This window comes from Apodemus sylvaticus, chromosome 4 (assembly GCF_947179515.1).
Source record: "Apodemus sylvaticus chromosome 4, mApoSyl1.1, whole genome shotgun sequence".
Taxonomy (NCBI): Eukaryota; Metazoa; Chordata; class Mammalia; order Rodentia; family Muridae; genus Apodemus; species Apodemus sylvaticus.
Window position 1 is genome coordinate 169,102,595 of NC_067475.1, and position 144,179 is coordinate 169,246,773.

Here is a 144,179-nt window from a genome sequence, read left to right on the forward strand (position 1 = left end):
TGACAGTGCCTCTAAACTGGTATACATAATTCTAGGAGCTTCAAATAAACTGAGAAAAAATGAAGAATAAATGCCCAGAATAATTCCTGTCTAGGAAGTAAATAATAATAATATATATGGCTATATACATATTTAATATATTTATTTGTGAATATATTTATGGTTGTTCTCCACTGCCAATCATTTCTAGCGGCATTGATTAAACAAATGAGCAGGTTATAGAATAAAAAAGTTACAAGAGGGCAGTGCTATTTCTATTGCTATTTTTATATTATTTTATATTTGAAAACACAATATAGAAAAACAAATTATGAAGAAGGAAAAAAGAGACATACAATAAAAAAAATTTTGGGCAGGGTACAGGGTAAAGTCATTATCATTATTATATACTGCTAATAGGAATGCAAATTTTTACAGCCACTGTAGAGAACAGAAGGTTTCTCCCCACGATAGGCAGGATGAGAACTAGCCTAGCTATCCATCAGCAAACAAGCAAATAATGACTGACTTCAAGTATAAACAATGTAACACTACTTGGACCCAATTTGGGTTCAGCTTTAATGTTAATATGGGGGAGAGCAGAATAAATAAATTGTTCAATATGCTGAAGTAAGTGTTCTGGTTAAAGAACAAAATCCATAAGAGAAGAAAACAGATGTCAAGGAAGATTTCTTCCTTAAATGTGTATTGTTCACTGTGTACATAATTGTGTGTTTGTGTGATGCCTATCAACTAACCAACTTGACAAAGATATGTTGAGAGGGACTACACAAACCAAGAGGACGACACGAACCCAGAGCAAGGCCCACTCTCAACTGAATAGGATAATCCAGGTGGAAAAGACACACAATGACAACTTTGAATTAAAGCATCCTTTGTCTTTGTCATAATGTAGAAGCTAGCTTTTGTTTAGAAGCACTAAATTCCAACCACATGCTAGAAACTACAGGTCCTGAATGCAGATACAGCAACAGCTCTTGGATCTACAGCTTTCAGGCTTGCAGCTGTATCATTGTCCCCTCTTCCAGCCTTCCAACTTCTCTGTTCTCAGACTCCCAGGTCATTGTGGGACTGTCCAGCCTCCAACCATGTATAAAGCCTATCAACTTTATACCTTGTATCATTGCACATGGAATCTGTTAGGTATATTCCTTAAAAACTCTCATACTCAGTGCTTAAGTATGAAGTTTATCAATATTAATTGCTGTCTAACTTTATCTTATACTTATTACAGATTAGTCTAAGATGCTTGCAACTAATTTTGGCTAATTTCATTTCTATGAAATAGCTTTCACACCTTTTGGTTGGCTGACAGTTTTGCTTGGTGACTCAAAGCAATTTTCAGGTTGTTGGTCACAGACAGCACGCATGCCTTTTTCCAGCCCTGGGAATGAAATGGACTCTTCTATGGTGAGGGTCCACGAAGGCAATACTTCCTTTTAATGGAGTATCAGTCTACCTCTTTGTGCTGGAATTTCTTTTTGAAAAACAAATAACTTTTTGGGAAGTCAGATAGACATTTTCATATGTGTCCTTACACTTATTTCATTAATTTATAAATTTAATTTGCATTGAGTTTCATATTGAGCAGGAGAATGCAGCCCAATGCCTATGTAGTCAGCATTTGACTGGCATGTTTGAAATCCTGGGTTTGCTCTCAATGATTATGGCATTTTTATAATTATTCATTTTTAAATATTTCTGATTTTTGTTTTTTTTCTTTCTAAAACATCAGTTATTTAAAAGAATGGTTTTATTCTCCTTTCATCACTGGATACTATTTTAAATGATATGGTCAGAAAATATGATTGCATACTAATTAAGCATTCAAAATTTATAAGATCATCTCTCTACATATACACTTATTTAGATTTTGGCTAATTAATAATAGAGTTGATGGTATTATTACCTCATGAAAATTATATATTAAACTTTTCTAAAATTGCCAATTGTATTTTGAAATGTGAGTAATAACATAAAATTAAATCTTTTTGATTTGAAATTCTGTCTTCAATGTCCTATTTAGCTATTATATAACAAATGGCTTCAAGATTTGTTGGCTTCAAGTAATGTCCCTTGAAATGTCTTAAAGTATGTAAGATCTTAACTTAAGATGTTCTACTTGGGGATAGGAAATGTAACTATGTGGTAGAATACATACTGGCATACCCCAAGCATTCAAGCCATGGGGGCATCAAAAAGGAAAGAACAAATGAAGGAAGAGAAGAAGAATAAAAACAATGTTGTATGGTTATTATTTGTAAAGTACTTGGTGAAATTATCAAACAACTATCACTTTTAGATGCTATTAGGTTTTTCATATAGAGTGATTCTCCTATAGAAGAGTATGACTTAAGGATTTTTACTGCTATGACAAAACGCCATGACCAAAAACATGTTAGGGAAGAAAGGTTTTGTTTTGCTTACAACTCTAGGTAGCAGTGTATCACTAAGGGAAGTCATGATAAGAACTCAGGCAGGCTAGGAACTTTTAGGTAGGAGCTAATGCAGAAGCCATGGAAGAGTACTACTTACTGGTTTGCACTTTATTGTTGGTTCACCCTACATCCAGACCACGAGTCCACAAATTCTCCCCACCCCTCCACCTCCCCGTCCACCCACCCCTACCCCTACCATGGGTAGGGTCCTCCCACATCAATCATTTCTTAAGAAACTGCCTCATAAGGCCAAAACAGCTCAATTGATTGTGTTACAGTAAAGGAACTTCCCTAAAGATTTAACTAATGTCTTTGCTTATGGAGGTTCCCTCCTCTAGGATAACTATAGTTTCTGCCGAGTAAACAAAACTAGGCAGCCTAGATGGTGAGATGCATTATTTTCTTCAGAAAATATTTCCTTTTCTTATACCATAACCAGCACTCATCTTCACTGCCACATTCCTCTTCTTTCCCTTCTGTTTTTCTGTTCCTTTTCAAGGCTTCTGTTTTAATGAAAGGACTTTTAGTGTGGCTTGCCAACTTGAGCCAGTCAAAAGTTTTGTTCAAAAACAAATGTGTCTTAAATGCTGGACTGTGTGTCATGAAAACCTGTCAATTCTCTACAGTGAGAATGGTGCTCCTTTCAATATTGCTCACTTCCTTGGAGTGATATTATGCTGAGGACAAATTCTGGATTCTCCTACTTTTCAGTCAACTAAGCTATGGAATTAACCTTTAAATGTATGTATTCTGTACTGTCTTTTTAGGGTTTTGCTCAAACACAGGAGGACTTCTCTAGATGGCACTCTCTTATATTGTCAGATGCAGCCTTAGCCATAGGACTTTAATTGGCATAAGCTAGTAAAATGCTGTACTGCTAGAATTAAATTTTAAATGAGATTTAGCCCTGGTAGACATAACCATCTATCTACTTACCTACCATGTTGATTTTGATCCATTGATTTCTTTTGTGGATGGAAATGATGAGTGTCAGAAACTAAAACAAAAAAGAAAATACAGGTCTAGTGTTTCTTTTACATTCTTATATGTATTTGTTGTGCAAAATTAGTAGAAGAAGAAAACAGTCTCACAATGTATGTGTGAGTCAGTTTGAGATGCACAAAACAAACATTATTAAAACTTGCTTTAAAGAGCCAGGTTTCAGTAGTACTACATTTGTATAAGTCTAATATTTGAGCGTGTGGAGGCAGGAGTGTCAGGATTTCAAGGCCAAACTTAGATCCATGTCAAATTAAGGGCATGGTCAACATGAAATATGATCTTCTAGTAGGTAGGAAGGTAAGTAGGTAGGTAGGTAGATAGGTAGGTAGGTAGATAGGTAGGTAGGTGGATGGGTGGATGGAAATTTGTTGACTGAAGCAAAACTTATAGAGTCTGTGTACTCTCAAAAGTCTGAAATGTATTAATGTTGACTCTGTGAATCTAATGGACAACATACACGGTCAAGGCCTTTGCCATGTGATCTTCCTATATTTCTTGTCTTTGAATGATGTCACCTTGCGATGTGTGTGGGTATGTGTCCCCACGGTGTACATATGAAGATCAGAGGGCCATTTTCAGAGTAAGTTCTCTCCTTTCACCATGCTGGTTCTGGGAAGTTGACTCAAGCTTGATGACAATGCCTCTAAGTGCTAAGCTATCACTGTGGCACAAATACCACTCCTGAGGAATATTTTTCACTTCCATTGTATCTATTTGATGACCAAATCCCTGTCACTCCACCCTTAAAATTACTCAGCTGCCAATCTCCGTTTTGGTTTCTCTAATAGCACCTTCACCTACACTCTCGTGATGTTACCTGGTATGATAAAACATTGTGTCTAGACCTTTCCTTCTAACCAAATAGAGTCTGCTCATATAGTAACCCTTCCTACAACAACTCAGTAGATGTCATCAGTCTTAGGGAAGTCAGAACAAAAATATTATATGAAATGGTGGCATTTTCACCTCTGCTATCTCTCAGATAATCTTGTTCACAATATTCCTTTTTGTCTTCTGTACAGCTCTGCTGGCTTCCTTTCCTTTCTTCCACCCATAAAGCTACTCCTGTCATGCAACACAGGGCCATGGGCATATCAGAAATATTCTTCCTCTTCTTTGTTCCAATATTGACTTGCAGATTTTCATTCAGCTGGCAACCCAAATCATGCTTTCTAGGTGAAAATCCTGCCCTGCCTGAATCCGATCATATCATTTGCCAATAGTCTTCAGACACCATGGACTGCTCATTCAATAAGCCTGAGAAACTGCAGCTAAATACTTGGGATTTAACTTCACTGAAATCACCATGAGCACAAGGGCATTATGAGACATCTGCATCTTAATAAATGCCTTATTAACATTTTTACTGTAAAATACATAAACATGGAAGCATATATATGTTGCATAATGAATAAAACACCAAGTAGCTTTACTCAAACAAAGAAAGATCAATGAGAGCCTTTCTCCAGTTACATACCAGGCATGGATGAAAGCATGCAGCATTAATATAAAGTTCTTATCATTATTCCTACTCTTAATTGATAACTTTAAACTTAATTAGTAATTATTTGAATGGATTTATGTGTCTGTGTGTGACTGCATATATGTGAGCACTTGAACACTCACAAACAGAATGGTAGATATATGCAATGGCCAGAAGTGATAGCACATGCTGTAGCTGGTTTGTTAGCTACCTAAGTTGGATTCATAAAACTTTGTTCTTATTCTCTGCAATAACAGCAAACACTCTTCTTTTTTATTAGATGCATTCTTTATTTACATTTCAAATGATTTCCCCTTGTTGGTTTCCCCATCCCAATGTCCCATAAGCCATCTCCCCTCCCCCATTCCCCATACAACCCCCTCCTGCTTCCCAGTCCTGGTATTCCCCTACTCTACTGCATAGAGCCTTTCCAGGACCAGAGGCCTCTCCTCCCTTTGATTACCAACAAGGCCATCCTCTGCTGCCTATTTATCTGGAGACATGAGTAACAACGTGTATACTATCTGGTGGATGTTTTTGTCCCTGGGAGCTCTGGGAGTACTGGGTGGCTCATATCCTTGTTCCTCCTATGGCACTGCAAACCCCTTCTACTCCTTAGGTCCTTTCTCTAGCTCCCCCACTGGGGACCCTGTGCTCAGTTCAATGGCTGGCTGAGAGTGTCCCCTCTATACTTATCATGCACTAGCAGAGCTTCCCAGGTGACAGCTATATCCAGCTCCAGTCAGCAAGTACTTGTGGGCATTGATAATAGTGTCTGGGTTTTGTAATTGTATAGGGGAAGGATCACTCCATTCAGTGGGATAGTCTCTGCATAGTCTTTCCCTTAGACTCTGCTCTACATGTTGTCTCTTTGTCTCCTTTTGTATTTTGTTCCCCCTTCTAAGAAGGAGCAGAGTATCCATACTTTGTTCTTCCTTCTCCTTGGGCATCATTTGATATATAAATTGTGTCTTGGGTATTCTAAGCTTCTGGGCTAATATTCACTTATCAATGAGTGCATACCATGTGTGTTCTTTTGTGATTTGATTACCTCACTTACATTGATATTTTCCAGTTCCCCCCATTTGCCTAAGGATTTAATGAATTCATTGTTTTTAATAGCTGAGTAGTATCCCATAGTGTAAATATACCTCATTTTCTGTATCCATTTCTCCATTGAGGGACAACTGGGTTCTTTCTAGTTTCTGGCTATTATAAATAGGGTTGCTATGAACATAGTGGAGCAAATGTTTTTATTACATGCTGCAGAATCCTCTGTGTATATGCCCACGTGTGATATAACAGGGTTCTCTGGTAGTATCATACCCAGTTTTCTGAGGAACCACCAGACTGAATTTCAGAGAGGTTGTTCCAGCTTGCAATCCCACCAACAGTGGAAGAGTGTTTCTCTTCACATCCTCACCAGCACCTGCTGCCTTCTGAGTTTTTGATCTTAGATATTCTCACTGGTGTGAGTTGAAATTTCAGGGTTGTTTTGATTTGCATTTCCCTGATGACTAAGGATGTTGAACATTTCCTTAGGTGCTTCTCAGCCATTCAATGTTCTTCAGGCGAAAATTCTTTGTTTAGCACTGTACCCCATTTTAGTAGGGTTATTTGGCTCTCTGGGGAATAATTTCTTGAGTTCTTTGTATATCTTGGATATTAGCCCTCTGTCAGATATAGGTTTGGTAAAGATCTTTTCCCAATTGGTTGGTTGCCCTTTTGTCCTATTGACAGTGTTCTTTACCTTACAGAAACTTTGTGCATTTATGAGGTCCCATTTGTCAATACTTCATCTTAGAGCATGAGCTATTAGTGTTCTGTTCAGGAAATTTTCAACTGTGCCCATGTGCTTAAGGCTCTTCCCCATTTTCTTTTCAATTAGTTTCGATGTGTCTGGTTTTATGTGGAGGTACTTGATCCACTTCAACTTGATCTTAGTACAAGGAGATAAGAATAGATTGATTTGCATTCTGCCTGTAGACACCAGTTGAACCAGCACCATTTGTTGAAAAGGCTATATTTTTTTCCAATAGATGGTTTTAGCTTCTTTGTTAATGATCAACATAGGTGTGAGGATTCATTTCTGGGTCTTCAATTCTATTGCATTAATCTTCCTGCCTGTCACTGTGCCAATACCATGCAGTCTGTAACACTATTGTTCAGTAGCACTGCTTGAGGTCTAGGATACTGATTCCTGAAGAACTTCTTTTACTGTTGAGAATAGTTTAAGCTATCCTAGCTTTTTTGTTATTCCAGATGAATTTGAGAATTGCTCTTTCTAAGTTTATGAAGTATTGAATTTGGATTTTGATGGGCATTGCATTGAATCTGTAGATTGCTTTTGGCAAGATGGCCATTTTTACTTTATTAATCCTGCCAATCCATGAGCATGGGAGTTCTTTCCATCTTCTGAGGTCTTCTTTGATTTCTTTCTTCAGAGACTTGAAATTCTTGTGATATAGGTCTTTCACTTGTTTGGTTAGAGTCACACAAAGATACTTTATTGTGTTTGTGATTATTGTGAAGACTGTCATTTCCCTAATTTCTTTTTCAGCCTCTTTATCCTTTGAGTATTGGAAGGATACTGATTTGTTTTAGTTAATTTTATATCCAGCCACTTTGCTGAAGCTGTACGAGCTCTCTGGTGGAGTCTTTGGGGTTGCTTAAGTATACTATCATCAACAAATAGTGATAATTTGACTTCTTCCTTTGCAATTTGTATCCCTTTGATTTCATTTTGTTGTCTAATTGCTCTAGCTAGAACTTCAAGTACTATATTGAATAAATATGGAGAGAGAGGGCAGCCTTGTCTACTCCCTGATTTTAGTGGGATTGCGTCACGTTTCTCTCCTTTTTGTTTGATGTTGGCTACTGGTTTGCTGTATATTGCTTTTACTATGTTTAGGTATGGACCTTGAATTCTTGATTTTTTTTCAAGACTTTTAAATGAAAGGATGCTGAATTTTGTCAAATGCTCTTTCAGAATCTAAAAAAAATGACCACGTGGTTTTATTTTATTTGAGTTTGTTTATGTAGTGGATTATATATATGGATTTCCAATGAACCATTCCTACATCCCTCAAATGAAGCCTCCTTGATTGTTGTGAATGATCATATTTATGTGTTCCTAGATTTGGTTGGCAAGAATTTTATTGAGTATTTTTGCATTGATATTCATAAGGGAAAATTGTCTGAAGTTCTTTTTCTTTGTTAAATCTCTGTGTTGTTTTGGTATCAGCTAAATTTTGGCTTCATAGAACGAGTTGGATAGTGTTCCTCCTCTTACTATTTTGTGGAATAGTTTGAAGAGTATTTGTGTTAGGCCTTCTTTGAAGATCTGATAGAATTCTGCACTAAAACTATCTGTTCCTGTGGTTTGTTGTTGTTCTTGTTTTGGTTTTTTGTTTGTTTGTTTGTTTTGTTTTTTTGATTGGAAAACTTTCAGTGACTACTTCTATTTCTTTAGGGGTTATGGGACCATTTAGATGAGCTATCTGATCCTGATTTAACTTTGGTATTTGGTATCTGCCTAGGAAATTGTCCATTTCATCCAGATTTTCCAGTTGTGTTGAGTATTGGCTTTTGTAGTAAAATATAATAATTTTTTGAATTACCTCAGTTTCTGTTGTTTCTTTACCCTTTTCATTTCTGATTTTGTTAATTTGGATACTATTTCTGTGCCCTCTGATGATCTGGCTAAAGGTTTGTTTATCTTGATGATTTTTTCAAAGAACCAGATCCTCATTTTGTTGATTCTTTGTATAGTTCTTTTTGTTTCTACTTTGTTGATTTTAGCCCTGAATTTGATGATTCCCTGCCTTCTACTCCTCTTGAATGTACTAACTTCTTTCTGTTCTAAAGCTTTCAGGTGTGCTATAAATCTGGTAGTGTATGCTCTCTCCAGCTTATTTTTTGAGGCACTCAGAGCTATGAGGTTTCCTCTTAGCACTGCTTTCAGTGAGTACCATAAATTTGGGTATGTTGTGTCTTAATTTTTATTAAATTCTAAAAAGTATTAGATTTGTTTCTTTATTTCTTCCTTGACCAAGGTATCATTGAGTAGAGCATTGTTCAGCTTCCATGTGTATGTGGGCTTTCTGTTGTTTTTGTTGTTATTGAAGACTGCCCTTACTCCACAGAGATCTGATAGGAGGTATGGGATTATTTCAATCTTCTTATATCAGTTGAAGTATGTTTTGTGACCAATTATATGGTCAATTTTTTGAGAGGGTACCATGAGGTGCTGGGAAGAAGGTATATACTTCTGATTTAGGATGAAATGTTCTATAGATATCTATTTAATTCATTTGTTCCAAACCTTCTGTTTGTTTCACTGTCTCTGTTTAGTTTGTGCTTCTCTGATGTCCATTGAGGAGAGTGTGGTGTTGAAGTCACCCACAATTATTGTGTGAGGTGCAGTGTGTGCTTTAAGCTTTAGTAAAGTTTCTTTTATGAGTGAGGGTGCCATTGTTATTTGGAGCATTGATGTTCAGAACTGAGAATTCTTCTTGGCAGATTTTTCCTTTGATGAGTATAAAATGTCCTCCATGTCTTTTTTTGATGTCTTTTGTTTGAAAGTCTATTTCTTTTTTTTTAATCTTTTTTTAATTGAGTATCTTCTTCATTTACATTGCCAATGGTAAAACCTTTCCCAACTTCCCCCTCCCAAAATCCCCCCTCCCCAGTGATTCCCTACCCCTCCTCTCACCCCCTGCCTCCATGTATATAACCTTCTACTGGACACACACCCATCTCCCCCCTAATACACCCCTGTCCATTTCCCTTTGTTGAGGCCTTTATTGAGCCTTTACCTGACCAAAGACCACTCCTCCCACTGATGCCCAACAAGGCATTCCTCTGCCACATTTTTGGCTGGAACTATGTGTACCCCTTGGTTGATGGTTCAGTAACTGGGAGTCTTGGGGTATCTGGGTGTCTGAATTCATTGTTCTTCCCATGGGGCTATATACCCCTTCAGCTCCTCTGGGACTACCCTCCAGATCCTCTGTTGGGGACCCCAAGCTCAGTCCAATGGTTGGTTGCTAGTTTCTGCCTCTGTATTTGTAAGGCTCTGGCAGGGCCTCTCTGGAGGCAGCCACAGCATGCATGCTCTTTTTGGTACATGCTTCTCATCGTAGTGTCAGGGTTTGGTGACAGTTTATAGGATGAATCACCAGGTAGGGCACTTGTAGGTGGCCTTTATTTCAGATTATGCTCCACAAATTGCCTCCCTTGTTGCTCCTGTGAGTATTTTGTTCCCTTTCTCAGATGAACCATAGCACCCTCACTTAAGTCCTCCTTCTTCTTGAGCTTCCTGTGCTGGGTGAATTGAAAGCCTTTTTCATTGGATATTAGAAGATCTTCCCCCAGCTTGTTTCCTGTAACTATTTGCTTGGAAAATTGTTTTCTAGGCTTTTACTCTGAGGTAGTGTTTGTCTTTGACACTGAGATGCACTTCCTATATGCAGCAAAATATTGGGTCTTATTTACTAATCCAGTCTGATAGCCTATGTCTTTTTATTGGGGAATTGACTCCACTGATGTTAAGAGATATTAAGGAATAGTGACTATTGCTTCCTTTTATTTTTGATGTAGTTTTTATATTTGTGTGGTTATCTTCTTTTGGATTGGTTGAAGGAAATTTAATTTCTTGCTTTTTCTAGTATGTAGTTTCCCTACTTTTGTTGGTGTTTCCCACTCATTATCCTTTGAAGGGCTAGATTTCTGGAAAGATGTTGTGTAAATAGTTTTTGTCATGGAAAAAATTGGTTTCTCCATCTATGTTAACTGAGAGATTTGCTGGGTATAGCAGTCTGGGTTTTGCATTTGTGTTCTCTTAGAGTCTATATGACATTTGCCCAGGCTCTTCTGCCTTTCATATTCGCTGATGAGAAGTCTGGTGTAATTCTGATAGGTCTACCCTTATATGTTACTTGGCCTTTTCCCCTTGCTGCTTTTAATAATCTTTTTTTTTTTTTTAGTGCATTTGGCATTTTAATTATTATCTTACAGGAGGAATTTCTTTTCTGGTACAATCTATTTGGAGTTCTGTAGTCTTCTTGTATGTTCATGAGCATCTCTTTCTTTAGGTTAGGGAAATTTTCTTTTCTAATTTTGTTGAAGACATTCCCTTTAAGTTGGGAATCTTCACTCTCTTCCATATCTATAATCCATTGGTTTGGTCTTCTCATTTTGTCCTGAATTTCCTGGATGTTTTCAGTCAGGAGCTTTTTGCATTTTCCTTGACTTTTATGTCAATGCTTTCTATGGTATCTTCCGCATCTGAGATTCTCTCTTCTATCTCTTGTATTCTTTTCGTGATGCTTGCATCCATGACTCCTGACTTCTTTCCTAGGTTTTCTATATCCAGAGTTGTTTCCCTTTGTGATTTCTTTCTACTTCTGTTTTTAGATCCTGCATGGTTTTGTTCAATTCCTTCACCTTTTTGGTTGTGCTTTCTTGTAGTTCTTTAAGGGCTTCTACCTGCTACTTGTGTTCTCCTATATTTCTTTAAGGGATTTATTTATGTCCTTCTTGAAGCCTTCCTTCAGCATCATAAACTGTGATTTTAAGTCCAAACCTAGCTTTTCTGGTATGTTTGGATATCTAGGACTTGCCGTTGAATTGGGTTTGAATGCCTTGATTTCTGTTAGTAGAGTTCCTACCTTTGCCTTTTGCCATCTGGTTATCTCTGGTGTTAGTTGGTCCTGCTGTCTATGGCTGCTTCTTGTCCCTGCTGTGTCCCTGAAAGCCTGTCTCAGCACCCCTAGGTGACTGACTCTCCCCTGGCACAGATTGATATGGGGCTGCCCATCTCCTGGGTGCAGGAGGTGGGACCCTGGAGGACTGAGTCCCAAGTGATCTTACATTGGGTGTTCTCTGCGTTTCTGGCTGTAATAGCCTCCTCAGTCGTAGGAGAGAAGAAGGTGGCCTCACCTTTAATCAAGGGACTCCCTCAAGAGCAGATGTCCCCTAGCAGGATAGGTGCACAGACTGCTGTGGCACTGCCCAGATGCTGGGTGCAGGTGGGGCCCTGGCAGACCATTTTCCATGTGATCTTTCACTTGGGTGTACCCTGTGTACCTGGCTGTACCCGTCTGCTCAGTCACCACCAACGAACACTCTTATAACCTCTAGGCTATCTCTCAAGCTGATTAGTTATTATTCATGTATTTATTTATCTATCTATTTATTTATTATAATTATGTAAGTGTTACATGTACTGTGGGGAGTGGTATCTGCTTGTCATAATATAGCACAAGTCTTTTTTGTTCATCATCACCTTAGAATTTTACACAGATTCTGAAGCATAAACTCAGGACACCAGGCTTTTATGACAAATGCCTAGTACTTTTATCCACTGAACCATCATGCTGGCTTTTACTTACTCTTTCCTTTATAAAATGAGCATACAGAATTAGTCATCAGGTAAAGCAAACTAGCCTTTAAGAATTGAGTTCCTCTGCCAGGAACCAGATGGCAGAAGGAGAGAAAGTTGTCTTCTGGCTTCACATGTATAGAAAAACACATGTGCACATATATTCACAGACATACACACTAAATAAATAAATAAATAGATAAATAAATAAATAAATAAATAGAACATATAGGGCATAATATTGATTAAATGTATAAACAGAGTGTCTCTATTCCTTGTTTCTGAGCTTCAGTAATATTGATGGGTATACATCTAATTAATTTCTTCATTCTGAAAGACTTCTCTCTATTGTATGTCCATACAGAAATCTTTTCCTCATCCATCCAATGATGGACATTGCTGTGGTTTGCCAATTTCACTGTTATGAATGATCATGTCCTGATGGATACACTGAACATGTCTTCTCTCATTCATGTTCAAGACCTTACCTAGAGAACATACTTTGGAAAAGAACTGCTCACTTTAAAGGTACAAACTCTCATGGGTAAGTTAAATTATTAAACTAGAAACTATTTAATGTGCTATTGGACATGAATGTTTATAATCATTGAACTATCATGTTTCATTATTCTCCATTTTTCTTATATCCTGACATTACCTACGCAAAAAAACTTGTGCTTTAAATTTTTAGCCTATTTTTTATTTATATTCTGTTTTGTTGTTGTTGTTGTTTTATTCGATATATTTTTATTTACATTTCAAATGATTTCCTGTTTTCTAGACCCCCCCACTCCCGAAACTCCCATCAGCCCCCTTCCCTCCCCCTGTTTTCCCACCCAACCCTTCCCACTTTCCTGTTCTGGTTTTGCCCTATACTGCTTCATTGAGTCTTTCCAGAACAAGGGGCCATTCCTCCGTTCTTCTTGTACCTCATTTGATGTGTGGGTTATGTTTTGGGTATTCCAGTTTTCTAGGTTAACATCCACTTATTAGTGAGAGCATACCGTGACTCATCTTTTGAGTCTGGGTTACTTCACTCAGTATGATGTTCTCCAGCTCCATCCATTTTCCTAAGAATTTCATGAATTCATTGTTTCTAATGGCTGAATAATACTCCATTGTTTATATATACCACATTTTTCATCCACTTTTCTGTTGAGGTATACCTGAGTTCTTTCCAGCTTCTGACAATTATAAATAGGGCTTCTATGAACATAGTGGAACATGTATCCTTATTATATGTATTCTCCATGCTGGGGAAGCTTCTGGGTATATGCCCAGGAGTGGTATAGCAGGATCTTCTGGAAGTGAGGTGCCCAGTTTTTGGAGGAACCACCAGATTGATTTCCAGAGTGGTTGCCGCAATTTGCAACCCCACCAGCAGTGGAGGAGTGTTCCTCTTTCTCCACATCCTCGCCAACATCTGCTGTCTCCTGAATTTTTAATCTTAGCCATTCTGACTGGTGTAAGGTGAAATCTCAGGGTTGTTTTGATTTGCATTTCCCTAATGACTAATGAAGTTGAGCATTTTTTTAAGATGCTTCTCTGCCATACGAAGTTCTTCAGGTGAAAATTCTTTGTTAACTCTGTACCCCATTTTTTAATAGGGTTATTTGGTTTTCTGGAGTCTAACTTCTTGAGTTCTTTATATATATTGGATATTAGCCCTCTATCTGATGTAGGGTTGGTGAAGTTCTTTGCCCAATTTGTTGATTGCCGATTTGTCCTTTTGATGGTGTCCTTTGCCTTACAGAAACTTTGTAATTTTATGAGGTCCCATTTGTCAATTCTTGATCTTAGAGCATATGCTATTGGTGATCTGTTCAGAAACCTTCCCCTTGTACTGATGTCCTCAAGGGTCTTCCCCAGTTTCTTTTCTATTAGCTTCCGAGTGTCTGGCTTTATGTGGAGGTCCTTGATCCATTTGGAGTTGAGCTTAGTACAAGGAGACAAGGATGAATCAATTCACATTCTTCTGCATGCTGACCTCCAGTTGAACCAACACCATTTGTTGAAAAGGCTAAGTCAAGTAACTCAATATATGTCAGGAGATATACTGAATACAAAAAAATGTTCAGTTTTATATAACTTTATTCCAGTAGTTGGTGAGAGTCCAGTTGAATACTAGCTACATGTTCAGCATGCAAACTCACCTAATGATCCCGAAAAACTGAAAATAATTTGGATATTTTTAAAATAAAAACATAGGAGGGAGCTAATATTGTAGTTTAGTGTTTGAGTGCCTGCCCAGAATGTGAGATCATTGATTCCATAATCTGTGGTACAGAAAATAATTAAATCAAATTAAATTAAATTAAAAATAAATAAATATTATTAATAATAAATAAATATTATTATTATAATAACTTGGGATTGATGAGATGACTCAGTAGCTATGTACACTGGCCTGTTTTCAAGAAATCAGGCACCATTTCCAGCATCCACATGGCATCTCACATCTGTCCTTAACATTAGTGGATTCAATGGCCTCTTATGGCCTTCATGTGAACTAGTCACATACATGGTCTACGGAGATATCCCTACACATAAAAATAATTTTACAAAATTTAAAATATAATCATTTATACAGTAAAATGAAATATGTTTAATGTGGTTGTTGGCTCATATTATGAACAATTTATTCTGCTTCTCTCTCCCATTATCCTGACAAAAAGGCATTATGGTGCTGTTTTTAGTCTAATACCCTCAAGAAGTACATTAAGCATTATGGGGGTTCCATCAGCCAGGGAGTTCCCCATAAGAGAGTTAATTTCTTTCCTCCCATCTACTCTTCAGTATAGAACCTTCTATCCTCTACTAAATGAGAGCTGCAAAACTGGACATGTTGTCCCTTCTGTCTTAGCAGAATATTATTAAATTTCATACCTTGCATCCCTTTGACCTTCTTTTGTTGCCTAATTGCTCTGGTCAACCACTGGAATGAGCACAGGGTCCACAGTGGAAGAGCTAGAGAAAGGACCCAAGGAGCTGAATGGGGTTGCAGCCCCATAGGAGGAACAACAATATGAACCAACCAGTACCTCCAGAGCTACCAAGGACTAAACCACCAACCAAAGTGTACACATGGAAGGACCCATGGCTCCAGCCACATATGTAGCAGAGGATGCTTTTGTTGGACATCAATGAGAGGAAAGGCCCTTGGTGCTATGAAGGCTAGCTGTTGCCCCAGTGTAGGGGAATGCCATGACAGGGAAGTGGGTGTTGGTAGGTTGGTGAGCAGAGGGGGGGATGGGATAGGGGGTTTTCAGAGGGGAATTGGGTATAACATTTGAAATGTAAATAAAGAAAATATCTAATAAAGTGTAAAGAAAAGTAATTCATACCTTAACAATAATGTAGGTGTCCCAGCAAGAAAATATTTACTGCTAACACACCTTGACAAATAAAAGCTGCTTAATGACTATGCATGACAGCCTGCTGAAGGAATTTTTCTGAGGGCACTTCCTGGATCAGAAGCTCAGGAGAATCTTTAAAAGCAGATCAGATTAATATAAAAAAATTATACTGGGATGATATGAATGGTGAGTTAACCAGAACAGTTTAAATTGCTTAAAAATTTGTAGTTCTTTACTGAATTTTCTTTATCATGCCCTGAATTAAGATAGGTGTGTTCACAATATTATCACTATGAACTACAAGTTAATATAGTTTTGGGATAATATGCTCCCACTTTCTTTCTTAACATCAAGGCCTATACTCAGTACACACTAAGTGAAAAATGGTGCAGATTGGAAGTTAGGGAAAATGGGGTTGGGAGTAAAAGAAGGAAGCCAGTGAAGAACATGATTTCAGGCAGAAACAGTGCCATAAAAAATGCCTGAAGGTGAGGCAACAGCACTTATTTGTGAGGATGTGGAAAAGGAAGAACACATTTCTTCTCTAGTGCTGGTGGAACTGCAATCTGGTCAAACACTCTGGAAATCTATCTGGAGGTTCCTCAGACAATTAGAAATAGATATAACTGAAAAGAAAGCTATACCACTGTTGGGCATATATCCAAAAGATGCCCAACCATGCTACAGGGTCACATGTTCCACTATGTTCATACCAGTATTGTTTGTGATAGCTAGAAGCTAGAAATAAACCAGATGTCCCATAGAATGAATACAGAAAATGTGGTTCATTTATATAATGGAATACTACTCAGGTATTAAGAATGAGGATATCTTGAGTTTTGCAAGCAAATGGATAGAACTAGAAAATATCATCCTCAGTTTGGTGAGACCCAAAAGAACATGTATGTACTAACTATGAGTGTTTATTATTAAAAAGTACAGAATACCCAGGATTCAATCCATAGAACTCAAGGTTAACAAACCAAAGAACACAAATGAGAATGCCATAATCCCACTAGAGAGGGAGAAGAAAGCAATCAGTTGAGGAAGGGGGGAGGAGGGCAGGTGAGGAGGGGGGTAGAGGGAGGTTGGGACTTTGGTGGAAGAGGGTGGGGGAGGTGAAATAAGAAACATCATCAGGTATTCAGGGTGGAGAGGGGGATTAGGAGTGAAGGCCTTAGGGCCAGCACAAAGAATGGAAACAGGCCACCTTGGGAGGTAGGAGATGGGGGGAGGGGGTTTCCTCTAGGATATACAAGAAACCAGGGCAGTGAGAGATGCTCAGGACTCAAAGGTAGGACCTTAGATGAAATGCCCTACAGTGGGGAGTGGGACCCTGTAGAGTCCATCTCCAATAGTAAGACAGAGCATCAAGTGGAGGGATGAGGTTGCCATCCCATAGTCAAAACCTCTGACCCAGAATTGTTCCTGTCTAAAAGAACTGTAGGGACAAAAATGGAAAAGAGACTGAGGATGGAAAGAGTGTTCAGTGATTAGCACAAATTGGGTTCCAGCTCAAGGTGAGGCTCCAAGACCTGTTACTATTACTGATGCTATGATGTGCTTACAGACAGGAGCCTAGCATGGCTGCCCTCTGAGAAGCCCAACAAGCAACTGAGTCAGATGCAGATACTTACACCCAACCAATAGAGAGAAGCAGAAAGCTAGAAGAAGCTGAAGGGGAGGGTAACTCCATAAGAAGACCAGCAAACTCAACTTATCCGTATCCCCAAGATCTCTCAGACACTGAGCTTCTAACCAGGCAGCATATACTAGCTGGTCTGAGGCCCCTGGCACACATATAGCACAGGACTGCCTAGCCCGAACTCAAAGATATTCTCAGCAGCTAGCACAAGAGACTTGAGGCCCAGAAAGTGGGGAGGTCTAGTGGGATGTGGGTATGGGGAGACATCCTATTGGAGACAGGGGAAGGAGGAATTGGATGAGGAAGAGTCAGAGGGCAGACTATGAGGGGGATAATGACTGGATTATAAAAAAAGAAAAAACAAAATCAAAGAAAAATAACAAAAAGAGAAAAGAAAAAAAGAAATGCCTGAGAAATGAAAGTGAAAGGCATCAACAGCCAAAATAGGGATTATGATAATAAAACCCAACCACTTCACGAATACATTGATGTTACATTTTGGGGGTATATAGTAAATACCTACAAAAATCAATGCTCAAAGCAAGAAGAATGTATTCTTTCTAGACTCAACTCTTAATCCATGTCCTTAATCCTTTAGTCCCTTTTGATTGGTACTATATTTTTTACTGACTCATAAAACAAAAATATGCTCATATTTAAAATTGATCTTGAGTTTCTAAACTCAACTTTGACATCACCTTCCTAAGTAACTTTCTCCCCTTTTCAATGCTGGCATAATATTCTTAACAACTTACAAAATAGAAGTGTTTACACTGTACTTCAAATTGCTCTTAAATCTTAACAAATAATATTGACTGGATATAGGTATCTCAGTAGAATCTTGAAATTCTACTCAGGGAAGCATAATGATAAAATGACCTTGGCTCTTCTCTCAATACAAATGATGGTCTGCTGTGTGTCTAATTCTCATTAACTCAACAGTGATATAGTTTACTAGTCTGGAATTCTTTGCATACCTTAAACCAACACAGTTTACATAAACACACACCTTTAGATTAAGGAGATGACTAAAGGCTGTCTAAGGACAATGAGCCTGAAAGAAAGACACATCTAACACGTTTCTCAAGAATAGAAGTGGCCTGTAAGCCCTGCTTTGGCATTCAGCTTTCTTTCTGGTCAATGACACAAAAAACCTACTACAGAACTTCCTTTTGCCATCCTTTGATTAAACACTATACCCTCACACCAAGGCCATCATGTGGAAAACTTGTTACACAGAAGTAGCAACCAGTAGAAAGAGTTTAGGTAAAAATAACAGATAGAAGTGGGTCATTCACTGGAGGATCTTTGTTTTATAGACTAATAATTGACTGTGGGTGTTGTCCTTAAGGTAAATTCATTTTGCTCACTGACCTAGCTAGAGGTACTGTTCAAAAAGGAGGTTGTGATGGAGGGAGAGAGAGAGAGAGAGAGAGAGAGAGAGAGAGAGAGTCAGAGAGACAGAGAAAGAGGGAGAGAGAGAGACATAGATCTGGGAGGAATAAAAACATAGGAATCAGTCCATCTGGCCAACAAGGTACTGGTTTGGGTTTTAAATATTTAGATTATGTTGATTTAATGTATATTCTAAAATAAGTATGTGCATACAGCCTAAGAAGTGTTAAAATACTGACAGTAGCCCACTTTTATCCTGCAGTTACAGAGAGAGCTTTTTTTCTTTTGTATCACCTAAAGTTGGGAGTGGGCAGCATTCATATGCTGAACTCTTATTCTTTCCTTAGACAATGGTTGTCCTTGGACTTAGGCCCTTTAAAAAGGTAACTAATATAAGGCAATAATATAGGTGGGTTCTATTCATAAAAATTTTAACATAGGTCTAGAGGCAACTTGTGAAGACATAATGCAAAGGCAGTCAGTCATCTTGAAAGCTAAGAGTAGAGCCTCAGAAAAAGCAAAAATTAAACCCAATGTGACCTTGACCATGAACCTCAAGAGTCCAGAATTTGACTAGATAAATTTATGCCATCCTCTGCCTGGTAATAAAACTTTGTAACCCTTGTTTGTTCAGTGGATATGCAGACATTAACATTTTTTCCTCAGTGTCTCCATAATGACAGTACTTTCAAGTAGCTTTATTCTTTGTCTAAAATGTTGTTTACTACACAAACGCAGAAAATAAATCAGCTTTCAATATACATAGATTTCTTAAATTGTTTCCTATGAACCTTCTTGATTACGTTGTTACTAATCAAAGAAAATTTATACTAATGATTGTGATCCCTGTGGATGTGATCATAGTGTCTACACAATTATAATTAAATGAATATTCAAAATGTGTCAACTCATTGTGTAAAATTGATAATACATAAGTTTTAATACAATAAGCATTTGATATTATTTCATCAAACATACAACTAGTATGAATTTAATTCTTGATATAATAAATTCCTTTTTATTAAAAGTATAAATGTGGTGTTTTGCAGTCTAGGTTAACATGTCTCAGAAGTCAGTCTGCCATAATTTAATGTGGATAATAGAAAATATTATTCATAACATAATACATAACATAAAGAGACACACTGTACATAATCCATGATTAATTCATATTTATAATCTTAGTAAAAATGTTATACATTTTGTAGGCATTTGTATTTTGTCTGCATGTTTGTCTAAGAACTGCTTGTGTGCCTGGTGTCCTATTAATCCAAAAAGGGGTATTTGACCCATTGACCCTGGAGTTAGAGGTGCCTGTGAGCTGCCATGTGGGTGCTGGTAATAAAACCTAGGTGCTCTGGAAGAACAGCCACTGCTCTGAAACTCTGAGCCATCTCTCCAGCCTAGATAAGATATTTTGCTATAGATAAGTTCTACACTTGAGAGTGGTTACTTCATGTACTCTGAATTACAAAATACAAAGGGCAATTTTGTGAACTGCATTACCTGAGAGATAGCAAAGTTGAAAATGCCAATCTTTCATATAATATTCTGGTTCTGCCTTCCCAGAGACTGATCACAATGCTTAATAAAATAAATAAAAATGAACTACTGACACTTGTAATAAATGTAGTGAACTTAGGGGAGGAAATGAAAGAAAAAATGTACAAACATACTGTAGCATCCCATGGGTATAAACTCCTAGATCAGGCAAACTAAGTTAGAGAGAGAAAGCAGATGGACAAGAAGAGGAAGAGGAGGAGTGAGGATTTACACAAGAAATAGTATAAAGGAACTTTCAATGTGTTGGACATATTATCTTCATTTTGGGGTTAGCTTCAGATGTGTATGTATAACTAACAAGGTTCTTCAAATTATGTACTTGAAATATATGTACTTTACTACATGGCAATTATACCTCATAAATCTGACATATTTCCCCTATAGGAAGAAAATACTGAAATATATAACAACATGAATGAATTCCAGAGTAACTCTACTAAATTCAAACAAACACACACAAAAATTTACACAATATTCTGGAATAGACATCAACATGAGCTGGGTTCAGATTAGGTTACCTAGGAGTGGCAGAAGATGCTGCCTGTCCAGAGGCATAAGAAATGTGAAGGGAATGGATGCAGAAGTATTTATTATATTCTTAGTATTAATGGTTATACAGCTGTGTACATTTTTCATAATTAATAGAAATGTGTTCATAAAAAGGATGTTAGTGAACATGACAATATCTCATTCACACACAATTTCTTTGTGAGTTCTTTTGAGAAAAGTTAATGGGCTTCTCATCAGGTTTCTGTAATACTTTTGCAGTAGTGAACACTATGTGCATCTTAGTGAATGGTAATTGTTTTAAGTGTATTTTCTTCAGACATGACAAACTTAAAATACAGCAATGACTTAATCCACAATGTAAAAGGCAGTGCTTTAAAATAAGGCTCTTCATACATGATTTAATGCTGTGATTACCATGGCCCTTCCTTCCTCATTATGGTTTCACAGTCAGTTAGTAAATACATACTCCAGAAGTTATTCCAAAGAGTAGGCGTTCTTAACAACAGCCCCTACCATCAGAGACCTTACTATTCATTCAATCATCATCAAACATTGAACCACCATGCATAATGAAGTTAAAAAATTAACAGCTCAGAGAAAAAATAAGATGCAAAGAAAACGACATGTAGGGAAAGAGCTTGGGCAACATTTTTAAAAAGGTATTGAAGTGAAAACTTGCAACATAAGTGGAGACTAGTTTGGATGAAAGAGGCAGGTAACAATGGTGGTGTCTTATTCCGAGTGTTCTAACTGGTATAATTGGCACATCTGATCACCCATAGATAAGATAGTACATTTGAGGAACTAAATAAATTATTCTATCTCAACTAATTGATATCAAACTAAGAGGATTGAACTTGAAATGGTTAAACTCACATTATGAGGGTGATCCAATGGTGGAAGACCTGCCTTTTCAGTGAGTATATTAGGAAATTAACTCATGATCACAAAGACTCTTCTGCCTCAGAACTTATTGAGCTGCCAAGTTTAAGAAAATACATTATTGTCAGTTATAAAAATTCTCTTAGTAAATAAAAATTACTTAGCTGAAAATTAAGCAAAAAGTTTAATTTTGCTTAAAGGGTGCAATATTTTTTGTAAATATAATACTGCTTTCCTGAATGACCAAATAAACTTTCACTTCACAGAGCAGATCAGCTCTTAACATGAACCCATAGAGAAATGGGATCATTGAAAAATATAATGACTGTGGTCAAAGGAAAGATTTCATTGTACCTAGTGCAGGCCCATACCAATTTGGCAAACAAGTTGAAGAATAGTACCAACAGCACAGAGGAAAAGTAGAAAGACTAGGTGCCTGGACAGGAAACAGAATGCAGTACTCTACCCCTACATATGTGTAGTTAATATGGGGTTCTGGTAGCTTTAACCTCTCCTACTCTCTCATTGACTAAATCCCATCCTTGACTCTTCATCATGTGTGAAGCGTCAAACTCTTAACTCTGTCTCTTATCTCCCTTTTAAAAATCCATACACTAAAGTGCTGCAAACCTAAAAAGTAGTCATAATTCTATCTATTTAAATGTTTTAATGGCTTCCCTTTGACTAGCCAACTAGCTGCAACTGTTGTCACTCACAGTGGAACTACAGCCAGCCTGTGGTCCTGGGCTCCTCCCCACTTTGCTTTCTGTCAAGCAGGTGAAATCTACCTGCTTCCAACACCTTTCGGGGTCTCCCCAACATGGTCTAATAAAAACAGAATTAATTCCTTTGTGAAATTTCTCTGAGTAATACAAACTAAATGCATCTCTGTGCTTCTGTTTTTTTCCACAGTATTTCAAACCTTGATTCCATACTGACTACTGTATGCGTTTGCCTTCCCAACAGATTATTTATGTTTGAGGGTGGGGATGCTGAATTCTGTTTACTTTCTAGTTGCATATTTTTTCGATTTTCCTTATATGCACTTAGTATTATCCATATAACTTATTTCTAAGTTAATATGAATCAGCTTCAATTGCAAGTCATGACCATTTTATTTAAATAAGATAATATTTTTAAAAAAATTTAATGATTTACTTATTTTTAGTTTACTACCATTGGTGTTTTGCCTACATATATGTCTGCATTAGGGTGCCAAAGCCCCTGAAGCTGGAGCTATAGACAGTTGTTGGCTGCCACATGAGTGCTAGGAATTCAACCCAGGTCCTCTGGAAAAACAGATAACCACTTTAAATGACTGAACAATCTCTCCACCCCAGGAAGTTTAATATTTTCAAATTACAGATTCCTCAAATTTCAGACAAAACAAAACAACAACCAAACAACCAAATAAAAACTAGGAAGTAAAGTGTAGTATATAAACATAGAAGTTGTCAAATGCTTTCAAAATTAAATTACCAGATATGGATGATCTCAGCCAATACAGTTAGAGCAGATGGAGATACAGTACCTAGAAGTTTTCCACAAGTAAAATGTGTCATGTTAAAAATGTAAGATTTTCACATAATTTGGGAGTAAGCAAATATGGTTCTCACATCAAAACTCTTTAAACTGATGCACGGATACTCGAAGATTGCTCTCAACAAAACTGAGGTTTGCACACAAGTTCTGCCAAAGCCCAAATACATGTAAAGTCCATGATCTATGCTGGGGTGAATTTCTTCCACACTCAAAAGTCAAAGGATCTGTGAAGTCAGGCACAGTCTACGTAGACATCACTGGAGATCAGCGCCAGTCAGAAGGCTTGATTAAGTTCCTAGGAGTTTATAGATTCTTAAAGTCATATGCCCTTTGTTTATATTCATATGACAATCTTTGAGGTAAAAGCAAATAAAAATAGGTGACATTTAATGATTTAATGTAAATTAAGGCAGAAGAGATAGCTGAGCCATTAAAGGAACTCTTGCAGAAGGCTAGAGTTTGGTCCTCACTGTCCATATCAGTGGGCTCATAACACCTGTAACTGCAGCTCCAAGGAATCTGATACACTTTTATGGCTTCCACACACATGCATATGAATAACTAAAAAATAAACATAAATCTTTTAAAAAGTATTACAAATAGACAAGAGGTGGTAGCTTTTATCCCAGCACTTGGAGACAGAGGCAGGTTGATCTCTTAGTTCAAGACCATCATGGCCTATGGAACAAGTTCCATGACAGCCATGGTTACACAGAGAATCCTTATCTCAAATAGAAAACAAACAAATTAACAAACAAACAAAAAACAAAAATTAAAAAACAGAACAAAACAAAACAACAACAAAAAATGTATTGCGATTCATTTTGCCCTATACTTTCAACACATTTCTAAAACATTTTGAATTACTTATTAATTCTGCAGAAAACCACCATGATCCAACAAGAATGTGGCCCTCCATGGTATCAGCTGATTCTACCACATAAAGATCATAGTCCACCACTTTGACTTAAGATACAGCATGGGAAGTAGAGCTGGTCTTAAGGTGTACTTGAAGTGAATGGGCAAGAAAATGTAGAATTACTTCCAGCAGTACCCAAATATGTAAGGCTGGAGCTTTGCACATGACATATCAGGAACTAGTTCTCACATATACTTTGTGACCTAGAAATTCCTTTTTAGACCAAGTGCAAGGGAACATAGCTTTGCCTATAGTACCAAGGTTTCAGCTCTCATTTGGGGACACCTGCAGCTTGACATGCTCGATGAGTACATAAAGCATCTGTGGTTCCTTTTTGGATCTCAGCCCCATGGCAGCACCTGAATCCCTGGCTTTGATCTCTGTGACTGTTCTACTCAACTTACTTCTCTCTGCTTCATTTATATAGTTTATGAAATAAAGAGAATGCTAATACTGACTACGTAGGATTATTATAAATACAAGAAAATTGTCTAGAACAATATATTCTACATATTAAGAACTCAATATGGCCATATTCGCAGCCTTCTGGGGCAGAAGAGCTTCACTAGGTATTGTACCACCCCGAGCTTTAGATCTCTGGGGATGCAAACTGCCAGGGGTCTGCCTGCACTCAGGATCTGAGCACATAGGCAGTTCATCTGCCAGACCTCCAGGCATGGGCCTGTGTCCTGCCTGGAGACCAGCAGAGGGAGAGAATCCCCGTGGCCATATTCGCTGCCTGCCAGAGCAGAAGAGCATCACTAGGTACTGTATCACCCTGAGCTATAGATCTCTCGGGGTGCAAACTGCCAGGGGTCTGCCTGCACCCAAGAACTGAGCACATAGGCGGTTTGTCTGCCAGTCCCACCAGGCATGGAGCCTGTGTCCTGCCTGGAGATCAGCCGAGGGAGAGAATCCCTGCAGCCATATTCGCTGCTAGCCAAGGCAGAAGAGCTTCACTAGGTACTGTATCACCCTGAGCTTTAGATCTCTGGGGGTGCAAACCATCAGAGGTCTGCCTGCACTCAGGAACTGAGCACATAGGTGGTTCATCTCCCAGCCGGTAGGTCATGGGGCCTGTATCCTGCTAGGAGAACAGCAGAGGGAGCAACTCCCCGTGGCCATGTGGCCATCTTCGTGGCCTGCCACGGCAGAAAAACATCACTAGGTACTGTATTATCCTGAGCTTAAGATTTCTGGGGGTGCAAATCTCCAGGGGTCTGCCTACACTCAGGAGCTAAGAACATAGGAGGTTTATTTGCAAGCCGGTCGGTCGTGGGGCCTGTATCCTACGTGAGAATCAACAGAGGGAGTGATCCCCCACACACACCATTTTGCTCCATAACAGAGCAGTCTGAGAACACCTGGTTCACCTTGACAACTCGACTATAACATTTCTTGAGGCAAGAATGAGCAGGGCTCCAAAGGCACAAAAGAGGAAGGCAGCATATCAGTAATCTGTGCCAGAGGAAACCCAGTCATCCAGTGTTGCAGAAATAGCCCTAAAGGTCCACAATAGCTTGAAGCACCAGCCACTGACAATAAGAACATCTAACACCAGTGAGAACTAGATGGCTAAAGGGAAGTGTAGGAACATTACTAACAGAAACCAAGGCATTATGGCAGCATATGAACCCAATTCTCCAACAATAGCAAGTCCTGGATACCGCAAAAGACCAGAAAGACAAGAGTTGGATTTAAAAGCATTCATAAGGATGCTGTTAGTGGAACCCATGAAGGACATAAATAAATCTCTTAAAGAAATTCAGGAGAAAAATGATCAAAAGTTAGAACCCCTTACAAGGGAAACACTAAAATCACTTAAAGAAATTCAGGACAATATGGGTCAGAAGTTGGTAGCCAATAAGGAGGAAAGGCAAAAATCACTTTAAAAAATACAAGAGAACTTAGATCAAGAGGCAGAAGTCATGAAAGAGGAAACACAAAATCTCTAAAGAATTAGAGGAAAACACAAACAAGCAAATGATATAATTGAGCAAAAACTTCCAGGATCTGAAAAGAGAACTAGAAACAACTAAGAAAGCAAAAAGGGAGACAACTTTGGATATAGAAAACCTTGGGAAAAATCAGGGACCATAGATGTAAATATCAACAACAGAATGCAAGAGATAGAAGAAAAAATCTCAGATCCTGAAGATACCATAGAAACCATGGACTCAACAGTTAAAGAAAATGCAAAATGCAAAAAGCTTGTAACCCAAAATATCCAGGAAATCCAGGATAGAATAAGAAGACCAAACCTAAGGATTATAGGCATAGATGAGAGTGAAGATTTACAACTTAAAGGGCCAGCAAATATTTTCAATAAAATTATGGAAGAAAACTTCCCTAACCTAAAGAGAGAGATGCCCATGAATATACAAGAAGCCTACAGAACTCCAAACAGACTGGACCAGAACAGAAATACTTCCCATCACATAATAATCAAAACACCAAATGTACTAAACAAAGAAAGAATATTAAAGGCAGTAAGAGAAAAAGGTCAAGTAACATATAAAGGAAGACCTATCAGAATTACACCAGACTTCTCCCCAGAGACCATGAAAGCTAGAAGATCCTAGGTGAAGCTCATGCAGACTCTAAGGGAACACAAATGCCAGCCAAGACTACTATACCCAGCGAAAATCTCAATCACTATAGATGGAGAAACCAAGATATTCCATGACAAAACCAAATTTACACAATATCTTTCCACAAACACAGCCCTACAAAGGATAATAGGGGGAAAACACCATTACAACTTTGGAAACTATACCCTGGAAAAAGCAGGATATTAAGCTTCTCTCATCAAACCAAAAAGAAGATAACCTCACACGTATAAAATTAAAATCAAAAATGATAGGAAGCAATAAACACTACTCGTTAATATCTCTGAACATCAATTGACTCAATACCCCAATAAAAAGACATAGACTAACAGACTGGTTATGTAAACAGGACCCTACATTTTGCTGCATACAGGAAACACACTTCAGTGTCAAAGACAAAAACTACCTTAGAGTAAAAGGCTAGAAGACAATTCTACAAGCAAATGGTCTCAGGAAACAAGCAGGAGTTGCCATTCTAATATCAGATAAAATTGACTTTCAACCTAATATCATCAAAAGAGACATGGAAGGTCACTTCTTGCTGGTCAAAGGAAAAATCCAACAAGAAGAACTCTCAATCCTGAACATCAATGCTCCAAATACAAGGGCACCCTCATTCATAAAAGAAACTTTACTAAAGCTCAAAGCACACATTGCACCTAACACAATAATTGTGGGTGACTTCAACACTCCACTCTCATCAATGGACTGATCAGGAAAACAGAAACTAAACAGGGAGACAGTGAAACTAATTGAAGCTTTGGACCAATTGGTTTTAACATATATATATATATATATATATATATATATATATATATATATATATATATATATATATATATATATATAAAACTTATCATCCCAAAGCAAAAGAATATAACTTTTTCTCAGCACCTCAAGTTACCTTCTCCAAAATCAACCATATAGTTGGTCAGAAGACAGACATCAGCAAATATAAGAAGATTGAAATAATCCCATGTCTCCTATCAGATCACTATGGAGTAAAAGTGGTATTTAATAACAATAGAAACAACAGAAAGCACACATACACATGGAAACTGAACAATACTCTACCTTGGTCAAGGAAGAAATAAAGAAAGAAATCAAAGATTTTTTAGAATTTAACAAAAATGAAGGCACAACATACACAAATCTATGGGACACAATGAAAGCAGTGCTAAGAGGAAAACCCATAGCTTTGAGTGTCTCCAAAAAGAGATTGGAGAGAGCATACACTAGAAGATCAATCAAGTAGAAACAAAGAGAACCATACAAAAAATCAACAATACCAGGAGCTGGTTCTTTGAGAAAATCAACAAGATAGATAAACCCTTAGCCAGAATGACCAAAGGGCACAGAGAAAGTATCCAAATTAACAAACTTAGAAATGAAAAGGGAGATATAACAACGGAAACTGAGGAAATCCAAAAAATCATCAGATCCTACTACAAGAGCCTATACTCAACACAACTGGAGAATCTGGAGGAAATGGACAATTTCCTTGACAGATACCAAATACCAAAATTAAATCAGGACCAACTAGACCATCTAAACAGTCCCATAATGCCTAAAGAAATAGAAGGAGTCATAGAAAGTCTTCCAACCAAAAAAAGCACAGGACCAGATGGCTTCAGTGCAGAATTCTACCAGACCTTCAAAGAAGAGTTAACACCAATACTCTTCAAACTATTCCACAAAATAGAAACAGAAGGAACACTACCCAATTCCTTCTACGAAGCCACAATTACGCTGATACCAAAGCCACACAAAGATCCAACAAAGAAAGAGAACTTCAGACCAATTTCCCTTATGAACATCGATGCAAAAATACTCAATAAAATTCTTGCCAACCGATTCCAAGAACACATCAAAACGATCATCCACCATGATCAAGTAGGCTTTATCCCGGGAATGCAGGGTTGGTTCAATATACGGAAATCCGTCAATACAATCCACTACATAAACAAACTCAAAGAACAAAACCACATGGTCATTTCATTGGATGCTGAAAAAGCATTTGACAAAATTCAGCATCCCTTCATGCTTAAAGTCTTGGAGAGAACAGGAATTCAAGGCCCATACCTAAACATAGTAAAAGCAATATACAGCAAACCGGTAGCCAGCATCAAACTAAATGGAGAGAAACTTGAAGCAATCCCACTGAAATCAGGGACCAGACAAGGCTGCCCCCTTTCTCCTTATCTTTTCAATATTGTACTTGAGGTACTAGCTCGGGCAATTCGACAACATAAGGAGGTCAAAGGGATACAAATTGGAAAGGAAGAAGTCAAACTATCATTATTTGCAGACGACATGATCGTCTACCTAAGTGACCCAAAGAACTCCACTAGAGAGCTCCTACAGCTGATAAACAACTTCAGCAAAGTGGCAGGTTATAAAGTCAACTCAAGCAAATCAGTGGCCTTCCTATACTCAAAGGATAAGCAGGCTGAGAAAGAAATTAGGGAAATGACCCCCTTCACAATAGCCACAAACAGTATAAAGTATCTTGGGGTGACTCTTACCAAACATGTGAAAGATCTGTATGACAAGAACTTCAAGACTCTGAAGAAGGAAATGGAAGAAGACCTCAAAAAATGGGAAAACCTCCCATGCTCATGGATCGGTAGAATCAATATAGTTAAAATGGCCATTTTGCCTAAAGCACTATACAGATTCAATGCAATACCCATCAAAATCCCAACTCAATTCTTCACAGAGTTAGAAAGAGCAATTATCAAATTCATCTGGAACAACAAAAAACCCAGGATAGCTAAAACTATTCTCAGCAACAAAAGGAAATCTGGGGGAATCAGTATCCCTGACCTCAAGCAATACTACAGAGCAATAGTGTTAAAAACTGCATGGTATTGGTACAGTGACAGGCAGGAGGATCAATGGAACAGGATTGAAGATCCAGAAATGAACCCACACACCTATGGCCACTTGATCCTCGACAAAGAGGCTGAAAACATCCAATGGAAAAAAGATAGCCTTTTCAACAAATGGTGCTGGTTCAACTGGAGGTCAGCATGCAGAAGAATGCGAATTGATCCATCCTTGTCTCCTTGTACTAAGCTCAAATCCAAATGGATCAAGGACCTCCACATAAAGCCAGACACTCTGAAGCTAATAGAAAAAAAACTGGGGAAGACCCTTGAGGACATCGGTACAGGGAGAAAGTTTCTGAACAGAACACCAATAGCGTATGCTCTAAGAGCAAGAATTGACAAATGGGACCTCATAAAATTACAAAGTTTCTGTAAGGCAAAGGACACCATCAAGAGGACAAATCGGCAACCAACAAATTGGGAAAAGATCTTCACCAATCCTACATCAGACAGAGGGCTAATATCCAATATATATAAAGAACTCAAGAAGTTAGACTCCAGAAAACCAAACAACCCTATTAAAAAATGGGGTACAGAGTTAAACAAAGAATTCTCACCTGAAGAACTTCGGATGGCGGAGAAGCATCTTAAAAAATGCTCAACTTCATTAGTCATTAGGGAAATGCAAATCAAAACAACCCTAAGATTTCATCTTACACCAGTCAGAATGGCTAAGATTAAAAATTCAGGAGACAGCAGGTGTTGGAGAGGGTGTGGAGAAAGAGGAACACTCCTCCACTGCTGGTGGGGTTGCAAATTGGTACAACCACTCTGGAAATCAGTCTGGCGGTTCCTCCGAAAACTGGGCACCTTACTTCCAGAAGATCCTGCTATACCACTCCTGGGCATATACCCAGAAGACTCCCCACCATGTAATAAGGATACATGTTCTACTATGTTCATAGCAGCCCTATTTGTAATTGCCAGATGTTGGAAAGAACCCAGGTATCCCTCAACAGAAGAGTGGATGCAAAAAATGTGGTATATCTACACAATGGAGTACTATTCAGCCATTAGAAACAATGAATTCATGAAATTCTTAGGCAAATGGATGGAGCTAGAGAATATCATACTAAGTGAGGTAACCCAGACTCAAAAGGTGAATCATGGTATGCACTCACTAATAAGTGGATATTAACCTAGAAAACTGGAATACCCAAAACATAATCCACACATCAAATGAGGTACAAGAGGAAAGGAGGAGTGGCCCCTGGTTCTGGAAAGACTCAGTGAAACAGTATTCAGCAAAACCAGAACGGGGAAGTGGGAAGGGGTGGGTGGGAGGACAGGGGAAGAGAAGGGGGCATGCGGGACTTTCGGGGAGTGGGGGGGCTAGAAGAGGGGAAATCATTTGAAATGTAAATAAATTATATCGAATAAAAAAAAAAAAAAAAAAAAAAAAAAAAAAGAAGATTAATGGAACAACTGAAAGCTCTGGAACAAAAAGAAGCTAATTCACCCAGGAGGAGGAGAAGAAAGGGAACCATCAAACTCAGGGCTAAAATCAATCAAGTAGAAACCAAGAGAACCGTACAAAGAATCAACATAACCAGGAGATGGTTCTTAGAAAAAATCAACAAGATAGATAAACCCTTAGCCATACTAACAAAAGGGCACAGAGAAAGTATCCAAATTAACAAAATTAGAAATTAATAGGGAGATAGTACAACAGAAACTGAGGAAATTCAAAATATCATCAGATCCTACTACAAAAGCCTGTACCCAACACAACTGGAGAATCTGGAGGAAATGGACAATTTCTTAGACAGATACCAAATACCAAAATTAAACCAGGATCAAATAGATCATCTAAACAGACCCATAACCCCTAAAGAAATAAAAGGAGTCATAGATAGCCTTCCAACCAAAAAAAGCACAGGACCACATGGTTTCAGTGCAGAATCACTGCACTTTGAAGGTATCAGACCTTCAAAGAAGACTTAACACCAATACTCTTCAAACTATTCCACCAAATATAAACAGAAGGAACACTACCCAACTCTTTCTACAAAGCCACAGTTATGCTGATACCAAAACCACACAAAGATCCAACAAAGAAAGAGAACTTCAGACCAATTTCCCTTATGAACATCAATGCAAAAATACTCAATAAAATTCTTGCCCACCGAATCCAAGAACACATCAAACCGATCATCCACCAAGATCAAGGTTTCATCCCAGGGATGCTGGGATAGTTCAATATAAGGAAATCCATCAATGCAATCCACTACAGAAACAAACTCAAAGATAAAAAAAACACACGATCATTTCATTAGATGCGGAAAAAGCATTTGACAAAATTCAGCATCCTTTCATGCTCAAAGTCTTGAAAAGGACAGGAATTCAAGGCCCATACCTAAACATAGTAAAAGCAATATACAGCAAACCGGTAGCCAACATCAAACTAAATGGCGAGAAACTTGAAGCAATCCCACTAAAATCAGGGATAGATAAGGCTGCCCCCTCTCTCCATATCTTTTCAATATAGTTTTTGATTCCTAACTTGAGCTTCCCTGGCTTGCTTAGCTTGCTTTCTTATAGAACCCAAGACTACTAGCCCAAGGGTGGAACCAGCCACAATCGGCCCCTCCCACCAACTGAGAAAATGCTCCACAGCTGGATCTCATGGAGGCACTTCTCCAACTCCTTTCTAATGCTCCTTTCTCTGTGATAACTCCAGCCTGTGTGAAGTTCACACACATACACACAGACACAAACAGCCAGTACACACACAATTGCAATACGTGTTGAGATTACAAGAGTTGGCACCAGCATGCCTGGTTTTTCAATGCTTGTTCTAGGGAAACTCATATTATTATTCTTGTATAGCAAGCAGTTTATCAATAAAGGTAATCTCCTCAGTCCCCTATTTAATTCTTTGAAGGAATGCTACAAATTATGGAATTTAAGTAGATGTGGTACAATAGATTGCTCAGGAAACAATAACCTCAACATACATGCTCTGCCATTATTAGGAAAGGCATTCATTTTGTGGTTTGGGGGATTTAATTTAGAGGGATTGGCTCTTCTTACCTCTACCTCCTGGAGTAGGGTTATGAAAGACATTTTGTTATGCCAGATTTAGAGACTCCCATCTTTGAGAAATTGGTTATATATCCAGTAGGGCATGCTGGCTAACTCCTGCAATCCTAGCACAGGAAAATACTTGTGAACCTGGTCTACCCTGTATGTAAAAACAAAGAACTGAGGAGATAGCAAACTTTGTAAAGTGCTTACCTCGAATGCACAATCTCCATCATCACCTAAATCATGTGTGATGGAACATACCTGCAATCCCAGAACTAGATAGATAGAAAAAGAAACTCAATAAATTCAATGTCATCAATTAATTTAGCATTCTCAAGGTCAGGGAAGTATAGGACAAAAAAAATTGGTAGAGAAAAATGAAGAAAAAATGATGATGGCAAAGTAGACACAATGGACAAAGATGAAGAATCCATAGCCTATAACTATGATCCTTCATTTCAAATTCTGCTTTGATCCTAGAATGAGAGCCCTCTATTAGAAAGATGGCAAGCCCTCTATCAGATGTTGGATCAGTAAAGGTCTTTTCCCAATCTGCTAGTTGCCATTTTGTCCTATTGACAGTGTCTTTTGCCTTACAGAAGCTTTGCAATTTTATGAGGTCCCATTTGTTGATTCTTGATCTCAGAGCATAAGCCATTGGTGTTCTGTCCAGGAAATTTTCCCCTGTGCCCATGTGATTGAGTCTCCTGCCCACATTCTCCTCTATTAGTTTCAGTCTATCTGGTTTTTTTGTGGAAGTCCTTGGTCCACTTTGACTTGAACTTTGTACAAGGAGATAAGAATAGGTCAATTTATGTTCAATATCCAAAATATACTAAGAACTCAAGAAGCTAGACTCCAGAAAATCAAATAACCCTCTTTTAAAAGAGGGTTACAGAACTAAACAAAGAATTCTTAACTGAGGAATATCGAATGGCTGAGGAGCACCTAAAGAAATATTCAACATCCTTAGTCGTCAGGGAAATGTAAATCAAAACAACCCTGAGAGTTCACCTCACAACAGTGAGAATGGCTAAAATAAAAAACTCTGGGGACAGCAAATGCTGTCAAGGACATGGAGAAAGAGAAATACTCCTCCATTTTTGGTGGGATTGCAAGCTGGTGAAACTACTCTGGTAAACAGTCTGGTGGTTCCTCAGAAAATTGGACATAGTATTACCTGACCACTCCTGGACATATACCTAAAAGATTCTCCAGCATATAAAAAGGACACATGTTCCACAATGTTCATAGCAGCCTTATATATAATAGCCAGAAGCTGGAAACAACATAGATGTCCTTCAACAGAGGAATGGATCTAGAAAATGTGGTACATTTACACAATGGACTACTACTCAGCTATTAAAAACAATGATTCATGAAACTCTTAGGAAAATGGATGTAACTAGAAAATATCATCCTGAGTGAGGTAACTTAATTATAAAAGAACACACATGGTATGCACTCATTATCCCAAAAACTAGGAACACCCAAGATACAATTCATAGACCACTTGGAACTCAACAAAAAGGGATACCAGTATAGGTGTTTTGGTCTTTCATAGAAAGGGTACCCAAGACTCAATTCACATATCAAATGATGCTCAAGAAGAAGGGAGAACAAAGTATGGATACTCTGGTCCTTCATAGAAGGGGGAACAAAATACCCACAGAAGGAGATACAGAGACAAAGTGTGGAGCAGGGTCTGAGGGAAAGACCATCCAGAGACTGCCCCATTTACGGATCCTTCCCATATACAGTGACAAAACCCAGACACTATTATTAATGCCCACAAGTACTTGCTGACTGGAGCTGGATACAGCTGTCACCTGGGAGGCTCTGCAAATGCATGACAAATATAGAGGGGACACTCTCAGCCAGCCATTGAACTGAGCATAGGGTCCCCAATGGGGGAGCTAGAGAAAGGACCCAAGGAACTAAAGGGGTTTGCAGTGCCATAGGAGGAACAAGGATATGAGCCACCCAGTACTCCCAGCGCTCCCAGGGACAAAAACATCCACCAGATAGTACACATGGTGTTACCCAGGTCTCCAGATAAATAGGCAGTAGAGGACAGCCTTGTTGGTAATCAAAGGGAAGAGAGGCCTCTGGTTCTGGAAAGACTCTATGCAGCAGTATAGGGGAATACCAGGACAGGGAAGCAGGAGGGGGTTGATTGGAGAACAGGAGGAGGGGAGATGGCCTATGGGACTTTGGGGTGGGGGGAACCAGGAAAGGGGAAATCATTTGAAATGTAAATAAAGAAGGGATCTAATAAAAAAAAGGAGAAAAAGACAAATACATGGTTATTTTGTCTTCTCATAAAAAAGAAAGAAAAAGAGAAAGAAAGAAAGAAAGAAAGAAAGAAAGAAAGAAAGAAAGAAAGAAAGAAAGAAAGAAAGAACAAAATACTCATCAGAGGAAATATGGAGACAAAGTGTGGAACAGAGACTGACTGAAAGGCCATCCAGAGACTGCCCTACATGGAGATCCATCACATATGCAGTCACCAAACCCAGACACAATTGTAGATGCTAAGAAGTGCTTGTTGACAGGAGTCTGATATAGCTGACTCCTGAGAGGCTCTGCCAGAGTCTGACAAATACAGGGGTGGATGCTCACAGCCCATTGGACTGATCTGCAATGGGGACCCCAATAGAGGAGTTAGAGAAAGGACTGAAGGTTGCATATATTGTAGAAGATGGCCTTGTCACACTGGGAGGAAAGGCCCTTGGTCCTGTGAAGGCTTGATCTCCTAGTGTAGGGGACTTAGAGGGCAGGGAGTGTGTGGATGTGCGAACACCCTCATAGAAGCTGGGGAGGGGGCATGGGATAGGGAGTTTTGTAGTGGTGGTGGGGGGCCAGGAAAGGGGATAACACTTGAAATGTAAATAAAGAAAATAAATTAAAAAAGAAAATGTAGTAAAAAGTGAAAGGAAGAAAGAAGGAAGGAAGAAAGAAAGGAAGGAAGAAAGGAAGAAAGAACCCAAGCATAGTTACACAGATATACACTTCTGTAAGGTCACCAGTGCCTTACCAGAACCAGTACCTGCAGCCATCCCTGGACAAAAGGTCATAAATACAGGAGCACCCATTAGGTGATCAAAACACTATGATGATGTTGGGAGCACAGGTCAAGCTAGGCAAGTGCTCAACAACCAAGCTATATCCCCAGCCCTATGACAGCATTTTTTACAACTGCAAAGCAAAACTTTCAAAATCCTGATATCATCCACCCAGGGATGGTTTGTATACTTCTCATAGTAATCTCCAAACTGGGAATCAGTTTTCAACATTTTAAAAATTGATATTCAGTGGGCCTAGCATAGGCATAGTTAGAGTAGGTACTTTAATAGCCATTAAACATTCATAAGCTGTACACATAAAGACTGTGAAGAAACAGACCCAGAGGTCAACAAAGACTCCACACACAAGAGGAAAGCCATCCTCTTTATATTTTACTATAATTTACATGTTCCTTTATCAACTAGAATTGCTTCTGGAATTTATAGAAATCATAAAGATCTTGAAAACAATGAATACTTTGAAAGTAATGGATACTTATTGGGTTCACACTATATATATGCCGATGTTTAAGATGCTGCCATTCTCTTGTTGAAAATATGATTGTTTTGAAGTTTAGAAATGGAGCATTCAGAATACTTATTTTTATGCTGAGTGTTTAAAAACAATAAGAATTTCTAAAATTAATTTGCACTAGCCCATAAGCTTATAGCCAAATTTGCAGCATAAAATGTCTCTTGAAAATCTTTACAGTGACATTTTGGTTAAGGATTGTACCTTCTTAGAACTTGCTGAGAATATCCCCATAGTTGTAGACCCATAAACGAAGAGGAAGAAGACCAGCAAGGAGAAAGCCAATTGCAACTAATTTCCAACTTGCTTTGAAAGACTTATAAAGCAATCCCCAGTGCAGCAAAGGGAATACAACATTGAGTGGGTCAAGGGCCTCAGACACAGACGATCAGGTGGCCTGAGTCAGAAGTCAGACTCAGAGAGACTGAGAGAGCCTGCTGAGGGTGGAGCAGGAAGATGATGGTGAACAAGGCGGAGGAATCACTCATCCTTATGAAAAGAAATAAGTCACCTGTAAAATAAATTGTCAAGGAGGATAAAGTAACTAAAGCCTAAACAGGAAATTTGGCCATCACTGAAGTTTTCTACTTAAAGAATATCCACCCCACAATGTTTGGAGCTCCAACCCTTGTCCTCAGGTGAAAACTAAGATTGTTTTCATATTGTAAAGAAGTACTTTAGCTCTATTTGCAGATACCATTCAATTCGCATCACCTCAAGTTGGGATCATCATAGATGCTTCTAAGATCTTATCTTACTGATTTATTGCCATTAGACACTGAATGACTTCCACTCTATCCAAATGTGGTTTAACTCAAGATCCAATAGGTCAACTCTTCCAAAAGAAACTGACCCTTTGACTAACATATACAATCATCACCAACAGCTGCACCAGAAGATGACTATCCCCAAATGTCTGAAGAAGTATAGGGGAACAAACTTGAGTGAGTAAAGGGGGGCTGCTTTGGCACCAAACACCAAACCTCACTTCTCTGGAGTCATTTAATTTGCAATCACAAGTGCTAGCCTCCCTACCTCAAACCTTCAGGGAACCCCTCAACACCACCAACAGATCTTGGAATCACGTGACTATCAACAGCTACCTAAGCTTTCCAACCAACCAACCAAATGCAAGGTGGGTTCTTATTAAGCTTCAGCAGCCTCCAGTCTTTTTTTTTTCTTTCCTTTTTTTTTTTTCCTTCTTCTGGCCTAGAGATCAGGGTGCTTAGCCTTTCAGTCACCTTCTTGAGGTAACTAGACTCCCTGTGCAGGACAGGCCTGGCGCTGAGTAGGCCATTCCCAGGCATTTGGCGCGGGCGGAGCGACTCACCCACGCGAGCGACAACGGAGCTCCGGTGTTGAACTCAGCTGCAAGGCTTGCACCACACCACATCTCAGTAGCAGGTCCCCACAGGCCCTGACAGCGGTGTCCAGCAGAGCACCATCAGGGAGCCAGGAAGTTTGCAAGCAGCCTGGAAGTTGGGAGGGGCTCCAAGGAGAGGCACGGGGGATTTTGTTGTTTTGTTTGTTTGTTTTCCTGGATCTCTAGCAAAGATTTTGGGGGACCATATGCCAGGGAGAATATTAGCTTTGCTCAATAGCGACAGGGCCGGGCCTGACTCTCGCAGTAAGGTCGATTTACTAAACAAACTGAATCGTGGGTGGGGTTGTTAAACAGTAACTAGCAAACCTCAAAGAAAACTGAAAGCAGCAAGGCAGCCTCCGCCCGGGCGCAATCATTTCCCGGTTCCCCAGCTCTGGGGCTCGCCAGCCTTCTACTCCTGGAGTCTTCCTACTTGGACCGCAGCGGCCATCTGGGCCTTCTCAGCCAACCCTCAGTGACTGCCACACACCTCGTTCTGACTTGCAGCTGGGCGAGGAACCCGGTGCCTTGATGCCTCCAGCTAGAGCTGACTGCCCCCCACCTTCCTAGCCTGGTGAATCCAGACAAGTTGAGCTACACTGCAGTCTGAAACCAAATACCTTTCCCCTCCCCTCAGAGCCAACCTGGTCGCTGCTGCGTTTATTCAGGTTAAGAAATGTTTTAGAGCAAGTGGCAGGGAGAAGCCTAAATCTAAGTCATTGCCCATAAGGTCCAGAAAAGGAGCTGAAGTATCCTTCAAGGAAATTAAATGGGTTCCTGGGGTCAGGACTTCAGTCGCACAGCTAGGGGACCCACTGGATGACCACTTCTTTAAATTGCCCTTTGGGCCTGTGAGCTGACCACTTCCAGGGCGCTCTGTTCTGAAAGAGTTCTGGGCACTGAAGTGGGAAGGCATTTATTTCTCATGCAGATATCCTTGTGGTTTCTAGTCAATACGTACTTTTTTTACATATGTATCAGATAGAAAACTTCACTCTCTCCCTTTTGTACCCTTTGGCACCTTCCAGAATCTTTTCCTTAAGAAATGGTATCAGACACACCTGTGCTACAGCTTGGCCAGGAGTTGTGACAGAACAGACAGATCTGTGATTTTCTTTTTTAATCTCATCAGTTTAGCACCCTGTTTGCAGGAATGATAGGCTTCATGTCCAACAAGTATTTATGCTCATGAGATAAACAGTTACCTAATCCACAGGGTTTTCTTTTCTGAGCATGGGTTGGCTGTTCTTTTGGCCTTGTAATAATGCCAGAGAGATCAAAGAACTAGTGTGTGGGGGTGGTTTTTTTCCACTTTCTTTTTAGATAGGATTCCTAAACCTTCTCTGTTTTCTCCTTTTGAATATCTTGTCGAAAAGGTCTTTTAAAAACAAGAAGTTACCTGTCTTAGAAATCAGAACAAAGGAGTCATATCACATATAGTTTTCCTTAAATGGAGTTTCCAGAGCAAAACACATTCTTTGGGTGCTCACTGCCCATGAGACCTTGCAAACAATGTGAGGAAAGTGGCTTTCATCAGGTCATCTCAGGATACCTGCCAGTGTTAGGGACAATGGTGAGTTAGAAGTAATGGGTTAAATTGATTATGCAAATTTCCTAAAGGTGTGTTGTTTACAGTCTCTCTGTGGACACTGTCTAAAAAAATTTTTTTTCAGATGGTTAGATAGTGAGTGAAAATTGTCTAATGCAATGTTAAAATGTAAATTATAATTAGCATAAATTAGCGTACCCCTTGAAACTTTTAAGATAAGCTTTTCCCTTGCCCTTCAAAAAGCTGAAACTTGACACTCTATTGCTTCCAGCAAGGAAATCTTGTTGTACTTGGAAGGATTCTTTATTTAACTGTGGATCCACAATATCAGTAGGTTTGGTTTTGCATGATCAATGCCTGCTGGCTGTGTGGTAGAATCTCTCTCGGATCTATTATCAGGTAAAAAGAAGGTGAAGATATAGCCATAGCTCCAGAGCTTGGAAATTTTACCAGAAAAAGTCAAAGGACAGAGCCAGAGACCATTGCATAGGTTCAGTCACTGAATCTACTTATTAAGATTCTCCATGGCTTGGGTTTTATTGTTTAAGATGAAAGATATCCATTATTCAGAGCTAGTCCCTGATGCTCTACTGTGGGCCTACAAAGAACAGGAAGAGTTTATCCAGATTGTTTGAGGAAAAGGTTTTTGGAAGATACATGATGTTTTATTTTGCTACCTGGTGGCAGGAGGAAAATTATACACATATATTCTATCTCATCTGCCCCTCCCCTTTTAAATTAATTCTTTAATCTTTTTACACAGTCCAGACTTTATTCCCTAGCAGTTCCCCACACCTCCCCTTCCTCCTGTCTCCCAGAGGATACCCCACACTAACACATACCCCACCAGAACTCCCCACTCCCTGGGCTCCCAAGTCCCAGGGTTAAGTGCATCTTCTCTGACTGCATTTAGACCCAGAAGTCCTCTCAACATCAAACTGTGGCTTCAAAACCCTTGTCACTTCACTTTCTAATCAAAGATCTCTTTCAGCCTGAACCTTTTTTCCTTTATATCACTCTAATTCCCAACGCTACGCTGATTGTCTAAAAGTCCTTTTTCCCAAGAACAATACCTATGCAACTATTTATAAAACGGTATGTTGACAGGGGAGCGGCTGACTTGCAGTGTAGGATGTGGTCTCAGTGTGAGCATGAATAGCAGAAAAATGAGGCCGGTTTGGTTCCCTGAACCCTGAGCTTCCGTAACTTGCAGCTGGAGACAAATCCAGACCTACCTGTGGTGGCAAATTTAAAAATTCCATATCACATGAAGGTATCACAGAAGTCAGATCCTGACCGGGGCCAACTGATACTACCTCCACCTTTGTTGGCCATATTAAAACCAACCATGATCCTCTGAGATCTTTCTGTGGTACCCAGGCCTCAATTGGCTGTGGGGTGCGCTCTGGAGCAGTGAACAGAAATAACAGCCCAAACTAGCTCATCTTCACCTACAGAAGAAGGACATTCAAAGAACAGGTATGAAGCTAAAAAGTGACCCTGGGCAAAGTACAGGACAAAACTGCCTCTACTCTCATACTTCTAGAACTCCCTGGAGACCCTCAAATATTTTATGCATTGGTAAGGAAGGTCAAGACTCAGTTCACTAGCTTGGGAGGTGGGGGAGTGGAAGGGAAGGGCAGGGTTGCAGGAATGAGAGTAAATGCAGCATCATGATCTGAATTACAGACTCCATATACCATGCTTTCTCTGGTGATCAGGGTAACTCTTAGGGGATGCACAATCCTGCAGTTCCCTAGTGCAGCCTAAGGGTAGCACATAGCCTGCCAGCATGGTGCCAGTCCATTTTTGTGGACTCTGGACAGTGACCTACAGAGTTTGCTCCCTGCCCTAGGCAGTAGTGACCATGATTCTCATCTCAGGTACCCTTACCTGTGCTTTGTCTAGTCAAACTTTACATCAGGTCCCCATCTTTCCACAATTTCAATAACAAGACAAGAAAGAAAATGAAGAGGATGAAAAGAGGAGAGAGGCAAACCAGGGAAAGAAAATTAGCACACCAAGTAGGTTGAATCTCAGCATTAGCTCTCTCTCTCATAAATAAAATACCTAAATAAAAACAAATCAGATGTTTTCCTAATCTTTTGAGTGGCAGGATGGATCAGAGACTTCAAAACATTAAAACTATAGGTATCACATTATGGTTTGCCAATTTGGCTCCATTCTGATCCAGATTAAAGTGACTTTTTCATTGGAACTCAAACCAGGGCTCAGGAGGACCAGTCTGTATGAGAAAGAGCACCAGACTGCTTCAAAATCACTCTAACTGTTCATAAAAATTCAAAGCCCAGATTTCAAATTGAACACCTAAATTGAAAACATTCTGTGTTGTGAATCTGACAGAGACACTGTGAAAATTGAACACTCAATTTCAGCACATGGTTTGTTATTATACCAAAAAGCAAATTACTAGCATGGACCCCTCCCCCTCCTCTTTGTAAATTTCCTGTTGAAGTATTGATTGCCAAGGTCTCTGAAAGATTTGCAAATGTTTACAGTCATTTATGGTACATGCAATAAAAGAGGTGATATGAGCACACCAGTTCAAGGTGTAATGCAAAGATATATTTGGTACCCTTGGCAACTATCTTTGAGATCTGTTTGTCTTTGCAGAACACACCCTTCTCTGCAATGAGCTCCTCTGTAACAGAGGACTGGCCCTTTACATTCAACAGCCTTGGCCCCTTATTGGAAAGGCACATACCCTACACAAAAGAAAACTCACTTCCTCTGCCTTCAACTGTGAGAAAATTAAAGCACCAAGCTCATACTGAGGCAACACACTATTTTGGATTTTATATGCCCTGAGGAAAAAAAGAAAAAGGAAGGAAGGAAGTGGAGGGAGGGAAGACACCTGGAATATTTCCCAGGAGAAAAAGTGGCTAAGGGTTTGTTGCTCCATTGTAGTTTCCCGGTTTTCCTAAAGGAACTGACCACTCAAGGCTCTTCCTTTTTTACCATATAATTCTACATAGAACTTTATTGCCTTATTTGAAACCATACATATTTTTTACCAGTTTTAATGTTTTTTTCTTACTTTCTCTTTAAAAGAAAAATAAACAATTGCATGTGCATGTAAGAGTGGGAGATAGATCAGAGAAAAGGGAAGGGAATTGTTTCATAAATGTTCTTACTTTCATCCCAGTGGGTTTTTATCTAGAATTGTTGCAAATGTGACTATGATATAGGCAGCTTCAGCAAGGTTTTTCAAGTCCCATACCTGACATCTAGTGGGTATGTGAGGAACTGCATACTCCAGGTATCAAGACCACATCTGCCTGGCTTCACTATTTAAAAATCAAGTCCAGAAAATAATAATGATAATAATAATAATAATAATAATAATAATAAGAGGTATTATTTATTATTATTATTATTATTATTATTATTATTATTATTATTATTATTATTAAGCTAAAGCAAAGGAAATAGGTTAGGATGTGAAGGGACTTTACAGTGTAATCATTATTTTCCCTCCAGCTCCTTCTTTCTTTACAAACCATTAATGTTCCATAGCTCAGGTGTTCCACATGTGTTCATCATGTAGACTTTGTTCTATCTAGCTTTTTGAGATTAAATTCATTTCTGTCCTGTTGATATGGAAGTCTGAAAAGAAAACTGATTGGCTCTTTTTATTTGAATTTATAAGTTAAGCACACCAAACCATTACCACCACCACCAAAACTAGTAAGTTCTTGAGAAAGAACTTATCAGATTTCATTTATGAATTTTTTTTGTTTTTGTTGTTGTTTTTTTGGACTGGGTCTTCATACTTGTAGTCCAGGTGGAGATGGAACTCATGGTGATCCACCTATCTCAGACTCTGTAACACTGATAATATATACAAACAACAAACATGCTAGCTTGTTTGCTGTTTCTGTTTAAGACAGAAGTTAACTTCATTTATAAGACTCACCTTGAATTTTCTATTTTTTTCTTTTTTTTTTAGTTTTCTATATTCTTTGTTTACATTCCAATGACTTCCCCCTCCCAGTTCCCCCCTCCCCATATGTCCCATATGCCTTCTTCTCTCCACCCATTCTCCAAATCACTTCCCTCCTTTTTCTCTGTCCTGGTACTTCCCTACAATTGCTGGATCAAGCCTTTCCATGATCAGGGCCCTCTCCTTACTTCTTCATGGGAGTCATTTGTTATGCTAATTGTGCCTTGGGTATTCAGAGCTTCTGGGCTAATTAATATACACCAGATGTCACTCAGTGGAGGAATGGATACAGAAAATGTGGTATATTTACACAATGGAATACTACTCAGCAATTTAAAACAATTGAATTTATGAAATTTTTAGGCAAATGGTTGGAACTGGAAAATATCATCCTAAGTGAAGTAACTGTGAATTTTCTACATAGCCAAGACTGACTTGGCGCTTGGCAATTCTCCGCTCTTAACCTCTCTGGTCTGGGGCTAGTGTGAACCATCAATGACTTCTAATGTCATGTTGCATTATGTTCCTCCAAAATTTGATCTTATTAAATATCCAATATGGTTCAAACCTAGTTGATATGACAACTTGATTTTCTGAAGTTCACTTCATAAAATAATAGTACAAGTAGACATCTTGCAGAATTCAACAGCTATTTAAAAAATTACTCCATGCTTAATGACAGCTTACCCCTTCATCACCCATTAGTGATTACCATATGCAAAAGTTTGCTCATGGGATTTTAATTATCTTGCAAACAGTATTTACAACACCCCTAGAAAATTTGTATCATTAACACCATTTTATAGGTGAAGTCCCTGAGAGCTAAAGCTGGAAATCCCAGAGATGGTGAGATTCCCTACCATAGAATCTTCTATGTCATTGTACCTCCCTTGGAGTAAAGAAACAAAAATACATCATTGCAATTCAAGTTATCCGAAAAAACAGAGATATCATATGCAAACAGAAACATCTGCTTAAAGACACACAGTATGCAAAGTCTTGGATACCCAACTTAAAAAATGTTAATCTAAGTTCTTTGTAAAATGCAATATTAATCACACATATTGTAAAAAGCAAATGACATATTCAGTTAGCCTGTATATCAGTACAACCTTTAACAAAAACAATGTAATTATCATAGATTAGTCCTATAATCCGTTCCCATATTTGTTTCCATTTATTTGTGATAACAAATTTCCATAATTTGTGATCTTGAAAATATTGAGATAATAAAGTTTTATCCTTGAATTTAGTTCATTTATTTTTCTTATTGCTTCTTTTTAATTTTGTGCTTCATTTTCAGATGCATATATGTTTTAAAGAGTTTTCTATTCTATATGCAAGAGAGACACCCTTTTTAAAGAACAGTTACTTTATCAATATAAGCAAGTTAGACATTAAAACATCTTAACTGTAATTAACACGTGATAAATTTGAGTTTATTATCTATGCCTTTGATTCCATTCTGTTCCCAGGGACACTGATATGTTTTGAAATGGTAGGTGAAAGAACAGTTAATGATAAAAGGTATTTTGTTTGTTTTGTTTCAACACATTTATTAAAACCATTGGCTATTAGGGAGCACTGTGTTTTTTTAGGAACTGATTTAAGAATAGAATCTTCCCTCCAAAATGAAGAACAGCTGTCTTATAATTCCTGTCTTGGTTTAATATTCCTGGCTGAAGCCCCAGTTCTGCCTTCCTAATCTTCTCCTTCCCTTCAATCAAGATCAGACAGCAGATAAAAGGAAAGACTACAGCAGTCAGAATCTGTAGCTCTCCTGTGTATCCATGAAGATCTTAATACCTGTTCCTTTGCAGGAGGAGGAATTGGCCATTTCACAGGAAGAAGAGATTCAGAGTCTGTTTAAGGTTAATCCCTCCACCTGTGTTCTTGATCCTGTCTCTTCCTGACTTGCTTGGCCTTGTTCTACCAATTATTTCTATTTCAAATATTCTCTCTTCAATAGCATCTTCCCTACAGGTTATAAATGAGTTCAAATTATACCAACAAACCAAAAAAGTGTTTTAAAAGCAAGAATCAATTTTGATTTATTTATTAATAAATAAATAAATATTTATGTATTATAAATATTGATTTAGAAATATTCTAAATATTTATTTAGAATATTTATTTATTCTACAGATGGGGACTGCAGAAGTCTCCCTCTGGTGTTACATTGTTTTGTATCCTCTGTAGTCAAGATTCACTAGCGAAGCTCTGTGTGTGCACCTATAGTACCTCCCATTTACTCCCACACTGATCATAATCTGGTTTTATTTGGTTCCACTCCACAGACTTAGGCTTTCCAAAAAGTCCTGAGTATCTGTATTTAACTATATAAACAATCCCCCTATATCACTAAGAATTGAAGATACACTTTATAGAACATAAATGGCCAAAATAAAAAAAAAGACCATGAAAACCATTTGTAATCAATATACAATACAAAATTAATATGGTGCCACCGGAAAACTTGCTAATAGATAAGATGTGAAAATTTTAACTCTAAAACATTTGAAATACATTGTTGTAAAAGAAGCACTTACAACTAAAGAGGTTGTACACTGGAATAATTGGGAGAAAAATTATGGCCTCCCAGAAGAATACATACAAAAAATATATGTAACCAACACTCTTAGATGCAACTCTTCGGGATCATCATGCACAGTCATCATAAATGTTTATCAAGTTGATCTATCTAGGAAAAGCAGTGTAAAAATTATTATGGATAATAGTTTGTAACTCAAAATTTGCCTTCTTGTTCTTCTCTTTAAAGCTATAGCAAACCATTCTACAATTGTATTATTTAATATGCAACTGTATTGTTAAATATGAAGCATGGTTTTAGAGAAAAGAGCCATGCACATAGTCCAATGTTGTATGTATAAGATCTTCATGATGATTTTGTTAACAATACATTTACAAAGGGGATAATACAAATGTTCATTGACAGAATAAAATGGATTTGTCTGTGCATTAATGCACAGTTATGGTGATGATGTTAATGCACTGCAGCTTTGCACAAAACATGCACACAAAACAGAAATATAATGTGAGTACTTGACTGACTAGTTTTATGTGTCAACTTGACACAGGCTGGAGTTATCACAGAGAAAGGAGCTTCAGTTGGGGAGGTGCCTCCATGAGATCCAGCTGTAAGGCATTTTCTCAATTAGTGATCAAGGGGGAAGGGTCCCTTGTGGGTGGTGCCACCTTTGGGGTGGTGTTCTTGGGTTCTATAAGAGAGCAGTCTGAGCAAGCCAGGGGAAGCAAGCCAGTAAGAAACATCCCTCCATGGCCTCTGCATTAGCTCCTGCTTCCTGACCTGCTTGAGTTCCAGTCCTGACTTCCTTTGGTGATGAACTGCAATGTGGAAGTGTAAGCTCAATAAACCCTTTCCTCCCCAACTTGCTTCTTGGTCATGATGTTTGTGCAGGAATAGAAACCCTGACTAAGACAGTACTCAAAGCACCTATATAAGACACAACTTCATGTTTAGTTAATTCAAAGCTTATATTTTGACAGAACTATAATCTTTAAACCATCATGGTAACATCCTTTACAAAGACTGTCAATGACAGCACTGTGTTTCTTAGTGATATATATACAAACATGTACAAAACCATTAAATTAAAACATGTAAAAGTAAATATACATGCATAAAGAATTAAAATATCTGACATGTTTTAGAATTAAACACATTATATTGGGATAGGAATAGTTAGTTCCTCTTTTGAAATACACTTTTCTGTCATCTTCATAAAAATACACAAGTGAATTTTCCTAAGTAGCCACCAAATGTCTGTATGAACCCTCTCTCCATCAAACAGTTTAGATTTTGGGTTATTTTTCCTTTTCCCCTTAAAGAGGGTTTAAATAATATTTATACATTATTTATGGAAACTTGAAATAACTAAAATATGAATACAAAACAGATAGGATTACTGTGTGCATTACTCTTCCAATTTTATTGGAGATAGTAAAATTAATATGCATGAATTTTAAGTGACTTTCCAATCAGTAGAATGTTGAGACCATGGCATTTGAAGCTATCATTTTGTCGAAATTCCTAATTTCACAGAATGTGAACATGGGATCTGAAAGGAGTACTCTGTTCCACACTTGGGACTTGTCTTTACTGGAAAGTGAAAGCGTTATCTAAGGTACCAAAGGACCGGGGCAATTGCACCACAAATGAAAATGATATTCCCTTACATTATTCTGAAAGTCCACCATGTATTTTACTTTTAATCCAACAGTATATTTATGGATCTATAAGAATTATCAACCAAAATAAGTCTGAAACATTTTGATGATTACACTTTAACAGCCTATTCCTCTGGAACATAATAACTTAAAAAAAAAAAAAAACTTAAAAAAAAAACTTAAAAAAAAACTTAAAAAAAAACAAAATAACAATATCACAACTCTCTCTAGTATTGCTTTTCTTTTAATTGATGTTTTATAGGAACAAAAATACAAATAAAAACACTATGGTATAAACTTTCCATTTTTTCTTTTCTTTCTTTCTTTCTTTTTTTTTTTTTTTTAGTATTTTCTATATTCTTTGTTTACATTCCAAATGATTTTCCCTTTCCTGTTTCCCCCCTCCCCATAAGTCCCATAAGACCTCTTCCCTGCTTCCATTTCCCAATAAACCCCTCCCATTTCTCTGTCCTGACAATCCCCTACAATGCTGCTTCAAGCCTTTCCAGGATCAGGGCCCTCTCCTTCCTTTTTCTTGGGAATGATTTAATATGTGAGTTGTATCTTGGGTATGCAGAGCTTCTGGATATTTAATATGTGAGTTGTATCTTGGGTATGCAGAGCACTAATATCCACTTATCAGTGACTGCATTCCATGTGTGTTCTTTTGTGAATGAATTACCTCATTTAGTATGATATTTTCCAGTTCCAACCATTTTCTGTATCTATTCCTCCATCGAGGGACAGCTGGGTCCCTTCCAGCTTCTGGCTATTATAAACAAGGCTGCTATGGACATAGTGGAACATGTGTCCTTATTGCATGCCAGGGAATCTTCTTGGTATATGCCAGGAGTGGTACAGCAGGGTCCTCAGGAAGTGTCTTGCCCAGTTTTCTGAGCAACCATCAGACTGATTTCCAGAGTACCTTCTTGTACTCCCACCAGTAGTGGAGGAGTGTTACTCTTTTTCCACATCCTTGCCAATACCTGCTGTCTCCTGAGTTTTTAATCTTAGCCATTATGACTGCTGTGAGGTGAAATCTGAGGGTTGTTTTAATTTGCATTTAACATACAGTTACTATAAAATATTTTACAGTTAGATCCAGATGCAGGCCTCAACTACTATATCAGGAATCTCATGATTGAAGACAGATTATTTTGGGCTTCCATTAATCTGAAAACTATATTTTCATGTAAACCACTGTGTCAGTATGAAAGCCAATCTCTTTCAAGCACAGGGCTTTTGAAGTCATTCAACTTTGAACTGATTCAATGAAATTTATATTGCCAATGGCTCATTGCTGCCACTAGAAGTATTAGAACAATAAAAAAATAAATAAATAAAGCAACCAACCAAAAAACAAGAACCCTAGAAGTTTCCACTCTGAGAGTTCAGGCCATTCCCTCCCATCTGTCATGCTTCCCACAAGACTTGAGCCAGTGGCTTTGAGAGATACACTGATGTTTATACCTTCATAATTGGAAAAGAATACATCTTCTCTAACTTGAAGAATTAGCACCTCTAAAGCAGAATGTTCTCCCTTTATATTCTCTCCAAGGAAAGACATATTCCTTTTCAGTCAGTTTCCAGTTTTCCAATAGCAACTATGATAATTTAAAACTGACTTGGCACTTTGTGGGCAACAGCAAGACTAGATAGGGAATATCTTGGTTCTAGGGTTTTTTTTTTAATTCAATATATTCTTTATTTACATTTCAAACAATTTCTACTTTCCTGGATCCACCTCTCCCTGAAAGTTTCATAAGCCTTTTTCCCTCCACCTGTTCCCTAATCCACCCCTTCCAGCTTCCCTATCCAGGTATTCCCCTACACTGCTTCATTGACCCTTTCCAGGACCAGGGGCCACTCCTTCCTTCTTCTTGGACTTTATTTGATATGTGAATTGATTCTTGGGTATTCCAAGCTTCTAGGCTAATATCCACTTATCAGTGAGTGCATACCATGAGTCTTCTTTAGTGATTAGGTTACCTCACTCAGGATGACATTCTCCAGTTTTATCCATTTGTCTAAGTATTTCATGAATTCATTGTTTTTAATGGCTGGATAGTATTCCATTGTGTATATATACTCCATTTTCTGTTTCCATTCCTCCATTGAGGGACATCTACATTCTTTTAAGCTTCTGGCTATTATAAATAGGGCTGCGATGAACATAGTAGAGCATGTGTCCTTATTACATGCTGGGGAATCCCCTGGGTATATGCCCAGGAGTGATGTATTGAGGTCCTCTGGTAGTATCATGCCCAGTTTTCTGAGAAACCAACAGACTGATTTCCAGAGTAGTTGTAACAATTGCAAATCCACCAGCAGTGGAGGAATGTTTCACTTTCTCCACATCCTCGTCAGCAACTGTTTTCTCTTGACTTTTTGATCTTAGCCATTCTGACTGGTATGAGGTGAAATCTCAGGTTTGTTTTGATGTGCATTTCCCTGATGGCTAAGGATGTTGAACATTTCTTTAGGCATTTCTTTACCATTCGATATTCTTCAGGTGAAAATTCTTGTTTAGCTCTGTACCCCATTTTTAATAGTGTTTCTTGGCTCTCTAGACTCTACCTTCTTGAGATCTTTGTATATCTCGGATATAAGCCTCCTGTAGGATTCATAAAGATCTTTTCCCAATTTGTTGGTTGCAGTTTTGTTCTTTTGACAATGTCCTTTGCCTTACAGAAACTCAGTAATTGAATGAGGTCACATTTCTCAATTCTTGATCTTAGAGTATAAGCTATTGGTCTTTTGTTCAGGAACTTTTCCCCTGTGCCCATGTGCTCAAGGCTCTTCCCCAGTTTCTTTTCTATTAGTTTCAGTGTGTCTGGTTTTATGTGGGAGTCCTTGATCCACTTGGACCTGAGCATAGTACAAGGAGATAAGAATGGATCAATTTGCATTCTTCTGCATGCTGACCTCCAGTTGAACCAGCACCATTTGTTGGAAAGGCTTTCTTTTTTCCACTGGATGGTTGTAGCTCCTTTGTCAAAAATCAAGTGACCATAGGTGTGTGGATTCATTTCTGTGTCTTCAGTTCTATTCCATTGATCAACTTGCCTGTCACTGTACCAATACTATGCAGTTTTTTAACACAATTGCTCTGTAGTACTGCTTGAGGTCAGGAATACTGATTCCCTCAGAAGTTCTTTTACTGTTGAGGATAGGTTTATCTATCCTGGTTTCTTTTGTTATTCCAGATGAATTTGAGAGCAATTGCTCTTTCTAATTCTATGAAGAATTGAGTTGGGATTTTGATGGGGATTGCACTGAATCTGTATATTGCTTTTCTTAAGATGGCCATTTTTACTATATTAATCCTGCCAATTCACGAGCATAAAATATTTTTCCATCTCCTGAGGTCTTCTTGGATTTCTTTCTTCAAAGACTTGAAGCTCCTGTCCTACAGATCACTTGTTTCACTTGTTTGGTGAGAATAACACCAAGATATTTTATATTATTTGTGGCTATAATGAAGGGTGTCATTTCCCTAATTTCTTTCTCAGCCTGTTTATCCTTTTATAGATAGGCTACTGATTTGCTTGAGTTAATTTTATAGCCAACTACTTTGCTGAAGTTGTTTATCAGCTGTAGGAATTCTCTGGTGGTTTTGGGGTTGCTCAATTATACTATCATCTGCAAATAGTGATAATTTGATTTCTTCCTTTCCACTTTGAATCCCTTTGATTTCCTTTGTTGTCTAATTGCTCTAGCTAGAAATTCAAGTACTATATTGAATAAATATGGAGGGGGGGCAGCCTTGTCAAGTCCTGATTTTAGTGGGTTTGCTTCAAGTTTCTCTCCATTTATTTTGATGTTGGGTAGTGGTTTGCTGTATACTGCTTTTAATATGTTTAGGTATGGGCCTTTAATTCCTGTTCTTTCTAAGACCTTTAACATGAAAGAATGATGAATTTAGTCAATTTTTTTTCATCATCTAAAGAAATGACTATGTGGCTTTTTTCTTTGAGTTTGTTTATGTAGTGTATTGATGGATTTCTTTATATTCAACCAATCCTGCATCCCTGGGATGAGCCCTATTTAATCTTGGTGAATGATCGTTTTTGATGTGTTCTCAGATTTGGTTGGCAAGAATTTTATTGAGTATTTTTGCATCGATATTCATAAGGGAAATTGGTCTGAAGTTCTCTTTCTTTGTTGGATCATTGTGTGGGTTTGGTAACAGCAAAATTGTGGCTTCATAGAATGAGTTGAGTAGGGTTTCTTTTGTTTTTATTTTATGGAATAGTGTGAAGAATATTGGTGGTAGATCTTCTTTGAAGGTCTGATAGAATTCTGCACTAAAACCATCTGGTTCTGTGCTTTTTTTGTTGGGAGACTGTTGATGACTACTTCTATTTGTTTAGGGGTTATTGGACCATTTAGATGGTCTATCAGATCCTGATTAAACTTTGGTAGTGGGTATCTGACTAGGAAATTGTCCATTTCATCCAAATTTTACAGTTGTGTTGAGTATAGGCTTTTGTAGTAGGATATGATTTTTTTTTAATTTCCTCAGTTTCTGTGCTATTTCTCCCTTTTCATTCCTGATTTTGTTAATTTGGATACTGTCTCTGTGCCCTCTGGTTTATCTATCTTGTTGATTTTCTCAAGGGACCACCCCCCCCTCTTTTGTTGATTCTTTGTGTAGTTCTTTTTCTTTCTACTTGGTTGATTTCAGCCCCAAGTTTGATGATTTCCTGCTGTCTACTACTCTTGGGTCTATTAGCTTCTTTCTGTTCTAGAGCTTTCAGGTGTGCTATTAAGCTGCTAGTGTATGCTCTCTCCAGTTTCTTTTTGTAGGCACTCAGAGCTATGAGTTTTCCTCTTAGCAATGCTTTCATTGTGTCCCAACATTTGGGTATGTTTTGCCTTCATTTTCATTAAATTGTAAAATGTCTGATTTCTTTCCTTATTTCTTCCTTGACCGAAGTATCGTTGAATAGAACAGTGTTCAGCTTCCATTAGTATGTGGGGTTTTTTGTGTTATTTTTGTTGCTATTGAAGACCACCCTTATTCCATAGTGATCTGAAAGGAGGCATAGTATTATTTTAATCTTTTTATATCTGTTGAGGTCTGTTTTGTGACCAATTATATGGTGAATTTTGGAAAAGGTGCCATGAGCTGCTGAGAAGGTATATTCTTTTGATTTAGGATGAAATGTCCTATAGATATCTATTAAATCCATTTGGTCCAAAACTTCTGTTAGTTTCACTGTGTCTCTGTTAATGTCTGGGGACCATTTGCTTCGAAAACTGTTTTCTAGCCTTTTACTCTGAGGTAATGCTTGTTTTTGATACTGAGATGCATTTCCTATATGCAGCAAAAAGTTGGGTCTTGTTTACATATCCAGTATGTTAGTCTATGCCTTTTTATTGGGGAATTGAGTCCATTAATGTTAACAGATATAAAGGAATAGTGATTGTTGCTTCCTGCTATTTTTGATGTATATTTTATAATTGTGTGGTCATCTTCTTTTGGGTTCATTGAAAGAAGATTAATTCTTGCTTTTTCTACTGTGTAGTTTCCCTCCTATTCTATGTGTTTTCCATTCATTATCCTTTGAAGGGCTGGATTTGTGAAAAGATGGTGTGTAAATTTGTTTTTCCCATGAAATACCTCGGTGTTTCCATCTATGGTAAGTGAGAGATTTGCTGGATATAGCAGTCTGGGTTGGCATTTGTGTTCCGCTAGGGTATGTATGGCATCTGGCTAGGCTCTTCCGGCTCCCATAGTCTCTGGTGAGAAGTCTGGTGTAATTCTGATAGGTCTACCTTTATATGTTACTTGACATTTTCCCCTTACTGCTTTTAATAGTCTTTCTTTTTTTAAATACATTTTGTGTTTTAATTATTGTATAATGGGAGGAATTTCTTTTCTGATCAAATCTATTTGGAGTTCTGCAGGCTTCTTGTATGTTCATGGGCATCTCTTTCTTTAGGTTAGGGAACTTTTTTTCTATAATTTTGTTGAAGATATTTCCTGCCCCGTTAAGTTGGAAATCTTCACTCTCTTCTATCCCTATAATCCTTAGGTTTGGTCTTCTCATTTTGTCCTGGATTTCCTGGCTGTTTTGCTTTGGGAGCTTTTTGTATTTTTCATTTTTTGACTGTTGTATCAATGCTTTCTATGGTATCTTCTGCATCTGAGATTCTCTCTTCTATCTCTTGTAGTCTGTTGTTGATGCTTGGATCCATGAATCCTGACTTTTTTCCTAGGTTTCCTATGTCCTGAGTTGTTTCCCTTTGTGATTTCATTATATTGTTTCTACCTCCATCTTTAGATCCTGGATGGCTTTGTTCAATTCCTTCACCTGTTTTGTTGTGTTTTCCCTTAATTCTTCAAGGGCTTTTGCATGTTTACTTGTGTTCTCCTGTATCTCTTTAATGGAGTTATTTATGTCTTTGAAGCCCTCCATGAAGCCCTCCATCAGCATCATGACCTGTGATTTTAAATACACATCTTGTTTTCCTGGTGTGCTGGGGCATCTATCACTTGCTGTTGTGGGAGAATTGGGTTCGGATGGTACCATATTGCCTTGATTTCTGTTAGCAACTTTCCAAGTTTGCCTTTTGCCATCTGGTTATCTCTGGTGTTAGTTTGTCCTGCTTTCACTGTCTGGTGCTTGCCCCTCCTGTGTGCCTGCAAGCTTATCTCAACAACACTAGGTGACCTGTATTCCCCTTCACAGATTGCTATGGTGCTGACAAGTTCCTGCATGCAGGTGTCCTGACAGGGTACTCCCAAATGAACCTTTCCTCTGGTGATCCCTGCTTACCAGTCTGTTACACAGTCATAGACATATGGCAGTGTCACACCTCTGATCACAGGACTCTCTCCAAACACTTCCCTGCAGGGTATCCCAGCAGTATAGGTGCCCAACTGCATTATTGTAGCACTGTGGAGCTTCTGGGTAAAGGCAGAGTCCTGTCAGGGTCTGGCCCAAGTGATCCTCTACTCTGGTGATCCCTGCTTACAAGTTTGCTCCACAGTCATAAGTGCCATAAATTTTTTTCAAGTGTACATTATATAAAGCAGTGGTCTTAGACCTCCTTTCTTATGCACTTGAAGCCAATGGCTGAGATGACAAGAGGTGGGACTCAAGAGAGCTAAAACTTCATGCCTTTGTTTTCCTTATCTTCTTAAATGTTGGAATGCCACGTACTTGTTATGACACCATACAGGCAGCTTTAAATGATATCCTTTGATAAACCAGCATATTTCTGACTTCTTTAACATCTCATGAAACATCCCAAGCTGTTTAACTTGTACACCCTTCTCAGTGCAAGGGATAGGGGTGGCAACCCATTCTACACTGTGCTGAGGAAGCAAAGGCTATCGGCTGTGTGTGGAAGAAAAAAAAATACTGTATATCTTCAAAGAGCATCTCTATCAGCAACACCTGTGTCTACTAACACAATGTCCTATAACACGAAATACTCCAGGATGATGTCCACTAACATGATGTTCTCTAACATGCTTTCCAATAATAGGATGTCTATTAACATGATGTCCTCTAACCTGATGTCCTTTAACACAGTGTTCAGTAAAATGATGTCCTCGACCATGAGGTCTGCTAACATGATGTCCTCTAACATAACGTTCACTATCATGAGGTCCATTAACATAATGTCCTTTAACATGATGTCCTTTAACATGATGTCCAATGACATGTGTCCACTATATGATGTCTACTAATGTGATGTCAACTAACATGATGTCCACTAAGGTGATGTCTTCTAACTTTATGTCTACTAACATGATGTCATATAACATGAAGTTCTCTAATGTGATGTCCACTAACATGATGTTCTCTAGCTGGTTGACCACTAATATTGGGTCAACTAATATGATGTCCCTGAACATGATGTTTACTAACATGATGTATACTAATGTGATGTCCAGTAACATAATGTCCTCTTACGTGATGTCTACCAACATGTTTTCTAGCATGATATCTTCTGATGTAATGTCCACTAACATGATGCCCACTACCATGAAGTCCTCTAACATGATTTCCACTAATATGAGGTCCACTAACATGATGTCCTCTAACATGATGTACACTAACTTGAGGTCCCCTAATGTGATGTCCACTAACATGACATCTACTAACATGGTGTCCACTAACATGAAGTCTACTGAAGTGATGTCCTCTAACATGATGTCCACTAACATGATGTTCTCTAACATGATGTCCACTGACATGAGGTTATCTAATGTGATGTCCACCAACATGATATTCATTAACATGATATCTACTAATGTGATGTCCACTAATATGATGTCCTCTAAAATGATATACACTGACATCATCTGCAACAACATTACATCTTCTAAAATGAAATATTCTAACATGATGTCCACTAACATGTTTTCCCCTAACATGAATTACTCAGACATTATGTCCAGTAACATGATGTTGTCTTACATGATGTTCACTAACATCATATCCACTAACATGATGTTCATTAATGTGATACCCACTTTTATGATGTTCACTTAGATGGTATCCTCAAACATGAGGTTCCTCTAACATTATATCCAGTAACATGATAGTCTCTAACTTGATGTGCACTAAGATGATGTCTGCTAACTTGATGGACACTACTATGTGAGGCAATAACATGATTTCTGCTAATATGATGTCCACTATAATGAGATCCAGTAACATTATGTGCTCTAATATGATGTCCGCTGATAAAATGTCCAGCATCATGTGTCCACTAAATTGATATACGCTACCATGATGTCCACTAACATGAAGTCCACTAACCTGATGTCCACTAACACAATGTCCTCTCACATGAAATACTCTAGCATGATGTCCACTATCATGAGGTTCTCTAACTTGTTTTCCAATAACATGATGTTCATTATCATGATGTCCTCTAACCTGATGACCTCTAACACAATGTCTATTATCAGGAGGCCCACTAATATGATGTTATCTACCATGATGTCCTATAACATGTTATACAGTAACATGTGTTCACTAACATGATATCCACTAATGTAATATACTCTAACATGATGCCCTCTAACATGATGTCCTCTAACATGATATCAGATAACATGAAATCCTCTGACATGATGTCCACTCACATGATGTCATCTAACATGATGTCCACAAACATGAGGTTCACTAACTTGATGTCCTCTAACATGATGTACAGTAATGTGATGTCCACTAACATGTCATCCATTAACATGTTGTCCTCTTATATGATGTCAACTAACATGGTCTCCTATAGCATGTTGTACACTAACATGAGGTCCACTAACATGTCTCCCTGTAACATGTTGTCCCCTAATATGTGTATTAACATGATGTCCACTAACATGACATCCACTAACATGAAGTCCTCTTACCTGATGTACACTAAGATGATGTTGTCTAACATGGTGTCCTCTAACATAAAACACACTACCATGATGTCCTCTAACATAATGCCCTTTAGTATGAGGTCAGCTAGTTTGATGTCCTCTGACATGATGTCCACAAACATGAATTCCACTAACATGATGTCCTCTAATATAATATCCACTAATATGAGTTCCACTAACATGAGATCCTCAAATGTGATGTCCTCTACCATGATGTCCACAAACATAATGTCTTCTAACATAATGTCCTCTAACATGATGTCTGCTAAAATGAATTCCTCTTACAGGATGTCCTCTAACATGACATCCACTAACATGAGGTCCTCTAATGTGATCTCCACTTACATGATGTCTCCTAACATGAGGTCAACTAATATGATGTCCTCTAACATGATGAACACTAACAAAGGTCCACCAACATGATTTCCTTTAACATGATGTCTACTAACATGAGGTCTTGTAATGTGATGTCAACTAACATGATGTCCACTAATATGAACTCCTCCAACATATGTCATCTAAAATGCAATGCTCTAACATGATGTCCACTAACATGATATCCATTAACATGATGTCCTCTAATGTTATGTCCACTAAAATGACATTCACTAACATGAACTACACCAACATTAGTCAGCTAAAATGAAATACTCTAACATGATGTTACACTAACATGATGTTGTCTAACATTAGTCTAACAAGATGCCCACTAACATGAAGTACATTAACATGATGTCCTCTAAAGAGATGTCCAATAACATGGTGTCCTCTAACATGATGTCTTCTTACATGATGTCTTCTTACATGATATCTTCTAACATGTCTTATAACATGATATCCTCTCACATGATGCTCTCTAATAGGATGTGCAGTAACATATGTCCAATAATGTCATGTCCACTAATGTGACATCGACTAAAATGATGTCCACTAACATGATGTCCACTAACATGAAGTCCACTAACGTGATGTACACTAACACAATGTCCTCTAAAATGAAATACTCTAGCATGATGCCCACTCTCATGATGTTCTCTAATTTGTTTTCCAATAACATGATGTCCATTAACATGATGTCCTCTAACATGATGTCTACTAACAGGAGGTCCACTAATATGATGTAATCTCATGATATCCTCTAACATGTTGTCCAGTAACATGTGCCTACTAACATGTTACTAATGGTCCTCTAATATGATATCGGCTAACATGATGTCAACTTATGTTATGTACTCTAACATGATATCCTCTAATATGATGTCATATAACATGAAGTCCTCTGACATGATCACTAATGTGATATCCACTAGAGTGATGTCCACTAACATGCTGCACACTAATATGATATCCTCTAACATGATGTCCACTAAAATGAGTTCAACTAATATGATGTTCTCGAATATGATGTCCACTAACACAATGCCCTTTAACATGATGTCCAGTAACATAAGGTCCTATAATGTGATGTCAACTAACATGACCTCCATTAGCATGATGTATACTAACAGGATGTCCAGTAAAATGAAGTCCAGTAACATGAACTTCTCCAACATATGTTCTCTGTAATGAAATTCTCTAACATGATATTCACTAACATGTTCACTAACATGATGTCCACTAACATGATGTTCTCTAACATGATGTCCACTAACATGATGTCCTCTAATATGATGTATACTATCATGACATCAACTAATATGATGTCCACTATCATGACATCAACTAACATGATGTCCACTAATATGATGTCAGCTAACATTATGTCCTCTAATATGATGTACACTAACATGATGTCCAATAATATCCTCTAACATGTTGCCCAATAACATGTGTCTACTAACATTACATCCCCTAACATTATGTTGGATTACATGATGTTCACTAATGTAACATATTCCAACATGATATTTTCTAACATGATGTCCACTAACATGAGGTACCCTAGCATGATGTCCACTAGCATGAAATCTACTAACATGATGTCCACTAACACAATGTAATGCTCTAAATTCACTAAAATGAAATGCTCTAGCATGTTGCCCACTATCATAATGTCCTCTAACTTGTATTCCAATAATATAATGTTCATTAACATGATGTCCTCTAACCTGATGTCCACTAATGTGATGTCTACTATCAGGAGGTCCACTAATATGATGTCCTCTACCATGTTATCCTCTAACATGTTGTCCAATAACATGTGTCCACTAACTTGAGGTCTCCTAACATGATGTCGGCTAACATGATGTTCACTAATGTAACATACTCTAACATGATACTTCTAACATGATGTCCACTAACATGATGTCATATAACATGGAGTCCTCTGACATTAAGTCCACCCACATGATGTCTCTAACATGATGTCCATTAATATGAGCTTCACTAACATGATGTCCACTCATATGGGGTCCAATAATATGATGTCCTCTAACATGTTGCCATCTAACATGATGTTCACAAACAAGAGGTCCACTAACTTGATGCCCTCTAATATGATGTCCACTAACATGATGTCCTCTAACATGATGTACACTAATGTGATGTCGACTAACATGTCATCCACTAAAATGTTGTCCTCTAATATAATGTCAACTAACATGATCTTCTATGACAGGATGCCTACTAACATGAGGTCCACTAACATGAGGGCCACTAATTCGATGTCCTCTAACATGATATCCACTAATAAGAGGTCCAGTACCATGACTTCCTATAACATGTTGTCCACTAATATGTATGTTAATGTGATGTCTGCTAACTTGATATTCACTAACATGAAGTCCTCTTACATGATGTGAATTCACTAAGATGATATCCTCTAACATAATGTCCTCTAACATGAAGCCCATTACCATGATGTCCTTCAAAATAATGCCCTCTAATATGATGTCCACTAATATGAGGTCAGATAACTTGATGTCTTCTTACATGATGTCCACAAATATGAGGTCCCCCAACATGGTGTTCACTAACATAATGTACTGTAACATGATATCCATTAAATGGTGTCCACTAACATGATGCCCTCTAACAGGATGTCCACTAACACGAGGTTCACTAACATGAGGTCCACTAATATTTTGTCTTCTAATATGATGTCCACTAAGACGATGTCTTCTATCATGTTGTCCACAAACATGAATTTCACTAACATGATATCTTCTAATATGTTATCCACTCTCTTGAGCTCCACTAACATGAGATCCACAAACATGATATTTACTAATGTGATATCCACTGACATGAGTTCTATTAACATAATGTACAGTAACATTAGGTAAAGTAACATGATACCCATTAACATTAGGTCCTTCCTCAAATATGATGTCCTCTACCATGATGTCCACTAACATAATGTCTTCTAACATAATGTCCTCTAACATGATGTCTACTAAAATTAATTCCTCTCACAGGATGTTCTCTATCATGATATCCACTAACATGAGGTCCTCTAATGTGATCTCCACTTACATGATGTCTCCTAACATGAGGTCAACTAATATGATGTCCTCTAACATGATGAACACTAATGTGATGTCCACCAGTGTGATGCCCACTAATATGTTGCACAGTAATATGATGTCCTCTACCACAATGTCCACTAACATGAGATCCTGTAATGTGATGTCAACTAACATGACCTCCGCTAGCATGATGTATACTAACAGGATATCCACTGAAATGAATTCCAGTAACATGAACTCCTCCAACATATGTCCTCTAAAATGAAATACTCTAACATGATGTCAAGTAACATGATGTCCACTAATATGATGTCTTCTAACATGAAATACTCTAACATGATGTCCACTCACATATTGTCCTCTAACATGATGTCCACAAATATGAGGTCCACAAATATGTGGTCAACAAACATGATGTCCACTAACATGATATCCAGTAACGTGATGTCCTCTAAAGTTTTGTCCACTAAAATGACATTCACTAACATGAACTATACCAATATTATTCAACTAAAAGGAAATACTATAACATGATGCCCACTAACATGATGTCACTAACATGACATCTTCTAGCATCATGACCACTAACATGGTGTCCGCTAGCATTATATCTTCAAACATGATGTCCACTAACATGAGGTGCACTAACATGATGTCCACTTACACAATGACCTCTAAAATAAAATACTCTAGCATGATACTCACTAACATGATGTCCTCTAATTTGTTTTCCAATAACATGATATCCATTAACATGATGGCCTCTAACCTGATGTTCTCTAACATGATGTCACTATCAGAAGGTCCACTAATACCATGTCCTCTACCATGATGTTCTCTAACATGTTGTTCAGTAACATGTGTACACTAACATGAGGTCCCCTAACATGCTCTCAGGTAACATGGTGTATACTAACATGATGTCATATAACATGAAGTCCTCTGACATCATGTCGACTAACATACTGTCATCTAACATGATGTCCATTAATATGAGGTTCACTAATATAATGTCCTCTACTTGCTGTCCACTCATATGGGGTCCAAAAATATGATGTCCTCTAACATGCTGTCATCCAACATGATGTCCACAAACATGAGGTCCACTAACTTGATTTCCTCTAACATGATGTCCACTAATATGATGTCCTCTGACATGATATCTGCTAGCATGATGTATACTAATGCGATGTCAACTAACATGATGTACACTAAAATTTTGTCCTCTTATATGATGACAACTAAAATGATCTCCTATGACATGATGTCCACTAACATGAGGTCCATTACCATGACTTCCTGTAACATGTTATCCACTAATATGTATATTAATATGATGTCCACTAACATAACATCCACTACATGATGTCCTCTTACCAAATGTATACTAAGATGATTTTGTCTAACATAATGTGTAGAGTCCAGCTCATACATACTAATAGCAGGTTCCCTGGAAGGAGAGATGGGTAAGGAATGGGTTGCAAGAGAAAACACATGGAGAGACACAAAAACACATGGCTTCTGGTTCAAATCTCCATCTTTAATGCTTCTTTCTCAAGCTACAAAAGCAGGCTAAGCCCCTCCCCTGAAGGCTGGAAACCGGTTCTTCTTGTTCTTCAGGAGGCAGGCAGATCAGGTTGCTGGCTGCTATTCTTGAGAACAGTGGGCAGGAGGAGGTCACAATTCCTCCTTTTTTATTAATTTTAAGAAAAACCAGTGGATAAATATATTTGTCAAAAGATTATGGGCATTGACCAGTGAGGGAAAACATTGTCCTCGTCCCCCTTAAATATTAATTGATGTCCATTTCAGGGGAGGGGAAGTAGACTGCCTTATTATTTTAAGGACAGTCTCTCAACGTTCACCCCTATGCAGCCAGGCATACTTTCAGGAAAACTCAGAAGCAGGACAATTCCTTTTTCCTTTGCAGTGCCTCGCCTTGCATCTCATAACTAGTGCCCATGTTTACTTAATTAACAAATATGCATAGATATGAGTTCTATGCAGCTCCATTGGTGGAGATCCACTGGTAAAGTAAATGTCTTATGAATAAGAGCTGGCTGGCTTTCATAGAAGCCCACCTTAGAGTCCTGGAAGCCATTGCTATAGCAGCCCACCTTCGAGTGTTGTATCTGAAAGATACCTGCTTGAAACACAAAATAAAAGATTAAAAGGAAAAACTGCTTGGACTATTTCTCTGGAAGGCACATGGTATTTAATTTGATTGTAAATTAGTAGCTCAGGAATAAAACCTGGCTTGAAAATTAATGGCTAGAGAAAAAGCAACCTATATTTCCAATATGGGAGAAGCAGCTTTAAGAACATTATTGAATTAGTCATACTTACCAGATGATTCAGGGTCTCTATTTACCTATTATATCAATCTTTCTGGCAGCAATTGGGCTCCATCTTCTTTTTGAGAGAAAATACAAATAGAACATCTTCTCCATAATAAAACAGGGTCTGGATCGTTCCATGTATTAGTTAAAGTGTCCTACCATTTAACCATGGCATAAGAATTAGAAGTGGCAAATTGCCAATGGCGATCTGCTGCAGACTGACTTTTAGCATCAGTTTGCAAGAAATTCCAAACAAACAAAACAAAAGCAAGGCGTGCTTTGGGTAATCTAGAAGGGAATAGTTTCTACCTTCTTTGTTTTAAAAAGTCAATTTTTATGATTGCAATGTGCATGCTCAATAATTCCTTGACCCATTGGGTTATAAGGAATTTCAACTTTATGTTTAAAACCAAATTCTTTACAAAATGAGATAAAGTTATTGCCAGTGTAGACTGGCCCATTGTCTGTCTTAATGACTTTGTGTAATCCCATGGCATAAAAAGCTTGTGAACAATGATTGATTACATTTAGAATCTTCTCTTGAATGTAGAGAAGTGAAAACAAATCTTGGACAAGTATCAATGCAAGCATGTATAAATTTTAATTTTCCAATTTTGTATAGTGAGTTACATCCATTTGTCAAAAATGATTGTGCATAAGGCCATGTGGATCAGCCCCTAAATGAGGAGCTGGAGATAAGGAAAGACAGTTAGGGCATTGTTTTACAATAATGAAAACAAAGATCCTGATGGCGTATTAAAATTAAATGTGCCATAGGTTTCTAATAAAAGGACAAATTCTGCAACATACAAGCTAATTGTAGAAGGATTAAAAGCATTATTTATAGGTTGAAAAACATTTAATATCATTGTCAGCTCTGCTAACTGAGCTGAGCCCAGGTGTTTCTATAACCACCTGTTGATTATAAATAAGATATCTAGCTCTTCCTTCAGAAGAGCCATCTATGAAAATCAAGAGTATTATTATGTAGAGGCTATAAAGATCATATTCGGAAGTACAACCTCATGCATATCTAAGAAACATTATTAATCTATCTTGAGGACAACAGCCATGCCAATTAGTGAATTCTTCCATCTCATCTAGACATTGGCATGTCTAGTGATAGGATGCCATATACATTTAGCAAGGATTTCCTTGGCATCTAAATTTTAAAATTTTCTTAAAAATATATTTGCCATAAAAATATATATGCATAATTCAAATTATATGCATGGGGATACCATTTCCCCTCTCCTTTTCTTTTTCAAGACGATTTTGTTTTGTTTTGTTTTTAAAAAATGTTTTATATTACCTCATCTTTGAGGATAATAAAGAATCAAATTGTCAAATTTATCTCAAATGAATAACCTTTATTTATTAAATGGCCAGTTCCAATGTTTGTTCCAATCCAAGTTAAAACACCAAGCATATACCATAACATAGGCAATAACTATGTAATTATAGAAAATAAATGTAGCATTTCCAGTTGGTTTTTGCTAGAGAAGTTGCAACTAGAATGCCCCCAAATGAATCATAGTTATATGCACATATTTTGATTTTTTTAAATTATAAATATGAGTATCATTTATCTGTAAAAATTAATTAAGTCATCTCGAATCAACACCATTATCTGGTAGAAGTAGAAATTGAGGACATCAAGAACAAATATTTATAATTTGATGTACATAAAAATATAAAATTATTTTTGAAGCCATTATCCTTTTGATGATATAAATAATAAATATGCTTGTACATCCAAATGTTTTTATACAGCCTGTATTGGGTACAAATTTTATGTGCCCTGTCCCAAGGGGTCTTGTCCAGGCACCTTTTTAAAGATTTAATTATAAATAAGTATATTGAAGTTGTCTTCAGACATGCCAGAAGAGGGCATTAGATCTCAGCACAGGTAGTTGTGAGCCACCATGTGGTCACTGGGATTTGAGCTCTCATGCTATACGAATGAGGGCCTAGCCTTTAGCGGCTGAGCCATCTCTCCAGGCTTACAGCCATAAAACATAAGAGTTCAGCTCTCAGCATCCATGGCTGTCTCTCTAGCCTTTGAGTTAGCTTTTAAATATTTAAAGGATATTTATTTTGAGAACATATCCTTTGAAATTTGAATTATATTTGTATAAACAATTATAAAAATTAAGAATTAGCAGTATTAAAAATAGAACAATTTTAAGCAATTGTAAACCATAAGTTTATATGTATATATACAAATATATATTTACTATTATTAAAAAATTGATTTTTAACATCTTAAAAATTGGTGCTATAGCACTCAAGTGCTGAAGCAGGGAAAACTTAAAGGAATAGATGTGCAATCTAATTATATAAACTTTACTCCCATAGTTGATATAATCTTCATGCGATGTATGTATAGAAATATAAAGTAAATTGCAACAACTTATTTTTTGGATAACGATTATTAATTTTGCCTAAAAAGGCTTGCCATGTAATAGATAAACCATTAATAATAATTAATTTGATTATTGCTTGAATCAAGGAATAAAGATTTTATTAGGCTCTTAAAACAGTTCTTTAAAATATCTCTATAACATTTTAACAACATATCAATATCTTTATTGAAGGATGTAAAAACTTTATTTCAAGAGCAAAAAATGTGATTCTATATTAATGTTACTTTTGCCATGAAATGGCAGTGAACATATATCATAAACAGCTGATTACAGCAGTGTTTATCTGTAAAATTATCTATCTTTTGCCAGTTGGTTTTTATCTGCCTTGAAAACATAGGTTTAAGTTCTCCTGTGGCAAGCTTAAAGAAATGTCTTAGCCAATTAACTTATTTTAATAACCTTTGAAAATAATTTATTAAAAAAATTTAAAAACCCATAAGCAAAGGCCTCTTTCTCTATAAACAAAGCATTTTTGTAAACAAATATTTTTATAAAACAAGAGATTTCTATAAATAAAATATATTAAAATATGTAAGATCTCAGCTTTTTGTACTGAAGCAGAGACAAAACACTCCTCATATAAGGGCTGCTAGGGGCCGCTTGGAAAACCAGCGGCCCCTGGCGCAGTGAAGTGGGCAGGATGAAGCAGCAGGGAGACACCTCCCTCGGAGTTCCTCAGGCTATAGTCAGAGGCAGCTTGGCTCGCGTCCAGAGTCATAGCTGCTGCCCCAGGCCTGCCTGTGCCATGTTGCATTGTGTTCCACCTCTGCTGCTGCCGGGGCCAGTGGCCCAGGCCACAGAATTCTGGGTTCCTTTTAGCTGGGCCATCAACCTGTGCTCCATGCTGCACCATGTGCTGCCTGGCCCACCTGCATGTGGCCTGCAGAGTTCCGGACTCAAGAGCAGGACTGAATCAAAGTGATCAGGGCCTGCAAGGCAGGGACTCGGCTCCAGCTTCTTCCCTACTTGCTCGAGCAAACGCTCAAACTTAGCGGGTTGCCATGTGCTCTAAATGGTTGCACCTCTAAGCCATCAGCCAAAACCAGCCTCTAAATCTATAACTCCATAGTCAGGACATGTAAAACTTTATACCAGTAAGACCAATTAAAAACAAGAACAAAACAATTACCCAAATCTTATAAGTTAAACCAGAGTTTTCCCAAACCTGGAGGCTACTTGCCCTTTAAGAGAAAAAAAAAAAGGTTGAGCGTGCTGCTGCTGCTGGGGTCACCAGCTCATGGCCTGCGGAGTTCCCGGTTCCCTCCCTGCGCTCTGCCTTCCAAGTGCTGGGATTAAAGGCATGAGCCACTATTGCTGCTTCTGCCCACAACTTTACATCAGCTTGCGGCTGGCTTAAGAGACCCCAGCAGACAAAATTTTCACAAATTTTTATTTTTTAACATGAAACAAACAAACACTCATTCACACAAAACACAGACAAATAAATGTACTCGTGGACAATTGGTGCACTGAAGACATAGAAATTAAAGCGCGCTGCAGTGCAATCAAATCCATTTTTCCTTCTCTCTTTTCTTTTGTTTCTAGAAAATTTTTTGTTGTTTTTTGTTTTTTACTCTTTTTATTTTGTTTTATATTATTTTATGCCCTATTTCTCTTGCCTGGTGCAGTTCTAGACTGCGGACAATTGCCTAACTAAATTAATGCCCTGTTCCATTGTTGTCTTCACACCCTAGCTGATCTCAGTTTAGGGCCTACACTGAATCAGTCTAGCCTGTATCTCTACACACTTCTGCAGCAACATTCTTTAGAAATAAATGACATTATTAGAGCTAAATTAATACCCTGTTGCTTACTGTGCTCGATACATAAACCTTTTTATCCTTTTTCCATGGAGCTCCAATCAGACAACATATCTCATTCTGCCTCTCTGTTTCCAGTTATAATCCACGTTGGCGCCATATATAGAATCCAGCTCATACATTCTAATAGTAGGTTCCCTGGAAGGAGAGATGGGTAAGGAACGGGTTGCAAGAGAAAACACATGGAGAGACACAAAAACACATGGCTTCTGGTTCAAGTCTCCACCTTTAATCCTTCTTCCTCAAGCTACAAAGGCAGGCCAAGCCCCTCCCCTGAAGGCTGGAAACCAGTTCTTGTTCTTCAGGAGGTGGGTGGATCAGGTTGCTGGCTGCTATTCTTGAGAACAGTGGGCAGGAGGAGGTCACAATAATGTCCTTAATAATGCCCACTACCATGATGTCCTCTAACATATTGTCCTCTAACATGATATCCACAAATATGAGGTCCACAATCATGAGGTCCACAAACCGGATGTTCACTAACATGAAATCCTTTAACAGGATATACACTACTAGGTCCAAAAATACGATGAAATCTAACATGATATCTTCAAACATGATGTCCAGTAACATGGGTCTTCTACATTGACATCCCCTAACATGATATCCACTGACATGATGATACCCCACAAGATGTACACTAATGTGATGTCCACTAACATGATGTAAACTATTATGATATTCACTCACATGATATCATCTGGCATGATGTCCACTAGCATGATGTATACTAACGTGATGTACACTAATATGTTGTCCTCTAATATGAGGTCCACTAACATGATATCCATTAACATGATGTCCACTAACTTGATGTCCTCTAAAAGGATGTCTACTAAAATGGTGTCCTCTACCATGATGTTCTCTATTGTTATGTCCACTATAATGAGTCATCTAAAGTCATGTCCACTAACATGATATCCACTAACGTGATATCCACTAACATGATGCCCTCTAAAATGATGTCCACTAACATTATGTCCTCTAACATGACGACCAATAATGTGATGCCCACTAATATGCTGTACAGTAATATGATGTCCTCTAAAATGATGCCACAAACATGAGTTCAACTAACATGATGTTCTCTATCATGATGTCCACTAACATAGGTCCACTTACATGATGCCCTTAAACATGATGTCCACTAACATAAGGTCCTGTTAAGTGATGTCAACTGACATGAACTTCACTAGCATGATGTCTACTAATATGTCTGCTAAAATGAGGTCCAATCACATTAACTCCTCCAACATATGCCCTCTAAAATGAAATACTCTAACATGATGTTCAGTAGCATGATGTCCACTAATATGAGGTCCTCTCACATGAAGAACTCTAGCATGATGTCCACTTACATGTTGTCCTCTAACATGATGTCCACTAACATGATGTCCTCTAACCTTATGTTCACTAAAATGACTTTCACTAAAATGAACTTCACCAACATTAGTTCGCTAAAATGAAATACTCTAACAAGATGTCCATTAACATGATGTCCACTAACATAACATCCTTTTATGTGATGTCCACTAAAATGGTGTCCACTAACATGATGTCTAATAACATGATATCCTCTCACGTTATATCCTGTAACATGAGTCCAATAATGTAATGTCCACTAACGTGATGTCCGCTAATGTGATGACCTCTAAAATGATGTACACTGACATGATGTCATACAACATACAGTCTTCTGATGCGATATATACTAATATGATGTCCACTAACATGATGTCCATTAACATGAATTCCTATGACATGATGTCCTCTAACATGACATTACCTAATATGATGTACAATAATATGAGGTCTTCTAACATTATGTCCACTAACATGAAGTGCACTAACATGATGTCCACTAACATGATGTCCACTAACATGAAGTCCACTAACATGCTGTGTACTATCACAATGTCCTCTAAAATGAAATACTCTAGCATGATGCCCACTATCATGATGTCCTCTAACCTGTTTTCCAAAAACATGGTGTCCATTAACATGATGTCCTCTATCTCGATGTCCTGTAACATGATGTCCACTATCAGGAGGTCCACTAATATGATGTCCTCTATAATGATGTCTTCTAACATATTATCCAGTAACATGTGTCCAGTAACATGAGGTCCCCTAGCATGATGTCAGCTAACAGGATGTCCACTAGCGTGATGCACTCTACCATGATGTCCACTACCATGATGCCCACTAACATGATGTCATATAGCATGAAGTCCTCTGACATTATGTCCACTAGCATGAAGTTCACTAACATGATGTCCACTAAGACAATGTCCTCTAAAATGAAATACTCTATCATGATGCCCACTAACATGATGTCCATTAATATGACACTCACTAGCATGATGTCCTCTATCGTATTATCCACTCATATGGGGTCAAATAATATGATGTACTCTAACATGTTGCCATCCAGCTGATGTCCACAAACATGAGGTCCACTAACTTGATGTCCTCTAACATGATGTCCTCTAACATGACATACACTAATATGATGCCAACTAACATGACTTCTACTAACATATTGTCCTCTAATATGGTGTCAACTGTCGCGACCACCCTCGCCGGCAAGGAATGACGCAACACAGGAAGATCTTCTTCAAGCAGTTTACTCAGGACCCTTGTACTTCTTTTCCCCTGTACTTCTTCTTCTGACCTGTACTACTTCTTCTCACCTGTACTACCTCTTCTCCCTCCTGTACTTCTTCTTCTGACCCCGAGAGAATCAGCCCAGCCCTTAAATACTAATAGCCAGCCAATTAGGCTTAGCCACGTGGGCATTGCTGATAGGTTGTATCCACGCGGAAGGCGCAAGATTCAACAGGCTTCACCCAAATAAGGACTTGTTAATAGTTAACGACAGTTAACGACAGTTAACAGGCAAGCAGCTCCCTACAGTCAACTAAAATGATCTCCTATTACATGATGTCCACTAGCATGAGATCCATTATCATGACTTCCTGAAACATGTTGTCCACTAATAAGTATATTAATATGATGTCAACTAGCATGCAGTCCTCTGACCTGATGTACACTAAGATGATGTTTTCTAACATGATGTCCTCTAATATGAAGCCCACTACTATGACGTCCTCTGACATGATGTCCACAAATATAAGGTCCACTAGCATGAGGTTCACAAACATGATGTCCACTAACATGAGGTCTACTACACGATGAGCTCGAACATGATGTCCACAAGCATGGTATCCAGTAACATTTGTCTGCTACCATGACATTACCTAATGTGATATCCACTGACATGATATCCTCTAACATGATGACCTCTGACATGATGTACACTAATGTAATGTCCACTAACATGACATCCACTCTCATGATGTCCTCTAACATGATGTCCAATAACATAATATCCACTAAAATGTGGTCCACTAACATGATATCCTCTAACATGATGTCCTCAAACGTGTTGTCCTATAACACAATGTTCACTAACATGGTGTCCTCTAAAGTGTTGTCCACTAACATGAAGTCATCTAAAGTGATATCCAATAACATGAGGTCCACTATTTTGATGTCCACTAATGTGATGTGCTGTAACATGATACCTCTAAGATGTTGTCTTCTACCACGTTGTACACTAATGTGATGTCCACTAACATGACATCCACTAACATGTTGCTCTCTAATATGATCTCCACTAACATGATCTCCCATAGCATGATGACTACTAACATGAGTTCCACTAACATGATGTCCATTAATATGAGGTCCCCTAACATGAGGTCCAATTATATAAGGTCCACTTACATGACTTCCTGTAATATGGTGTCCACTAATATGTATATTAATGTGATGTCCACTAACATGATATCCACTAACATGAAGTCATCCTACATGATTTGAATTCGCTATGATGATGTCCCTTAACATGATGTCCTCAAACTTAATATTCTCTAACATGATGTTCACTAACATAGTATCCTCTACCATGATATGCTCTAACGTGATGTTCACCAACATGAAGTCATCTAAAGTAATATCTAATAACATGAGGTTCACTAATATGATGTCCACTAACATGAGGTCCACAATCATGATGTCTATATTAACATGTTGACCTCAACTTGCTGTCCACTAACATGAGGTCCACTAACCTGAGGTCCAATACTATGATGTCCACTAAAGTGATGTCCACTAATGAGATGTGTACTAACATGATGACCACTACGTGATGTCCACTATCATGGTGTCCACTAACATGATATCCTCTCAAATGATGTTCTCTAACATGATGTCTCGTAATATGTGTCCAATAAAGTAATGTCCACTAATGTGATGTAGACTAACATGATGTCCACTAATGTGATGTCCTCTAACATGATGTACATTAACATGATGTCATATAACATGAAGTCTTTTGACATCATATCCACTAATATGATGTCCACTAACATGATTTCCTCTAACGTGATGTTTTCTAACATGATGTCCACTAACATGAGGTCCACTAACTTGATGAATTCTAACATGATGTCCTCAAACATATGCCTGCTAGTGTGACATCCCCTAACATGATATCCACTAACATGATGTTCTCTCACATGATGTCCTCTAACATGATGTACACTAATGTGATGTCCACTAATGTGATGTCCACTCACATGACGTCAACTATCATGATGTCCTCTAATATAATGTCCACTAACATGTTGTCCATTAAAATGTTGTCGACTGAAATGACATTCTCTAACATGATGTCCTCAAACATGATGTCCTCTAACATGATGTCCACCAACATGGTATCTTCTACCATGATGTTCTCTAACATGATGTCTACTATAATGACATCATATAAAGTGATGTTCAATAACATGATGTCCAGTAACATGAGGTCCATAAACTTGATGTCCACTAACATGATGTCCCCTAATATGTTGTCCTCTAACATGAGGTCCACTAATGTGATGTCCACTAACGTGAGGTCCACTAACATGATATCCACTTATAAGAGGTCCACTAACATGACATCCTGTAACATATTGTCCACTGATTTGTATATTAATATGATGTTCACAAACATGAAGTCCTCTTACATGATGTGAATTCACTAAGATGATGTCCTCTAACATGAAGTACCTCTCTAAAATAATGCCCTCTAATATGATGTTCCCAAATATGAAGTCCACCAACATGAGGTCCACAAATATGATTTTCACTAACATTATATTCTATACCATGATATCCATTAACATGATGTCAACTAACATGATGTCCTCTAACATAATGTCCACTAAAATGAGGTCCAGTAACATGAGGTCCATTAATACCTTGCCCACTAAAATGAAGTCCCCTAACATGAATTCCTCTATCATATGCCCCCTAAAATGAAATAATCTAACATGGTATCCAGAAATGGTGTCCACTAATATGATGTCCTCTAACATGAAGTACTCTAACATGATATCCACTAAAATGTTGTCCTCTAACATGATGTCCATTAATGTGATGTCCACTAACATGAAATCCACTATCATTATGTCCTCTAACATGATGTCCACTAAAATGTTGTCCACTAATATTATGCCCTCTAACATCATGTCCTCAAACATGATGTCCTCCAAAATGATGTCCAGTAGCATCGTGTCCTCTACCATCATGTTCTCTATCATGACATTCCCTAGAATAAAATCATCTAAAATGATGTCCAATAACATAAGGTCCATTAACATGATGTCCACTAACATGATGTCCTCTAAAGTATTTTCCAATTACTTGATGTCCATTAACATAATGTCCTCTAACCTGATGTAGTATAACATAATGGGCAGTAAAATTATGTACTCTAACATGAGAAACACTACCATTATGTCCACAAACATGATATTTTCTAATATGATGTACACTATCATGAGGTTAACTAACATGATGTCCTCCTACATGAAGTCCTGAAACACGATGTCTAGTAACATGTGTACAATAAAGTGATGTCTACCTATGTGATATACTCTAATATAATGTCCACTAACATGATGTCCTTTGACATAATTTCCAACATGAGGTCCACTAACATGATGCTCTCTAACATGAAGTCCATTAACATGATGTCCTCCTATGTGATGTCCACTAACATCATGTCCTCTAACATGAAGTACTTTGTCATGATATGCACTAATATGATGTTCACTCTCATGATGTTCTCTAATATGATGTCCACTAACATATTGTACACTAACATAATGTCCTCTGACATAATTTACAACATGAGGTCCACTAGCATGATGTCCTCCATGAGGTCCTCTAACATGATGTCCAATAACATGATGTATTCTAATATGATGTCCACAACCAAAAAAAAAAAACAAAATAAAACAAAACAAAAAGCCCTAAAAACAAAAAGAAAAGAAATCAGTTTATGCCCTTTAAGTTACTGTGTAAAATAGCTTCCTATTGTCCTTGGCCTGTGGTTTCTTCCTTGCTCTCTTCCGGTCATCCAGTTCACATTTCTGTAAGTAACCCTATCAGTTAACACTCTCCAATGCAGGCCCTCTTTCCAGTCAGGGTAGGACCTTTCCTTGTTAAAAACGTTAAGTAGGAGGATTACAAATTGAGGAGGACAGCAGACCCTAGCTGGATACCATCCTGCTTTACTCTGTTTCTAACAGACATTTCATAGACTGTTTCATACACTGTCTATAAGGGCACTATATGCAAAGTGTCAAGAACATAAAACCTTGACAGCCTAACCTCTCCTAGTAACAAAGCATTGAATGTCAATCACCAAATGTAAATTATATGGTCCTTATGGACATCAGCATGGAACATACCCCCCCAAAAAGAACCAAATAACTGTCCTATAGCTATACCACCCTTGGAATCTATTATATATCCAGAAGACTAAGTCAAGGCACCACAAAGATATTTGCACATCTGGATTTATTGCTACACTGTTCACAATAGTTAGGAAGTGGACCCAGTCTATCTGCTCAACAGATGAACAGATAAACTATGCTTCATATACACAATGGAATTTTATTCAGCCATAAAAAGAGGGAAATTGTGACAGATCTTTGCAGGAAAATGGGGCCAAATTGAGATCATATTAAGCAAAATAATGCAGACTCAGAAATACTAATATTGAATTTTGCCCTTATATGTCTAAAGTACTTTTCAACAAAAAGACATGGAAGTAGAAGGACCTATATGGGGAGGAAGGCAAGAGAGGTAGTAGGTGGACAATTATTATCAGTGGGTGTAATGGCTATTCCTGTTTGTCAAACAGGAATGAACTACAATCCAGAATTGTAGGGCTCACATGTGATCCAGATCATGAGGCTAGAAGACACAAGACACAATTTCTGACCTGGATCTTGGCAAGGAGACCTCTGAGTTCATATTCAGTCTGGGACAAAACAAGTCCCAGAACCAGATGTGATGGTACACACCTTTCATCTGGGTCACACCTTCTGCTGGAGACATACATAGGGTCATTGGAAGAATGAAGATTCACTCTTCTTCACCTGCTTGCATTTACTTGGCAGCATATCTGTTGGAAACTACTTCTACAGAAGACCAGCTGAAACAACTTTGTCGTACTGAGCAAGTACTTCCTATTCACAGGTAACCACTGTTGGAAAATTGGACTATAGACAGTAAGTCATCATAACAATTTCCCACCTGCATTGTGGTACTCTGATGACTGGGCCCACTGTCAGGACCCTGCCTAAACTGTGGACAAATAGGACATAGGAAATGCCTTGTATTGCTTAAGACAAAGTAAGGTCAGTCCCCTAAGTTTCTCCTCCACAGGAAGGTCTCTCAGATTTGCCAGGCCTGGCAACCAAAGACTAATCTTGCTGTGGGACCTATGTCATCAATGAAGCCATTGACATCACAGGAACCTAGTTGGGTGTCTATCTAGGTAACTGATAAATCTCTGCCACTTTGATCCATAGGCATTTTGAATTATCCTTCCTGTTTACTCAATTAAATATCCTTTTCTCAGGCCTCTGAAGTAACTAGTGAAAGAAGTAACATTTTACTAATTATTTTTCTAAAGAAACTCAATAACTGATCCTGGTTATCCACCACCTGTGTCTCATGATGAATAACTGGATAGGAAAAAATGTAAAATTTAAAATTTATGTAAGGTCTGAGGATACAAGAGCTCTGAGAAAGTGTTTGAGGGTCTAAGTAGGTGTTTTAAGTTTGGTAAATGCAAGTTATGAGTGTTAGAGGATGTAAAAAAAAAGTATGAAAAAGAATGAAAAAAATCCTTCCAGTTTAATATAGTAAAAGTGGATTAACATATTAAAAATAATTAATATAGTAATCCTTCTGGGATTAATACAGTAAAATGGGTCAGCTTGCCTAAAGCAATCTACAGATTCAATTCCACACCGTTCAAAATGCCTACTCAATTCTTCATAGAGTTAAAAAGACCAGTTTTCAAATTTATCTGGAATAACAAAAAACCCAGGAGAGCAAAAACTATTCTCAACAATTAAAGAATCTGTGGTAGCCAGGCAATCGTGGTACACAACTCTGATCCTAACACCCTGGGAGGCAAAGGCAGGTGGATTTCTGAGTTCAAGGCCAGCCTGGTCTACAGAGTGAGTTCCAGACAGCCAGGGCTATACAGAGAAACTGGCAGAATCACCATTCCTAATGTCAAAATATAATACAGAGTGATAGTAATAAAAACTGCATGGTATTAGTATAATGACAGACTGGTAGATAAATGGAATAGAATTGAAGACCCAGAAGAGAACCCATACACCTATGGTCACTTGAACTTTGGAAAATTAACTAAAACATCCAGTGAGATAAAGACAGCTGTTTCAACAAATGGTGCTGGTTGAACTGCCAGACTACATGAAGAAAACTGGAAAAAAGCCATTCTTATCTTTCTGTACAAAGGGCAAGCCCAAGGGGTTCAAGGACCTCTACATAGATACACTGAACCTAATAGAAGAGAAAATGGCAAAGAACCTGGTAGACATTGGCACAGGGAAAATGTCCCAAACAGAATAACAGTAGTTTATGCTCTTTGATCAGGAATTGACAAATGGGGAACCATAAAATTGCAAAGATTCTGTAAAGCAAAGAACACCTGCAATAGGAAAAAATGGCAACCAAAAAATTGGGAAAAGATCTTTATCAATTTTACATCTGATAGAGAGCTTATATCCAATATATACAAATAACTCAAGAAGCTTGACAACAGTCAGAGAACCAAATAACCCTATTAAAAATGGGGTACAGATCTAAACAAAGAATTTTCAACTGAGGAATACAGGATGGCAGAGAAGCACCTTAAGAAATGCTCAATTTCTTAAGAATGCTTAAGAAATCATTAGTCATTAGGGAAATGCAAATCAAAACAACCCTGAGATTTCACCTCACACCAGTCAGAATGGCTAAGGTTAAAAATTCAGGAGAAAGCAGGTGTTGGCGAGGATGTGGAGAAAGAGGAACATTCCTCCACTGCTGGTAGGATTGCAAGATAGTACAACCACTCTGGAAATCTGTCTGGAACTTCCCAGAAAACTGGGCATAACACTTCCGGAGAACCCTGCTATACATCTCCTGGGCATATACCCAAAAGATTCCCTGGCATGCAATAAGGACACATGCTCCATTGTGTTCTAGCAGCTTTATTTATAATAGCCAGAAGCTGGAAAGAACCGAGATGTCCTCCAATGGAGGAATGGATACAGAAAATGTGGTATATTTACACAATGGAATACTACTCAGCAATTAAAAACAATGAATTCATGAAAATTTTAGGCAAATGGTTGGAACTGGAAAATATCATCCTATGCGAGGAAACCCAATCACAAAAGAATACACATGGAATGCAATCTCTGATAAGTGGATATTAATTTACCCAGAAGTTCTGAATACCCAAGGTACAATTAGCATAACAAACAATTCCCATTAAGAAGTAAGGAGAGGGTCCTGATCGTGGAAAGGCTTGATCTAGCATTGCAGGGGAATATACAGACAGAAAAAAAAGGAGGGAGGTGATTCGAGAATAGATGGAGAGAAGAAAGCTTATGGGACATATGGGGAGGGGGGAACTAGGAAAGGGGAAATCATTTGGAATTTAAACAAAGAATATAGAAAATTATATATATATATATATAAATAAAAGGTGGAACATTTTACTTTGTGTCAGTTTTTGTAAAAATAATCTCCCAGAACCACTCAATGATTTTTTTCAATGTCACCATTCCCATGATTCTTACTGAATGAATTATCATATTGGTTGATTTAAAGCTATTTATATACTGAAATGAACATTTGCATTTTTATTTCTGAGAATTTCACTAAAAAAAAGAAAGAAAATTTTCAATATAATGAGGTATTTAACTATATATAAGCCTAGACCAAAAGGAACCCATACCAAATGTATACAGAAATATTTATCTTAAGATTCCTGTATCATTACTCTGGAAATCTTTATGTAGTGATGTTTGCAACGTTGTAATAGTACTGTAAGACCATTTGTTTCTTATTTTTTAATTTTTAATATTTTTATTTTCTTTGTTCTTTGTTTACATTTCAAATGATTTCCCCTTTCCTGGATCCCCCCCTCCTCATATGTTCCATAAACCTTCTTCTCTCCATCCATTCTCTAATACCTCCCTCCTTTTTCTCTGTCCTTATATTCCCCTCCAATGCTAGATCAAACCTTTCCAGGATCAGGAGCCTCTCCATACTTCTTCATGGGAGTCATTTGTTATGCAATTTGTGCCTTGGGTATTCAGGGCTTCTGGGCTAATTAATATGCACTTATCAGAGATTGCATTCCATGTGAATTCTCTTGTGATTGGGTTACCTCACTTAGGATGTTATTTTCTAGATCAAACCATTTGCCTAAAAATTTTGTGAATTCATTGTTTCTAATTGCTGAGTAGTATTCCATTGTGTAAATATACCACATTTTCTGTATCCATTCCTCCTATGAGGGGCATCTGGGTTCTTTCCACCTTCTGGCTATTATAAATAAGGCTGCTGACCCTCAGATATCCGCTTCCGGATCCAGTACAGCCTGGGCTGCAACGCCACATCTCCAGGTCCTTCAAGACGCCAGAGGGGCACCCAGGAGGCCAGCTGGGAGGAGTCAGTGTGCTCTGGTGAGCCAACAGGCCCCTGAGGGAGCCTTCAGATGTCTGCTTCAGGATCTGAACAGCCTGGGCCACAGCACTCGGTCTCCAGGAAGTGCAAGAGGCCTGGTGTGCACCTGGAAGCAGTCTGGAAGCACACAGCTTGCTCCAACACAGAGTTTAGGTTCCAGTCCTGAGGCCTCTGGCAGGAGCCTTCAGATATCTGCTTCGGGATCCAGAACAGCCTGGGCTGTAATGCCACACCTCCAGGTCCTGCAAGAGGCAAGAGGGGTATCCGGGAGGCCGGCTGGGAGGAGTCAGTGTGCTCTGGTGAGTCCAGCAGGCCCCTGCGGGATCCTTCAGGTGTTTGCTTTGGGATCTGAACAGCATGGGCCACAGCACCCTGTTTCCAGCCAGTGCAGGAGGTCAGCTGTTCATCAGAGGCCACCAGGGAAGAGGCATCTTGTACTGGTGAGTCCAGCATTGACAAGACCAACTAACACCAGTGTGAACTAGATGGCAAAAGGCAAACGCAGGAAAGTCACTAACAGAAATCAAGGCAATATGGCAGCACCTGAACCCAATTCTCCTTTAACAGCATGTCCTGGATACCCCATCACACCAGTAAAACAAGATTTGGATTTAAAATCACTGGTCATGATGCTGGTACAGGAAGAAATGAAGGACATACTTAAAGAAATTCAGGAGAAAATGGATCAAAGTTAGAAGGCTTTACAAGGGAAACACAAAAATCATTTAAAGAAATTCAAGAGAATACAAAAGCCAATAAGGAGGAAACACAAAATCACTTAAAGAAATACAGGAGAACTTTGGTCAACAGGCTGAGGTCATGAAAGAGGAAACACAAAATCTCTTAAAGAATTACAGGAAAGCACAAACAAGCAAGTGAAGGAGCTTAGCAAAACCATCCAGTATCTAAAATCAGAAGTAGAAACAACTAAGAAAACTCAAAGGGAGACAACTATGGAGATAGAAAACCTTGGGAAGAAATCAGGGGACATAGATGCAAATATCAACAACAGAATACAAGAGATAGAAGAAAGAATCTCAGATGCTGAAAATACCATAGAAACCATGAACAGTTAAAGAAAATGCAAAATGCAAAATGTTTGTAACCCAAAATATCCAGGAAATCCAGGACACAATGAGAAGACCAAAGCTAAGTATTATAGGCATAGATGAGAGTGAAGATTTACAACTTAATGGGCCAGCAAATATCTTCAACAAAATTACAGAAGAAAACTTCCCTAACCTATAGAGAGAGATGCCCATAAATATACAAGAAGCCTACAGAACTCCAAACAGACTGGACCAGAACAGAAATACCTCCCGTCACATAATCAAAACATCAAATGTACTAAACAAAGAAAGAATATTAAAGGCAGTAAGAGAAAAAGGCCAAGTAACATATAAAGGAAGACCTATCAGAATCACAGCAGACTTTTCACCTGAGACTATGAAAGCTAGAAGATCCTGCACAGATTTCATGCAGACTCTAAGAGAACACAAATGCCAGCCAAAACTACTATACCCAGCAAAACTCTCAATCACCATAGATGGAGAAACTATGGTATTCCATGACAAAACCAAGTTTACCCAATATCTATCCACAAACCCAGCCCTACAAAGGATAATAGGAGGAAAAAAACAATACAAGGAGGGAAACTTCACCCTGGAAAAAAGCAAGATAGTAAACTTCTCTCATCAAATGCAAAAGAGGTTAACCAATCAAAATAAAAAAAACATCAAAAATGACAGGAAGTAACAATCACTATTCCTTAATATCTCTTAACATCAATGGACTCAATGCCCCAATAAAAAGACATAGACTAACCGACTGGATACGTAAACAAGACCCTACATTTTGCTGCATACAGGAAACACACATCAGGGTCAAAGACTCTACCTTAGAGTAAAAGACTGGAAGACAATTTTACAAGCAAATGGTCTTAGGAAACAAGTCGGAGTAGCCATTCTAATATCAGATAAAATTGACTTTCAACACAAAGTCATCCAAAGAGACTCTGAGTGACACTTCTTGCTGGTCAAAGGAAAAATACAACAAGAAGAACTCTCAATCCTGAACATCTATGCTCCAAATGCAAGGGTACCCTCATTCATAAAAGACACTTTATTAAAGCTCAAAGCACACATTGCACCTAACACAATAACTGTGGGTGACTTCAACACTACACTTCCCTCAATGGAACGATCAGGAAAACAGAAACTGAACAGGGACACAATGAAACTAATTGAAGCTTTGGACAAATTAGATTTAACAGATATATATAGAACATTCTATCCTAAAGCAAAAAAATATACCTTTTTCTCAGCACCTCATGGTACCTTCTCCAAAATCGACCATATAATTGGTCACAAGACAGACCTCAACAAATATAAGAGGATAGAACAAATCCCATGCCTCCTATCAGATCACTATGGAGTAATATTGGTCTACAATAGCAACAAAAACAACAGAAAACCCACATACACGTGGAAACTGAACAATATTCTACTCAAAGATACCTTGGTCAAGGAAGAAATAAAGAAAGAAATTAAAGACTTTTTAGAACTTAATGAAAATGAAGACACAACATACCCAAATCTATGAATGAAAGCAGTGCTAAGAGGAAAACACATAGCCGTGAGTGCCTCCAAAAAGAAAATGGAGAGTGCATATACTAACAGCTTAATGACACACCTGAAAGTCCTGGAACAAAAAGAAGCTATTTCACTCAGGAGGAGTAGAAGGAAAGAAATCATCAAACTCAGGGCCAAAATCAATCAAGTTGAAACAAATAGAACCATACAAAGAATCAACAAAACCAGGAGCTGGTTCTTTGAGAAAATCAACAGGATAGATAAACCCTTAGTCAGACTAACCAAAGGGCACAGAGACAGTATACAGATTAACAAACTTAGAAATGAAAAGGGAGATTTAACAACAGAAACTGAGGAAATCCAAAAAATCATTAGATCCTACTACAAAAGCCTATACTCAATACAACTGGAGAATCTGGAGGAAATGGACAGTTTCCTAGACAGATATCCATCTCCAAAACTAAATCAGGATCAAATAGATCAACTAAACAGTCCCATAACACCTGAAGAAATAAAAAGTGTCATAGAAAGTCTCCCAACCATAAAAAGCACAGGGCCAGATGGCTTCAGTGCAGAATTCTATCAGACCTTCATAGAAGACCTAACACCAATACTCTTCAAACTATTCCACAAAATAGAAACAGAAGGAACTCTACCCAACTCGTTCTATGAAGCCAAAATTATGCTGATACCAAAACCACACAAAGATCCAACGAAGAAAGAGAACTTCAGGCCAATTTCTCTTATGAATATTGATGCAAAAATACTTAATAAAATTCTTGACAACTGAATCCAAGAACACATCAAGACGATCATCTACCATGATCAAGTAGGCTTCATCCCAGGGATGCGGGGATGGTTCAATATAAGGAAATCTATCAATGCTATCCACTACATAAACAAACTCAAAGAAAAAAAATCATATGATCTTCTCATTAGATGCAGAAAAGCATTTGACAAAATTCAGCATCCTTTCATGATAAAAGTCTTGGAAAGAACAGGTATTCAAGGGCCATACCTAAACATCGTTAAGGCAATATACAGCAAACTGGTAGCCAATATCAAATTAAACAGAGAGAAACTTGAAGCAATCCCACTAAAATCAGGGACTAGACAAGGCTGTCCTCTCTCTCCATATCTTTTCAATATAGTACTTGAAGTTCTAGCTAGAACAATTAGAAAACATAAGGAGGTCAAGGGGATACAAATTGGAAAGGAAGAAGTCAAATTATCACTATTTGCAGAAGACATGATAGTCTAATTAAGTGACCCGAAAACCTCTACCAGAGAATACCTACAGCTGATAAAGAACTTCAGCAAAGTGGATGGTTATAAAATCAACTCAAGCAAATCAGTTGCCTTCCTATACTCAAAGGATAAGCAGGCTGAGAAAAAGTTAGGGAAATGACACCTTTCACAATTGTCACAAACAATATAACGTATCTTGGTGTGACTCTAACCAAACAAGTGAAAGATCTATATTACAAGAGCTTCAGCTCTATGAAGAAGGAAATCAAAGAATATCTCAGAAAACGGAAAAATCTGCCATGCTCGTGGATCGGCAGGATTAATATAGTTAAAATGGCCATCTTGCCAAAAGCAATCTACAGATTCAATGCAATCCCCACCAAAATACCAACTCAGTTCTTCACAGAGTTAGAAAAAGCAATTCTCAAATTCATCTGGAATAACAAAAAATCCAGGATAGCTAAAACTATTCTCAAAAATAAAAGAAATTCAGGGGGAATCAGTATTACTGATTTCAAGCAATACTGCAGAGCAATAGTGTTAACAACTGCATGGTATTGGCACAGTGACAGACAAGTGGAACAATGGAATAGAATTGAAGATCTAGAAATGAACCCACACACCTATGGTCACTTGATCTTCAACAAAGGAGCCCAAAACATCCAGTGGAAAAAAGATAGCCTGGTTCAACAAATGGTGCTGGTTCAATCGGAGGTCAGTATGCAGAAGAATTCGAATTGATCCATTCTTATCTCCATGTACTAAACTTCATTCCAAACTGATCAAGGACCTCAATGTAAAACCAGACACACTGAAACTAATAGAAAAGAAACTGGGGAAGACCCTAGAGGACATGGGCACGGGGGAAAAGTTCCTGAACAGATCACCAATAGCTAATGCTCTAAGATCAAGAATTGACAAATGGGACCTCGTAAAATTACAAAGTTTCTGTAAGGGAAAGGACACTCTTAAAAGGACAAAACGGCAACCATCATATTGGGAAAGGATATTCATTAACCCCACATCTGATAGAGGGCTAATATCAATACATACAAAGAACTCAAGACGTTAGACCCCAGGGAACCAAATAAGCCTATTAAAAATGGGGTACATATCTAAACAAAGAATTTTCACCTGAAGAAATTCTGATGGCCGAGAGGCACCTTAAGAAGTTCTCAACATCATTAGTCATTAGGGAAATGCAGATAAAAACAACCCTGAGATTTCACCTTACACCAGTCAGAATGGCTAAAGTCAAATAAGCATGAGACAGCAGGTGTTGGCGAGGATGTGGAAAAAGAGGAACAGTCCTCCACTGCTGATGGGGCTGTAAGATGGTACAACTACTTTGGAAATCAGTCTGGCGGTTCCTCAGAAAACTGGAAATGACGTTTCCAGATGACCCTGCTATACCTCTCCTGGGCATATACCCAAAGTATTCACCAGCATGCAATAAAGACACATGCTCCATTATTTTCATAGCAGCCAGTTGTATTGAGTATAGACTTTTGGAGTAGGATCTAATGATTTTTTGAATTTCCTCAGTTTCTGTTGTTATATCTCCCTTTTCATTTCTAAGTTTGTTAATCTGGATACTGTCTCTGTGTCCTTTGGTTAGTCTGGCTAAGGGTTTATCTATCTTGTTGATTTTCTCAAAGAACCAGCTCCTGGTTTTGTTGATTCTTTGTATTGTTCTCTTTGTTTCTGCTTGATTGATTTCAGCCCTGAGTTTGATGATTTCTTTCCTTCTACTCCTCCTGGGTGAAATAGCTTCTTCTTGTTCCAGGGCTTTCAGGTGTGTCATTAAGTTGTTAGTGTATGCTCTCTTCATTTTCTTTTTGGAGGCGTTCAGGGCTATGAGTTTTCCTCTTAGCACTGCTTTCATTGTGTCCCATAGATTTGGGTATGTTGTGTCTTCATTTTCATTAAGTTCTAAAAAGTCTTTAATTTCTTTCTTTATTTCTTCCTTGACCAAGGTATTATTGAGTAGAATATTGTTCACTTTCCATGTGTATGTGGGTTTTTTGTTATTTTTGTTGCTATTGAAGACCACTTTTACTCCATAGTGATCTGATAGGAGGCATGGGATTAGTTCCATCTTCTTATCTTTGTTGAGGTCTGTCTTGTGACCAATTATATGGTCGAATATACCTTTTTCTCAGCACCTCATGGTACCTTCTCCAAAATTGTAAGATCATTTCTTAATAGAGAGGATCATCTCTTTAGGGAAACTAATTGAGGCACGAACCTTACATACATGGAAGGCCTTGTTCTGCTTGCCCACCCAGTTTTGGAGGAGGCTGTAGAGAAAACTTTTGCTACAAAGGTCACTTTCACATGGCTATTATTTTCACTTTGAAGCCTTTGTCAGCTGTGTGGCACTATGCATGTTCTTGCAGGGTATTGCAAGAGGCTACTGTTTGCCACATGTCTCTGAGGCTTTCATTGGAATCCCCAGTGCTGAGAAATTAAAAATGCATCTAAATCCACATTAGTTGTCAGATGAACTTTGAAGTGATGATTTTATATATGAATAATTATTTTTAACCTATTTCTAAAGTATTCATTTAAGGAATCCATTAAGACAGGGGTCAAGTGCCTACAGAACAGTAGCAAGTTTTAAATGACTGCTTCTAACATTTATTCCTACCCCAGAAAGACACTGTATATCTTAGACGGCATCTTAATATGTTGTTGGGAATTGTCTCAATAACTGTCATGTTTTAGGATTTAGTTCTTTAAGTCAATTCACTATTAATTCTTTGAGAGTTTGGACAAAAGTATATCTCTATGTCTCATACTGACCCATGCATAGTGAATCAGACATGCATTTCTTTCTGTCTGTGTGTCTCCCTCTCCATTTCCCTTCCCCTTTCCTTCTCTGTCTGTCTCTGTCTCTGTCTCAGTCTCTGTCTCTGTCTTTGTCTCTCTCTCTCCACCTCTCACATATACTATGTTTCTTAAGCAGGGACAATTTTATCAGTGTGATTATACTGGAGAACTTATAAAATTGGTGCACTCAAATAGATTTGAAGTCTTAGCATGAAAATATAGGGTTCAGGTGGTAAAATGCTTGCTTAGCATGCAAGAAGTCCTAGACTTAATCCCAGCCACAGGAGTGGTCAGACTTGCATTTACTCTTAGCACTCCTAAGGTGAATGATAGGGTTTGGTGCCAGGTTTTGGCACCATATGAAGGGGCATAAAAAGAGAGAAAGGGGTTTAGGGAATGTTACATGGCAGTGTGGGGAAGAAGGGGGTGCCTAGGCAGGCCCATGCCCAGGCACCTCTCCTACCCTCCCCCTGAGGAACTGAGAGACTTCAACTCAAAAAATGTAAAGGTTTTTAGACCCCTAGCAAACAAGCCTCAACATATTCACTCAACAACTGCCTGACTTTGAGAAAGGGCCCCTGAGGTCAAGTATGACCTGATCTTGGAAGTAGCCTACATTTGCTTAACTGATTCTGAGACACCCGGTTTCATAAACTAGCTGACCAAAAAGAATGTCTCAATGACTGCCTTTTGACTATCTTTACAAAGTTTAACTATACCATGCCCCAAGTATGTTTTCTCCAGACAATCTCTAACCTTCCTTAAGGCTTAAACTGTTGCCAGACTTCCTCATTCTGTACTTCCTCATTCTGGGCATGATTTGTCCTCCACCCCTTGCCTTGTAAATTTTTTCCTCCATCCCTTGCCTTGTGATTTTTCCCCTTTTAATTCCCCTGACTCCAGTTTTTCGGGGTCGATCCCCTCTGACCCTGCACGGTTACAAGACAGCCCCAGTCCATTGGTTTCTCCCTGATAAACCTCATTTGTTTGCATCAAGAAAGAGCTCTGTGAATTCTTTGGGTGTCACTTTATCCTGAGATTTGAGTGTGAGTCTCCCCTCTTTTGGGGTCTTTCCTCTTGGGGGCTCATCCAGGATTTGTGACCACACAAGTTTCCAGAGACCCCACTTGGATGTAAAATTCTGTCTATTTGTCTTGGTCTCCGCTGGCCAGATTGTTTCAATTCTGTTGCTTTCGTTTTGCAGTCATCTGTGCTCGCCTGAGCAAAGACCACTTAAAGAAGGTTATCTGCATACATGCCAAGAGGGTAACAGACTGTCGCCCTGCCCTGGGAAATGTCCCAGGAGGTCTGTGGGAACTCCAAGGACTCTCGAAAGATTCCCATCTGGGTGTTGGGTTAGAATCTTATTCTCTCCTAGGGAAGAGATTCTTTGTTGATCTTCGACCATCTGATACATTTTTCTAGTGTTGGAAGTCTCGCAAGAGAAGTCTTTTGGTGTTGATATCTTTGTCCATATTGAGTGTTGTTTTTATTGTCTACAGCTCTCTGACCATGGATCAAAATGTTTCGACCCCACTGACTTTGACATTAGACCATTAGGCTGAAATTAGGACTAAGGCTCATAATCTGTCTGTTGAAGTTAAGAAAGGAACTTGGAGGAATTTTTGCTCTTTCTAGTGGCCCACTTATGATGTTGGTTGGTCACCAGAGGGAACTTTAGATTTGACTGTCATTTCTGCTATCAAAGACATTGTTTTCCAAAAGGGGCCAAGGTCGCACCCTGATCAAGTCCCTTATATTTTTGTCTGGGAAGATTTAGCTCAGGACCCTCCCTCTTTGCTCAAACCATGGACCTGAAAAAACAAACCAGGCTCCCGAGTCCTGGCACTCCTGTGAAGTGGACCAGAAAATGGAACCAAGATGTCAGAGCCCAAATGATCACAGAAGCCATTGTCTCCACCTAAGATCTATCCTGAAATTTAGGAGCCTCCCAAATGGTCGGGAATGCCTCCTCCCTACCTTAATCCTTTACTTCTCCAGGGCCCTCAATGACCAATTCAGCATGCTGCTGGCAGGGCAGCAGAAGGACCAGCTGTCAGGATATGGAGCAGATGAGATCAATGACCCAGGGGACCTGATTCAACTATGGCATTGCCTCTAACACTAATGAGGTACAGCCTCTTCAATATTGGTCCTTCTCTTTGGCCAACGTTTACAACTGGAAAAATAACCATGCTACTTTTTCAGAGAATCCCTCCAGCCTCACAGGTTTGATTGAGTCCCTTATGTTCTCTCACCAACCTACCTGGGATGATTCTCAGCAACTTTTTCAGGTCCATTTCACTACTGAAAAGAAGGAGAGAATTCTGCTCGAGGCCCAGAAAAACATCCTGGAAAACAACGGCCAACCCACCCGACTCCAGAATGAGATAGATGCCAGTTCCCTCAGAACCAACCTAACTGGGACTACAACACGGCTGAAGGTAGGTGGCATCAGGCAGTCTATAGCCAGGCTCTTGTGGCAGGTCTTAAAAGTGCCAGCAGATGCCCCACCAATTTGGCTAAGGTAAGAGAAGGTCTTCAGAAGGATAAAGAACCCCCATTGGTATTTTTAGAGAGGTTTATGGAAGCCTACAGGTGCTACACACGCTTTGACCCAACTTCAGAGGGTCACCAGGCGGCAATTGCCATGGCATTTATTGGGCAGTCTGCCTCAGACATATAAAGGAGACTGCAGCACTTGCAAGGGCTACAGACCTTGTCTTTATAGGATTTGATGAAATAGGCTTAGAAAGTTTATCACAAGAAGGGGACAGAGGAAGAGAGGAGAGAAAGAGTAAAAAAGGAAAGAGAATAAAGTGAAACTAGGTGAGATAAAAGGCATGAGAAAAGTCTAATTAGGATTTTGGCCATAGTACTTAAGAGAGAAGGATATAGAGAAAGACAGGGACGAAGGCAGACAGGGTACCTGGGCAACTCAGGGCTGAGAAGACCAAATCCAAACTCAAGAGGGCCTATGCGATAGCTGTTGGCCAAAGAAAAGGGCCATTGGTCCCATGACTGTCCCCCAAAAAAAGCCGAGCGGCAAACTGTTCGAGGTTCTTACTCTAAAGGATGAAGACTAGGGGAGTCAGGGCATGGGCCCCTTCCTCGAGCATAGGGTAACGCTAACTGTGGAAGGGAAGCCTATAGACTTTCTTGTGCATACCAGAGCAGAATACTCAGTTTTAAAGGAAGGTCTAGGTAAATTAAAAGACAAGAAAACAATAGTAATAGGGGTCACCGGCCAAAAACCTTATTCTTGGACCAAAACCTGTATAGTTAATCTAGGGAAAGGACAAGTAAATCACTTTTTCATTGTCATTCCTGAATTTCCTTAAAATGTGATATTCTTATATATTCTTCCAAGAGAAAACTCTACTGTGCATTCTCTGAGGAAGATAGACTCAAAGACATACACGCAACACCAAACACTTAGAGTTACATCGTGTTGTTTAGGAAAAACAAGATAATTTCACACAATGCGGGATTGTTTCTCATCCAGTTTAAGTATTTCTAATATGTTCGTATTTGTCTTTACTCTGCAACACTGTTTTTCCTTAAAATGTGGTATTCTTACATATTCTTCCGAAAGAAAACTCTACTGTGAATACTCTGTGGCAGATACACGCTTAGACATACACACAACACCAAAGCACTTAGAGTTACAACGTGTTGTTTAGGAAAGACAAGATAATTTCGCACAATGCAGGATTTCTTCTCGTCCAGTTTAAGTATTTCTAATACATTCGTATTTGTCTTTACACTGCAACACTGTATTTCCTTAAAATGTGGTATTCTTACATATTCTTCCAAGAGAAAATTCTACTGTGCATTCTCTGTGGAAGATACACGCTTAGACATACACGCAACACCAAAGCACTTAGAGTTACAACATGTTGTTTAGGAAAAACAAGATAATTTCGCACAATGTGGGATTCTTCTCGTCCAGTAAGTATTTCTAAGATGTTCATATTTGTCTTTAGTCTGCAACACTGTATTTCCTTAAAATGTGGAATTCATACATATTCTTCCTAGACAAAACTCTACAGTGTATTCTCTGTGGAAGATACACGCTTAGACAAGCATGCAACACCGAAGCACTTACAGTTACAATGTGTTGTTTAGGAAAAACAAGATAATTTCCCACAGTGCAGGATTTCTTCTCGTCCATGTTAAGTATTTCTAATACGTTCCTATTTGTCTTTACTCTGCAATGCTGTATTTCCTTAAAATGTGGTATTCTTACATATTCTTCCAAGAAAAACCTCTACTGTGCATTCTCTGTGGAAGATAGACGCTTAGACATACATGCAACACCAAAGCACTTCGACTTACAACATGTTGTTTAGGAAAAACAAGATAATTTGCACAATGCGGAATTTCTTCTCGTCCAGGTTAAGTATTTCTAATAAGTTCGTATTTTCTTTACTCTGCAACATTGTATTTCCTTAAAGTGGTATTCTTACATATTCTTCCGAGAGAATTCTCTACTGTGCATTCTCTGAGGAAGATACACGCTTAGACATACACGCAACACCAAAGCACTTAGAGTTACAACATGTTGTTTAGGAAAAACATGATAATTTCACAAAATGTGGGATTCTTCTCATCCAGTTTAAGTATTTCTAAGACGTTCATATTTGTCTTTACTCTGCAACACTGTATTTCCTTAAAAGGTGGTATTCATACATATTCTTTCTAGAGAAAATTCTACTGTGCATTATCTGTTGAAGATACAAGCTTAGACAAGCATGCAACACCAAAGCACTTACAGTTACAATGTGTTGCTTAGGAAAAGCAAGATAATTTCGCGCAATGCGGGATTTCTTCTCGTCCAGTTTAAGTATTTCTAATACGTTCGTATTTGTCTTTACTCTGCAACACTGTATTTCCTTAAAATGTGGTATTCTTACATATTCTTCTGATAGAAAACTCTACTGTGCATTCTCTGTGGAAGATACACGCTTAGACATACACAAAACACCAAAGCACTTAGAGTTACAATGTGTTGTTTAGGAAAAACAAGATAATTTCGCACAAGGCGGGATTTCTTCTCGTCCTGTTTAGTATTTCTAATACGTTCGTATTTGTCTTTACAGTGCAACACTGTATTTCCTTAAAATGTGGTATTCTTACATAATCTTCCGAGAGAAAACTCTACTGTGCACTCTCTGTGGAAATTACACACTTCGACATACACACAACACCAAAGCACTTAGAGTTAAAACGTGCTGTTTAGGAAAAAAAGATAATTTCGCAAATTGCGTGATTTCTTCTTGTCCAGTTTAAGTATTTCTAATACGTTCGTATTTGTCTTTATTCTGCAACACTGTATTTCCTTAAAATGTTGTATTCTTACATAATCTTCCAAGAGAAAACTCTACTGTGCACTCTCTGTGGAAATTACACGCTTCGACATACACGCAACACCAAAGCACTTAGAGTTAAAACGTGCTGTTTAGGAAAAACAAGATAATTTCGCAAATTGTGGGATTTCTTCTTGTCCAGTTTGAGTATTTCTAATACGTTCGTATTTGTCTTTATTCTGCAATACTGTATTTCCTTAAAATGTTGTATTCTTACATAATCTTCCAAGAGAAAACTCTACTGTGCATTTTCTGTGGAAGATACACGCTTAGACATACACGCAACACCAAAGCACTTAGAGCTACAACGGGTTGTTTAGGAAAAACAATACAATTTCGCACAATGCTGGATTTCTTCTCGTCCAGGTTAAGTATTTCTAATACGTTCATATTTGTCTTTACTCAGCAACACTCTATTTTCTTAAAATGTAGTATTCTTACATATTCTTCTGAGAGAACACTCTACTGTGCATTCTCTGTGGAAGATACACGCTTAGATAAACACACAAATCCAAAGCCCATAGAGTTACAACGCGTTGTTTAGGAAAAACAGGATAATTTCGCACAATGCAGGATTTCTTCTCGTCCAGTTTAAGTATTTCTAATACGTTCATATTTGTCTTAACTCTGCAACACTGTATTTCCTTAAAATGTGTTATTCTTACATATTCTTCCAAGAGAAAAACTCTACTGTGCATTCTCTGTGGAAGATACATGCTTAGACATACACACAACACCAAAGCACTTAGAGTTTCAACGTGTTGTTTACGAAAAACAAGATAATTTCGCACAATGAGGGATTTCTACTTGTCCAGGTTAAGTATTTCTAATAAGTTCATAGTTTTCTTTACTATGCAACACTGCATTTCCTTAAAATGGGGTATTCTTACATAACCTTCCTAGAGTAAACTCTACCGTGCATTCTCTGTGGAAGATACACACTTAGACATACACGCAACACGAAAGCACTTAGAGCTACAACGTGTTCTTTAGGAAAAACAAGATAATTTCGCACAATACGGGATTTCTTCTTGTCCAGGTTAAGTATTTCTACTTTCCAAGAGAAAAAATCTACTGTGCATTCTCTGTGGAAGAATATGTAAGAATAACACATTTTAAGGAAATACAGTGTTGCAGAGTTAAGACAAATATGAACGTATTAGAAATACGTTCGTCCTGGAGAAATACGTTCGTCCTGGAGAAAATTCTACTGTGCATTCTCTGTGGAAGATACACGCTTAGACAAGCATGCAACACCAAAGTACTTACAGTTACAATGTGCTGTTTAGGAAAAACAAGATAATATCTCACAATGCGGGACTTCTTCTCATCCAGGTTAAGTATTTCTAATACGTTCGTATTTGTCTTTATTCTGCAATGCTGTATTTCCATAAAATGTGGTATTCTTAGGTATTCTTCTGAGAAAAACCTCTACTGTGCATTCTCTGTGGAACATACATGCTTGGAAATACACGCAACACCAAAGCACTTTGCGTTACAACGTGTTGTTTAGGAAAAACAAGATGATTTCGCACAATGCAGGATTTCTTCTGATCCAGTTTAAGTATTTCTAATACGTTCCTATTTGTCTTTACTCTGCAACACTGTATTTCTTTAAAATGTGGTATTCTTACATGTTCTTCAGAGAAAAAACTCTACTGTGCATTCTCTGTGGAAGATACATGCTTAGACATGCATGGAACACCAAAGCACTTAGAGCTACAACGTGTTGTTTAGGAAAAACAAGATAATTTCACACAATGCACGATTTCTTCTCGTCCAGTTTACTATATCTAATACGTTCGTATTTGTCTTTATTCTGCAAAATTGTATTTCCTTAAAATTTTGTATACTTACATAATCTTCCAAGAGAAAACTCTACTGTGCATTCTCTGTGGAAGATACACACTTAGATATACAAGCAACACCAAAGCACTTAGAGCTACAACGTGTTGTTTAGGAAAAACAAGACAATTTAGCACAATGCGGGATTTCTTCTCGTCCAGGTTAAGTATTTCTAATGCGTTCGTATTTGTCTTTACTCTGCAACACTATATTTTCTTAAAATGTAGTATTCTTACATATTCTTCTGAGAAAACACTCTACTGTGCATTCTCTGTGGAAGATACATGCTTAGACAAACACACAAAACCAAAGCCCTTAGAGTTACAACGTGTTGTTTAGGAAAAACAAGATAATTTGAAACAACACGGGATTTCTTCTCGTCCAGTTTACTATTTCTTATACGTTCGTATTTGTCTATACTCTGCAACACTGTATTTCCTTAAAAAGTGGTATGCTTACATAATCTTCCGAGAGAAAACTCTACTGTGCATTCTCTGTGGAAGATACACGCTTAGACATACACGCATCACCAATACACTTAGAGCTACAAGGTGTTGTTTAGGAAAAACAAGATAATTTCGCACAATGCGTAATTTCTTCTCGTCCAGTTTAAGTATTTCTAATACGTTCGTATTTGTCTTTACTTTGCAACACTGTATTTCCTTAAAATGTGGTATTCTTACATATTCTTCCGAGAGAAAACTCTACTGTGCATTCTCTGTAGAAGATACATGCTTCGACATACACGCAACACCAAAGCACTTAGAGTTACAATGTGTTGTTTAGGAAAATCAAGATAATTTCGCCCAATGCGGGATTTCTTCTCATGAGTTTAAGTATTTCTAATAAGTTCCTGTTTGTCTTTACTCTGCAATACTGTATTTCCTTAAAATGTGGTATTCTTACATATTCTTCAGAGAAAAAATCTACTGTGCATTCTCTGTGGAAGACACATACTTAGACATACATGCAACACCAACGCACTTAGAGCTACAACGTGTTGATTAGGAAAAACAAGATAATTTCACACAATGCGCGATTTCTTCTTGTCCAGGTTACTATATCTAATAGTTCGTATTTGTCATTATTCTGCAATACTGTATTTCCTTAAAATGTATTCTTACATAATATTCCAAGAGAAAACTCTACTGTGCATTCTCTGTGGAAGATACAAGCTTAGACATACACCCAACTCCAAAGCACTAGAGCTACAACATGTTGTTTAGGAAAAACAAGATAATTTTGCACAATGCGGGATTTCTTCTAGTCCAGGTTAACTATTTCTAATACGTTCGTATTTGTCTTTACTCTGCAACACTCTATTTTCTTAAAATGTAGTATTCTTACATATTCTTCTGAGAGAACACTCTACTGTGCATTCTCTGTGGAAGATACACGCTTAGACAAACACCCAAAACCAAAGCCCTTAGAGTTACAACATGTTGTTTAGGAAAAACAAGATAATTTCGCACAATGCGGGATTTCTTCTCGTCCAGTTTACTATTTCTAATACATTCGTATTTGTCTATACTCTGCAACACTGTATTTCCTTAACAAGTGGTATGCTTACATAATCTTCCGAGAGAAAACTCTACTGTGCATTCTCTGGGGAAGATACATGCTTAGACAAGTATGCAACACCAAATCACTTACAGTTACAATGTGTTGTTTAGGAAAAACAAGATAATTTCACACAATGAGGGATTTCTTCTTGTCCAGGTTAAGTATTTCTAATACGTTCATATTTGTCTTTACTCTGCAACGCTGTATTCCCTTAAATGTGGTATTCTTACATATTCTTCTGAGATAAACGTCTACTGTGGATTCTCTGTGGAAGTTACATGCTTAGACATACACGCAACACAAAGGACTTAGAGTTACAACATGTTGTTTAGGGAAAACAAGATAATTTCACACAATGCGGCATTTTTTATCGTCCAGTTTAAGTATTTCTAATATGTTCGTATTTTTCTATACTCTGCAACACTGTATTTCCTTAATATGTGGTATTCTTACATATTCTTCCGATAGAAAACTCTACTGTGCATTCTCTGTGGAAGATACATGCTTAGACATACACGCAACACCAAAGCATTTAGAGTTACAACGTGTTGTTTAGGAAAAACAGGATAATTTTGCACAATGCGAGATTTCTTCTCGTCTAGTTTAAGTATTTCTAATACATTCGTATTTGTCTTTACTCTGCAACACTGTATTTCCTTAAAATGTGGTATTCTTGCATATTCTTCTTAGAGGAAACTCTACTGTGCATTCTCTGTGGAAGATACATGCTTCGACATACATGCAACACCAAAGTACTTAGAGTTACAACGTGTTGTTTAGGAAAAACAAGATATTTTCGCACAATGTGGGATTTCTTCTCATCCAGTTTAAGTATTCCTATTACGTTCTTATTTGTCTTTACTCTGCAACACTGTATTTCCTTAAAATGTGGTATTCTTACATATTCTTCAGAGAAAAATTCTACTGTGCATTCTCTGTGGAAGATACACGCTTAGACATACACGCAACACCAAAGCATTTAGAGCTACAACGTGTTGTTTAGGAAAAAACAAAATAATTTCGCCCAATGCGGGATTTCATTTCGTCTAGGTTAAGTATTTCTAATATATTTGTATTTGTCTTTACTCTGTTACACTGTATTTTCTTAAAATGTAGTATTCTTACATATTCTTCTGAGAGAACACTCTACTGTGCATTCTCTGTGGAAGATACACGCTTAGACAAACACATAAAACCAAAGCCCTTAGAGTGACAACGTGTTGTTTAGGTAAAACAAGATAATTTCGCACAATGCGGGATTTCTTCTCGTCCAGTTTCCTGTTTCTAATACGTTAGTATTTGTCTATACTCTGAAACACTGTTATTTCCTTAAAAAGTGGTATGCTTACATAATCTTCCGAGAGAAAACTCTACTGTGCATTTTCTGTGGAAGATACACGCTTAGACATACATGCAACACCAAAGCACTTAGAGTTACAACGTGTTGTTTAGGAAAAACAATATAATTTCTCACAATGCTGGATTTCTTCTCGTGCAGTTTAAGTGTTTCTAATACATTCGTATTTGTCTTAAATCTGCAACACTGTATTTCCTTAAAATGTGGTATTCTTACATATTCTTCAGAGAAAAAACTCTACTGTGCCTTCTCTGTGGAAGATACACGCTTAGACATACACACAACACCAAAGCACTTAGAGTGACAACGTGTTGTTTATGAACAACAAAATGATTTCGCACAATGCAGGATTTCTACTTTTCCAGTTTAAGTATTTCTAATAAGTTCATATTTTTCTTTACTATGCAACACTGTATTTCCTTAAAATGTGGTATTCTTACATAATTTTCCTAGAGTAAACTCTACTGTGCATTCTCTGTGGAAGATACATGCTTAAACATATACGCAACGCCAAAGCACTTAGAGCTACAACGGGTTGTTTAGGAAAAACAAGATAATTTCACACAATGAGGGATTTCTTCTCATCCAGTTTAAGTATTTCTAATACTTCGTATTTGTCTTTATTCTGCAACACAGTATTTCCTTAAAATGAGGTATTCTTAAATATTCTTCCGTGAGAAAACTCTACTGTGCATTCTCTGTGGAAGATACACACTTAGACATACACGTAACACCAAAGCACTTAGAGTTACAACATGTTGTTTAGGAAAAACAAGATAATTTCGCACAATGTGGGATTTCATTTCGTCGAGTTTATGTATTTCTAAAACTTTCATATTTCTCTTTACTATGCAACACTGTATATCCTTAAAATGTGGTATTCTCACATATTCTGTCGAGAGAAAACTCTCCTGTGTGTTCTCTTTTGAGCCTACATGCTTAGGCATACATGTAACACCAAAGCTTTTTGAGTTACAACGTGTTGTTTAGAAAAAACAAGATAATTTCGCACGATGCAGGATTTCTTCTAGTCCAGTTTAAGTATTTCTAATACGTTCATATTTCTCTTTACTCTGCAACATTGTATTTCCTTAAAACGTGGTGTTCTTACATATTCTTTTGAGAGAAAACTCTCCTGTGCATTCTCTGTGGAAGGTACACGCTTAGACATACACGCAACCCCAAAGCACTTCGAGTTACAACGTGTTGTTTATGAAAAACAAGATAATTTCACAATATGCGGGATTTCTTCTCGTAAAGTTTAAGTATTTCTAATATGTTTGTATTTGTCTCTACTCTGCAACACTGTATTTCCTTAAAATATGGTATTCTTGCATATTCTTCTGAGAGGAAACTCTACTGTGCATTCTCTGTGGAAGATACACGCTTCGACATACATGCAACACCAAAGCACTTAGAGTTACAACGTGTTGTTTAGGAAAAACAAGATAATTTCGCACAATGCGGGATTTCTTCTCATCCAGTTTAAGCATTTCTAATACGATCCTATTTGTCTTTACTCTGCAACACTGTATTTCCTTAAAATGTGGTATTCTTACATATTCTTCAGAGAAAAAAAATCTACTGTGCATTGTCTGAGGAAGATACACGCTTAGACATACCTGCAACACCAAAGCACTTAGAGCTACAACGTGTTGTTTAGGAAAAACAAGATAATTTCACAATGCGCGATTTCTTCTCATCCAGTTTAGTATATCTAATGCATTCGTATTTGTCTTTATTCTGCAACACTGTATTTCGTTAAAATGTTGTATTCTTACATAATCTTCCAAGAGAAAACTATAGTGTGCATTCTCTGTGGAAGATACGTGCTTAGACATAGACGCAACACCAAAGCATTTAGAGCTACAGCGTGTTGTTTAGGAAAAACAAGATAATTTCGCACAATGCGGGATTTCTTTTAGTCTAGGTTAAGTATTTCTAATATGTTCGTATTTGTCTTTACTCTGCTACACTGTATTTTCTTAAAATTTGGTATTCTTACATATTCTTCTGAGAGAACACTCTACTGTGCATTCTCTGTGGAAGATACACGCTTAGACAAACATACAAAACCAAAGCCATTAGAGTTACAACGTGTTGTTTAGGTAAAACAAGATAATTTCGCACAATGCGGGATTTCTTCTCGTCCAGTTTCCTATTTCTAATACGTTCGTATTTGTCTATACTCTGAAACACTGTATTTCCTTAAAAAGTTTTATGCTTACATAATCTTCCAAGAGAAAACTCTACTGTGCATTCTCTGTGGAAGATACATGGTTAGACATACAAGCAACAACAAAGCACTTAGAGTTACAACGTGTTGTTTAGGAAAAACAATATAATTTCGCACAATGCTGGATTTCTCCTCGTCCAGTTTAAGTATTTCTAATACATTCGTATTTGTCTTAACTCTGCAACACTGTATTTCCTTAAAATGTGGTATTCTTACATATTCTTCCGAGAGAAAACTCTACTGTGCATTCTCTGTGGAAGATACACGCTTAGACATACACACAACACCAAAGCACTTAGAGTTACAACGTGTTGTTTATGAACAACAAAATAATTTCGCACAATGCAGGATTTCTACTTGTCCATTTTAAGTATTTCTAATAAGTTCGTATTTTTCTTTACTTTGCAACACTGTATTTCCTTAAAATGTGGTATTCTTACATAATCTTCGTAGAGTAAACTCTACTGTGCATTCTCTGTGGAAGATACACGCTTAAACATACACGCAACACCAAAGCACTTAGAGCTACAACGTGTTGTTTAGGAAAAACAAGATAATTTCGCACAATGTGGGATTTCATTTCGTCGAGTTTATGTATTTCTAAAACTTTCATATTTCTCTTTACTCTGCAACACTGTATATCCTTAAAATGTGGTATTCTCACAAATTCATTCGAGAGAAAACTCTCCTGTGTGTTCTCTTTTGAGCCTACATGCTTAGACATACACGCAACACCAAAGCTTTTCGAGTTACAACGTGTTGTTTTTGAAAAACAAGATAATTTCACACGATGCGGGACTTCCTTAAACGTGGTATTCTGACATATTTTTTCGAGAGAAAATTCTCCTGTTGGTTCTCTTTTGAGGCTACACGCTTAGACATACACGAAACACCAAAGCTTTTCGAGTTACAACGTGTTGTTTAGGAAAAACAAGATAATTTCGCATGATTCAGGAGTTCTTCTAGTCCAGTTTAAGTATTTCTAATACATTCATATTTGTCTTTACTCTGCAACATTGTATTTCCCTAAAACGTGGTGTTCTTACATATTCTGTTGAGAGAAAACTCTCCTGTGCATTCTCTGTGGAAGGTACACACTTAGACATACACGCAACCCCAAAGCACTTCGAGTTACAACGTGTTGTTTATGAAAAACAAGATAATTTCACAATATGTGGGATTTCTTCTCGTAAAGTTTAAGTATTTCTAATATGTTCGTATTTGTCTCTACTCTGCAACACTGTATTTCCTTAAAATATGGTATTCTTGCATATTCTTCTGAGAGGAAACTCTACTGTGCATTCTCTGTGGAAGATAAACGCTTCGACATACATGCAACACCAAAGCACTTAGAGTTACAACGTGTTGTTTAGGAAAAACAGGATAATTTCGCACAATGCGGGATTTCTTCTCATCCAGTTTAAGCATTTCTAATATGTTCCTATTTGTCTTTACTCTGCAACACTGTATTTCCGTAAAATGTGGTATTCTTACATATTCTTCAGATAAAAAAATCTACTGTGCATTGTCTGAGGAAGATACATGCTTAGACATACATGCAACACCAAAGCACTTAGAGCTACAACGTGTTGTTTAGGAAAAACAAGATAATTTCGCCCAATGCGGGATTTCTTTTCGTCTAGGTTAAGTATTTCTAATATGTTCGTATTTGTCTTTACTCTGCTACACTGTATTTTCTTAAAATTTAGTATTCTTACATATTCTTCTGAGAGAACACTCTACTGTGCATTCTCTGTGGAAGATACACTCTTAGACAAACACGCAAAACCAAAGCCTTTAGAGTTACAACGTGTTGTTTAGGTAAAACAAGATAATTTCGCACAATGCGAGATTTCTTGTCGTCCAGTTTACTATTTCTAATACGTTCGTATTTGTCTATACTCTGAAACACTGTATTTCCTTAAAAAGTGGTATGCTTACATAATCTTCCGAGAGAAAACTCTACTGTGCATTCTCTGTGGAAGATACATGATTAGACATACACGCAACACCAAAGCACTTAGAGTTACAACGTGTTGCTTAGGAAAAACAATATAATTTCGCACAATGCTGGATTTCTTCTCATCCAGTTTAAGTATTTCTAATACATTCGAATTTGTCTTAACTCTGCAACACTGTATTTCCTTAAAATGTGGTATTCTTACATATTCTTCCGAGAGAAAACTCTACTGTGCACTCTCCGTGGAAGATACATGCTTACACATACACACAACACCAAAGCACTTAGAGCTACAACGTGTTGTTTAGGAAAAACAAGATAATTTCACACAATGCGCGATTTCTTCTCGTCCAAGTTACTATATCTAATACATTCGTATTTGTCTTTATTCGGCAACACTGTATTTCCTTAAAATGTTGTATTCTTACATAATCTTCCAAGAGAAAACTCTTCTGTGCATTCTCTGTGGAAGAATCAAGCTTAGACATACACGCAACACCAAAGCACTAGAGCTATAACGTGTTGTTTAGGAAAAACAAGACAATTTCGCGCAATGCGGGATTTCTTCTCGTCCAGTTTACTATTTCAAATACGTTCGTATTTGTCTATACTCTGCAACACTGTATTTCCTTAAAATGTCGTATTCATATATACTTCCTAGAGAAAACACTATTGTGCATTCTCTGTGGAAGCTACACGCTTAGACATACACACAACACCAAAGCACTTAGAGTTACAACATGTTGTTTAGGAAAAATAAGATAATTTCACAAAATGTGGGATTCTTCGCGTCCAGTTTAAGTATTTCTAAGACGTTCATATTTGTCTTTACTTTGCAACACTGTATTTCCTTAAAATGTGGTATTCATATATATTCTTCCTAGAGAAAACACTACTGTGCATTCTCTGTGGAAGATACACGCTTAGACAAGTATTCAACATCAAAGCACTTACAGTTACTATGTGTTGTTTAGGAAAAACAAGATAATATCCAACAATGCGGGATTTCTTCTTTTCCAGGTTAAGTATTTCTAATACTTTCATATTTGTCTTTACTCTGCAACGCTGTATTCCCTTAAATGTGGTATTCTTACATATTCTTCTGAGAAAAACCTCTACTGTGCATTCTCTGTGAAAGATACAAGCTTAGACATACTCGCAACACCAAAGCACTTAGAGTTACAACATGTTGTTTAGGATAAACAAGATAATTTCACACAATGCGGCATTTTTACTTGTCCAGTTTAAGTATTTCTCTCACGTTCCTATTTTTCTTTACTCTGCAACACTGTATTTCCTTAAAATGTGGTATTCTTACATATTCTTCCAATAGAAAACTCTACTGTGCATTCTCTGTGGAAGATACATGCTTAGACATACACACAACACCATGCACTTAGAGTTACAACGTGTTGTTTAGGAAAAACAGGATAATTTTGAACAATGCGAGATTTCTTCTCGTCCAGTTTAAGTATTTCTAATACGTTCCTATTTGTCTTTACTCTGCAACACTGTATTTCCTTAAAATGTGGTATTCATACATATTATTCCTGGAGAAAACTCTACTGTGAATTCTCTATGGAAGATACACGCTTAGACAAGCATGCAACACCAAAGTAATTACAGTTAAAATGTGTTGTTTTGGAAAAACAAGATAATTTCTCACAATGCGGGATTTCTTCTCGTCCAGGTTAAGTATTTCTAATTCATTCTTTTTTGTCTTTACTCTGCAAGGCTGTATTTCCTTAACATGTGGTATTTTTACATACTCTTCTGAGAAAAACCTCTACTGTGCATTCTCTGTGGAAGATACACACTTCGACATACATGCAACACCAAAGCACTTAGAGCTAAAACTTGTTGTTTAGGAAAAACAAGATAATTTCGCACAATGCGGGATTTCTTCTCGTCCAGTTTCCTATTTCTAATACGTTCGTATTTTTCTATACTCTGAAACACTGTATTTCCTTAAAAAGTGGGATGCTTACATAATCTTCTCAGAGAAAACTCTACTGTGCATTCTCTATGGAAGATACACGCTTAGACATACACTCAACACCAAAGCACTTAGAGCTATAACGTGTTGTTTACGAAAAACAAGATAATTTCGCACAATGCGGGATTTCTTCTCATCCAGGTTAAGTATTTCTAATACCTTTGTATTTTTCTTTACTATGCAACACTGTATTTCCTTAAAGTGGTGTTCTTACATATTCTTCTGAGAGAAATCTCTACTGTGTATTCTCTGTGGAAGATACACGCTTAGACATACACGCAACACCAAAGCACTTAGAGTTACAACATGTTGTTTAGGAAAAATAAGATAATTTCACAAAATGTGGGATTCTTCTCGTCCAGTTTAAGTATTTCTAAGACGTTCATATTTGTCTTTACTTTGCAACACTGTATTTCCGTAAAATGTGGTATTCATACATATTCTTCCTAGAGAAAACTCTACTGTGCATTCTCTCTGGAAGATACACGCTTAGACAAGTATGCAACACCAAAGCACTTACAGTTACAATGTGTTGTTTAGGAAAAACAAGATAATTTCACACAATGCGGGATTTCTTCTCGTCCAGGTTAAGTATTTCTAATACGTTCACATTTGTCTTTACTCTGCAACGCTGTATTCCCTTAAATGTGGTATTCGTATATATTCTTCTGAGATAAACCTCTACTGTGCATTCTCTGTAGAAGATACATGTTTAGACATACACGCAACACCAAAGCACTTAGAGTTACAACATGTTGTTTAGGGAAAACAAGATAATTTCACACAATGCGGCATTTTTTCTCGTCCAGTTTAAGTATTTCTAATACGTTCGTATTTTTCTTTACTCTGCAACACTGTATTTCCTTAAAATGTTGTATTCTTACATATTCTTCCGATAGAAAACTCTACTGTGCATTCTCTGTGGAAGATACATGCTTAGATATACACGCAACACCAAAGCATTTAGAGTTACAACGTGTTGTTTAGGAAAAACAGGATAATTTTGCACAATGCGGGATTTCTTCTCATCCAGTTTAAGTATTTCTAATACCTTTGTATTTGTCTTTAATCTGCAACACTGTATTTCCTTAAAATATGGTATGCTTGCATATTCTTCTGAGAGGAAACTCTACTGTGCATTCTCTGTGGAAGATATACCCTTCGACATACACGCAACACCAAAGCACTTAGAGTTACAACGTGTTGTTTGGGAAAAACAAGATATTTTCGCACAATGCGGAATTTCTTCTCATCCAGTTTAAATATTTCTAATACGTTCCTATTTGTCTTTACTCTGCAACACTGTATTTCCTTAAAATGTGGTATTCTTACATATTCTTCAGGGAAAAAAATCTACTGTACATTCTCTGTGGAAGATACATGCTTAGACATACCTGCAACACCAAAGCACTTAGAGCTACAACGTGTTGTTTAGGAAAAACAAGATAATTTCACACAATGCGCGATTTCTTCTCGTCCAGTTTAGTATATCTAATACGTTCATATTTGTCTTTATTCTGCAACACTGTATTTCCTTAAAATGTTGTATTCTTCCATAATCTTCCAAGAGAAAAGTCTAGTGTGCATTCTCTGTGGAAGATACACACTTCGACATACACGCAACACCAAAGCACTTAGAGTTACAACGTGTTGTTTAGGAAAAACAAGATAATTTCGCACAATGCGGGATTTCTTCTCATCCAGTTTAAGTATTTCTAGTACATTCCTATTTGTCTTTACTCTGCAACACTGTATTTCCTTAAAATGTGGTATTCTTACATATTCTTCAGAGAAAAAAAATCTACTGTGCTTTCTCTGTGGAAGATACACGCTTAGACATACATGCAACACCAAAGCACTTAGAGCTACAACGTGTTGTTTAGGAAAAACAAGATAATTTCACACAATGCGGCATTTTTTTCTTGTCCAGTTTAAGTATTTCTCTTACGTTCCTATTTTTCTTTACTCTGCAACACTGTATTTCCTTAACATGTGGTATTCTTACATATTCTTCCAATAGAAAACTCTACTGTGCATTCTCTGTGGAAGATACATGCTTAGACATACACGCAACACCATGCACTTAGAGTTACAACGTGTTGTTTAGGAAAATCAGGATAATTTTGAACAATGCGAGATTTCTTCTCGTCCAGTGTAAGTATTTCTAATACGTTCCTATTTGTCTTTACTCTGCAACACTGTATTTCCTTAAAATGTGTTATTCATACATATTCTTCCTGGAGAAAACTCTACTGTGAATTCTCTATGGAAGATACACGCTTAGACAAGCATGCAACACCAAAGTAATTACAGTTAAAATGTGTTGTTTTGGAAAAACAAGATAATTTCTCACAATGCGGGATTTCTTCTCGTCCAGGTTAAGTATTTCTAATTCTTTCTTTTTTGTCTTTACTCTGCAAGACTGTATTTCCTTAACATGTGGTATTCTTACATATTCTGAGAAAAACCTCTACTGTGCATTCTCTGTGGAAGATACACACTTCGACATACACGCAACACCAAAGCACTTAGAGCTAAAACTTGTTGTTTAGGAAAAACAAGATAATTTCGCACAATGCGGGATTTCTTCTCATCCAGTTTCCTATTTCTAATACGTTCATATTTGTCTATACTCTGAAACACTGTATTTCCTTAAAAAGTGGGATGCTTACATAATCTTCTCAGAGAAAACTCTACTGTGCATTCTCTATGGAAGATACACGCTTAGACATACACTCAACACCAAAGCACTTAGAGTTACCACGTGTTGTTTACGAAAAACAAGATAATTTCGCACAATGCGGGATTTCTTCTCTTCCAGGTTAAGTATTTCTAATACGTTCGTATTTTTCTTTACTCTGCAACACTGTATTTCCTTAAAGTGGTGTTCTTACATATTCTTCTGAGAGAAATCTCTACTGTGCATTCTCTGTGGAAGATACACGCTTAGGCATACACGCAACACCAAAGCACTTAGAGTTACAACATGTTGTTTAGGAAAAATAAGATAATTTCGCAAAATGTGGGATTCTTCTCGTCCAGTTTAAGTATGTCTAATACCTTCGTATTTGTCTTTAATCTGCAACACTGTATTTCCTTAAAATATGGTATTCTTGCATATTCTTCTGAGAGGAAACTCTACTGTGCATTCTCTGTGGAAGATACACGCTTCGACATACACGCAACACCAAAGCACTTAGAGTTACAACGTGTTGTTTGGGAAAAACAAGATATTTTCGCACAGTGCGGGGTTTCTTCTCATCCAGTTTAAATATTTCTAATACGTTCCTATTTGTCTTTACTCTGCAACACTGTATTTCCTTAAAATGTGGTATTCTTACATATTCTTCAGAGAAAAAAATCTAGTGTACATTCTCTGTGGAAGATACATGCTTAGACATACATGCAACACCAAAGCACTTAGAGCTACAACGTGTTGTTTAGGAAAAACAAGATAATTTCACACAATGAGCAATTTCTTCACGTCCAGTTTAGTATATCTAATACGTTCGTATTTGTCTTTATTCTGCAACACTGTATTTCCTTAAAATGTGATATTCATCCATATTCTTCCTATAGAAAACTCTAGTGTGCATTCTCTGTGGAAGATACACGCTTAGACAAGTATGCAACACCAAAGCACTTACAGTTACAATGTGTTGTTTAGGAAAAACAAGATAATTTCGCACAATGCGGGGTTTCTTCTCGTCCAGGTTAAGTATTTCTAATACGTTCATATTTGTCTTTACTCTGCAACGCTGTATTCCCTTAAATGTGGTATTCTTACATATTCTTCTGAGATAAACCTCTACTGTGCATTCTCTGTAGAAGATACATGCTTAGACATACACGCAACACCAAAGCACTTAGAGTTACAACATGTTGTTTAGGGAAAACAAGATAATTTCACACAATGCGGCATTTTTTCTCGTCCAGTTTAAGTATTTCTAATACGTTCGTATTTTTCTTTACTCTGCAACACTGTATTTCCTTAAAATGTGGTATTCTTGCATATTCTTCTGATAGAAAACTCTACTGTGCATTCTCTGTGGAAGATACATTCTTAGACATACACGCAACACCAAAGCATTTAGAGTTACAACGTGTTGTTTAGGAAAAACAGGATAATTTTGCACAATGTGGGATTTCTTCTCATCCAGTTTAAGTATTTCTAATACCTTCGTATTTGTCTTTAATCTGCAACACTGTATTTCCTTAAAATATGGTATTCTTGCATATTCTTCTGAGAGGAAACTCTACTGTGCATTCTCTGTGGAAGATACACGCTTCGACATACACGCAACACCAAAGCACGTAGAGTTACAACGTGTTGTTTGGGAAAAACAAGATATTTTCGCACAATGCGGGATTTCTTCTCATCCAGTTTAAATATTTCTAATACGTTCCTTTTTGTCTTTACTCTACAACACTGTATTTCCTTAAAATGTGGTATTACATATTCTTCAGAGAAAAAATCTACTGTACATTCTCTGTGGAAGATACATGCTTAGACATACATGCAACACCAAAGCACTTAGAGCTACAACGTGTTGTTTAGGAAAAACAAGATAATTTCACACAATGAGCAATTTCTTCACGTCCAGTTTAGTATATCTAATACGTTCGTATTTGTCTTTATTCTGCAACACTGTATTTCCTTAAAATGTTGTATTCTTCCATAATCTTCCAAGAGAAAGTCTAGTGTGCATTCTCTGTGGAAGATACACACTTCGACATACATGCAGCACCAAAGCACTTAGAGTTACAACGTGCTGTTTAGGAAAAACAAGATAATTTCGCACAATGCGGGATTTCTTCTCATCCAGTTTAAGTATTTCTAGTACATTCCTATTTGTCTTTACTCTGCAACACTGTATTTCCTTAAAATGTTGTATTCTTACATATTCTTCAGAGAAAAATTCTACTGTGCATTCTCTGTGGAAGATACATGCTTAGACATACATGCAACACCAAAGCACTTAGAGATACAATGGATTGTTTAGGAAAAACAAGATAATTTCACACAATGCTGGATTTCTTCTCATCCAGTTTAAGTATTTCTAATACGTTCGTATTTGTCTTTATTCTGCAACACAGTATTTCCTTAAAATGAGGTATTCTTAAATATTCTTCCGTGAGAAAACTCTACTGTGCATTCTTTGTGGAAGATACACACTTAGACATACACGCAACACCAAAGCACTTAGAGTTACAACGTGTTGTTTAGCAAAAACAATATAATTTCGCACAATGTGGGATTTCATTTCGTCGAGTTTATGTATTTCTAAAACTTTAATATTTGTCTTTACTCTGCAACACTGCATATCCTTAAAATGTGGAATTCTCACATATTCTTTAGAGAGAAAACTCTCCTGTTTGTTCTCTTTTTAGCCTACATGCTTAGACATACACGCAACACCAAAGCTTTTCGAGTTACAACGTGTTGTTTAGGAAAAACAAGATAATTTCGCACGATGCAGCATTTCTTCTAGTCCAGTTTAAGTATTTCTAATACATTCATATTTGTCTTTACTCTGCAACATTGTATTTCCTTAAAACGTGGTGTTCTTACATATTCTTAAGCAAGAAACCTCTCCTGTGCATTCTCTGTGGAAGGTAGACATACACGCTTAGACATACACTCAACACCAAAGCTTTTCGAGTTACAACGTGTTGTTTAGGAAAAACAAGATAATTTTGCAGGATGCGGGATTTCTTCTCTTAACGTTTAAGTATTTCTAATAGGTTAGATTTTGTCTTTACTCTGCAACACTGTATTTCCTTATAACGTGGTATTCTTACATATTCTTTCGAAAGAAAATTCTCCCGTGGGTTCTCTTTTGAGACTACATGTTTAGACATACACGCAACAACAAAGCTTTTCGAGTTACAATGTGTTGTTTAGGAAAAACAAGATAATTTCGCACGATGCGGGATTTCTTCTTGTAAAGATTAAGTATTTCTAATATGTTCATATTTGTCTTTACTCTGCAACACTGTATTTCCTTATAACTTGGTATTCTTACATATTCTTTCTAGAGAAAACTTCCCTGTGTGTTCTCCTTTGAGGCTACACACTTATACATACACACAACACCAAAGGTATTCGAGTTACAACGTGTTGTTTAGGAAAATCAAGATAATTTCGCACAATGCGGGATTTCTTCTTGTCCAGTTTAAGTATTTCTAATACGTTCGTATTTGTCTTAACTCTGCAACACTATATTTCCTTAAAATGTCGTATTCTTACATATTCTTTCGAGAGAAAACTCTACTGTGCATTCTCTGTGGAAGATACACGTTTAGACATACACACAACACCAAAGCACTTAGAGTTACAACGTGTTGATTAGGAACAACAAAATAATTTCGCACAATGCGGGATTTCTACTTGTCCAGTTTAAGTATTTCTAATAAGTTCATATTTTCCTTTACTATGCAACACTGTATTTCCTTAAAATGTGGTATTATTACATAATCTTACAAGAGTAAACTCTACTGTGCATTCTCTGTGGAAGATACACGCTTAAACATACACGCAACACCAAAGCACTTCCAGTTACAACGTCTTGCTTAGGAAAAACAAGATAATTTCGCACAATGCGGGATTTCTTCTCGTAAAGTTTAAGTATTTCTAATATCTTCGTATTTGTCTTTACTCTGGAGAACTGTATTTCCTTATAACATGGTATTCTTACATATTCTTTCGAGAAAAAACTCTCCTGTGTGTTCTCTTTTGAGGCTACACGCTTACACATACACGCAACAGCAAAGCACTTCGAGTTACAACGTGTTGTTTAGGAAAAACAAGATAATTTCGCACGATATGGGATTTCTTCTCTTAACGTTTAAGTATTTAAAATACGTTCGAATTTGTCTTTACTCTGCAACACTGTATTTCCTTATAACGTGGTATTCTTACATATTCTTTCTAGAGAAAACTCTCCTGTGTGTTCTCTTTTGAGGCTTGACACTTAGACATACACGCAACACCAAAGCTCTTCGAGTTACCACGTGATGTTTAGGAAAAACAAGATAATTTCGCACGATGTGGGATTTCTTCTTGTAAAGTTTATGTATTTCTAATATGTACATATTTGTCTTTACTCTGCAACACTGTATTTCCTTATAACGGGATATTCTTACATATTCTTTCGAGAGAAAACTCTCCCGTGCGTTCTCTTTTGAGGCTACATGCTTAGACATGCACGCAACACCAAAGCACTTCGAGTTACAATGTGTTGTTTAGGAAAAACAAGATAATTTCGCACGATGCAGGATTTCCTTAAAACGTGGTATTCTGAAATATTTTTTCGAGAGAACACTCTCCTGTGCATTCTCTTTTGAGGCTACACGCTTAGACATACACGCAACACCAAAGCACTTTGAGTTACAACTTGTTGTTAGGAAAAAAAAGATAATTTCGCACTATGCGGGATTTCTTCTCGTAAAGTTTAAGTATTTCTAATACGTTCGTATTTGTGTTTACTCTGCAACACTGTATTTCCTTATAACGTGGTATTCTTCCATATTCTTTCTAGAGAAAACTCTCCTGTGTGTTCTCTTTTGAGGCTACATGCCTAGACATACACGCAACACCAAAACTATTCGAGTTACAATGTGTTGTTTAGGAAAAACAAGATAATTTCGCATGAAGCGGGATTTCTTTAAAACGTCGTTTTCTGACTTATTTTTTCGAGACAAACTCTCCTGTGCGTTCTCTTTTGAGGCTGCACGCTTAGACATCCATGCAACACCAAAGCACTTCGAGTTACAATGTGTTGTTTAGGAAAAACAAGATAATTTCGCATGATGGGGGACTTCTCGTAAAGTTTATTTCTAATAGGTTTGTATTTGTCTTTACTCTGCAACACTGTATTTCCTTATAACGTGGTATTCTTACATATTTTTCTAGAGAAAACTCTCCTGTGTGTTCTCTTTGGAGGCTTGACGCTTAGACATACATGCAACACCAAAGCTCTTCGAGTTACAACGTGTTGTTTAGGAAAAAGAAGATAATTTCACACGATGCTGGATTTCTTCTTGAAAAGTTTAAGTATTTCTAATACGTTCCTATTTGTCTTTACTCTGCAACACTGTATTTCCTTATAACGTGATATTCTTACATATCCTTTCGAGAGAAAACTCTCCTGTGTGTTCCTTTTTGAGGCTACACTCTTAGACATGCACGCAACACCGAAGCACTTCCAGTTACAAACTCTTGTTTAGAAAAAACAAGATAATTTCGCACGATGCAGGATTTCTTCTTGTAAAGTTTAAGTATTTCTAATACATTCGCATTTATCTTTACTCTGCAACACTGTATTTCCTTACAACATGGTATTCTGACATAAATTTTCGAGAGAAAACTCTCCTGTGCATTCTCTTTTGAGGCGACACTCTCAGACATACACGCAACACCAAAGCACTTCGAGTTACAACGTGTTGTTTAGGAAATACAAGATAATTTCGCACAATGCGGGATTTCCTTAAAACGTGGTATTCTGACATATTTTTTCGAGAGAAAACTCTCCTATGCGTTCTCTTTTGAGGCTACACGCTTAGACATACACGCAACACCAAAGCACTTCGAGTTACAACGTGTTGTTTAGGAAAAACAAGATAATTTCTCACGATGCGGGATTTCTTCTCGTAAAGTTTAAGTGTTTCTAATACGTTCGTATTTGTCTTTACTCTGCTACACTGTATTTCCTTATAAGGTGGTATTCTTACATATTCTTTCGAGAGAAAACTCTCCTGTGTGTTCTGTTTTGAGGCTACACGCTTAGACATACACGAAACACCAAAGCTTTTAGAGTTACAACGTGTTGTTTAGGAAAAACTATATAATTTCGCACGATGTGGGATTTCCTTAAAACGTGGTATTCTGACATATTTTTTCGAGAGAAAACTCTCCTGTGCGTTCTGTTTTGAGGCTACACGCTTAGACATACACGCACGTCCAAAGTACATCGAGTTACAATGTGTTGTTTAGGAAAAACAAGATAATTTCGCACGATGCGGGATTTCTTCTCGTAAAGTTTAAGTATTTCTAATACGTTCGTATTTGTCTTAATCTGCAAAACTGTATTTCCTTATAACGTGGTATACTTACATATTCTTTTGAGAGAAAACTCTCCTGTGTGTTCTTTTTTGAGGCTACACGCTTAGACATACACGCAACACCAAAGCATTTCGAGTTACAATGTGTTGTTTAGGAAAAAAAAAATTCGCAAGATGCAGGATTTCCTTAAAACTTGGTATTCTGAAATATTTTTTTCGAGAGAAAACTCTCTTGTGCGTTCTCATTTGAGGCTACACACGTAGACATACACGCAAACCAAAACACTTCGAGTTACAACCTATTGTTTAGGAAAAACAAGATGATTTTGCACGATGCGGGATTTCTTCTAGTAAAATTTAAGTATTTCTAATACGTTCGTATTTGTCTTTACTCTGCAACACTGTATTTCGTTATAACGTGGTATTCTTACATATTCTTTCAAGAGAAAACTCTCCGGTGTGTTCTCTTTTGAGGCTACATGCGTAGACATACACGCAACACCAAAGCTATTCGAGTTACAATGTGTTGTTTAGGAAGAACAAGATAATTTCGCACGATGCGGGATTTCTTTAAAACATGGAATTCTGACATATTTTTTCAATAGAAAACTCTCCTGTGCATTCTCTTTTGAGGCTACACGCTTAGACATACACACAACACAAAAGCACTTCGAGTTACAACGTGTTGTTTAGGAAAAACCAGATAATTTTGCACGATGCGGGATTTCTTCTCGTAAAGTTTAAGTATTTCTAATACGTTCGTATTTGTCTTTACTCTGCAACACTGTATTTCCTTATAACGTGGTATTCTTACATATTCTTTCGAGAAAAAACTCTCCTGTGTGTTCTCTTTTGAGGCTACACGCTTAGACATACATGCAACACCAAAGCACTTCGAGTTACACCTTGTTGTTTAGGAAAAACATATTTTCGCACGATGCGGGATTTCTATAAAACGTGGTATTCTGATATATTTTATGGAGAGAAAACTCTCCTGTACGTTCTCTTTTGAGGCTACATGCTTAGACATACAGGGAACACCAAAGCACTTCGAGTTAGAATGTGTTGTTTAGGAAAAACAATATAATTTCGTACGATGCGGGATTTCCTTAAAATGTGGTATACTGACATATTTTTTCGAGAGAAAACTCTCCTGTGCGTTCTCTTTTGAGGCTACACGCTTAGACATACATGCAACACCAAAGCATTTTAAGTTAGAAAGTGTTGTTTAGGAAATACAAGATAATTTGGCACGATGCGGGATTTCTTCTCCTAAAGTTTAAGTATTTCTTATAAGTTCGTATTTGTTTTTACTCTCCAACACTGTATTTCCTTGTAACGTGGTATTCTTACATATTCTTTCTAGAGAAAACTCTCTGGTGTGTTCTCTTTTGAGGCTACACACTTAGACATACAGGAAACACCAAAACTTTTCGAGTTACAACATGTTGTTTAGGAAAAACATGATAATTTCGCACGATGCGGGGTTTCCTTAAAACGTGGTATTCTGACATATTTTTTCGAGAGAAAACTCTCCTGTGCGTTCTCTTTTGAGGCTACACGCTTAGACATACACGCAACACCAAAGCTTTTTGAGTTACAACGTGTTGTTTAAGAAAAACAAGATAATTTCGCACCATGCAGGATTTCCTTAAAACGTGGTTTCCTGAAAAATTTTGACGAAAGAAAATTCTCCTGTGGGTTCTCTTTTGAGGCTACTTGTTTAGTTGTAAACGCCACAACAAATCTTTTCGAGTTACAATGTGTTGTTTAGGAAATACAAGGTAATTTTGTACGATGCAATATTTCTTCTCGTAAAGTGTTTCCAATACGTACGTATTTGTCTTTACTCTGCAACACTGTATTTCCTTATAACATGGTATTCTTACATATTCTTTCGAGACAAAACTCTCCTGTGCCTTCTCTTTTGAGGCTACATGTTTAGACATACACGCAACACCAAAGCTTTTCGAGTTACGATGTGTTCTTTAGGAAAAACAAGATAATTTCGCACGATGCTGGATTTCCTTAAAATGTGGTTTTCTGACAAATTTTGACAAAAGAAAATTCTCATGTGGTTTCTCTTTTGAGGCTACACGTTTAGACGTACATGCCACACCAAATCTTTATGACTTATAACGTGTTGTTTAGGAGATACAAGCTAATTTTGTACGAAGCGTTATTTCTTCTCCTAAAGTGTTTCCAATATGTGCGTTTTTGTCTTTACTCTGCAACACTGTATTACCTTATAACGTGGTATTCTTACATATTCTTTTGAGAGAAAACTCTCCTGTGCCTTCTCTTTTGAGGCTACACGCTTAGACATACACGCAACACCAAAGCTTTTCGAGTTACATATTGTTGATTAGGAAAAACAAGATAATTTCGCATGATGCGGAATTTCCTTAATACCTGGTTTTCTGACAAATTTTGACTAAAGAATATTCTCCTGTGGGTTCTCCTTTGAGGCTACACGTTTAGACGTACAAGGGATATCAAATCTTTCCGAGTTACAACGTGTTGTTTAGGAAATACAAGCTAATTTTTACAATGCGCTATTTCTTCTTTAAAGTGTTTCCATTACGTAAGTATTAGCTTTACTCTGCAACACTGTATTTCCTTAAAACGTGGTATTCTTACATATTCTATCAAGAGAAATCTCTCCTGTGCCTTCTCTTTGAGGCTACACGCTTAGACATACACCAAATCTTTTCGAGATACAAAGTGTTTTTTAGGAAAAACAAGATAATTTCGCACGATGCGGGATTTCCTTAAAATGTCGTTTTCTGACAAATCTTGACAAACAAAATTCTGCTGTGGGTTCTCTTTTGAGACTACACGTTTAGACATACACGCCACATCAAATCTTTTCTAGTTACCACGTGTTGTTTAGGAGATACAAGCTAATTTTGTATGATGCGTTATTTCTTCTTGTAAAGTGTTGCCAATACGTACGTTTTTGTCTTAACACTGCAACACTGTATTTCCTTAAAACGTGGTATTCTTACATATTCTTTCGAGAGAAAACTCTCCTGTGCATTCTCTTTTGAGGATACACGCTTAGACATGCACGCAACACCAAAGGTTTTCGAGTTAAAATGTGTTGTTTAGGAAAAACAAGATAATTTCGCACGATGCGGGATTTCCTTAAAACGTGGTTTTCTGAAAAATTTTGATGAAAGAAAATTCTACTGTGGGTTCTCTTTTGAGGCTACACGTTTAGATGTAAATGTCTCACCAAATCTTTTCGAGTTACAACCTGTTGTTTAGGAGATACAAGGTAATTAGTACGCTAAGTTTATTTCTTTTCGTAAACTGTTTCCAATACGTACGTATTTTTCTTTATTCTGCAACACTGTATTTCCTTATAACGTGGTGTTCTTATATATTCTTTTGAGAGAAAACTCTCCTGTGTGTTCTCTTTTGAGGATACACGCTGAGACATACACGCAACACCAAAGCTTTTCGAGTTACGACGTGTTGTTAAGGAAAAACAAGGTAATTTCGCACGATGCGGGATTTCCTTAAAACGTGGTTTTCTGACAAATTTTGATGAAACAAAATTCTCCTGTGGGTTTTCTTTCGAGTTACAACGTGTTGTTTAGGAAAAACAAGATAGGTGGGACTGGGGCGGCGGCGGCGGCGGCAGCAGTAGCTGGTCCAGCTGAAGGGCCATCAGCGGTGGAACCAAGGTGACACAGGGTCCAGTTAGGCCCTGCGCCCATAACCACTGACCTTCTCTGACCAGCTGGGCGGCAAGCAGCTGCGGTTCTGCGGAGCCTTTCGCTGCTCGGAAGCCACTTCAGAACTCGGCTTCCCGCCAGTCAGGAGAGACTCACCTCCATCTTGATCCCGGGCTCCAGAGATCGGACAGACTGAGGTACACAAACATAATCCTAGGCCCAACACCGCAGGGGTCTGAGCCTGACGGGCGTTGGCCTGCACCCAGGCCCTGGGCTGTTCGAGTGGCCATCGGGGCGCCAACCCAGCCAGGAGATTTTTTTGCCCTGGCCGGCGCACAAGACGGCATTTTGCCTACAGGACCCAGAGTGCTCGGCAGGGCAGAGACTGCTAACAAGCATAGCCTGAGGCTAACAAAACGGGGGTCTAGGCCCCCAAAGGCACAGGACTGACCCCAAGAACTGGGCGGCTTGGTGGGCCATCTGTGTGTCAACCCGCCCAGGAGGTTATTAGCACAACAGACTCTCCCGGTGCTTTCGGGGAGCGCGGACGCGCACGCCCGCCATCCGGGTCACCTGGCAGACCCAATTAACAGTCATAGCCCTAGGGGAACTTTGCTCGGACCTTGGCCTCCCAGGCTTTTGCCTGGACTCAGGGCCTGGGCGACAAGGCTAACCTAGTGTGCGCCAGCACGGTTGGGGAAATCGGCTGCCCAGCGGATTGAGCGGAACACAGGGGAGGTCACAGCAGCATACACCTTTGGAGCTCCCTGGGGGTGCACACGGGTTCCATCTGGTCCACAGACACAATCTGGGGCAAGGCCTCAGGCAGAAGCCCTCAGGTCAACTCTCTCCGCTTCAGATCAGCCTGGGCAGCCGCACCACATCTCCAGGTCCCTCAAGAGGCTAGTGGGGGCTTCCGGGCGGCCAGCTGGGAGAAGTCGGTGTGCTCCAATAAATCCTGCGGGCCCCAGCGGGAGCCTTCAGGTGCCTGCTTCGGGATCTGAACAGCCTGGACAGCAGCACCCTGTCTACAGGCAGTGCAGGGTGTAAGCTGTGCACCAGAGGCCAACGGGGAAGGGGCAGCTTGCACTGGTGAGTCCAGCACTGACAAGACCAAGTAACACCAGTGAGAGCTAGATGGCAAAAGGCAAACGCAGGAACGCCACTAACAGAAATCAAGGCAATATGGCAACAGCTGAACACAATTCTCCTCTACCAGCATGTCCTGGATACCCCATCACACCAGTAAAACAAGATTTGGATTTAAAATCACTGGTCATGATGCTTGTACAGGAACACATGAAGGACATACATAAAGAAATTCAGGAGAAAATGGATCAAAAGTTAGAAGCCCTTGCAAGGGAAACACAAAAATCATTGAATGAAATCCAGGAGAATACAAAAGCCAACAAGGAGGAAATGCAAAAAACACTTAAAGAAATACAGGAGAACTTTGGTCAACAGGCTGAGGTCATGAAAGACGAAACACAAAAATCTCTTAAAGAAATACAGGAGAACTTTGGTCAACAGGCTGAGGTCATGAAAGAAAAAACACAAAAATCTCTTAAAGAATTACAGGAAAGCACAAACAAGCAAGTGAAGGAGCTAAGCAAAACCATCCAGGATCTAAAATCAGAAGTAGAAACAACTAAGATAACTCAAAAGGAGACAACTTTGGAGATAGAAAGCCTTGGGAAGAAATCAGGGGACAGAGATGCAAATATCAACAACAGAATACAAGAAATAGAAGAAAGAATCTCAGATGCTGAAGATTCCATAGAAACCATGGACTCAACAGTTAAAGAAAATGCAAAATGCAAAAAGCTTGTAACCCAAAATATCCAGGAAATCCAGGACACAATGAGAAGACCAAACCTAAGGATTATAGGCATAGATGAGAGTGAAGATTTACAAATTAAAGGGCGAGCAAATATCTTCAATAAAATTATGGAAGAAAACTTCCCTAACCTAAAGAGAGAGATGCCCATGAATATACAAGAAGCCTACAGAACTCCAAACAGACTGGACCAGAACAGAAATACTTCCTGTCACATGATAATCAAAACACCAAATGTTCTGAACAAAGAAAGAATATTAAAGGCAGTAAGAGAAAAAGGCCAAGTAACATATAAAGGAAGACCTAACAGAATCACAGCAGACTTTTCACCTGAGACTATGAAGGCTAGAAGGTCCTGGGCAGATCTCATGCAGACTCTAAGAGAACACAAATGCCAACCAAAACTACTATATCCAGCAAAACTCTCAATCACCATAGATGGAGAAACTAAGATATTTCACGACAAAACCAAGTTTACCCAATATCTATCCACAAACCCAGCCCTAAAAAGGATAATAGGAGGATAACACCAATACAAGGAGGGAAACTTCACCCTGAAAAAAGCAAGATAGTAACCTTTCATCAAACCCAAAAGAAGTTAAGCAATCAAATTTAAAAAATAACGTCAAAAATGATAGGAAGTAACAATCACTATTCCTTAATATCTCTTAACATCAATGGACTCAATGCCCCAATAAAAAGACACAGACTAACTGACTGGATACGTAAACAGGACCCTACATTTTGCTGCTTACAGGAAACACACCTCAGGGTCAAAGACAAACACTACCTTAGAGTAAAAGGCTGGAAGACAATTTTACAAGCAAATGGTCTCAGGAAACAAGCTGGAGTAGCCATTTTAATATCAGATAAAATTGACTTTCAACCCAAAGTCATCAAAAGAGACTCTGAGGGACACTTCTTGCTGGTCAAAGGAAAAATACAACAAGAAGAACTCTCAATCCTGAACATCTATGCTCCAAATGCAAGGGCACCCTCTTTCATAAAAGAAACTTTATTAAAACTCAAAGCACACATTGCACCTAACACAATAATTGTGGGTGACTTCAACACTGCACTTTCCTCAATGGACCGATCAGGAAAACAGAAACTAAACAAGGACACAATGAAACTAATTGAAGCTTTGGACCAATTAGATTTAACAGATATATATAGAACATTCTATCCTAAAGCAAAAGAATATACCTTTTTTTCAGCACCTCATGGTACCCTCTCCAAAATCGACCATATAATTGGTCACAAGACAGACCTCAACAAATATAAGAAGATGGAACTAATCCCATGCCTCCTATCTGATCACTATGGAGTAAAAGTGGTCTTCAATAGCATCATAAACAATAGAAAACCCACATACACGTGGAAATTGAACAATACTCTACTCAATGATAACTTGGTCAAGGAAGAAATAAAGAAAGAAATTAAAGACTTTTTAGAACACAATGAAAATGAAAACACAACATACCAAAATCTATGGGACACAATGAAAGCAGTGCTAAGAGGAAAACTCATAGCCCTGAGTGCCTCCAAAAAGAAAATGGAGAGAGCATACATTACCAACTTAATGACACACCTGAAAGCCCTAGAACAAAAAGAAGCTATTTCACCCAGGAGGAGTAGAAGGCAGGAAATCATCAAACTCAGGGCCAAAATCAATCAAGTAGAAACAAAGAGAACCATACAAAAAATCAACAAAACCAGGAGCTGGTTCTTTGAGAAAATCAACAAGATAGATAAACCCTTAGCCAGACTGACCAAAGGGCACAGAGAAAGTATCCAAATTAACAAACTTAGAAATGAAAAGGGAGACATAACAACGGAAACTGAGGAAATCCAAAAAATCATCAGATCCTACTACGAGAGCTTGTACTCAACACAACTGGAGAATCTGGAGGAAATGGACAATTTCCTTGACAGATACCAAATACCAAAATTAAATCAGGACCAACTAGACCATCTGAACAATCCCATAAAGCCTAAAGAAATAGAAGGAGTCATAGAAAGTCTTCCAACCAAAAAAAGCACAGGACCAGATGGTTTCAGTGCAGAATTCTACCAGACCTTCAAAGAAGAGTTAACACCAATACTCTTCAAACTATTCCACAAAATAGAAACAGAAGGAACACTACCCAATTCCTTCTACGAAGCCACAATTACGCTGATACCAAAGCCACACAAAGATCCAACAAAGAAAGAGAACTTCACACCAATTTCCCTTATGAACATCGATGCAAAAATACTCAATAAAATTCTTGCCAACCGAATCCAAGAACACATCAAAACGATCATCCACCATGATCAAGTAGGCTTTATCCCGGGAATGCAGGGTTGGTTCAATATACGGAAATCCATCAAAACAATCCACTACATAAACAAACTCAAAGAACAAAACCACATGGTCATTTCATTGGATGCTGAAAAAGCATTTGACAAAATTCAGCATCCTTTCATGCTTAAAGTCTTGGAGAGAACAGGAATTCAAGGCCCATACCTAAACATAGTAAAGGCAATATACAGCAAACCGGTAGCCAGTATCAAACTAAATGGAGAGAAACTTGAAGCAATCCCACTGAAATCAGGGACCAGACAAGGCTGCCCCCTTTCTCCTTATCTTTTCAATATTGTACTTGAGGTACTAGCTCGGGCAATTCGACAACATAAGGAGGTCAAAGGGATACAAATTGGAAAGGAGGAAGTCAAACTATCATTATTTGCAGACGACATGATAGTCTACCTAAGTGACCCAAAAAACTCCACTAGAGAGCTCCTACAGCTGATAAACAACTTCAGCAAAGTGGCAGGTAATAAAATCAACTCAAGCAAATCAGTGGCCTTCCTATACTCAAAGGATAAGCAGGCTGAGAAAGAAATTAGGGAAATGACCCCCTTCACAATAGCCACAAACAGTATAAAGTATCTTGGGGTGACTCTTACCAAACATGTGAAAGATCTGTATGACAAGAACTTCAAGACTCTGAAGAAGGAAATGGAAGAGGACCTCAAAAAATGGGAAAACCTCCCATGCTCATGGATCGGTAGAATCAATATAGTTATAATGGCCATTTTGCCTAAAGCACTATACAGATTCAATGCAATACCCATCAAAATCCCAACTCAATTCTTCACAGAGTTAGAAAGAGCAATTATCAAATTCATCTGGAACAACAAAAAACCCAGGATAGCTAAAACTATTCTCAGCAACAAAAGAAAATCTGGGGGAATCAGTATCCCTGTCCTCAAGCAATACTACCGAGCAATAGTGTTAAAAACTGCATGGTATTGGTACAGTGACAGGCAGGAGGATCAATGGAACAGGATTGAAGATCCAGAAATGAACCCACACACCTAGGGGGACTTGATCCTCGACAAAGAGGCTGAAAACATCCAATGGAAAAAAGATAGCCTTTTCAACAAATGGTGCTGGTTCAACTGGAGGTCAGCATGCAGAAGAATGCGAATTGATCCATCCTTGTCTCCTTGTACTAAGCTCAAATCTAAATGGATCAAGGACCTCCACATAAACCAGACACTCTGAAGCTAATAGAAAAGAAACTGGGGAAGACCCTTGAGGACATCGGTACAGGGAGAAAGTTTCTGAACAGAACACCAATAGCGTATGCTCTAAGAGCAAGAATTGACAAATGGGACCTCATAAGGTTACAGAGTTTCTGTAAGGCAAAGGACACCATCAAGAGGACAGATCGGCAACCAACAAATTGGGAAAAGATCTTCACCAATCCTACATCAGATAGAGGGCTAATATCCAATATATATAAAGAACTCAAGAAGTTAGACTCCAGAAAACCGAACAACCCTATTAAAAAATGGGGTACAGAGTTAAACAAAGAATTCTCACTGAAGAACTTCGGATGGCAGAAAAGCATCTTAAAAAATGCTCAACTTCATTAGTCATTAGGGAAATGCAAATCAAAACAACCCTAAGATTTCATCTTACTCCAGTCAGAATGGCTAAGATTAAAAATTCAAGAGACAGCAGGTGTTGGAGAGGGTGCGGAGAAAGAGGAACACTCCTCCACTGCTGGTGGGGTTGCAAATTGGTACAACCACTCTGGAAAGCAGTCTGGCGGTTCCTCCAAAAAGTGGGAACCTCACTTCCAGAAGATCCTGCTATACCACTCCTGGGCATATACCCAGAGGATTCCCCACCATGTAATAAGGATACATGCTCTACTATGTTCATAGCAGCCCTATTTATAATTGCCAGATGCTGGAAAGAACCCAGGTATCCCTCAACAGAAGAGTGAATGCAAAAAATGTGGTATATCTACACAATGGAGTACTATTCAGCCATTAGAAACAATGAATTCATGAAATTCTTAGGCAAATGGATGGAGCTAGAGAACATCATACTAAGTGAGGTAACCCAGACTCAAAAGGTGAATCATGGTATGCACTCACTAATAAGTGGTTATTAACCTAGAAAACTGGAATACCCAAAACATAATCCACACATCAAATGAGATACAAGAAGAAAGCAGGAGTGGTCCCTGGTTCTGGAAAGACTCAGTGAAACAGTATTTGGCAAAACCAGAACGGGAAACTGGGAAGGGGTGGGAGGGAGGACAGGGGAAGAGAAGGGGGCTTACGGGACTTTCGGGGAGTGGGGGGGGGCTAGAAAAGGGTAAATCATTTGAAATGTAAATAAATTACATCGAATAAAAAAAAAAGGAAAAACAAGATAATTTCACACGATGCGGGATTTCCTTAAAACGTGGTTTTCTGACAAATTTTGACCAAAGAAAATTCTCCTGTGGGTTCTCTTTTGAGGCTACACGTTTAGACGTACACCCCACACCAAATCTTTTCGAGTTACAACGTGTTGTTTAGGAGATACAAGCTAATTTTGTAGGAAGCGTTATTTCTTCTCCTAAAGTGTTTCCAATACGTACTTATTTGTCTTTACTCTGCAACACTGTATTTCCTTATAACGTGGTATTCTTTCATATTCTTTCGAGAGAAAACTCTCTTGAGCATTCTCTTTTGAGGCTACACGCTTAGACATAGAGGCAACACCAAAGCTTTTCGTGTTACAATGTGTTGTTTAGGAAAACAAGATAATTTCGCACGATGCAGGATTTCCTTAAAACGTGGTTTTCTGACAAGTTTTGACCAAAGAAAATTCTCCTGGGGGTTCTCTTTTGAGGCTACACGTTTAGACGTACATGCCACACCAAATCCTTTCGAGTTACAAGGTGATGTTTAGGAGATACAAACTAATTTTTTACCATGCGTTAGTGCTTCTCATAAAGTATTTACAATACGTACCTATTTATCTTTATTCTGCAACACTGTATTTCCTTATAACGTGGTATTCTTACATATTCTTTCGAGAGAAAACTCTCCTGTGCCTTCTCTTTTGAGGCTACACGCTGAGACATACACGCAACACCAAAGCTTTTCGAGTTACAACCTGTTGTTTAGGAAAGACAAGGTAATTTCGCACGATGCAGGATTTCCTTAAAACGTGGTTTTCTGACAAATTTTGACGAAACAAAAATCTCCTGTGGGTTCTCTTTTGAGGCTACACGTTTAAAGGTAAACACCACACCAAATCAGTTCGAGTTACAACGTGTTGTTTAGGAGATACAAGCTAATTTTGTATGATGCGTTATTTCTGCTCGTAAAGTGTTTCCAATACATACGTATTTGTCTTTACTCTGCAACACTGTATTTCCTTAAAACGTGGTATTCGTACATATTCTTTCGAGAGAAAACTCTCCTGTGCCTTCTCTTTTGAGGCTACATGCTTAGACATACAGGCAACACCAAAGCTTTTCGAGTTACAACGTGTTGTTTAGAAAAAACAAGATAATTTGCACGATGCGGTATTTCCTTAAAACGTGGTTTTCTGAAAATATTTGACCAAAGAAAATTCTCCTGTGGGTTCTCTTTTGAGGCAATGTGTTTAGTTGTAAATGCCACACCAAATCTTTTCGAGTTACAACGTTTTGTTTAGGAGATACAAGGTAATTTTGTACGATGCGTTATTTCTTCTTGTAAAGTGTTTCCAATACGTTTTAATTTGTCTTTACTCTGCAACACTGTATTTCCTTAAAATGGGGTATTCTTATATATTCTATCGAGAGAAAACTCTCCTGTGCGTTCTCTTTTGAGGCTACACACTTAGACATACACGCAACACCAAAGCTTTTCGAGTTATGACGTGTTGTTTAGGAAAAACGAGATAATTTCGCACGATGAGGGATTTCCTTAAAATGTGGTTTTCTGACTAATTTTGGCGAAAAAAATTCTCCTGTGGGTTCTCTTTTGAAGCTACACATTTAGACGTACAGGCAACACCAAATATTTTCGAGTGACATCGTGTTGTTTAGGAGATACAAGCTAATTTTGTACGAAATTTTATTTCTTCTCCTAAAGTGTTTCCAATATGTGCGTATTTGTCTTTACTCTGCAACACTGTATTTCCTTATAACGTGGTATTCTTACATATTCTTTTGAGAGAAAACTCTCCTGTGCCTTCTCTTTTGAGGCTACATGCTTAGACATACACGCAACACCAAAGCTTTTCGAGTTACAAAGTGTTGTTTAGGAAAAACAAGATAATTTCGCACGATGCGGGATTTCCTTAATACGTGGTTTTCTGACAAATTTTGACAAAGAATATTCTCCTGTGGGTTCTCCTTTGAGGCTACACGTTTAGATGTACAAGCCACATCAAATCTTTCCGAATTACAACATGTTGTTTAGGAGATACAAGCAAATATTTTACAATGCGTTATTTCTTTTTAAAAGTGTTTCCAATACGTACGTATTTGCTTTACTCTGCAAAAATGTATTTCCTTAAAACGTGGTATCTTACATATTCTTTCGAGAGAAAACTCTCCTTTGCGTTCTCTTTTGAGGGTACACGCTTAGACATACACGCAACACCAAATCTTTTCGAGAGACAACGTGTTGTTTAGGAAAAACAAGATAATTTCGCACGATGCGGGATTTCCTTAAAACGTGGTTTTCTGACAAATTTTGACGAAACAAAATTCTCCTGTGGGTTCTCTTTTGAGGCTACATGTTTAGAGGTAAACACCACACCAAATCAGTTCGAGTTACAACGTATTGTTTAGGAGATACAAGCTAATTTTGTACGATGCGTTATTTCTTCTCATAAAGTGTTTCCAATATGTACGTATTTGTCTTTACTCTGCAACACTGTATTTCCTTAAAACGTGGTATTCGTACATATTCTTTCGAGAGAAAACTCTCCTGTGCCTTCTCTTTTGAGGCTACACGCTTAGACATACAGGCAACACCAAAGCTTTTCGAGTTACAACGTGTTGTTTAGGAAAAACAAGATAATTTCGCACGATGCGGTATTTCCTTAAAACGTGGTTTTCTGAAAAAATTTGACGAAAGAAAATTCTCCTGTGGGTTCTCTTTTGAGGCAACATGTTCAGTTGTAAATCCCACACCAAATCTTTTCGAGTTACAACGTTTTGTTTAGGAGATACAAGGTAATTTTGTACGATGCGTTATTTCTTCTTGTAAAGTGTTTCCAATACGTTTTAATTTGTCTTTACTCTGCAACACTGTATTTCCTTAAAACGGGGTATTCTTACATATTCTATCGAGAGAAAACTCTCCTGTGCGTTCTCTTTTGAGGCTACACACTTAGACATACACGCAACACCAAACCTTTTCGAGTTATGACGTGTTGTTTAGGAAAAACAAGATAATATCGCACGATGAGGGATTTCTTTAAAACGTGGCTTTCTGACTAATTTTGTCGAAAAAAATTCTCCTGTGGGTTCTCTTTTGAAGCTACACATTTAGACGTACAGGCCACACCAAATATTTTCGAGTTACATCGTGTTGTTTAGGAGATACAAGCTAATTTTCTACGAAACTTTATTTCTTCTCCTAAAATGTTTCCAATATGTGCGTATTTGTCTTTACTCTACAACACTGTATTTCCTTATAACGTGGTATTCTTACATATTCTTTTGAGAGAAAACTCTCCTGTGCCTTCTCTTTTGAGGCTACACGCTTAGACATACACGCAACACCAAAGCTTTTCGAGTTACAAAGTGTTGTTTAGGAAAAACTAGATATTTTTGCACGATGCGGGATTTCCTTAATACGTGGTTTTCTGACAAATTTTGACTAAAGAATATTCTCCTGTGGGTTCCTCTTTGAGGCTTTGAAACTTTATTTCTTCTCCTAAAATGTTTCCAATATGTGCGTATTTGTCTTTACTCTGCAACACTGTATATCCTTATAACATGGTATTCTTACATATTCTTTTGAGAGAAAATTCTCCTGTGCCTTCTCTTTTGAGGCTACACGTTTAGACGTACAGGCCACACCAAATATTTTCGAGTTACATCGTGTTGTTTAGGAGATACAAGCTAATTTTGTACCATACGTTATTGCTTCTCATAAAGTATTTACAATACGTACCTATTTATCTTTACTCTGCAACACTGTATTTCCTTATAACGTGGTATTCTTACATATTCTTTCGAGAGAAAACTCTCCTGTGCGTTCTCTTTTGAGGCTACATGCTTAGACATACATGCAACACCAAAGCTTTTCGAGTTACAACATGTTGTTTAGGACTAACAAGGTAATTTCACACGATGCGGGATTTCCTTAAAAGGTTGGTTTCTGACAAATTTTGACGAAACAAAATTCTCCTGTGGGTTCTCTTTTGAGGCTACACGTTTAGAGGTAAACACCACACCAAATCAGTTCGAGTTACAACGTGTTGTTTAGGAGATACAAGCTAATTTTGTACGATGCATTTTTTCTGTTCGTAAAGTATTTTCAATACGTACGTATATGTCTTTACTCTGCAACACTGTATTTCCTTAAAACGTGGTATTCGTACATATACTATCGAGAGAAAACTCTCCTGTGCCTTCTTTTTTGAGGCTGCATGCTTAGACATACAGGCAACACCAAATCTTTTCGAGTTACAACGTGTTGTTTAGGGAAAACAAGATAATTTTGAACGATGCGGGATTTCCTTAAAACGTGGTTTTCTGAAAAATTTTGACGAAAGAAAATTCTCCTGTGGGTTCTCTTTTGAGGCCACATGTTTAGTTGTAAATGCCACACCAAATCTTTTCGAGTTACAACGTTTTGTTTAGGAGATACAAGGTAATTTTATACAATGCGTTATTTCTTCTCTTAAAGTGTTTCCAATACGTTCTTATTTGTCTTTACTCTGCAACACTGTATTTCCTTAAAACGGGGTATTCTTACATATTCTATCGAGAGAAAACTCTCCTGTGCGTTCTCTTTTGAGGCTACACACTTAGACATACACGCAACACCAAAGCTTTTCGAGTTATGATGTGTTTTTTATGAAAAACAAGATAATTTCGCACGATGAGGGATTTCCTTAAAACTTGGTTTTCTGACAAATTTTGTCGAAAAAAAAAAATTCTCCTGTGGGTTCTCTTTTGAGGCTACACGTTTAGATGTACAGGCCACACCAAATCTTTTCGAGTTACAACGTGTTGTTAAGGAGATATAAGCTAATTTTATATGAAACTTTATTTCTTCTCGTAAAGTGTTTCCAATACATACGTATTTGCTTTACTCTGCAACACGGTATTTCCTTAAAACGTGGTATTCTTACATATTCGTTCGAGAGAAAACTTGCCTGTGCGTTCTCTTTTGAGTCTACACGCTTCGACATACACGCAACACCAAAGCTTTTCGGGTTACAATGTGTTGTTTAGGAAAAAAAAGATAATTTCGCACGATGTGGGATTTTCTTAAAACGTGGTTTTCTGAAAAATTTTGACGAAAGACAATTCTCCTGTGGGTTCTCTTTTGAGGCTACACGTTTAGATGTAAATGCCTCACCAAATCTTTTCGAGTACAACCTGTTGTTTAGGAGATACAAGGTAATTTGTATGTTAAGTTTATTTCTTTTCGTAAAATGTTTCCAATACGTACGTATTTTTCTTTATTCTGCAACACTGTATTTCCTTATAACGTGGTATTCTTATATATTCTTTCAAGAGAAAACTCTCCTGTGTGTTCTCTTTTGAGGCTACACGCTGAGACATACACCCAACACCAAAGATTTTCGAGTTACGACGTGTTGTTTAGGAAAAACAAGGTAATTTCGCACGATGCGGGATTTCCTTAAAACGTGGTTTTCTGACAAATTTGATCCAAAGAAAATTCTCCTGTGGGTACTCTTTTGAGGCTACACGTTTAGACATACATGCCACACCAAATCCTTTCGAGTTACAACGTGTTGTTTAGGAGATACAAGCTAATTTTGTAGGAAGCGTTATTTCTTCTCGTAAAGTGTTTCCAATACATACGTATTTGTCTTTACTCTGCAACACTGTATTTCCTTATAACGTGGTATTCTTTCATATTCTTTCGAGAGAAAACTCTCTTGTGTCTTCTCTTTTGAGGCTACATGCTTAGACATACACGCAACACCAAACCTTTTCGAGTTACAACGTGTTCTTTAGGAAAAACAAGATAATTTCGCACAATGGGGGATTTCCTTAAAACATGGTTTTCTGAAAAGTTTTGACAAAAGAAACTTTTCCTGTGGGTTCTCTTTTGAGGCTACACGTTTAGATGTACATGCCACACCAAATCCTTTCGAGTTACAAGGTGTTGTTTAGGAGATACAAGCTAATTTTGTACCATGCGTTATTTCTTCTCCTAAAGTATTTACAATACGTACCTATTTATCTTTACTCTGCAACACTGTACTTCCTTATAACGTGGTATTCTTACATATTCTTTCGAGAGAAAACTCTCCTGTGCATTCTCTTTTGAGGCTACACGCTTAGACATACACGCAACACTAAAGCTTTTCGAGTTACAACGTGTTGTTTAGGAAAAACAAGGTAATTTCGCACGATGCGGGATTTCCTTAAAACGTGGTTTTCTGACAAATTTTGACGAAACAAAATTCTCCTGTGGGTTCTCTTTTGAGGCTACACGTTTAGAGGTAAGCACCACACCAAATCAGTTCGAGGTATAACGTGTTTTTTAGGAGATACAAGCTAATTTTGTACGATGCGTTATTTCTTCTCATAAAGTGTTTCCAATACATATGTATTTGTCTTTACTCTGCAACACTGTATTTCCTTAAAACGTGGTATTCGTACATATTCTTTCGAGAGAAAACTCTCCTGTGCCTTCTCTTTTGAGAGTACACGCTTAGACATACAGGCAACACCAAAGCTTTTCGAGTTACAACTTGTTGTTTAGGAAAAACAAGATAATTTCGCACGATGCGGGATTTCCATAAAACCTGGTTTTCTGAAAAAATTTGACGAAATAAAATTCTCCTGTGGGTTCTGTTTTGAGGTTACATGTTTAGTTGTAAATGCCACACCAAATCTTATCGAGTTCCAACATTTTGTTTAGGAGATACAAGGTAATTTTGTACGATGCATTATTTCGTCTCATAAAGTGTTTCCAATACGTTCTTATTTGTCTTTACTCTGCAACACTGTATTTCCTTAAAACGGGGTATTCTTACAAATTCTATCGAGAGAAAACTCTCCTGTGTGTTCTCTTTTGAGGCTACACACTTAGACATACACGCATCACCAAAGCTTTTCGAGTTATGATGTGTTGTTTAGGAAAAACAAGATAATATTGCACGATGCGGGATTTCCTTAAAACGTGGTTTTCTGAAAAATTTTGTCGAAAGAAAATTCTCCTGTGGGTTCTCTTTTGAGGCTACACATTTAGACGTACAGCCCACACCAAATCTTTTCGAGTTACAACGTGTTGTGTAGGAGATACAAGCTAATTCTGTACAAAGCTTTATTTCTTCTCCTAAAGTGTTTCCAATATGTTCGTATTTGTCTTTACTCTGCAACACTGTATTTCCTTATAACGTGGTATTCTTACATATTCTTTTGAGAGAAAACTCCTGTTCCTTCTCCTTTGAGGCTACACGCTTAGACATACACGCAACACCAAAGCTTTTCGAGTTACAAAGTGTTGTTCAGGAAAAACAAGATAATTTCGCACGATGCGGGATTTCCTTATTACGTGGTTTTCTGACAAAATTTGACTAAAGAATATTCTCCTGTGGGTTCTCCTTTGAGGCTACACGTTTAGACGTATGAGCCACATCAAATCTTTCTGAGTTACAACGGGTTGTTTAGGAGATACAAGCTAATTTTGTACAATGCGTTATTTCTTCTTAAAAGTGTTTCCAATACGTACGTATTTGCTTTACTCTGCAACACTGTATTTCCTTAAAACGTGGTATTCTTACATATTCTTTCGAGAGAAAACTCTCCTGTGCGTTCTCTTTTGAGGCTGCACGCTTAGATATACACGCAACACCAAAGCTTTTCGAGTGACAACGTGTTGTTTTGGAAAAACATGATAATTACGCACGATGCGGAATTTCCTTAAAATGTGGTTTTCTGAAAAATCTTGACAAGAGAAAATTCTCCTGTGGGTTCTCTTTTGAGGTTGCATGTTTAGACGTACACGCCACATCAAATCTTTTCGAGTTACAATGTGTTGTTTAGGAGATACAAGCTAATTTTGTACGATGCGTTATTTCTTCTTGCAAAGTGTTGCCAATATGTACGTTTTTGTCTTTACTCTGCAACACTGTATTTCCTTAAAATGTGTTATTCTTACATATTCTTTCGAGAGAAAACTCTCCTGTGCGTTCTCTTTTGAGGATACACGCTTAGACATAAACGCAACACCAAAGCTTTTCGAGTTACAATGTGTTTTCTAGGAAAAACAAGATAATTTCGCACAATGCGGGATTTCCTTAAAACGTGGTTTTCTGAAAAATTTTGACGAAAAATAATTCTCCTGTGCGTTCTCTTTTGTGGCTAAAGGTTTAGATGCAAATGCCTCATCAAATCTTTTCGAGTTACAACCTGTTGTTTAGGAGATACAAGGTAATTTGTACGTTGCCTTATTTCTTCTTGTAAAGTGTTTCCAATACGTACATATTTTTCTTTATTCTGCAACACTGTATTTCCTTATAACGTGGTACTCTCATATTTTCTTTTGAGAGAAAACTCTCCTGTGCCTTCTCTTTTGAGGCTATACGCTGAGACATACACGCAACACCAAAGCTTTTCGAGTTACGACGTGTTGTTTAGGAAAAACAAGATAATTTCGCACGATGCGGGATTTCCTTAAAACGTGGTTTTCTGACAAATTTTGACGAAAGAAAATTCTCATGTTGGTTCTCTTCTGAGGCTACACGTTTAGACGTACACGCCACACCAAATCCTTTCGAGTTACAACGTGTTGTTTAGGAGATACAAGCTAATTTTGTAGGAAGCGTTATTTCTTCTCTTAAAGTGTTTCCAATACGTACTTATTTGTCTTTACTCTGCTACACTGTATTTCCTTATAATGTGGTATTCTTTCATATTCTTTCGAGAGAAAACTCTCTTGTGCCTTCGCTTTTGAGGCTATACGCTTAGACATAAACGCAACACCAAAGCTTTTCGAGTTACAACGTGTTGTTTAGGAAAATCAAGATAATTTCGCACGATGCGGGATTTCCTTAAAACGTGGTTTTCTGACAAGTTTTGACGAAAGAAAATTCTCCTGTGGGTTCTCTTATGAGGCTACACGTTTAGACGCACTGGCCACACCAAATCCTTTCGAGTTACAAGGTGTTGTTTAGGAGATACAAGCTAATTTTGTACCATGCGTTATTTCTTCTCGTAAAGTATTTACAATACGTACCTATTTATCTTTACTCTGCAACACTGTATTTCCTTATAACGTGGTATTCTTACATATTCTTTCGAGAGAAACCTCTCCTGTGCGTTCTCGTTTGAGGCTACATGCTTAGACATACACGCAACACCAAAGCTTTTCGAGTTACAACGTGTTGTTTAGGAAAAACTAGATAATTTCTCACGAAGGGGGATTTCCTTAAAACGTGGTTTTCTGACAAATTTTGACCAAAGAAAATTCTCCTATGGGTTCTTTTTTGAGACTACACATTTAGACGTACAGGCCACACCAAATTTTTTCGAGTTACAACGTGTTGTTTAGGAGATACAAGCTAATTTTGTACGATGTGTTATTTCTTCTCCTAAAGTGTTTCCAATATATACTCATTTGTCTTTACTCTGCAACACTGTATTTCCTTATAACGTGGTTTTCTTACATATTCTTCTGAGAGAAAACTCTCCTGTGCCTTCTCTTTTGAGGCTACACGGTTAGACATACACGCAACACCAAAGCTTTTCGAGTTACAACGTGTTGTTTAGGAAAAACTAGATAATTTCGCACGATGAGGGATTTCCATAAAACGTGGTTTTCTGACAAATTTTGACGAAAGAAAATTCTCCCGTGGGTTCTCTTTTGAGGCCACACGTTTAGACTTACACGCCACACCAAATCATTTCGAGTTACAACGTGTTATTTAGGAGATACAAGCTAATTTTGCATGAAGCGTTATTTCTTCTCATAAGTGTTTCCAATACGTACGTATTTGTCTTTACTCTGCAACACTGTATTTCTTTATAACGTGGTATTCTTACATGTTCTTTCGAGAGAAAACTCTCCTGTGCCTTCTCTTTTGAGGCTACACGCTTAGACATACACTTAACATCAAAGCTTTTCGAATTACAACGTGTTGTTTAGGAAAATCAAGATAATTTGGCAAGATGCAGGATTTCCTTAAAACGTGGTTTTCTGACAAATTTTGATATATGAAAATTCTCCTGTGGGTTCTCTTTTGAGAATACACGTTTAGATGTACACGACACACCAAATCTTTTCGAGTTACAACGTGTTGTTGAGGAGATAAAGACTAATTTGTAGGATGCGTTATTTCTTCTCATAAAGTGTTTCAATATGAACTTATTTGTCTTTACTCTGCAACACTGTATTTCCTTAAAACGTGGTATTCTTACATACTCTTTCATAAAAAAAACTCTCCTGTGCCTTCTCTTACGAGGCTAAACGCTTAGACATACACGCAACACCAAAGTTTTTCGAGTTGCAACGTGTTGTTTAGGAAAAACAAGATAATTTTGCAAGATGCGGTATTTCCTTAAAACGTGGTTTTCTGAAAAATTTTGACGAAAGAAAATTCTCCTGTGGGTTTTCTTTTGAGGCTACATGTTTAGTTGTAAACGCCACACCAAATCTTTTCGAGTTACAACGTGTTGTTAAGGAGATATAAGCTAATTTTATATGAAACTTTATTTCTTCTCGTAAAGTGTTTCCAATACATACGTATTTGCTTTACTCTGCAACACGGTATTTCCTTAAAACGTGGTATTATTACATATTCGTTCGAGAGAAAACTTGCCTGTGCATTCTCTTTTGAGTCTACACGCTTCGACATACACGCAACACCAAAGCTTTTCGGGTTACAATGTGTTGTTTAGGAAAAAAAAGATAATTTCGCACGATGTGGGATTTTCTTAAAACGTGGTTTTCTGAAAAATTTTGACGAAAGACAATTCTCCTGTGGGTTCTCTTTTGAGGCTACACGTTTAGATGTAAATGCCTCACCAAATCTTTTCGAGTACAACCTGTTGTTTAGGAGATACAAGGTAATTTGTATGTTAAGTTTATTTCTTTTCGTAAAATGTTTCCAATACGTACGTATTTTTCTTTATTCTGCAACACTGTATTTCCTTATAACGTGGTATTCTTATATATTCTTTCAAGAGAAAACTCCTGTGTGTTCTCTTTTGAGGCTACACGCTGAGACATACACCCAACACCAAAGATTTTCGAGTTACGACGTGTTGTTTAGGAAAAACAAGGTAATTTCGCACGATGCGGGATTTCCTTAAAACGTGGTTTTCTGACAAATTTGATCCAAAGAAAATTCTCCTGTGGGTACTCTTTTGAGGCTACACGTTTAGACGTACATGCCACACCAAATCCTTTCAAGTTACAACGTGTTGTTTAGGAGATACAAGCTAATTTTGTAGGAAGCGTTATTTCTTCTCGTAAAGTGTTTCCAATACATACGTATTTGTCTTTACTCTGCAACACTGTATTTCCTTATAACGTGGTATTCTTTCATATTCTTTCGAGAGAAAACTCTCTTGTGTCTTCTCTTTTGAGGCTACATGCTTAGACATACACGCAACACCAAACCTTTTCGAGTTACAACGTGTTCTTTAGGAAAAACAAGATAATTTCGCACAATTTGGGATTTTCTTAAAACGTGGTTTTCTGAAAAATTTTGACGAAAGACAATTCTCCTGTGGGTTCTCTTTTGAGGCTACACGTTTAGATGTAAATGCCTCACCAAATCTTTTCGAGTACAACCTGTTGTTTAGGAGATACAAGGTAATTTGTATGTTAAGTTTATTTCTTTTCGTAAAATGTTTCCAATACGTACCTATTTTTCTTTATTCTGCAACACTGTATTTCCTTATAACGTGGTATTCTTATATATTCTTTCAAGAGAAAACTCTCCTGTGTGTTCTCTTTTGAGGCTACACGCTGAGACATACACCCAACACCAAAGATTTTCGAGTTACGACGTGTTGTTTAGGAAAAACAAGGTAATTTCGCACGATGCGGGATTTCCTTAAAACGTGGTTTTCTGACAAATTTGATCCAAAGAAAATTCTCCTGTGGGTACTCTTTTGAGGCTACACGTTTAGACGTACATGCCACACCAAATCCTTTCAAGTTACAACGTGTTGTTTAGGAGATACAAGCTAATTTTGTAGGAAGCGTTATTTCTTCTCGTAAAGTGTTTCCAATACATACGTATTTGTCTTTACTCTGCAACACTGTATTTCCTTATAACGTGGTATTCTTTCATATTCTTTCGAGAGAAAACTCTCTTGTGTCTTCTCTTTTGAGGCTACATGCTTAGACATACACGCAAAACCAAACCTTTTCGAGTTACAACGTGTTCTTTAGGAAAAACAAGATAATTTCGCACGATGGGGGATTTCCTTAAAACATGGTTTTCTGAAAAGTTTTGACAAAAGAAACTTTTCCTGTGGGTTCTCTTTTGAGGCTACACGTTTAGATGTACATGCCACACCAAATCCTTTCGAGTTACAAGGTGTTGTTTAGGAGATACAAGCTAATTTTGTACCATGCGTTATTTCTTCTCCTAAAGTATTCACAATACATACCTATTTATCTTTACTCTGCAACACTGTACTTCCTTATAACGTGGTATTCTTACATATTCTTTCGAGAGAAAACTCTCCTGTGCATTCTCTTTTGAGGCTACACGCTTAGACATACACGCAACACTAAAGCTTTTCGAGTTACAACGTGTTGTTTAGGAAAAACCAGGTAATTTCGCACGATGCGGGATTTCCTTAAAACGTGGTTTTCTGACAAATTTTGACGAAACAAAATTCTCCTGTGGGTTCTCTTTTGAGGCTACACGTTTAGAGGTAAGCACCACACCAAATCAGTTCGAGGTATAACGTGTTTTTTAGGAGATACAAGCTAATTTTGTACGATGCGTTATTTCTTCTCATAAAGTGTTTCCAATACATATGTATTTGTCTTTACTCTGCAACACTGTATTTCCTTAAAACGTGGTATTCGTACATATTCTTTCGAGAGAAAACTCTCCTGTGCCTTCTCTTTTGAGAGTACACGCTTAGACATACAGGCAACACCAAAGCTTTTCGAGTTACAACTTGTTGTTTAGGAAAAACAAGATAATTTCGCACGATGCGGGATTTCCATAAAACCTGGTTTTCTGAAAAAATTTGACGAAATAAAATTCTCCTGTGGGTTCTGTTTTGAGGTTACATGTTTAGTTGTAAATGCCACACCAAATCTTATCGAGTTCCAACATTTTGTTTAGGAGATACAAGGTAATTTTGTACGATGCATTATTTCTTCTCATAAAGTGTTTCCAATACGTTCTTATTTGTCTTTACTCTGCAACACTGTATTTCCTTAAAACGGGGTATTCTTACAAATTCTATCGAGAGAAAACTCTCCTGTGTGTTCTCTTTTGAGGCTACACACTTAGACATACACGCATCACCAAAGCTTTTCGAGTTATGATGTGTTGTTTAGGAAAAACAAGATAATATTGCACGATGCGGGATTTCCTTAAAACGTGGTTTTCTGAAAAATTTTGTCGAAAGAAAATTCTCCTGTGGGTTCTCTTTTGAGGCTACACATTTAGACATACAGCCCACACCAAATCTTTTCGAGTTACAACGTGTTGTGTAGGAGATACAAGCTAATTCTGTACAAAGCTTTATTTCTTCTCCTAAAGTGTTTCCAATATGTTCGTATTTGTCTTTACTCTGCAACACTGTATTTCCTTATAACGTGGTATTCTTACATATTCTTTTGAGAGAAAACTCCTGTTCCTTCTCCTTTGAGGCTACACGCTTAGACATACACGCAACACCAAAGCTTTTCGAGTTACAAAGTGTTGTTCAGGAAAAACAAGATAATTTCGCACGATGCGGGATTTCCTTAATACGTGGTTTTCTGACAAAATTTGACTAAAGAATATTCTCCTGTGGGTTCTCCTTTGAGGCTACACGTTTAGACGTATGAGCCACATCAAATCTTTCTGAGTTACAACGGGTTGTTTAGGAGATACAAGCTAATTTTGTACAATGCGTTATTTCTTCTTAAAAGTGTTTCCAATACGTACGTATTTGCTTTACTCTGCAACACTGTATTTCCTTAAAACGTGGTATTCTTACATATTCTTTCGAGAGAAAACTGTCCTGTGCGTTCTCTTTTGAGGCTGCACGCTTAGATATACACGCAACACCAAAGCTTTTCGAGTGACAACGTGTTGTTTTGGAAAAACATGATAATTACGCACGATGCGGGATTTCCTTAAAATGTGGTTTTCTGAAAAATCTTGACAAAAGAAAATTCTCCTGTGGGTTCTCTTTTGAGGTTGCATGTTTAGACGTACACGCCACATCAAATCTTTTCGAGTTACAATGTGTTGTTTAGGAGATACAAGCTAATTTTGTACGATGCGTTATTTCTTCTTGCAAAGTGTTGCCAATATGTACGTTTTTGTCTTCACTCTGCAACACTGTATTTCCTTAAAATGTGTTATTCTTACATATTCTTTCGAGAGAAAACTCTCCTGTGCGTTCTCTTTTGAGGATACACGCTTAGACATACATGCAACACCAAAGCTTTTCGAGTTACAATGTGTTTTCTAGGAAAAACAAGATAATTTCGCACAATGCGGGATTTCCTTAAAACGTGGTTTTCTGAAAAATTTTGACGAAAAATAATTCTCCTGTGCGTTCTCTTTTGTGGCTAAAGGTTTAGATGCAAATGCCTCATCTAATCTTTTCGAGTTACAACCTGTTGTTTAGGAGATACAAGGTAATTTGTATGTTGCCTTATTTCTTCTTGTAAAGTGTTTCCAATACGTACATATTTTTCTTTATTCTGCAACACTGTATTTCCTTATAACGTGGTACTCTCATATATTCTTTTGAGAGAAAACTCTCCTGTGCCTTCTCTTTTGAGGCTATACGCTGAGACATACACGCAACACCAAAGCTTTTCGAGTTACGACGTGTTGTTTAGGAAAAACAAGATAATTTCGCACGATGCGGGATTTCCTTAAAACGTGGTTTTCTGACAAATTTTGACGAAAGAAAATTCTCCTGTTGGTTCTCTTCTGAGGCTACACGTTTAGACGTACACGCCACACCAAATCCTTTCGAGTTACAACGTGTTGTTTAGGAGATACAAGCTAATTTTGTAGGAAGCGTTATTTCTTCTCTTAAAGTGTTTCCAATACGTACTTATTTGTCTTTACTCTGCAACACTGTATTTCCTTATAATGTGGTATTCTTTCATATTCTTTCGAGAGAAAACTCTCTTGTGCCTTCGCTTTTGTGGCTACACGCTTAGACATACACGCAACACCAAAGCTTTTCGAGTTACAACGTGTTGTTTAGGAAAATCAAGATAATTTCGCACGATGCGGGATTTCCTTAAAACGTGGTTTTCTGACAAGTTTTGACGAAAGAAAATTCTCCTGTGGGTTCTCTTATGAGGCTACACGTTTAGACGCACTGGCCACACCAAATCCTTTCGAGTTACAAGGTGTTGTTTAGGAGATACAAGCTAATTTTGTACCATGCGTTATTTCTTCTCGTAAAGTATTTACAATACGTACCTATTTATCTTTACTCTGCAACACTGTATTTCCTTATAACGTGGTATTCTTACATATTCTTTCGAGAGAAACCTCTCCTGTGCGTTCTCGTTTGAGGCTACATGCTTAGACATACACGCAACACCAAAGCTTTTCGAGTTACAACGTGTTGTTTAGGAAAAACTAGGTAATTTCTCACGATGGGGGATTTTCTTAAAACGTGCTTTTTTGACAAATTTTGACGAAACAAAATTCTCTTGTGCATTCTCTTTTGAGGCTACACGTTTAGATGTAAACACCACACCAAATCTTTTTGAGTTACAACATGTTGTTTAGGAGATACAAGCTAATTTTTTATGATTTGTTATTTCTTCTCGTAAAGTGTTTCCAATATGTTCGTATTTGTCTTTACGCTGCAACACTGTATTTCCTTATAACGTGGTATTCTTACATATTCCTTCGAGAGAAAACTCTCCTGTGCCTTCTCTTTTGAGGCTACATGCTGAGACATACACGCAAACCAAAGATTTTCGAGTTACAATGTGTTGTTTAGGAAAAACAAGAGAATTACGCACGATGCGGGATTTCCATAAAACGTGGTTTTCTGAAAAAAATTTTGACCAAAGAAAATTCTCCTATGGGTTCTCTTTTGAGGCTACATATTTAGACGTACAGGCCACACCAAATCTTTTCGAGTTACAACGTGTTGTTTAGGAGATACAAGCTAATTTTTAAGATGCGTTATTTCTTCTCGTAAAGTGTTTCCAATATATACGTATTTGTCTTTACTCTGCAACACTGTATTTCCTTATAACATGGTATTCTTACATATTCTTTCGAGAGAAAACTCTCCTGTGCGTTCTCTTTTGAGGCTACACGCTTAGACATACACGCAACAGCAAAGCTTTACGAGTTACAACGTGTTGTTTTAAAAACTAGATAATTTCGCACGATGAGGGATTTCCATAAAACGTGGTTTTCTGACAAATTTTGACGAAAGAAAATTCTCCCGTGGGTTCTCTTTTGAGGCCACACGTTTAGACGTACACGCCACACCAAATCATTTCGAGTTACAACGTGTTATTTAGGAGATACAAACTAATTTTGCATGAAGCGTTATTTCTTCTCATAAAGTGTTTCCAATATGTACGTATTTATCTTTACTCTGCAACACTGTATTTCCTTATAACGTGGTATTCTTACATATTCTTTCAAGACAAAACTCTCCTGTGCCTTCTCTTTTAAGCCTACACGCTTAGACATACACGCAACACCAAGGCTTTTCGAGTTACAATGTGTTGTTTAGGAAAAACAAGATAATTTCGCAAGATGCAGGATTTCCGTAAAACGTGGTTTTCTGACAAATTTTGACGTAAGAAAATTCTCCTGTGGGTGCTCTTTTGAGGCTACACGTTTAGACGTACACGCCACACCAAATCATTTCAAGTTACAACGTGTTGTTTAGGAGATACAACCTAATTTTGTAGGAAGCGTTATTTCTTCTCGTAAAGTGTTTCCAATACGTACTTATTTGTCTTTACTCTGCAACACTGTATTTCCTAATAACGTGGTATTCTTTCACATTCTTTCGAGAGAAAACTTTCTTGTGCCTTCTCTTTTGAGGCTACACGCTTAGACATACACGCAACACCAAAACTTTTCAAGTTACAATGTGTTGTTTAGGAAAAACAAGATAATTTCTCACGATGCGGGATTTCCTTAAAACGTGGTTTTCTGAAAAATTTTGTCGAAAGAAAATTCTCCTGTGGGTTCTCTTTTGAGGCTACACGTTTAGATGTACAGCGCACACCAAATCTTTTCGAGTTACAACGTGTTGTGTAGGAGATACAAGCTAATTCTGTACAAAGCTTTATTTCTTCTCCTAAAGTGTTTCCAATATGTGCGTATTTGTCTTTACTCTGCAACACTGTATTTCCTTATAACGTGGTATTCTTACATATTCTTTTGAGAGAAAACTCTCCTGTGCCTTCTCCTTTGAGGCTACACGCTTAGAAATACACGCAACACCAAAGCTTTTCGAGTTACAAAGTGTTGTTCAGGAAAAACAAGATAATTTCGCACGATGCGGGATTTCCTTAATACGTGGTTTTCTGACTAAATTTGACTAAAGAATATTCTCCTGTGGGTTCTCTTTTGAGGCTACACGTTTAGATGTAAACACCACACCAAATCTTTTCGAGTTACAACGTGTTGTTTAGGAGATAAAAGCTAATTTTTTATTATTTGTTATTTCTTCTTGTAAAGTGTTTCCAATATGTACGTATTTGTCTTTACTCTGCAACACTGTATTTCCTTATAACGTGGTATTCTTACATATTCTTTCGAGAAAAAGTCTCCTGTGCCTTCTCTTTTGAGGCTACACGCTTAGACATACACGCAAACCAAAGATTTTTGAGTTACAATGTGTTGTTTAGGAAAAACAAGAGAATTACGCATGATGCGGGATTTCCATAAAACGTGGTTTTCTGAAAAATTTTGACCAAAGAAAATTCTGCTATGGGTTCTTTTTGAGGCTACATATTTAGATGTACAGGCCACACCAAATCTTTTCGAGTTACAACGTGTTGTTTAGGAGATACAAGCTAATTTTTTTACGATGCGTTATTTCTTCTTGTAAAGTGTTTCCAATATATACATATTTGTCTTTACTCTGCAACACTGTATTTCCTTATAACATGGTTTTCTTACATATTCTTTCGAGAGAAAACTCTCCTTTGCTTTCTCTTTTGAGGCTACATGATTAGACATACACGCAACACCAAAGCTTTTCGAGTTACAACGTGTTTTTTAGGAAAAACTAGATAATTTCGCACGATGAGGGATTTCCATAAAACGTGGTTTTCTGACAAATTTTGACGAAAGAAAATTCTCCCGTGGGTTCTCTTTTGAGGCCACACGTTTAGGCTTGCATGCCACACCAAATCATTTCGAGTTACAACGTGTTATTTAGGAGATACAAGCTAATTTTGCATGAAGCGTTATTTCTTCTCATAAGTGTTTCCAATACGTATGTATTTGTCTTTACTCTGCAACACTGTATTTCTTTATAACGTGGTATTCTTACATATTCTTTCGAGAGAAAACTCTTGTGCCTTCGCTTTTGAGGCTACACGCTTAGACATACACGCAACACCAAAGCTTTTCGAGTTACAACGTGTTGTTTAGGAAAATCAAGATAATTTCGCACGATGCGGGATTTCCTCAAAACGTGGTTTTCTGACAAGTATTGATGAAAGAAAATTCTCCTGTGGGTTCTCTTATGAGGCTACACGTTTAGACGCACTCGCCACACCAAATCCTTTCGAGTTACAAGGTGTTCTTTAGGAGATACAAGCTAATTTTGTACCATGCGTTATTTCTTCTCGTAAAGTATTTACAATACATACCTATTTATCTTTACTCTGCAACACTGTATTTCCTTATAACGTGGTATTCTTACATATTCTTTCGAGAGAAACCTCTCCTGTGCATTCTCGTTTGAGGCTACATGCTTAGACATACACGCAACACCAAAGCTTTTCGAGTTACAACGTGTTGTTTAGGAAAAACTAGATAATTTCTCACGAAGGGGGATTTCCTTAAAACGTGGTTTTCTGACAAATTTTGACCAAAGAAAATTCTCCTATGGGTTCTTTTTTGAGGCTACACATTTAGACGTACAGGCCACACCAAATTTTTTCGAGTTACAACGTGTTGTTTAGGAGATACAAGCTAATTTTGTACGATGTGTTATTTCTTCTCCTAAAGTGTTTCCAATATATACTCATTTGTCTTTACTCTGCAACACTGTATTTCCTTATAACGTGGTTTTCTTACATATTCTTCTGAGAGAAAACTCTCCTGTGCCTTCTCTTTTGAGGCTACATGGTTAGACATACACGCAACACCAAAGCTTTTCGAGTTACAACGTGTTGTTTAGGAAAAACTAGATAATTTCGCACGATGAGGGATTTCCATAAAACGTGGTTTTCTGACAAATTTTGACGAAAGAAAATTCTCCCGTGGGTTCTCTTTTGAGGCCACACGTTTAGACTTACACGCCACACCAAATCATTTCGAGTTACAACGTGTTATTTAGGAGATACAAGCTAATTTTGCATGAAGCGTTATTTCTTCTCATAAGTGTTTCCAATACGTACGTATTTGTCTTTACTCTGCAACACTGTATTTCTTTATAACGTGGTATTCTTACATGTTCTTTCGAGAGAAAACTCTCCTGTGCCTTCTCTTTTGAGGCTACACGCTTAGACATACACTTAACATCAAAGCTTTTCGAATTACAACGTGTTGTTTAGGAAAATCAAGATAATTTGGCAAGATGCAGGATTTCCTTAAAACGTGGTTTTCTGACAAATTTTGATATATGAAAATTCTCCTGTGGGTTCTCTTTTGAGAATACACGTTTAGATGTACACGACACACCAAATCTTTTCGAGTTACAACGTGTTGTTTAGGAGATAAAGACTAATTTGTAGGATGCGTTATTTCTTCTCATAAAGTGTTTCAATATGAACTTATTTGTCTTTACTCTGCAACACTGTATTTCCTTAAAACGTGGTATTCTTACATACTCTTTCATAAAAAAAACTCTCCTGTGCCTTCTCTTACGAGGCTAAACGCTTAGACATACACGCAACACCAAAGTTTTTCGAGTTGCAACGTGTTGTTTAGGAAAAACAAGATAATTTTGCAAGATGCGGTATTTCCTTAAAACGTGGTTTTCTGAAAAATTTTGACGAAAGAAAATTCTCCTGTGGGTTTTCTTTTGAGGCTACATGTTTAGTTGTAAACGCCACACCAAATCTTTTCGAGTTACAACGTGTTGTTAAGGAGATATAAGCTAATTTTATATGAAACTTTATTTCTTCTCGTAAAGTGTTTCCAATACATACGTATTTGCTTTACTCTGCAACACGGTATTTCCTTAAAACGTGGTATTCTTACATATTCGTTCGAGAGAAAACTTGCCTGTGCATTCTCTTTTGAGTCTACACGCTTCGACATACACGCAACACCAAAGCTTTTCGGGTTACAATGTGTTGTTTAGGAAAAAAAAGATAATTTCGCACGATGTGGGATTTTCTTAATACGTGGTTTTCTGAAAAATTTTGACGAAAGACAATTCTCCTGTGGGTTCTCTTTTGAGGCTACACGTTTAGATGTAAATGCCTCACCAAATCTTTTCGAGTACAACCTGTTGTTTAGGAGATACAAGGTAATTTGTATGTTAAGTTTATTTCTTTTCGTAAAATGTTTCCAATACGTACGTATTTTTCTTTATTCTGCAACACTGTATTTCCTTATAATGTGGTATTCTTATATATTCTTTCAAGAGAAAACTCTCCTGTGTGTTCTCTTTTGAGGCTACACGCTGAGACATACACCCAACACCAAAGATTTTCGAGTTACGACGTGTTGTTTAGGAAAAATAAGGTAATTTCGCACGATGCAGGATTTCCTTAAAACGTGGTTTTCTGACAAATTTGATCCAAAGAAAATTCTCCTGTGGGTACTCTTTTGAGGCTACACGTTTAGACATACATGCCACACCAAATCCTTTCGAGTTACAACGTGTTGTTTAGGAGATACAAGCTAATTTTGTAGGAAGCGTTATTTCTTCTCGTAAAGTGTTTCCAATACATACGTATTTGTCTTTACTCTGCAACACTGTATTTCCTTATAACGTGGTATTCTTTCATATTCTTTCGAGAGAAAACTCTCTTGTGTCTTCTCTTTTGAGGCTACATGCTTAGACATACACGCAACACCAAACCTTTTCGAGTTACAACGTGTTCTTTAGGAAAAACAAGATAATTTCGCACGATGGGGGATTTCCTTAAAACATGGTTTTCTGAAAAGTTTTGACAAAAGAAAATTTTCCTGTGGGTTCTCTTTTGAGGCTACACGTTTAGATGTGCATGCCACACCAAATCCTTTCGAGTTACAAGGTGTTGTTTAGGAGATACAAGCTAATTTTGTACCATGCGTTATTTCTTTTCCTAAAGTATTTACAATACGTACCTATTTATCTTTACTCTGCAACACTGTACTTCCTTATAACGTGGTATTCTTACATATTCTTTCGAGAGAAAACTCTCCTGTGCATTCTCTTTTGAGGCTACACGCTTAGACATACACGCAACACTAAAGCTTTTCGAGTTACAACGTGTTGTTTAGGAAAAACCAGGTAATTTCGCACGATGCGGGATTTCCTTAAAACGTGGTTTTCTGACAAATTTTGACGAAACAAAATTCTCCTGTGGGTTCTCTTTTGAGGCTACACGTTTAGAGATAAACACCACACCAAATCAGTTCGAGGTATAACGTGTTTTTTAGGAGATACAAGCTAATTTTGTACGATGCGTTATTTCTTCTCATAAAGTGTTTCCAATACATATGTATTTGTCTTTACTCTGCAACACTGTATTTCCTTAAAACGTGGTATTCGTACATATTCTTTCGAGAGAAAACTCTCCTGTGCCTTCTCTTTTGAGAGTACACGCTTAGACATACAGGCAACACCAAAGCTTTTCGAGTTACAACTTGTTGTTTAGGAAAAACAAGATAATTTCGCACGATGCGGGATTTCCATAAAACCTGGTTTTCTGAAAAAAATTTGACGAAATAAAATTCTCCTGTGGGTTCTGTTTTGAGGTTACATGTTTAGTTGTAAATGCCACACCAAATCTTATCGAGTTCCAACATTTTGTTTAGGAGATACAAGGTAATTTTGTACGATGCATTATTTCTTCTCATAAAGTGTTTCCAATACGTTCTTATTTGTCTTTACTCTGCAACACTGTATTTCCTTAAAACGGGGTATTCTTACAAATTCTATCGAGAGAAAACTCTCCTGTGTGTTCTCTTTGGAGGCTACACACTTAGACATACACGCATCACCAAAGCTTTTCGAGTTATGATGTGTTGTTTAGGAAAAACAAGATAATATTGCACGATGCGGGATTTCCTTAAAACGTGGTTTTCTGAAAAATTTTGTCGAAAGAAAATTCTCCTGTGGGTTCTCTTTTGAGGCTACACATTTAGACGTACAGCCCACACCAAATCTTTTCGAGTTACAACGTGTTGTGTAGGAGATACAAGTTAATTCTGTACAAAGCTTTATTTCTTCTCCTAAAGTGTTTCCAATATGTTCGTATTTGTCTTTACTCTGCAACACTGTATTTCCTTATAACTTGGTTTTCTTACATATTCTTTTGAGAGAAAACTCCTGTTCCTTCTCCTTTGAGGCTACACGCTTAGACATACACGCAACACCAAAGCTTTTCGAGTTACAAAGTGTTGTTCAGGAAAAACAAGATAATTTCGCACGATGCGGGATTTCCTTAATACGTGGTTTTCTGACAAAATTTGACTAAAGAATATTCTCCTGTGGGTTCTCCTTTGAGGCTACACGTTTAGACGTATGAGCCACATCAAATCTTTCTGAGTTACAACGGGTTGTTTAGGAGATACAAGCTAATTTTGTACAATGCGTTATTTCTTCTTAAAAGTGTTTCCAATACGTACGTATTTGCTTTACTCTGCAACACTGTATTTCCTTAAAACGTGGTATTCTTACATATTCTTTCGAGAGAAAACTGTCCTGTGCGTTCTCTTTTGAGGCTGCACGCTTAGATATACACGCAACACCAAAGCTTTTCGAGTGACAACGTGTTGTTTTGGAAAAACATGATAATTACGCACGATGCGGGATTTCCTTAAAATGTGGTTTTCTGAAAAATCTTGACAAAAGAAAATTCTCCTGTGGGTTCTCTTTTGAGGTTGCATGTTTAGACGTACACGCCACATCAAATCTTTTCGAGTTACAATGTGTTGTTTAGGAGATACAAGCTAATTTTGTACGATGCGTTATTTCTTCTTGCAAAGTGTTGCCAATATGTACGTTTTTGTCTTTACTCTGCAACACTGTATTTCCTTAAAATGTGTTATTCTTACATATTCTTTCGAGAGAAAACTCTTCTGTGTGTTCTCTTTTGAGGATACACCCTTAGACATACACGCAACACCAAAGCTTTTCGAGTTACAATGTGTTTTCTAGGAAAAACAAGATAATTTCGCACAATGCGGGATTTCCTTAAAACGTGGTTTTCTGAAAAATTTTGACGAAAAATAATTCTCCTGTGCGTTCTCTTTTGTGGCTAAAGGTTTAGATGCAAATGCCTCATCAAATCTTTTCGAGTTACAACCTGTTGTTTAGGAGATACAAGGTAATTTGTATGTTGCCTTATTTCTTCTTGTAAAGTGTTTCCAATACGTACATATTTTTCTTTATTCTGCAACACTGTATTTCCTTATAACGTGGTCCTCTCATATATTCTTTTGAGAGAAAACTCTCCTGTGCCTTCTCTTTTGAGGCTATACGCTGAGACATACACGCAACACCAAAGCTTTTCGAGTTACGACGTGTTGTTTAGGAAAAACAAGATAATTTCGCACGATGCGGGATTTCCTTAAAACGTGGTTTTCTGACAAATTTTGACGAAAGAAAATTCTCCTGTTGGTTCTCTTCTGAGGCTACACGTTTAGACGTACACGCCACACCAAATCCTTTCGAGTTA